We start from the raw sequence: 144,179 nt of genomic DNA on the forward strand, positions 1-144,179 counted from the left end.
CAAACCCCCTGGGGTTCGATTGAATCCAGATTTAGAAGAACTGGAATAGATGCATTCATTGACTGGGGGACCAGCTAAAGAGATGTGCAAGTTTGTGTTCCTTTCCGCTGAGACAATTTCAGTATTTTTCATTTAACTCTGGTTTACATCGTGTCTTCCTTAATCTCCTGCAGTAGGAAATCGATGCCTGCACACAAATGGCACATCTGTCGTCCGAAGAGAAAGAAAATAGAAGTAGCGGAGGCACGTCACCTCCAATGAATATTAAAGGCACGGATTAACTGTGTTGTAATGTGGGCTAATCAGTGAAAACTCTTATCTCATTATGGTCTTTGTCTCCTTACTCAAGCAGCCATTAGCCCAGTGGGCAACAGTGCTATAGTCATACCTGGTGCGCTCCAACAAACACCCGCACGCACGCACACACCAACGCCACTCATTAAAAATGTTATTGTTCCCTTTTGCCCGGCAGTGTTCATTTAAAAATACCTCCCTGATTATTTATCTCGTATACTCACAGAAGATGCAGTAAATAGCGGAGGACAGCATTGATGGTGCTGTTTTGTCCTGTTGCTGCAAGAAATTGCTGCGGACCAACTATTTTTAGCAGTCATTTAAACAAAGATGCACATTGTGATAAAGGAGTTGAGGATTATTTCTGGGGGGTTGAGACAACAACAGAGGTCGATGGGATATTTTCGGTGTGGTTCAAAGACAGAGAGGAGGATTGGGATCAGACAATGCAGTGGCCTATGGTGAAATATTTACTTGGCCTAGATTCATATCAAATGGCCTCAAAGATAACAGGTTACGCAACCAAACGGGATCTTAATGTGTTCTGTTTTAATGAACACAAGAGGGGTCTTTAAATTAGAATTGTAGTCGGTTTAAAATAGCTTCGCTGATAACTTGTTGGAACAATGTTGTTACCTAAATTGTGGGCAAACCGTTCGGTGACAAACAGCAGTTGGCTATTGTCCCTGAATGTCTCTAATTAGCTGCTCTATTCACAAAGCTTGCCTTTTAAGTTCAATGTTTAAAAAAAAAAAAGAAAAAAAAAAGCTCTGAAGCACTTGCCTGTACTGTTCTTTTTCGCTCAGGGTTAGTGAGAAAGCGCAGATAAAACAGCTTTTGTTGAACCAATTGAAAGGACAAATGTCTGCCATTTCCATTCGAGGCGTTTGGGGTTTTAAACTGCTTTTTTTCCCCTGAAAATATTTGTCCAAGAAAAGTAGACAATACATGCTTCTTTGGGAATAAACAGCCAAGTAGCTTCATTAGGAAATAAAGCCACATTTCCTTTTCAGTTCGGCTCACTATGGTATGCTTTAACATAAATCGTCCAACACTAAAACTTGAATTTATATAGACTCTTGCCTGACAGTCTATCATCACACCTAACACAACCGAGTAGACCATTTTGAAATCCATGTGGTGAACCAAACCTGTCAAACAATAGTTGACTCGATTTTAGCAGCATGGTAACACATTATTGCCACAATTTCTTCCCGCAGATGGCGACTCAAACTGCTTGATGGCGTGAGAAACAATTAAGCTGCACAATGACGACTGGAACAAGAAGCCATCACTGCTAATGGAATGATGTCTTGCTGTCACAAGGGTATTTAACAGGCACCGCAATGGGGTGAGCATAGACCTCCTACTTTGAAGTCCTTTAAGCACTAAGCCTGCCCGTAAAGGATGTTCTCATGTAAAGCCATTTGTGTGGGAAGATCGAAAATCTGTACGGTTTCTGCTAATATGGGCCAAATTTTTTGATCAACAATTGGGTAACATGAACGAATCAATTATTATTATTATTATTTTTTTATCCTAATCAGATTTATTGTCTAAGTATGTAAAAACACAACAGGAATTTGTCTTCACAGGCACAAGTACGAGAAACACCCAAAATAACAGACCAACAGAGGAAGACAGAACGGGAAGCCTGGCGGTTCCCAAATTAGTGCCCCAAATTTCTTAGATGAAAAAAAAAAAAAAAACCATGAGCAAGGAAGGAGGGGCTGGGTGGGATAAGCAAGACCCAATCTGTGCTCCTTTAAAGGGGAGCACAGGAGGATGGAGTATCTGTATTCTAAAACCTTGTTTACATACAATTTGCATATTGATTCCAATAAAGCCTCCAAGACGCATTGCCATAATGTGAATATAGCTCAGCTTCTTAAAGTTGATACCATTTTCTTCTTCAGTCAGAAACTAGTTTAGACCGCATCAATTGCACCCCTGCTGGTTACAGCTCAGTAGTGCGCCGTGTTTTGCCTCAAGTCACAATTATGCAGTAGTTCCACACAATAAACAAAGTCTTAAGTCCGCATTTTGACATGAAATTGACATCATGGCATTTAAGATGGTTCTTTTGCACATACAAATGGTGTAGCGTGTCTAGTCCACTCTGAAACATACAGTATGTCCAAATCCCTGCACCTTCAAGGATGGTGATTCCATTTTCGAGCAAATCTGTTTCAATCTCAGTCGCAGGCAAGAACTCCTCAAGAGCTCAGGTTTGCAGTGTAAGTTACCATGGTGATGTGGTATCAGATGGTAACACATTCAGTGACGTGAAAAGTATCGAACTCAACCCAACGGTCACAAAGGCTGTTTAATAGATTTGGCTAATGGACTTGTGATCCACCATTTTTGTTTTGGTTGTGCATAACTCGCATGTTTAAATACATACTTACACTTAACTATTCGCTGTGTCTACGTTGCCACTCTGCAATGACGCTGATAGCTTGAGGTCGACTACTGTAAACACTAAAGATGTGTTTTGGATGCTACACTGGAGACAACGGGTGGTTGGTAGGCGCAGCAAACTACCCGGTACTTCAAGAAACATTTTTCTAAAAAATAAAACCGGTAATACATCCTCTAATATAACATCCACAAGTGCTTCGAAGCCAACCTGAAAATGCTAACGCTAACGCCACCTGACAAGCAGCTTGCAAAACACCTCCTGTGTAAGTGTAAAAAGACGGACAATATACTGTAGTGTGCTTATCCAATGAAACGGAGGCAAGTCATAGTCAATCAAAATCCCCTTTATTGTAAAAATGAACGTCAAGTCACAAATGTTCTTTACAATAAGTTTTATCTGCCCCACTAGTCTAAACACTGATGAATATTGTGCAATCTGAATTAAGTAGAAAATCATTGTTGTTTTTTTCCATCTCAGGAGGCGGCCATTTTGTATTGTATTGCCACTTGCTGTCGAATGAAAATTACATTACCGTGCCTAAAGGCTGAGCTTGCGAACGTCACATGACCAAACCCAGTAAACAGGTGCATATATACATCTATCAAATTACTTTTGACTAGTCTAGCAGTGCTGTTTAACAAAATGGTCCTTTGGAATCAGTTTTGTTTTCTCCAACGTTATTGGCAATTGGCTGTCACAAACAAGGCTTTTTAGAATCGATAATCCTATCAATTACTGAGGTAATTTTATGGACTTTTTTCTCATGTAAAATGAGTGCATTGGCTCACTAGAGGTTGGGAAACACTGCCTTAGAGCAAACATAGTGATTGGCCTTCATATGTATGCGATTCATCACACTTGGATTCCCTCTCCACACCACCGTCAATTTAAATGTCATAAATTTTTCACTGCATGAAAACAGCATGCCGATTGTGTCAGTCAGGAAGTTTGTGTGTGACCACAAACCGCTGTCATCATAGAAAACAAAACAGATCCGGTAGGAGTACATATATCACAGGGTCTTCAGGGGTCTGGGTGATGTTTCAGCCTCGACCATAATGTAGCCTGGAGCTACGAGCCTCAAGCAAAAAGCAAAGGCATTGATTTGGGGGGCGTCTCGTAATTTCAGATCAGTCACACTCTGATCACTCACATTGGGTGTTTTTCATCAATCAGACGTGGACTTTTGAATTGTGCTTCAAAAGATCAATTATATAATCATGTACATTAAGATACAGACCTTAAAACACACATGGATCAAAACACAGTTTCAGCACATGGTTTAGTTACTTTCCTGCATTTGGTTGGTTTGGTATGTGGTTCTATTGGCCCTGGATTTCAGACATCAAAGTGTTTTTATGGGATTCCTAAAAATCTGACACAGGATGTATGTTATAATATAGATTGGGATGCAACGATAACGTATCAATATCGCGATACATTGCCACAATATCATCGTTGTCGTAGCACATCTGCTAAAAAGGTATTCCATTTGTGCAGTTGTCGCACCCTCTGGTGTTTAGTTCATTAGTGCAGTTTAATAATAATTAGGAATGTTTTAGCCACTGCGGCGGTAACTTATCACTCCCATAAATCAGTCATACCATATCATCTCCGTCAAAAAACATGACTTTTCGCCCGCTTCAGCCGAACACAGAATTACGAACTACAAAGACCATGACAATAGGAGCACATGACAATGACATGACATGGCCAAGCCTAATTCTTTATAATTGCAGTTATGTACAAAAACACGATATTGTGCTTTTTTTTCACCCCCAATATTGTGCTTTTTTTAGAGTATGATGAGCTTTTATAGTCACCATCCCCACAATTTCATGATATTTGACATATCGTGCGATTCATATCGTAATATTTATTGTTTCACGATGTCAGGATATCGTTACATCCCTAAATATAGTGTTCTGCTCATTAGCATACATTTTCTTTGAGAACTGATACTGTGAAGAAACACTTCAAGGTTCTTACTGTATATTTACAATTGAAGTGTCCTAAACAACCGACAAATTGCAGTGGTACCTTGACTTTAGAGTGCCTCAAACTTACCAGTTTTCCAATATACGAGCTGTCATTCGGATTCTTTTTTTATTCCTTTAGTGTTGAGAGCGTAAATTTGACGTACAAGCAAGAGGGTGGCTGCGAATACCAGAACATCCCCTCAGCATTCCACATCTAACTCACAATTTGAAATACTGTATACAAGCACAGTGGCAGAATAAATTCAACTTGCAAATCAAGGTACGACTCTTTTCCTATTACCATCACCACACACAGTATTAGCAACTCCTTTGCAAGCGCATGAACACATATTTGAATTGAGTGTAACAACTTGGCACGACAACTTGTGCAATTAGTAAGACCTTTTAAAATGTTTCTTGATGCAGCAAGAACATATAATTTTGGTCTAAATATTTCCTGACAGGTTGGAGCTGCCTTCTTGACCTTCATAAAACTATTGGGGAAAAAAAGCTTTCTCCAAGAGCGAATTTTGCTTAGACTATTAGAAAAAATGGTACTCATGGGCAGAAAAGGAACCACTAGCCTTGATTTGTACATCATCTGTGTTGGTGCTCTCTTTGCCGGTAATGGAAGAGGCTGGTGGAGTCAAGCTCACCCGCGTAGGAAATTGCCTCCGCAAAGAGCTTTGCAACCTGGAAACAGTGGGGGGGATAAAATCTCAGAAAGAATACTCTATTTTCTTTGAGATTGTACACTTAAAAGAGGTTGTTTAAATTACTGACCTGATAATTAGTGATCAGCGGTACGCCGTGATCAACAGCCATTCTGCGAATGAGGAAGTTATCCTTCAAATGCTGTGTGTTGTTGGTAGGCAAGTTCACTACCAAGTCGATTTGACCTTCACTGATCAAGCTACGAAAACACGAAGAAACAGTATAAGCAAAGAAATTCACGGCCTAAATTATAAACCAGTGGACCAGATTCTTTTTATGTCTTTTGATGTGCCATGAGGCTGAAAAGGCCGTAGAATCGACTGCTAACATTAGCTTCCAGTGCTAGCGCTATATAAGATAGTTTGTTATTTACATTAACAGTATTTGACTTCATTTTATACTTGTGACAATAAATAATGTAAAAAAAATAATAATAATAAAAAAGAAGTATGAGGTTCATCTGAGACTTTGATTTTACGTCCATCAACCATCATTCAAGTTAATCTTATAACATACCAACTTCCCTACTAGTTTAGACTAATAGTGCCCACTTGTTCATGCATTTATTAAGCAAAAACAACCATGAGCTTCTAGTTTTTATAATTCAAGCATACAAGTGGTGACGCCCTCCAGCCAAAACAATTAAAAATTGGGCAGTACCATCTGCTCCGAGTCACTGAGCAAATATCCTAATTTCAAACTAGCTACCCAAAAAAAAAAAAATTATGGAACAAGACCTTGTTGAAGTTTTGTTGTTGGTTCGTTTTACAGTGTTTGATATGAAGGTAGAAGAAAACACACAATTTGCTAACTTTGTATTAGGGATTGGCAGGTATTGGGGGTAAACAAATAAGAGCTTATTTCCTTCACAGGTGTTTGCAATATTGGTTGTTTTTATGTTATGCCGAGTGGCTTGCATGTCAAATCGATGTATAAAAATGGACAATGTGAGCGATATGAAAGTTGTTTTTAACTCATTAGATTGGACGCTCACAGTTGAGGCGTATTGTGAGCGACAGCTGTTTCTTTTTTGGTCTCACTGTTGTTTCATTTGATGGTTAGATGTCATTGCTGGGGGCTTAGTTATGTTTAAATTCTAGTAACATTTTTCTTTTTCAATTTTTATCACACACACTCTCTCTCTCTCTCACCCAGTCACACATACTGTATACGGCGTGCCTTTTCATGCTGCGGTGTGTGTGTGTGTGGAATCACGAATAGATTCCAAAAGAAGATATGAAAGACAGATGACAGGAGGGAACACAGGTCGTGTTCCTCTATAAAGTGTTGGCCCGTGCGCCACCTCGCACAGCTGATGCCTGCCAGACTTGGTGTGTGTGTGTGTGTGTGTGTGTCAATGCGTGTGAGCGTAATCCCTGCGACACCTCATTTCAAACAGATGGCATCGCCGTTGCGTAGTCATAATATCTTTGTGGAGGCATTGCCCTCGAACTAACGTAACCTTCAAGGTGCATCAATTATTGTACACGGCTACAAACTTGCTCCGCGGTGAACTGAAGGAGTAATTGAGCACAACGTCTTGTGTCTATCATGTGTTTTTGTACTTATTGCAGTGGTCCTTAACCTTGTTGGAGGAACTGAACCCCAACAGTTTCCTACGCGCATTCAATCAGTCAAATTACAAATGTGCAGTGTTAATAATAATAATAATAATGAAATAATGATAAAAATAATGCTTTCCCTCCTATATTGTGTTTGACATTGCTGTCATGATGGAGCGGTAGAAGACTCTGCTCACTCCATATTCATCCCCAAATGCAATGAAGTGGACTTCTGAGTCTACTGCTCTTTCTTTGATCTTGGCAGCATATAACAGAGATAATGAAGGAGGTTTTCCCTCAGATCTCAGCATCATATGCTGATCCGATATCCTAATTTGGAATTTAAAAAAGGTTTACTTATTACTTTAGTACCCCCCCCCCCCCTCTAGGGATGTTTGGGTCTACTTTTAACAGTCAGACTTTGTTATTGTATAAAAAAATAAATGATCCCCAACCTCTTTATACTGGGCAAACTGGTCTGTCCTTCGGTGGGCCAGGCTACTGGAGTTGCTGGTACATCGTTGGCACAAAGCCAAGCTGAGGTGGATTCTGTAGCATAGAGCTGCAGGACGGCAAACAGAAAAACAACAATGGTCTTACATCATGGAAAAATAAAAGTGGGAAAATTGACTAAATACATTCACAGTGGAAAAGTAGTCAAATCAAGACGATCAAGAATATGTATCGCTTCTTTTGTTTTGGAAGCTATTGTCAAACTAATAATGTTAAAATGTCACATGCTTTGGAACAATAGCCAATCAGGAAGCAAATTGAAGTGTACTATTCCATGTAGTCCAACTCCTCTTGTACCACAATAGAAATGAGAAGAGTCGATGGTGTTGGTGTTCGAGTATTCTTTCCTCATTTTTTTTTATTTTCTGGCAGTCGTCTGCCCTGCCCTGTGGCACATTGCTGCTTGTCACAGGTCAGTTCAGGAAGTACGCCAGGTCATCTTTGATCACGCACAGTGGCGTGCGAAGGGCGAGTGGGGGTGGAGGGGCGGGGTAGTGTCATCCAGCACCCCGCACCTCTTCAACGAATAACTTAGAGCATCGAAACATCCATGAGCAGGCAAAACTACCCTCGAACCGTGTGCACAAACCAGCAAAAATTATCGTCCCCACCCCACCCGAAGGGGCATCCATGTTTGAGACGCCGGACAGCGACAGGCAGAACAGAACAGAGAACTAAAGTATCCCCCCGCCCCCCCAGGCCATTTTTCCCCTCCCACGTGGATGATGGTTTCTCAACGGGCATCATTCACGCATGCTTGCCCCGGGCAGCCACAGTGCTTTTGCATGCCACTGATCGCCCATGACTTGTCATTTGGTGGAAAATACTTTTGATTGTCGGTGGACAGATTGCTAAGTGGGTGGTGTGCAGAGTTGGTCATCTTGAATAGACCACACAGTATGAGAGTAGTGAGAACACACATTTCTTGAACACAAACTGCCATGTTTTTTTGTTGTTTGGGGTTTCTTACATTTTTAAACATATGCTAAGATACTACATTAAAGTTTACATGTGTAGCATGCTTTGGAAGTTTGCTCTGTAACAATGGACATGAGCAGCTCTATTAACATTAAGTAATGTCTTAAATATATCCAATAAATCGAGTCAGTTTTGGTGAACATGAAATGTTTTTGGTACCTACCTTGAAGCCCTCTTCTTTCAGTTGATGGGCTGTAGCCAGGAAATTGGGCCGGAATGAATACTGGCAGAAAAAAAAAAAAAAATTACAGAATCACAGATTCAGACCTGATCCTGCACGTTTTAATTTTAAACATCTTAAAACAAACATGCATTCATCATCAATGTTGTTCCATACTAACGTGTAAATATTGTATCGTTAACCAGATAGCCTTCAAACCAAAAACCTTCACTAGACCCTGGAGATAAGTTCACAGTGTGCTACAGCTGTGTTCTGGATCTGTCAGCCATGTTGGGGTGTATTTGTGACCCCAGGCATTTGCCTTGAAGTGGTCCACTTCCCCAAGGGTGCCAATTACACAGCCTTTGTAATGAATGCTTTGTTAAAGTTGGATTAGTCAAACTCACAGTTTGACAGCCCATAGTGGCAGCAGGACTTAATTACTCAAACTCATGTATGTGGTGACATGAGATGGTGCAGAGGCAAGCTTTTGGTGGCTGGCCTTTTCACAAAACGTTTAAACCATTAATTATGATGCTAAAGTAAAAGAGGAGTATTTCAGAATAAATCATTTAGGACAGATAAACAGTTATTGCATTGTATGACCCAGGTAGATGAAGGGATTCATTCGAATGTCCAATTGAGTGTTATGCGGTCAGGTCTTACCTGAATCCCGATCAGGATGCCCTTCTGTGGCAGCTTAAATCCTGTGGAAAGCATAGCCTTCAGGAAGGCTGAATAAATGTTTGGTCCAAAACAGGCAACCTAAAAATCAAATCATAGAATAGATATGACAACATAGTTTGGTATTTTAACATTTCCGATTAATATTAACTCATTTGAACTATTTATATTAAATTTAACATTTTTTCCCCACTTTTGTTAACAAGAGTATGAAAACCTAAAAAATATATATTGTACATTTAGAACAGATATAAAATTTGTGATTAATCGTGAGTTAACTAGTGAAGTCATGCGATTAATTACAATTACAAACTTTAATCGCCTGACACCCCAAATTTTTAATAATGTTTTCTTTTTTCATTAATTCACTGCCATTGACGACTATAGACGCGAAACATTAATTTGAACAATTTCTATTAGTTTAACATTTTTTCCACTTTTGTTAACAAGAGTATGAAAACCTATAATTTTTTTATTTTACATTTAGAACAGATATAAAATGTGTGATTAATCATGAGTTAACTAGTGAAGTCATGCGATTAATTACAAATATAAAAAAAATATCGCCTGTCGCCCCTAATTTTTAATACATTTTTTTTATGAATTTATGGCAGTGAATGAGTTAATGGAGCAGACTCTTTTACCAAGGATGTTACACAACACATTAAGCAAACAAGAGAACTATATTTGAAGAGATAAACAGATTATGAATGTCACTTAAATAAGCATACTTCTCCAGTAGAGGCCATCTCGCATCGAAGTACAGGATCTGCATCCCTTAGACGCGGCCAAGAGAACATGGGTGCCTGGTGGGAAATGGAGAGACAAATAATGCTGTTTTCATGCTTTTGAAATATTCGGTATCATGTGAGTTTTAACCGGACTTGGAAAACCCAATTGTGAAGTTTTAATTTCAGCTAGCATAAATCTGTTTACTATCAAGTTAAAAGTGTTTAATATGACAATTTCCAGGATACTGCTGCCATCTACACAGAAAACCTATTGAGCCCCATAAAGGCTTACAATTACAAATGAGTGAAATATAAATTGTACAGCTTTGTGGTCAAAACTGAGACTATTAATCCTGAGAAAGACAAAAATATAGAAGGCAAATAATTCTATTTGATGTAAGATTGCGTAAAAGAACCAAATGTGGTATAAGAGGAAACAAATCCTCTTCTTTCCCAAGTAAAAACGGCAGTGCAGTAGAAAGTGGTTGGTGTTTGAACACACACAGAGACGGCCGGAACCACTAGAGGGATTCATCCTTGAGACGAGTTATCTAATCAGCTGAATGTAATGTGAGCATACCAATGTCCAAGAGGACAATGTGGGGAATGTGGTAACGCTTATCATCTCACTGTTCAAAGAGTGCCAGAAAGAAAGGCGACGCTCTGTAGACAAGACAAGAATATTTCATATAGGATGATGGGTCATATGACGTCCATCATTTTAAATGTTTGACATGTACACTCTAAAAAGAGAATTGTTGAACCTATTTAAGATTACAAATTGAATTGCTGACCAACTTTAAAAATAAAAAAATAAATCACTTCAAGTGGTAACACGATTGAATTAAGTTAGTCCAAAGTGAATATATTAAGTTTAACTAATTATGAGTTTACTCAACTTTATATATTCACCTGATTTAAGTTAATCCAAAGTGACTTAATTTCAAAGTATTAAGTTTAATGAACTCATAAGTACTTAAACTCAATATATTGGATTAACTTAATTCAATCGTGTGTTACCACTTGAAATTATTTTTTTAAATTGGTCAACAATTCAATTTGTAATCTTAAATTGGTTCAACAATTCTCATTTTAGAGCGTACACAAAAGGTATGAGTTTGTTATTTTGTCTGTCACTTTGATACTTGTCAAGTAAACGCAGTGTAATGGAGTTTTCATTAGTTTCCATAGTATAAAACAAACCAGATTTTATTGAAGTATAATGAATGAATGAAGAGAAGCTACATTCAAATCCTGCTAGTAGTTTTACAACTGTCAACCCCCTTGAACTGATTTCTTAATATTTAAAAAGATTAGCATGCACAATTTTATCAAACTTAAACTTGCTTCCTTTCCTCCAACGCCATTTGCCTGCCTCGCGTACACCCACCCACTCACTCCATCACTCGCAAAGCTGCACTGAGCAAATGACTGGCGACTGGTATTTCCTGTGTGAATGCATGTACTTACCGTAATGACCATGAAGGGTACCAGAAAGCTGCACTGGTTAATTATAGCTAGTTCATTATAAGACTACAGGAAATCCTGCCCTAAATCACAAGCATTGATCAAAATAATCTAGGTTTTTGACTGGATAGAAAGGTGTTTGTAAAAATTCCAGTCAAGTGAACAGGTGGTCCTAATAGAACCTGACGGTACTGTGAGAGGTAAGAATCGAGGCGGTACGTGAGCACGAGTAGATTTTAAATACTACCTTCATGAACAGGACACAGAGAAAGAAAACTCCTTTGTCTCAATTATAATGGGTAGAGTTACATTTTTGTAATGGCGTGTCAGTAAGCACAAAGCGCCAACTCACAAGAGCAGATCTTCCCCATCTCAATATCCCCACTAACCACCTACGCACCTCAGAGACAGAGAAATTGTGAAAGCCCCGCGACAATTTTATCTCAGGGTGCCAGCCAAGCTGAGGAAAATAAAGTCAAACATTTCCACTTCATATTGTTTCTGACAGTGAACCTTGTCGGAGGTGGAAGTAACATCTTTTGAAAAACATAAAAAGGAGATGGGCAAGTTGAATTTGATATTTTCAGCACATTTTTAAAAGAAACTGTGAAAGCTTTCTTCACATGAATGTATTCATGCTTATTTGAGGGTGCTTTGACACAACAACCCCTTCGTCCGTAATCAAAAACTAGTTTGTTTTCACCATTGGAGCGGTTTTATTTTGGCCGGTGTGAACGCAGAACATTAATCAAATTCGAGTGAGGCTTGTAACAAACTCTGGCATTGGTCAGTTATTGTGGGAAAGCCATAAAATAAAACCTTGACAGACTGCAAGTGACGAATAAATAGATCAGGTTCGACCCAAAACTGCATTATGGTGACAACTGTTTATACATGCATCACATATCAATACTGTCACTGTCAGACAATGACAAAATTGATATTTTAATATGGTCTCTGAATTTCTGTGTTCATGTTCATATTCCGTCTAAATCAGTTGCTATGTCACAATAATGTTTGATGATTATGTATTAGCCACTCTTAGGTTGTCTAGTTTTATGCAGTTACTATGTCTATGATGCAAGTTGCTATGGTCTTGTATTAGTCACTCTTATTTTATCATATAGGCCTTTACTCTGTCATACAATCATTTTATAATTGTCAGTATGTCGAGGCCACTTATCCGAGGTTTGTTCTGTTGTTACTTTGTATTTTTTTGGGTACAAACGCTTTTACATTTCCTCCTTTGTGTCTTGTCTGCTTTTAGGTCCAAATTCTGCTCCTCGTGTGACAAACATGGTAAAAAAAAAAATAAGGAGAAGGAAGATGTCAGAAGGACAGAATGAGAGAACAATAATGAATAAAGCAAGATGAGCTTTTTGAATGGGAATGATTTGTTCCATGTTGATTATATAGAGTTGAGATTCGTCAAGAGGCTTTATTTAAATGGGTACCCACTTGCGTCTTCTTAGTCTGTGTAATTTTAACATCATTGTGTGTTATTGTTGCAAAAGGAAAGTATGTGTTCCATCAGGAGGAAGAAGTTAAGCAGAGGTTTGTTCTTTTGTTGCATTTTCACTTGGAATAGTTTTTAGCTTCTCTCGCAGGGGTCCAAGTTTACATCCAAAGGCTCCAAGTAAACTCTGGAAGTATTTAAAGTCTGGTGAGTTGCGTATTTAGAGCTCTGATTAATATTCTCCACCAGCATGCAGACTACAAATTGAAAACTTTTGGTGGCTGGGAAAGTGGAGGATTATACCTGCCTGACTAGCTTCAAATGACAACCATTGTTACAGCAGCTCAGCCGTAATTAGAGAGAGAAATTACTTTGAAAAAAATGGCTTTGGAACAGCTGGCGAAACATAAACGCTCTCTAATCCAATCAAAGAAGTAAGTCTCAAGGCTGGTATAAGAAAGCACTACTCCCCATTCCACATCATTCTCAGGTATTTGGAGGAGGCAATAAATGCCGTCTTTGTAATGTGATTCAGTGGAAGCTGAATTTGCAGCATCTGCAGCATCTGCAGTGTGTGTCAAGATGTCATACACAGACTCCTCATAGAAATGACTGAACATAACATATACTGTGAGGAGTTGCGAGTGTTTTTACAAAAGCAACATGTACTGTTAGTAAACATAAGACCTGCGACACTTTACATCTGTAGTCATATTTGGACTTCAAAAAAAATGCTGTGCAAAATGAATGATGATGGAGGCCAATTCCCCTTCTCGGATTGGCTGACAAATTTTAGTTCAAAATATTCATCAATAACTTGTATGGGCTGAAATTTAAATTCCAAAGGGTTCTCCATGTCGGAGAACTGAATATATAACTACAATGTGTTGTACCTAGGCTAGTTGTTAAAAAAAAAAAATTAAATGTCAGTGATAAACTTATGGTTAAAACTGTGTTTGTGATTTTTATTTTTAATAATATTGATTGAAATAAAAGACATTTACATCACAATTGCAAGACGTTAAGGCAAAATCTAATACTGGTACTCGTCTGAAAAAGTTGCATCCCTAATAATGCTGCATTATTATAGCAGAAGTATATGTGCTCATATATTTTTTTCATCATAATTCCAAACTTGCCATGGGCGCCTTGACAGCGTCACCTGCTTCGCTTTGCACTACTCGACACACTTTGCCCCTCCATCACCACTTGTTCCTGCCATCCAAGGCCAAAGTCAGCTAAAAGGTAATCGAGATCAGAACTGCTGTAATTTTTTTTCTTTCCTTCTCAGACTACATTTGCATTATGTGTGTATGTAAATGTGAAGAGTAATTAGAGCCACAAAGTACCAATGTGTCTTGTTACACATTGCAACTGGTTTGGCTCACGTCCAGATTTGGCGAACATTAACAAAAAGGTCAAAAAGGCCAATGTTGCAGGTCGAAAACACCCAATTAGCTTGCATAAACCGCTGTTGCATAAAAGACCAAATTCATCCATTTTAAGGACTGTGTTCAATTTTTAAGACTAACATTGGTGTGTTAGGTTGACCTAAGTTAAGAAAAAAATTACTAAATTGTCAATTAAAAATCTAACCTAAACATGCACTAAATTTTGTGATACATTTATTGTCTGTGCAGACTGAATTTCCCATTTCTGATTTGAGAGTACTTTTGAAAGTCATCCAGTTGTAAATGCTTTCCCGCCTTACCTTGATACCAACGTAGTCGACAGGAATGATGGGTCTCTCTAGCGAGGGCAGACTGGATTCGTCCACGGGCTCTCCAACCATCACTTTGGTTGCCACGCTGATAAAGTCGACGCCAATTGTTTTGGATACAAAGGGGAAGGAGCGCGATGCCCGCAGGTTACACTCGATCACCTAAAAAGAAAATAACTGTGTCTCATAACCAAATAGATGATGTCAATTTTCACACAAATTATAACCTACCATGACATCATTGCCTTTTACCAAAAATTGAGTGTTGAATGGCCCCGATATTTCAAAGGCTTGCGCTATCTTTCGGGTCACCATTTTGATCTGACAAGTTGGAAAGAACACAATATACTTAGGAGCAGTTGGGATCCCGAGTTAATGACAGTTTCCATCTGGTCCGTTTACAACATTATTTGAAGACAAGTTTGAATTTGACATTCAATTCTTTTTAAAACACACATCATGTAAAACAGTGTTTTCAGTCATTTCCTAGATATTTAACGGTTGCGTCAGGTCATCATGGCTGCTTCACAGTCGAGAGGTTCTGTTTGTTTTTTTTTAATCAGACTCTTCTGTGGGGAGTTTGTTCTCTTATGTTGGCGTGAATTTTCTTTGTCAATGGCACTCGCACTCGCAGCCAAATAAATCTTGTAGATCACCTTTGTGCTCTATTAAACAAATTTCTGCAAAACAATGTTAAATATATTTACGCATAATCTTGCATTGTTGTATCAAAAGGAAGTAAAAGGTCTTGGGGAATAATAATTGCTGTTTAGCGTCTAGTAGGTATTCACCTGCGATGTTGTTGATCGCAGGACATGCGAGTGTGTGCGTGTTTTTAATTCATAACTGACCTTTTCTAAGGAACCTTGGCTAATGGTCTGTGTTGGCAGCATTAACGTAGCATCTCCTGAATGTACCCCAGCATCCTCAACATGCTCCGTGATTGCATGGACCAGCACCTAGACACATAAAGATTAGGCCGCACATTAATAACCAAGGCGTCTGCCTAATACTGTGTCTTTTTCATGAAGTGATTTGGCACAGTTCACACAATTCGTTTTAATGTGCAGTGTTAGGTTGTATACAATATTACTCATTATTATTTGTCACAGTGACACTACCAAAGATATCATTAACAGTATATAACGATGCCCTAATAAAAAAGGTAAATATAGAAAAAAGACACTTATAAAATGTAACGTGTGACTTAACTATACCTTCCCCTTCTTGGCAACAGCATCCACTTCCACCTCCCGGGCACCACGAATGAATTTGGTAATAACCACTGGATGCTCCTGAATAAAAGTAGATATATAGTTTTAATTTCTTTAATAAGAAAAGCATCACTGAATGAACTGGGTTTACGCTATTTCTGTGTAGTGTGTCACGATTCAGACAGTAAAACGTGTTTTACTTTTTCTGACATAAAACCAGATTTAAAATTAAGATAAGACAGCGGTACTGAGTTGAAGACGGGGATCTTCACACTAAAAAGGAAATCTGCTCAGATCAAGCTTGTGGAACTGCCAATGTGGAGTAAACAAACATTTTTCACCGGCAAAAAAAAATAAAAATGGTTAAACGTATTTGTCAGTGAATGTATTTAAATACATTTAACATATTTACAAGTAGGTTCAAATGTATTTACAAGTACGTTTGAACTTACTTGCAAACATATTCAAAAGTATTTGTATATTATAGGCTACTTTCACTTGCTAATACGTTCCAAAGCATTTGCAAATAAGTTTGAAAGTACTTATAGTTCAACTCAAAACTTATAGTTTTTCCCATAACGCCATAGCTATTTGACTTGCACATAAACTGTGGCATTATGGGGGGGGAAATGCCGAACGGGAATCATGCACTGCAAACATAATCATAAAAATTAAACATAAACAATGGTTACTTAATTTTCAAGCGTATTGGTATAAAGTAGACCAAATACAAAAAAAAAAAAAAAAGTGTGCGTGTCTATCTTGTCTATGCACAAGTCAATACCTCATGGCATTAAGTTTTTAGCATTCAGCCTACAAATACGTTTGAATGCATTTGCCAGTCAAAAATGTTTACTTCACACTGGCAGTTCCACGCTTGCGTAAATTCCATTTTGCACGAAAAAGGCCTCAGAAAAGCAAAGAGCAGACAAAACAACTAACATGCTTGCTCTGCTGCACTGCAGGTAGAAATGTGTGTGCATAAAATACAGCATGGGTGTATTATAGCCATAAGTACTGTATTGTTATTTTAGAGGGACAGCTGCCCCTGAACCACTTGGGGGTGCAAGAAGAAAAAAATGGGCACACTCGGCTAGCCAACAGCTACATCAGCTGCTAGCAGCAGATAATTGAAAGCAGAGGGAGAACTCAGCATGATGTGTACATGTAGTGTGTGTGTGTGTATGTGTGGCCATTAGCCCCAAGTAGAAGCAAGGATACACGCACACAAACGCGCTCTCTCACACACACGCACACACCCATTGGACATCGCTCTCACCTGGGACACCTGAACGGCCTCCTTCAAAAAGCGCTTCATCTCCTCCTCGCCGTGTGCGACGTTCATTGCCGAGCCACTGAAGCAACAAAGACGGAAAGAAAAGGACTGAGGCAGAAGGCCACATGAGAAGAGGAGAAGCAAAGAGGAGCGCATAAAAGCTTCAAACGCTCATTATCTTTCTGTTGCATCACCAACGGGAACAAGGTCTGGAAACAGTAAAAATGGCGAACAACCAATGTAGCAATTGAGATGAAAAGCACTGCGGGCTCTTGAAACCAAGTTCACAAGTTTTTGTGGGAATATGTGACGTTAGAATGCTCGCAGGGTTATTTTTGCGATTAGAAAGAATGGGCTGTAGGGGGGAAGAGGATAAATGAAGGCCATGGGCTTGGATGACAGCTGTGAGGAACACAAACAAACCCAAATGATAACTGATCATTCTTCCAAGGATCTGCAAGAGGGAATCATACACATATGCAGTACATTCAGGAACGTTCCCTTTCTATCGATACTTACTAGAAGTTAAATTTAGATCTGAATCTCACATATTGCGATAAATCAAGTATATATCAGAGATATTTTCTATGGTATCAATTATGCAATTTAAAAAAATTAAGAACAATATTTTCAACTCAACTGTGTCATATAACCATTGTATAAAATTAATTTGTATCTCAAAAGTCTCATTGTTATTTTTAGTGAGTAAAATAAGTACAAGTACTTAAGGAATTAGAAAGTGGTTCATTAAATGAAAGTTACAAATAGCCATTTTTTTATGGCTATTCACAAACATATAGATAAAAATGTTCATCTCTTTAAGAAGAAAAAAAACAGTGACTATTTAAATTCAATTAAACACTTTCCTCACATTAATTTGGCCATACAACTGTCAAATATTATAGTTATTGTTTATGTGTATCAAAGCAGCATCACACCTTTCAAAAGTGAAGTTTACCTGAGAACATAGGACGGACGCAGTAGGCAGGGATAGCGCACCTGGTTAGCAAAGGCAAAGGCATCATCCTGAGTGGGAGGCAAACAAAAAAACAATGTATACAGAGAATGTATGCCAAATGTCATTAAGGAAGAAATTATATTGTAGACAGTTAAATGATTCATAAATACATTCTCACACTAGTAAATGTAGGGTACATCATTTTAGAAAATACTCTCTGGTTAGATGAAAGTAACTGTGAATTTAGGGCTACAATATGTATACATTTTAACGTGTGTGTATATATATATATACAAAAAAAAAGAAAAAAATAGAATATGACCAAAGTGCATAAATAAAACGTTAACCACTTGAATTTGAAACTGCACACTTTTAGACTTCAGTTATGAAAGGCTTTTACTCCAATTTCCAAAGGAAGGTCATAAAGACATTTGTAAAACATCTATTCTAACAAATTCAAAATGAAACACAACCATCTCATGCTTGCTGGAACAAATATTTCACAAGATTAAATCTAATGTATACAATTTGAACTTTACACACCTTAAAATAAAGGGCAGTGTGTCCATATTAATAGGCCTTGCAAGAAATTTTGACACCTGGTTTATAGTTGTGGTTAACCTGTCGATTGATTAAACCAAACCTAGCACAAAACAATACATTGTCGCCATCTAGTGGCAATTGCAAAAAATACTATCATCTTTCTTCTCTCTCCTCTTCCAAACTCTTTGAATGAGGAATGGGAAGAACGGATAGAAGCAATCTCCCAGCTCATGATAGTTTTAATCATGTGTTATTTTCTTTTCACTATGGCATACAAGGAGACACAACTGTCAATGCCAATATAAGTGACAATTAAAATAATTTTTTTTTTAATGGATCTCTAAATGGAATCAGAAAAAGAAGATGAAATATGTTGAAGAGAAATGTGTGTTTGCTTGTAACAGGGCGGACTGCGAGATGAATCAACGCATGCATGTGAATGCATCTCATCTGCCTTGCATGCAGAGTAGCAGCACTTGTGGCACCATGAGGTGAGAAATGATGAACGACGAATATTGAATTCCTAGATCTTGAACGGAATGATGCGGAAGTTTATATTACATGCATAGTCTAGTATTTGCAACATTACGTACGTATACAAGCTACTGTATTTTGACGGTATTCTGCATGCTACATTACACTACACTACATTCATCCAACATTGAGCAACAGACACCATATGTGCGATTTATGCGTTTCAGGAGGATTTAAGGACTTGATTTAAGACTCTCCAAGGGCCTTCTACTGTGTTAGTTACAATTCATCATTTGCCTCTTTTCTCACCTTCGCCATTTCTCAACATTCTCTCATAAGCATGCAACAAGGCAGTCTCGACAGATGCAAGTACCCCGCAGCTCAGATGGCATTATTCTCGCCAAATAAAAACAAACTCTCCAAGACCATTGAGGAAATTGATACTTTTCTTTGTCCTTTATGCTTGGTTGAAAAGATGCCTTTCTATTCCTCCGGGAATGTGGCTGGAAGTAAGTCAAATGTTTAAAACCGTAGAAATGCCTAATGCTTGATTGATAGTCCAAAACAAAAAGGCTGCAGTGTTATTCCAAAACTAGAATGACAGTTTGGAAAGGATCTGTAGTAATGCAAATATCCATCAGAATAACAAAAACCTATGCCATTAACATGGTTTTTATTGTGTTAACATACTAGTATTACAGCGATTAAAATAAAAGTATATTTAATGTTTGTTTAGGTTTACATGAAGTATATTTTACATTTGTTTAGCTTAATGTTAAAATGGTACTAAAACATTTACTTGTACAGTAAATACCAGTTTTAATATGGCCGCGGCTTGCCTGTGATTTGAATTAATAATATTTAAATTAGTCCCAATGGGAAAAACCTGAAGCCAACTAATTCACATGTATAAGGAACATGGTGTTCCACAAGGTTCAATTCTGGGGCCTCTGCTGTTTTCACTGTATTTGCTGCCTTTGGGTTCAAGGTTCAACAACAACACAATAATATGTTCTATGCAGCCCCACTAGTCTAAATATGGTATTTTGGTTAACATTACGTTAGTGGAATATGAGTTAAGCAGCAAAATCCAGTCATTTTTATTCATCATTCAGCCATTTTGCCACTTACTGTTGTCTAAGGATGACATCACAGTTGCTCAGGTCTAAGGTAACAGCCAATCGCAGCACAGCTTCAGTAAACAGGTGAGCTGTGATTGGTCATTGCCTGAGCAATGATGTCATCTTCAGTCGACAGCGAGTGACAAAATGGCCGCCGCCTGAGATGGATAAAAACAGCTGGATTTTGCTTGATAATTCATATTCCACAAACTAGACTACTGAGGTCACATATAACATATTATTGTCAAGAAATGTTTAAGGTTGACTTCCCCTTTGAGAAAATAGCAGTGCTTGTTTTCAAGTGCTCTATAAATATCGAGTTGAGGTGAGTGATCCCTGCGCATAAGAAATTGAAAATGATGAAATCAATAGTGTCAGATAGTTCTTATATTGGTGCTGAATGCTGCATTTCCCCTTACCAGAGAGTTGAGGGCCTTCCACGGTGCTTGCGCCACACCGAGGTCATCTAAGATCCTGGAGAACACGGAGCGCTCCTCAGCTCGGTCAATCTGCAGGGGACTCGTTCCCAAAATGGTCACCCCATTCAGGTGCAAAGGAGCTGCAAGGTTGTTGGGGATCTGGCCTCCCACTGATACAATAGTGCCACTGCAACCCTGGTGAGCAGACGGAAAAGAAGGAGGGAAAAAATTCAAATGAGTGAGTTTGAAAAGAGAACGGAGAAGCAGGGGGAAAAAAAAGTGAAGACAAAAGACAAAGGAAGAATATACTTTGTCCTACTGACAAGCACCTATCAACCCAGATTTATAGACTGTGGCCAATTTTAATTATTTTGAAGACTGATGACACAGAGAAAAGAGGAGACGAACAAAAACAGTTCATCTCAGCTGCGCCGTGGTTTAGTTTATCACCCGAGGAAGTGCGCGCGTCAGAAGAAAAAAAATGTCCCTGCTCCTTTTGCGAACACTTTGCAGCTCCCTTCTCAGTCTGCTTCCAGCATGACGCCGTTTCCATGGCAATGCCAGGTGGGTCTTGGAAATTCTCTTCATTATTCATGGGCTTGCTCCCCTGACCAGGGTTTATCTTCAAGCTCCAATACAGAACCCCCACCACACTCAAGGCCCCCCCACCTCCATATACACAAACACATTAAAACAAAGCCACAGGGTTATGTAGCCGTGAGAGTGAGATTTATGCTAATGCGGTCTCCTCTGAACACACAGACCTTTAATCACACTCTGGTTCAATCACAGCATTTACTGGATGCCAAAGAAAATTGACAGCAGTAAACATCTACAGTAGAATTGATTAGGGAAGGTGCCGGTAATGGTCTTGAGCATCATCTGCCTCATTCACTGTAAATTGGGCTCGTACTCAGGATGAAAAGACTCAGAACATTAACCGAGTATGATGATACATGAAATGACTTTTGAATTATTATGAATCATAAAGTATTCTTCAGGATGACACGTATTCCTCACAGTTTTGAGGCTTCGACTGTTTGTCTATATGTGTCATTGCTGCTTCCGGTGGTTCCTCACCACTTTTGCCAGCAGGCAAAAACCGTAGAACTTGTATTTATTTACCACATAAAAATGGCCGTTGCGTACTGACCTCTTGTTGGGTGATGTCCAAGATTCGCTCCAGGGTCAGCTCCTCAAAGTACAAGCGGTCACACTCATCAAAGTCAGTGCTCACTGTCTCAGGGTTATGGTTGACCACCACTGTCTTCCTGCCAATCTGTCTCAAGGCTCTGATGCTTGACACGGCACACCAGTCGAACTCAACGCTGCTTCCTAGTGGACAGAGTAGTTAATAATAATGATGATGATGATGATGGTAATAATAATAATAATAAGCCAGGACAAATGCATGACAGTATTAAATTAAATCATGATCAGATAATGCATAAAAGGTATGGAGGATCAAAACTGTCAAAATAATAAATAAATAAATAAAAATAAAACCAGATACCCAAAATATAAATTGAAAATTAAATACCCAAAAATATATAAGTTAAATAATTAAATAAACAAAAGTAAAAATTAAAAACACAAAAATGAAAATCAAGATTATTTTGGCAGTTTTGGTCCTCCATTTAAAGGAAGTCTAAACCACAATTAAAACTTAATAACTCACCAATGTGATAGGGCCCACAACCAAGAACCATAACTGACTGATCCTGAAAGTCCAAGTCGTGCTCCTAATGAATTGAATCATCAATCATCAGTTATTGGTTTGTTGTGAATGCATCTTAATATTTTGGGGATAATTCATTTAAATGTTTCTGTTTCTATAACGTTCCATAGAAACAACCTGATTGCATCTCTCACCTGCCCATGGTAGGTGCAATACAAGTAGTTGGTTTTGGCAGGATATTCTGCTGCCAATGTATCAATCTGGGAAGTAAATTGAAACAATACAGGAAAAAAATGATATAATAATACTTCATGGGACATAGCGTTAGAAATGTGAGGCAATACAGTAATTACAAGGTCATATTTTAAAAATGATGGTTTTGCTTTTCATGATGAAATTTGTCAGCATACTTTATCTCATCAAGTAACTAATACTAGAACCTCCAGACAAGAAACGAGTGCCACCCACCTGTTTGACCCAAGGTCTGATACCATGACTGAGCCTCATCTGTCTTGTTGTTGCCTCAGTCATCCCCAAAATGAGACCAAGCTGTCGGTCAGAGAAGCCCTCCTGCTTGGCCCTCAGAAACAGGTCCTTTGACACTAAGAGACTATAAGAAATGTAATTTAACCATTTTTAAACTGGCACTAACACAGATGAAGCAAAAGCGATGTTTCAGTAAACAAGAAAAAGCAGTACAGACATTATTAACAGTGTTTATGACCTAAATTCAAAATGCATTCCTAGTAGTTTTTAGCTGGTCTGAGGCTAGGAGTCTTTCAATCTGATAGAAGGAAAAAACAAAGGAAAAAAATGCAGCAAAAAAGAACGTTTATCTTCTATATGTCCAAGCGATCCTCATCTAAGAACCACCTACTGTAAGTGTTGCACATATATAATGATCCTGTGGACCAAGGGGCCCACCTGAACTTGACTCTGTGGGGCGTCCACATGCTAGCAGCCTACTTTAATGCATCAATCTCAATCACTTCTACCCGAGAGGCTATACTGTAGAGACTACAAGAGGCTGACACGTGCAAGGATGCCCATACGACAAGCAGCCATCCATTATTAAACAGTTCGGGTGGGAAGGAAACCTGCGTTGAAGTCAAATCAAATGCAGAATGACTCTTGTGAAAATTGTCCACGTTGAAGCTGGAATAAAAAATGGACTGGATACTTTAAAAAAAATTGATAGAAAGAGATCAATCTATAGTATATAATACGGATGTTTAATCAACTTTATTTCAGACTGATACCAGAACTAGTCATTTTGATACATAAAATTTCCCCAAAAAAAACAATGACAGAAAGACCTATATATCCTAATATAGCATTTTTCCTTAACATTGCATGGAATTAATGGCCTCTTTTTCTTTCAAATGTAATTTGATGTAGATTCACATAAAATTAATAAAAAATTTGTAGAAATACATATCATCAGTCCACATCAATTCTAAATATATGGTGGAATGATTCAACCAAAATAGTGTGAATACTAAATATTTGTATATTTTCCATGTCTTCAGACCATAAAGCGCTTCACTGTATAGCAATGTTATATTACCTTTTGTAGTTTGCAAGGTGCTGCTCCATTTGAGCTACCCTTTGGAGTTTGTGCAGGAACCACATGTCAATGGCTGTCAACTGGTGGATCTGATCTACAGTCATACCACTGTGGAGGGCCTTAAGGGGAGAAACATGAAACAGATGCGGCAGAACATTTATAATTCATCATAATCAAGTTCATCAGTCATTCTCCTTGTTGCAAGGGCAGAAATCCAACACATTTCCTTCAATAGAATTTAAAAATTATTTGCTTGTTCATGTAATATGCCAACTAATGGATGGGGGACTGGAGAATAAAAAATAATATATTTGTTGCTCTCTGATGTATCTTAAATGTGACAAGATGACGACAGGCGGATAAAGTCATATTTATTATATGGCACTGCTCTGTCTTATCCAACTTTAACTATTGACACAATATCAAATGCACAAACATGCTAATAATATTTTTAAAGAAAGTGTGAAATGCCAGTAGCCCGGAGGCATGTGTTTTTAATGCCTTTAACAACTTTACTTAATGTGTAAACTGCGGTATGTCTTCCTGGAGAAATATGAAAGACGAGTGCACCTTGGCAATGGAGAAAATTCTGGTGCTGGAAGGCACAGCAAGCTCCTGTTGCAAGTTGTGGGTGCTGGTCCAGGCTTTTTTCAGAGGCAATCGGGGCACAAATCCATCCACTGATGGATGGCACATCCTCAGGGCCTTCTGCATGCTTTCTTCAAAAGTCCGTCCCACTGCCATCACCTAAAGCCATTAGATTGATATATATATATATATATATATTGATATATATATATGTATATATACAGTATTTATAAATCACAGCAAAGTTTGTGATGTGTCATAATCCCATATAGAAGTGAGCGAACGAGTGACGGATAGCCATCACCTCTCCAACACTCTTCATCGCACTGCCTATTTCACTTGACATCCCCTGAAAGCGGTCCAGGTCCCAGCGGGGGATCTTGGTGACGATGTAGTCCAAACTGGGCTCAAAGCAGGCCGTGGTCTTTTCAGATACAGAATTCTTGATCTCCGGCAAGGGGATCCCAAGAGCTAACTTAGCAGCCACAAATGCCAAGGGGTATCTGTGACACATGGGACATCATGCAAGGAGACCAAAATAAATCGATGAGAGGCTAGTAATACACTTGTTTATGGCCAGAGGAGTTAAATACGTAAAGGAGTGTGGTACAATTGATATTGTGCCAACACAAACATTCACACGCCGGTGCACACTAGACAAGTGGACAGACTTCAAAAAGGGGGCCACAGCCTGGTTTGCAAATACTGTAAATCCTGGTACTGTCTGGCTGTTATTGGACTACCGTTTATACTTTGGAAGATCTTTGACACCTCAGAGAGTGAGAATGTGTCACAAATCAGGGTTAAGATGGAAAATAATGAAGAAACTACGGGACGTAGCTTACTATGGTCTATATAGTTCACAATGCTGTGTTAGGCTGAAGCGGGCAAAAAGTAATGTTTTTCGATGGAGATGTTGAAAAATATTTGCTGGTATGACAGATTTATGGGAGTGATAGTCACTGCCGTGGCCAAAACATTCCTAATTAAATTGATAGCGCACTAATAAAGTAACCACCAGATGGTGCTAGAATTGCACAAATGGAATACAACCTCACCTTTTTAAAGGGGAAGTCAGCCTTAAAACATTTATTGACAATAATATATTATATGTGACCCTCAATAGTCAAAACATGACATTCTGATTAATATTACATTTGTGTAATATGTGTTATGCAGAAAAATCCAGCCGTTGTTATCCACCTCTGGGGGCGGCCATTTTGTCACTTCAGGAAATCACAGCTCACCTATTTTCTGACGCTGAGCTGTCATTGGTTGTTACCTGAGACCTGAGCAACTGTGATGTCATTTTCAGTCAACAGCAAGTGGCAAAATGGCCGCCTTCTGATATTAATAAAAACTGGGACTCGTCAGACTGTTTTGTCAGGGAAACTCTGCCATTATTTGTCAAATTTCGAGTGAGCTCCAACTTACATAGATTTTATGTATTCAAAGTGTAGCTTCTATCCAACGGGAAATAAAACAAATTGAAAAAAATTGTAACTGCTGTATTTTGCTGCTTAATTCATATAAACCAGAATACCGTATTTAGACTATTGGGGTTGCATAGAACATATTGTTGTCAAGAAATTTTGGGGGGGTTGACTTCCCCTTTAAGAGATGCTGCTTTAATATCGTGACAACTTTAATATTGCAATATAATCGGCGCTATCGTTTTATCCCTCTTTGGTAATACAGCGTCTGCATTTCATCTCATCGGTGTACGCAAATTCACCTAATGCGACGGGTCAGTAATACATATACATCGTCTCTTACCCAGTGGCTTTGGATGCAAGAGCAGAGCTTCTCGAGAGCCGAGCGTTAACCTCAATGATGCAATATTCCAGGGACGACGGGTGGAGAGCGTACTGGATGTTACATTCACCTACGATGCCAAGATGGCGAACCACCTTGATGGCCGTTTCACGGAGCATGTGATACTCCTCATTGGACAACGTCTGGCTCGGTGCCACCACAATGGAGTCACCTGAAGATGAGGGAAAGAAGATGACAAATTAATAGTGCGTCTAAATTAGGATTAAGGTTCCCAAAAGAGCTTTAATTTTTGGCGCATTTAGATTGTGTGATTTGGATCAAAATATTTGAGAATTGGAAAAAAATGGAAAAGACACCAACTAAATGGCATCGTGTTGAAATAATGAACAAAGCAAACATGATGTCAAGGTGTTTTAATACCTGTGTGAATGCCCAATGGGTCAAAGTTTTCCATGTTGCAGACGGTGACACAATTATCTGCCACGTCCCTCACCACCTCATATTCCACTTCCTTCCAACCAAGCAACGACTTCTCCACTAGGATTTGATTGCTCATCACCAAAGCCTAGAAAAGAACATGAAAAACAAAACATAACACTTGAACTATATAGACCCACTAACATGGAAAACTTCACAATTTAAATTTACATTTCCAGTGCCTTACTTTAATAACTATTCCTCATGTTGAATAGAAGAAATGAATGTGAAAGTGACTCAGGCATTTTGAATGTTTTAACTGCCAAAAACTGTCTAAATCATGGCAAACGTTTTTTACCTGGCTGGCAATTTCCTCCAGTTTTTCCTTGTTGGCACACAGACCTGAGCCCAGACCTCCCAGAGCATAAGCGGATCGCAGCATCACTGGGTAGCCTATCTGTTCTGCAGCTTTTAAGGCATCACACACCTGAAAGTTACAAAAGCACATTGCATTATTTATCATTTCCCCCAGTGTCAAATGACTATGCTCTAAAGCTGCTACTACAGAACCTATTATCACACTCGTATTCTTACAGACTTCACAGCCACACTGGGTGCAATCTTTTCATTGATCTCTCTGAGTTTTTCAGCAAATATCTGCCTGTCCTCTGTGGCCATGATGGACTCGACTGGTGTTCCCAGGACTTTCACTCCATACCGGTCCAGGACACCCTGCTGAAACAATTCCACTCCTGGAGGCAACACAAACCAACATGCAAAGAGGATATTAAATGAAGTTTTGATATGTGGAATATTTTTAACTTAATTCCACGTCTACTGAATACAAGCAAAAAGGCTTTGTCTCACCACAGTTGAGGGCAGTCTGTCCACCCATGGAAAGCAGAATGCCATCAGGGCGCTCAGCCTTAATCACGTCAATAACAAATTGTGGCGTGACGGGCAGAAAGTAGACAGAGTCAGCCTGCTTGGTGCCGACTTCGTTGGTCTGGACTGAGGCTATGTTAGGGTTCATGAGCACGGTCTTCACATTCTCCTCCTACAACAACATTTTAGCATCATTTATTGGATCAAGATGACATGAAGTATGATGAAACTAGTACAGTAATCGAAACAGGACTTTTCCATCCATGTTTTGGTCTCATACATCATAGACTATAGTTAGTAAGATAATAATTGTCTAAACGTTTTTTGTCACCTTCATTGCCTTGACAGCCTGAGATCCAGAGTAGTCAAACTCTCCAGCCTGACCAATAGAGAGGCCTCCAGAACCCAGTACCAGCACCTTTGAAACCTTCAATCATATAGAAAATAAAGTTGAAGCAAGTTCAACAAAATACTAGCATTTAAGACAGGGATGGGCAACTAGCGGGCCATTCACTCTGAGCTCTGCCCCATTTTTTCATTATTTATTGAATTTTTAAAAAATGTTTTTTCCCCCTTTGTTGAATTTTTTTTTTTTTGTATATTGGGTTTATTTTGGGGGATGTAAAAGAAAAATATATATAAAGTGTACTACAGTTGATATTTTTTGCCAATGCATTTCAATGGCCGTTGATTATCTGTTATGCGGATATTTGTTATTTGTTATTTTTGCCGGCCCGGTCACCACTAGATGGCAGACATGGCTTAGTTGCACTTCCACTTTAAACTGCCCTATTGTATGGCGTGAGTAGGCCTAAAAAAATAATAATGTTTGGGGTGGATTTGGAAAGGCATGCAGAACAAACATAGCATCTCAATAATACTACATATTGAGTGAGTTCGTTTTTTATTTGTTTTTTTATGCACAAAATGAGTTCCAGCACTTAATATTGGTTTGCGCCGTCTTTGAATGGTAATTTTTATGCAAGAGAGCCCTTGCACTGGAGGGGGGTCACAGTATGTGTAGCAAGGCGCATTGTTGAACAATTGTGGCTCCTCTGCCCATCCCCGATTTAAGACATTAACCTTATGTTACTAGTTTTGACAGTCATACTTGCACTCTGGGGGGGATGCACGGTTTCTTCGGCATGACTGACACTATGTTGGCATCTTTTCCTTTTTTGATCAGGGCCATGAAGGTGTCAAAAAGGAACTGTACCCCCCCAAAAAAAGACCAAAAAAAAGACAATATTAGAAAAGCATAATATGTGGGGATACTTGGCATTAAACTTTATTCAGCATGGTATTGCAGCATGGTAAGTCTTTAAATACCTCTGTGTCAGTGGGGCCGGCTTTTGCCTCTGGGTGGAACTGAGCTGTGAAAACAGGTTTAGTGTTGTGCATGATGCCCTGCGAAACATCCAAATTTGATGTGAGTGCACAAAATCAAGTCAACAGTATTATACTCTCCCACATGGAGATTTCTTCACTTCCACTACATATTTCATGAGCCGAGACGAGAGCAATGTTTATTCATGGAATAGAAAATTTCATTCGGCATGTTTTTTTTTCCTGAAAGTCATTTACAATGAGTGAAACTAACCTCATTTGTGCCGTCATTGGCATTGATGAAAAGCGGGTTCCACCCTGAGGGTAGGGACGCGCTATCTATGCCATAGCCATGGTTCTGTGCAGTAATGAAGGCCTGGCCTGTCATCACATTCAGTACCGGCTGGTTCTGACCTCTAGGGAAAACGCATACAAATGATACACTTTGCATCTATCTATATGTTATTTCCACCTGATTGAAAATCAAGATCTGTGAGATGCGGCCATCACTGTACAGCAGGTACTACACAAATCACAAACATCCTTTACGTTCAGTATTAAAGCCTTATGCTGAAACTGCAAAAATATGTTGTTCTTTTTGCACTCACCTGTTGCCCATTGGTAGTTTATAGGACTTCGCTCCAGCAGCAAGAGCTGTGATCTGATTGCCCATACAGATACCAAACACGGGCTGGGGACGATCACTCTCCAGCACCTTCACAAAACAAACATGATTTATGATATTCCATATAGTGGTATCTCAAAAATATAAAACACTTTGAAGGTCTTTTTTTTCCCATCTAGTTTGACAGTTGATGTGAAAGATGAGTGCAAAGTAACTTTTGCTGCAACTCTTTGTATGGCCTTTAGAAAATGTTGAGATTTTAATTGATACAAACAAAAGTTCTAAAATGTCTGCGGTTTGCAATTACATTTGGGATATTGTAGAGAAAGTATGTTTATACCTGGTATAAAATCAAAATAACAATCAATACCACTTACTTAACGGGGAAGTCAACCCTCCAAAAAATCTTGACAATAATATATTCTATGCAGCCCCACTAGTCAAAATACAGTATTCTGGTTAATATTGCGTTAGTGGAGTATGAGTTACAGGAATACTTGACTCATTGAGCCATTTTCAGCAGTAAAAAGTTTGTAATTTGTCCAGAATAAATTTGATAACTTAATTATTTTTCTTGTACAATAAATACCTTTTAAAAACTATTTTATTCATTTGCTGTGGACTGAAGATGACATCTGTGCTGAGGAAATGGGTAACGACCAATCATGGCTCACCTGTTTTCTGGGTTTGGTCAGCAAACAGCCATGATTGGGCGTTACCTACTTCCTCTTCAGTTGACAGTAAGTGGGAAATTTTATTTTTTGAAGATATTAATTGTACATGAAAAATAATGAAGTTATCAAATTCATTCTGGACGAAACATTAACTTTTTTCTGTTGAAAATGGCTCGGTGAGTTAAGTATCACTTTTAGCAGCAAAATCCAGCAGTTTTTATTATTATCAGAAGGCGGCCATTTTGTCACTGGCTGCCAAGTGAAAATGACATCGCAGCAACCCGGTTCGCAGGTAACAACCAATCACAGATCAGCTTCAGAAAACAGGTGAGCTGTGATCGGTCATTGCCTGAAACATGAGCAACTGTGATGTCATCTTCAGTCGACAGCAAGTGGCAAAATGGCCGCCCCTTGAGATGGATAAAAATGACTGGATTTTACTGCATAACTCATATTCCACAAATGTAACATTAAACAGAATGTCATGTTTAGACGAATGAGGTCACACATAACATATTATTGTCAAGAAATGTTTAAAGGTTGATTTCCCCTTTAACTGAAACAAAACAGGCCATGTCCTACCTTGCGGACATTGTGGATGAGTGCCTCAGCGAGAGACGGATCTCCCGGTCCATTGGAGATGAACAGCCCGTCATAGCTTAGACTCAGCAAGTCCTGGTCCCATGGTACCAAGTGGACTTCTGCACCCCGCTAACACAGAAATATTTAATTAGTGACATATATGTGAACCTAAAGTAGCCGTTACTGCTTTCTAGGAGAGTCGATAAATACTCTAGAACAGGGGTGCTCAAGTTCGGTCCTCGAGAGCCCCTATCCAGCCTGTTTTCCATGTTTCTCTCCACTGACACACCTGATTCATGATCAGGATCGTTATCAGGCTTCTGCAAAGCTTGCGGTTTAGCTGATCATTAGATTCAGCTGTGCTGCAGGAGGGAAACATGGAAAACAGGCTGGACACTACACACAGAGAGGCCTACAAGTTTGCCAAACATTCAGGACTAAAAAATTAATAACAACACAGATGGACCCCCACCCAACCCCCAGATAAAGTCTCGATTATGAGTAGCATTGACTTCATGGAGCGACGCCAATGAGAAGCTAATTTTCACCCCAGCTGGATGACCATTAGTAGCGACTTTTATAAATGGATATTCTACGTGTTCTCACCTTAACCAGCAGGCGGATTATATTATGCTTAATACCACAATCAACTGCTACTACTTTGACAGGGTTTCCTTTTCCAAAAACTTTGGATTCCTGATGAGTGAGAAGGCATATAAAGAAAGAAGTTAGCATTCAACAGAAAACAAAAGAGACAAGCTTTGTGAGCACTAAGAGAAAGCTGCTTTTACTTTTGTTGAGACCTCTGCTATCAGATTAATTTGGTTGGGGTCTGATATTTCAACAGGTTGCCCATCAAACTCAATCTTTCCAAGAACGGTGCCCTGAGGAGAAAAGACAATCATGAATGGTACTTAGAGGGGACATATTATGGAAAAATTATTTTTTAATGGCCTTTAATGAAAAGTCAGGTCTTTAGAGTATCTACCGAAGTTTGAAATTACACAACCTACTAAATTCGTTCTTTATGAGCTGCCTAATTCCCAAAATGTGTCTGTACACAAATCGTTGACATTGTGACATCACAAATGGGCCAAAAGAGCTGCAGTATTGCCGGATGCACAGATGAATGATCGCTAACAGTGCTAGCTTGTGAGAGAAAACAAAAACAGCAGGGCAAGTACAGCACCTTGTCTCTGATGATCTTGGTTAACATTCTGGTGTCTATCCCAAAGAGTGCGGGAACCTTTCAACAAGTGAAATAAAAGTGGACAATTTGAATTGAGCACCAACAGAGTCCAGGCTTAATGTATGCAGCATCATGAGACAACATACCTTCTCTTCTTGTAGCCATTGACTCAGAGACTTAACAGAGTTCCAGTGGCTGTACTCATGACTGTAGTTTTGAACCAGAAGAGCAGATACCTCAAGAAAGAAAAACACAATTTATTGACCTCTTTATTTGACACGGATAATGCAGTCAAACATAGCTACAAGCTAGCAGCTGATGTAATGCATTTAGTTTATAGCAGGTGTGTCCCGTCGTCCAATTTTAAGCGGCCTGCGACATACCTGGATGCCCTCAGACTCCACATGTTTTCTCAAGCCAAGGCTATCCAGCTCTTGGGTGTCAGGTACACCGTAGTTCCCCACAATTGGGTATGTCAAAGTCAGGATCTGACCCCTGTAACTGGGGTCTGTCAAGGCCTCGGGATATCTGAAAACCGAGAATGAAACAGTGTGAGGATTGAAAAGTGATGAGTAAGGTGTACATTATTATGATCTCACCGACCCGACAAGGCCTGTATTGAAGACCAGTTCTCCAGCTACTGAGGCATCATAACCAAAAGAAAACCCTTTCATTTGGGTGCCATCTTCCAAGACCAGATGAGCTGTCTGGGCCTGGAGAGTAGGAAAAAAATTAACTTCATGTGAATATGATAACATCCAAAGGAAAGAAAGAACAAACTTTTTCTAAATAAGTAAACTGATGAGTGGGCGCTCAAACCCATAGAACAGTGTGCTGTGAATGCTCAAGCAGACATTTTGATTGAGTGTGCGTTGGTGTTGCAGACAGAGGAGTACGTGAACATGAAGGTTGATTACCCATGTGACTTCCATCCACTCATAAATTGTCATTATTCTCTTTTCAAATCACCACATCCTCAAATACACTCATCCATCCATTTTCTAGTGTGGCCAAATACTGCCCTGTCCGCCAAAACTCCACATTTTAAATACATTACAATACAAATTTAAAAAAAAAAAAAAAATTATTCATACACTTTTAATGCTACTTTAAAGATGTGTTCACTGCATTGGAGGGTCAAATCTTTACGACGTTAAAACGTAGTTGGACAGAAATAGCACCAACCAAACTATAAATCATGTCTTTACGGTCACTTCAATTTACTTTTCTTAACGTAAAAAGTCAATTTTAAGTTCATACAACTAAGCGGATTTTGGAAGCACATTATATGAAGTTATTTTGGATTATTTGTATTGCGTTTGGAGACATTTTGATGGCTCTAAATTGGAAGGGCATGATAGACTTCGACAATTATCAGACGGCGTTCGTCGCAACTTTTAGTCAACTCCCTTGGGAATTAATGTGTCACAGTGGACATAGCAAACCACACCCACGCTTCCCTTACCTTGACACTAAAAAGCTTGGCAGTCTGAAGTCTCCAGCATGCCGACGTTATTCCAATTTTGTTTCCAACTACACGCCAGCGTCTCAGAGTTTTGACAGCGCTGCAAACTAGCAGGATTTTGGTCATATTATCCAACAATGTCGCTCGCTGTTGTGTACGACAGCTTTTGACAATGTTTAAACGATTGAAATGTTAACAACAAGCAAGTTCAAGCGGTAATTTAAACGTGAATGAATGAGCTGAAGCAGGACAGCACCGAGGTACCTGACACTTCAGTGCGGTCGCATGAAGTGATCGCTGATTGGACGACAAGTAATTTCAAACGTCACTCACGCGCTCGATGATTTGATTGGTCCACCGAGTGTAGTAGTCCAGTGTCCACTACTAATAATCAAACTACGCCCCAAGGGCCATTTGCGGCCCGCCGTCCATTTTCTAGTGGCCCTCAGAAAAATAAATATCTATTTCTTTAATTACACTTTATAGCGCTTTTCTAGATGTGCAAAGAAACGATTTACACCAAGAACACTGACATTTTATTTATAATGCCCCGTGACTAAGCTAATTCCGTTAAAATAAAGATTATCAGTCTATCTATTTATCCATCTATCTATCCATCTATCTATCCATCTATCTATCCATCTATCTATCCATCTATCTATCCATCTATCCATCCATCACCGACCTGGGATGGAAATATATCATTCCATCATATTAAATATAGGGGTCAATGTTGTGTTGTGCTTTTATAAATACAAATCAGTGTAACAGCACTCTTTTAGGACAATTTGCTTGATTAAGGGGTGGGGATTTAAAAAAGAAAAAAGAAAAAGAAAAAGAAAAGAAAAAGAAGAAGCCCAAAAAGGGACCATGTGGACGCTCGTGGTGGTGGGATTAGAGGGGTCTGTGCATTTGCTGATCACAGCAAGATTGGTCCTCAACGGAGAAGGCTGCCTGACTGCCACACTGCTGGGTTCAGCAGTCTGAACAAAGTGTGTGTGCGTGTGTGTGAATGAATACTGTGTCGACTCAGGAAGTAGCACCGCACATGTGGGGAAAGTGCTGTGCATTTTACACTTCTTCACATGGTCAAGCGGCTTTTAGCTTTTATGCTACACGCAAATGCGTTGCCAACAGAAGTGAAGTCAACCCCAAATATAAATTATTTCAAGTCAATGTTTTGTCCTATACTTTTAAGGTTTAAAAATAATAATAATAATAATTAGAAAATAAATGTCACTATACAGTCATTTAGTTCATTTACTTTGCTTTTAAAAGCCTTTAAATGTTTTGGTTGTAAATGCATTTAAATGTTGTCAAACTTTTTTTTAAAGTCATTTCTATATGCTACTTTTGTTCTCTTGGCTAACCAAAGCTCATGTTTCCATGGAGTTTAGCCTTCGTTTGTGTTTTATACACTGGTGCTCTACTGACATCCAGTGGTAACATTTATTCTTTACTAAATCTGTTTTGAAGGTAGTCACTTTGAGAGCATTGCGTTCAATTTTACAGCTGGTCTGAGTTACGACAATTCCATCTTAATTAATAGAGGCCCCATGCGAAGTGGTCTCTCAGATTACAAACAACCAGAAAAATGTCCATTTAATACAAGTCTACTAAAATATGTATTCTCAATTCATCTCAGTTCAACTGCAAATGTGTCCTATTATTTTTTACAACTTTGTCATAATTATCTTATTGAAACTGATGGTCACATTTTTATTTATTTATTTATTTATTTTCAAAAATTGCTCGGTAATAGAAGATGAGACGCCAGTGCGATGTACTGTAAGACACTGTATTACTGTGCAGACTGTGATTATGTGTTCTGAATTCCTTCACTGATTGGCTGGCTGGTGGCCTAATGAGCTCAAGTGTCCGTCCTCAGTGAAGGGACTCCCACATTGTCCGCCGTTTCAAGAGTGGCTTTCAGATGGCGGACCGAGCTTAAGGGAGGACCGAAATAGACCGACAGGCTCCCTCGCCTCTCTGCCAGATTTCCAAGCCTAGTCTTGGCCACTAGATGAGAGAAATAACATTTTGTTTCAAAGATCCATTCAATCAACATATTGACATTAGTGGAAAAAATACTGCAGGGAATGTACATAGTCATATTATGTAATATGATTTATTTTTTTTTAAGTGTTGGTATCTTATCAATCACTCAAGAATTGTTATAGTGGGTCATAGAGAAACACTTCAGCCCCGCTAATTAAAAATATGATTTTCTATGGCCCCAGCCCTGTCATGGCACTCCTCGTTGCAACTTTCTGAGATCTGAATTGGCTCTCATTTATAGAATCAGCCACACACAAGAAAAGCATCTGGAAACGTCACCAGCCCTGTTTTAGACACGGCATCATGTCATGAGAACACACAAGGAAGACCACAATCTGAATGGGTGGCGAAGAAGAACTGCACCCTTTGGCATGTATCACATTCCCTTTCTCTATCTATCATGTGGTCCCCAATAAAAAAAGGCCAGTGAGAAGCTTTGTTTAGCCTGACCCCTGGTTAATTCCTGTGCGGCCTGCAGAGGGATATCAAGAGAGCGAGGTGGCTAAAGAGAGCATGTGGTAACAGTGAGTGCATCAGCCCCCTTAAGGAGTCATGCCCCCCGCACTTCGATATCCCAAGAAACTTCACACCTCTCTGTAGGGCCTATAAATAGGGCCCATCTGTCCCCCAGGCTCAGTTACAGCCTCGTTCCTGTGTGGAATGGTTGGAGGGCGGTAAAGGAAGCGGGCAGTGTGTGAAAAGCAACTATGAGTGATGAAGTGGTCTGGTCCAAAAGTTTTTTCAACTCCAGTCATCACATATGTTTAACAGAATGACATACAGCCGTTATAAAAAGTCTACACACCCCTGTTCAAATGCCAGGTTAGTGTGATGTAAAAAAAAAAAAGAAGGAAAAAAAAGGTAAATAATTTTAAAAAATGTGTCCACCATTAATATGACCTGTAACTTGAACACCTCATAGTTTAAAAATCTTTTTAAGATGATAAGTAAAGATAATGTGGGGATTGCTAACAGTTATAAACAAAAAATTCAGGCTTTTGCCTGAGAGGAAAAGCCTACTAGAACACCTGAAATCTACTTGGGGTAATTGAGAGGCACTTGAAATGGTGGCAGGTGTATGCAGACTTCCATTTAACTTAAGCGTGAATGTGATTAGTTAATTTTGAACACAGTGTAGGGTGTGCACACTAATGCAACCACATTGTTTCTGTTTATTCTTACTGATGCTCTCAAAACATTAAAAATGAAATTCTATTGAGTTCACATTAACGGTGGAAAAGGACTTTGTCTCAAAACTTGGAATTTGAACAGGGGTGTGTCGACTTTTTACATCTGCTGCATGATGCACATTTGATTGCAAAGGAAGTGAAATCTGAACGACTTTGTCAACACCTCACCTCACCTCTGATGGCGAAGCATCTGCCATCTTTGAAGTCTTACACCACATCACACTCATGCGCGGATTTTCCGCCGGCTCAAGTTCTTCACATTTCATTAAGCAAGCAGGACGTCACACTTGGCAAAGAACCGTGTCTCCTAATCGGTGTTCTTTTCACTTTGCCCTTCACAGTATAGGCCCAGACCATCATTTCATGCTTGCTGTGTTTTAGTGCTACTCCTGAAACAGTTACCCCGAGAGTTCACGTCAGGATGCCACTGAGAGATATTGGAGGAATGGGATCAAGGGATCACTGACTACATAGCCAAGAGCAGGCCTCGGTGCTTGTTTCCTAAAAGGAGCTGAATATAACGTCTGTCAAACCTGCAAAGGCTTTATTACCAAATATCCTGTTGCCCATTTAGGATAAAATCAAGGGTGATATATATATATATAAAAAAAAAAAAAATGTACAGGCCTCTGTTAAGCCCAATTGGTGGCTAACTAAATAATCGTTTTGCCCACTGTAAAACAGGAAGTGCAATCAAACATATTGGAACAAATGAAATTCTCTAATAAAGTGGTGCCAACAAAATTAAGTTAAGATATACTTTCAAGTACTTTATAGTTTAGTAGTATTTTCATACACAGTGCATAAATGGTGGCGGATCCTCATTTTGTATCAGTAGATACATTCTCTCTACTTTGTTACTGAGATGATCATAAACTTTATTAAAACGTGTGTTTTGATCACTGCATTTGTTTTATAAACCACCAAAAAATCTTGACAACAATATGTTCTATGCAGCCCCACTAATCTAAATACCATATTCTGGTTAATATTGCGTTAGTGGAATATGAGTTAAGCATCAAAGTCCAGCATTTTTTACTAATATCAGAAGGCGGCCATTTTGCTAAACTGACATCACAGTTGCTCAGGTTTCAGGTAACAACCAATCACAGCTCAGATCCGGAAAACAGGTGAGCTGTGATTGGTCGTTGCCTGAGCCCTGAGCAACTGTGATGTCATCTTCAGTCGACGGCAAGTGGCAAAATGGGCGCCCCCCTGAGATGGATAAAAAGAGCTGGATTTTGCTTCATAACTCATATTCCACAAATGTCATATAAATCGATCGGAAAGTCATTTTTAGACTTGTTAGGTCACATATAAAATATTATTGTCAAGAAATGTTTAATGTTGACTTCCCTTTCAACCATTATTAACGTTCCGCTAAACTATGGCTTCATTCCTGGCACTCAAATGACATTGTAAACAGGACCTAAGCTAATGTGCTACATTATTTTTTACACAGTCTTGGTACTTTAATACTGAATGTACTGTACAAAAAAAAATAGCAGTCAACATGATTATGCTGTTAAGGACAATAAACAGAATCATAAATGTGTTTTCCCTTTTACGGTGTAGCCATTAAGGATATAGCGATACCAGTGATTGAACCCTTGAGATGAATTTCCAGACTGTCTGTGTCACAACACCTACACACACCCCACACTCCATGATCTGACCTCCCCCAAGGAGCTGCACCCTGTTTACGAATAAGTAGAGCGTTACATGTTGAGTCGGAGGTGAAAATCACACACCCTTAGCTAATGATTCTTCAGAATGACTTGGTAACATAAAACCAAAACAAATTTAGCAACCGTTTGACATGGTTACAGTTTTAAATTATTCCTCTCTGGAAAGTGGATGTGAGCAGGAAATGGCTTCGAGGTTTGGAGAATGTTGCTAAATGTAGATACTCACCCATCCATTTTCATGACAGTTGTCCTCATCAAGGGTCACGGGTGAACTGGAGCCTATACCGGCTGACTTTGGGCAAGAAGCTAAACTATAAAAATAAAAAATAATGCATGAGTATGGCACAACAGCCACAACTAGATTGATACTTGCGGTGACATTTTGATTGTAGTGACAAAAAAATTACAATTTAGAACAGATACTTGTAAGTAGTTACCAAGATTATACGGTACAAATACACAAGAAGGAACTGATGCAAATTAGGCAAGGATTAACTTGTGTCTGTACTTTTGTGTCACCAGTATAACTGCCTACCCCCCCCCCCCCCCCCCCCACACACACACACACACACACACAAAATCATAACAGCACTGCTAGTCATTTTCCTCGTCAACCAGGAAGTAGTCTGCTAAGTGACAAACAGATGCACAAACAACACAAGTAAAACACTCCACCAACAATTTGGACATTTGTCGACAGTTAAGCCTTGGCAGAGGTTTGACTTGTGCTGTGTTACATTTGTGGTTAATACAGCGCTGACAGCACAACGATTTTAATGCTAGCCCAAACTTTTTTTTCTTTTTACTGTACATTAATGAAGATCTTAACCACACAAAAAATATACACGCTAAACGGAAAATTAAAGTCAAGTTTTTGACAGGCGCATGTCGAATAAGCCCGCTTAAGCGCGTTACTGATCCCGTTGGGATTCCATAGTGGAGCTCAGAATGGACTGGAGCACAGGTGCAAGGACTGGGGGCCACAGTTTCTATAGGGGGGGCAGGGGGGGAGCTGAAGGGACGTTGAATCTGAGAAGGTGCACTAGGGTGCCAGCCAGTGAGCCTAGATGACAGCTGAGGGACGGAGGTTTTCTCTGGCTTGCCCTAGTGGAGATGGGGTCAGTCAAAGCAAGTGTGTGCGTGCGTGCGCGCGTGCGTGTGAGGGGCTAGGGCTGCACCGCTGGCACTGTGACAGATATAGACAAGAATTAAGCAGACCAAAATTTGCGCAGTTAGCCTTGTCGGAGTAACTGGCATTGGCAGCTGAAAGCACCCTCGCGTACGTCACATCCTCACAGGAGGAGACAGCCAGGAAATGAACACAGGTGCGCCTTTACACACATTCTCAATGACCAGGAATGCACATTAAGTTAATTTTGGAACAGACAGAAACACACATCAGTACTTGTCATGTAGAATCTGCTACTTTAGCCAAATATGAAAAAAAACACACACACACATTTAAATCAACCATTACATTTTGTTATCTAAATGTAAGGGAACCAAATTATGCATAGAGTGTTCCCTAGTAGTTTGGTTATTGCGGATGCACTCACGGATTTTCATTTGTGACCATTTGTGGCATTTATACCGCGTTTTCTGGTTAACGTAAGCCATTTTAAGATTAAAAAGAAAAACGTGAACGTAATAATTAAGCCGGTCGTAGTCGTCCTCATGTGCTGCCAGGGTGTGGAGGATTCATTTATGAACACAACATAAAATCAACAGATTGGGTAACAAGTTTTTACAAGGGGGGGGGGGGGTATAATTACTTAATAGAGGCGAATAAAATAAGAAAAAATAATAATAAAAATGTAGTAAACGCTATTCACCTACTCGAAACGTATAACCAGTGACTCATATACATACATACATCACATTTTAGAATTTTGATTAATCACAATTAATCACTCAATTAAAAAGACTTTTGATTTAAAAAAAATGTGGCCGCCAAATTTGAAGAGCACCGTTTTTATGTTAATCATTTCGACATTTAATGTTAATGAGGACGTCTTCAACATTTTTTGATCCGCTGCACACGCTCATCTTCCTCTTTCTTCATCCATCCAGCCATCCATCCATCCATCGCTTATCCGGGGTTGGGTCGCGGGGGAAGAAAGAGACACATAAGATCAACGCATTGTCGCCTTGGAACAAAAAGTGGATGATTTGGAACAGAATCTTCGTATCAACGATGTGATAGTTACAGATTAAACCGCGCCGTGGCCCTCCGGCGAGAGCTGCGGCCGGCACAAGTGCAGTTGATTCTGACCAAGCTTCAGCGAACGAGACTGTGGAACAGCAAGTGACAACTCGACTCGAGAGATTTGGGATTATTTGTGGATCCAGCGCACAATCGGATGAGCTTTTCGCTTCCAACTGGGGGGGACACGACCACCGGCAGTTCTGATCAGGTTCGTTGACAGGAAGAAAAAGGTTGCTCTATTGAGAGATAGCTACAAGCTTAAAGGTAAACTTGTCTACGTCAATGAAAACCTCACAAAACAAAATACTGACATTGCCAGAAGGGCGCAACAATTGAGAAAGAATGGACTTGTCGAGAACACATGGACAAAAGACTGTTGGATATTCATTCAAACAAAAGAAGACTCATCTTCTCAGAAGAAAATACATTATGTCTTACCTTGTTATGATTTGAATAATGTAAATATAGCATATGATTGCTTGCTGACACTGCAAAGTTAACTCTTATGTATACACCTGCATTGATAACATGTATTGCTGTTCCTGTAAGAATGTAAACATAGTCTGGCTCTATTTCTGTTTGGACATTTGATGTAACATGCAAGGCTGTTGTGATAAGGTTGTATTGTGGCTGCAATGTACCTGCTGTAAATATTTACAATGGGTTGGTAAACATGGTTCGGGGATGGAGCCGGCGGGGCCTACTCAGCTGGTGGGTGGCCTTGGTGGGCGCTAAGGAGCGTCAAGATCTAAATATCATCTGGATGCTGGCAACAGTGACGGGCCGGTGGCTGAGCTGACCAGAATCGTGTGAACATTGCTGTGGACGCAATGGGCAGACTGCAAGCCAATCTACTCTTCTGGAAGCCACAACATGTGTGAAAGCTGATTCAAGGTCAGCGAAGACGCTACTGGTGAACGAGCATGCACTCGCCTTGGCTGAGCAAGGAGTGTGCAGACTTAAGTCTGACATTGATAACGATATAAATCAATGACCTTCATGATCAATGTATATGACTGATGTGTATAGTAAGAATTGATGGGGACGGGTTACTAATAAGCCATAGCTTCTACCCGTCAGCCCTTCTTTTGGATGTCAATGTTGCAAATGATATGATGTGATCGATGTAACCTGTAATAATGTGTCCGAAAGGAAAAAATGAACAAAACAAAACACATACATACATATACACATACATTATATATATACATTATATATATATATATATATATGTATTATATATATATATACACATTATATACTGTATATTTATATATATTAGTGCTGTCAAAGTTAAAGCGTTAACTAATTAATTAATCACAAAAATTGATTGCATTAATCATGTATTAACGCAGATTAATCACACTATTAATTTTACTTTAGTTTGACAACGGATGGCTACGTTAAAAGTTGTCTTTGAGCAATAAACATAACCATGGGTTTTTCCCCATTTTAAATTATGCAAGTAATTAACTGATTTTTTTTAAAAAAAAACAGGAGAATGAGCCTGTGCAATGGATGAAAAAATGTTGAAGACGTCCTCATAACATTAAACGTAGAAAGAATTAACACATAACAGGTGCTCTTCAAAAAAAGCCTTTTTAATCAAACGATTAATTGTGATTAATCAAAATTCTAAAATGTGATTAATCTGATTAAAAAAAAATCGTTTGACAGCTCTAATATATATATATATATATATATATATATATATATATATATAACATATAATAAATACATACAATTTACATATATACATATGCATATACAATACTTACATAGATATGTATATATTGTGCATCTGTATACTATCAACGCGTACGATCACGTAAAGTAAGTAGTAATAGTAGTAAATACGAATGTGAGGATATTGTTTTCATTTTTTTCCCTCAAGCTAAGTGTCATAAATGACCAAGTTTTGGCCCTCAACCCAATTTACCATGTTTAGAGAGGGGACACACACTTCCCCACACCCCTCCACAGCACTATCCAATCCACACACAAGGTCGGCCTTGCGGGGGTCCAGGAGGAAAAATAGCCTCGTATATATACACCCAAAGGGCTGTGTGCGTGCTCTGAGTCTCCTCCACTTTGTTTTGCACGCCTTGTGCTGTCAACCCTTCCCGGGAGTGTTTGTCTTTGAAGGAGCACGGTAGTTTGACTTAAAGCTAAAATGGCACCCAAGAAGGACCCTAAGGCTCCCGTCAAGAAGGCCGAACCCGCAGCAGCACCTGCACCTGCACCTGCGGCTGCGGCTGCACCCGCACCTGTTGTCAAAACCCCTGCTGTGGACCTGTCCGCCGTCAAGGTAGAAACAAAACATGATTTATTTATTTATATTTTACTATGGCAAGGGAAGGTGTGAATGCTAGAAATTTTAAATCAAATTTATATATATATATATATATATATATATATATATATATATATATATATATATATATATATTTATTTATTTATTTTTTATTATTCCAAAGTGTTTGGTAACAGGAAGTGTAGTCGCTCACACCGTCACGCCAACGTAGCCCCCGTGTCATCGAGTCCCACTTATTGACTGTAGGTGTGAATGCGAGTGTAAAAGTGTTTGTCTGTGTCTCTCTATATGTGACCTGAGATTGATTGTCAATCAATCCATGCCACCTTTTGCTCACAGCCAGCTAAGACAGCCCGCAGCTTTCCTGTGACCCTGAACAGGATGAGCAGCAGAAAATGGATGAATAGATAGATGGATGTGTTTGTACTGTTTCCTGTAAACTGATGCAAGTTTGTAACGGATGCTCCCATTAGAATTCTCAGAACCATGGCAAGCTCACGGCCGACGTCCTTGACCCCGCCCCCTTTCCCTCAAGTGGTGTGATGGCAATGCGGCGAGACACCAAATGAGGGCATCTTAATGTAACTAAAGGTGGACCCCACCCTGCATATCGGGTGCCGCAATGTGATGCTAAATTTGGCCAAGAGGCTAATTTAATCCCAGTTAGGCTTGATTTATTAGTCCGGATTAGGAGAAACTCCTTGTTAGGACGGTTTTAGGCTTGTGATGTAAATCTTTTTGAGATGTCTATTTTGGTACTGAAAGTCAACTGACATTGTTGTTTTTTTACTCACCTGCAGCTTGAATTCAGCGCAGACCAAATGGAAGGTATGAACCCGAAACACTCATTCGGTCTTTCTTTAAGCATTTCTGAGAACACTGTAAATAAAGAATGAAATAAGCAAAAAACATTACGTTATCTTAAAAGCAAACGATGCAGGGAACGGACTTCCTTAAAGACAATAGTCAGGGAATTTAAATGACAGATTGTCACATCTGCCATTTGTTTTGGCATTCCAGACTTCTTGTGAAGTCTGAAAAGAGAGAGCGAGAGAGAGCGAGAGAGAGAGAGAGAGAGAGAGAGAGATACTAGCACATGTAAAGGATTGCTTAAATCAAGAATCACAAAACAGCCAATTAGTGCTAATTCAAAGTTGCCTTTCTGCAACAATTTATTCCAAGAGTGCGTTGCTAGTTGATTTCAACTCTAGCACGTCGCGTCAGAGTCAGCACACTCAAGCCTTGCCTTTAAAAGGAGGAGGGGGGGCTCATATTCTCGGCTATCAATTCCAAGGTGGTCTTTTAAAAGAGGCCCATAGCCTTGCTTAGAGCGAGAGAGACAGCTGAAATAGAAATAGTGTGAAGGGTGACGGAGCTCCACAGGAGTGTATCCGTTCTGCCTGTAATATCACAACCTACAGAGTTTTTCCCTTGAAGAGCTGCCTCACACAAAGTTAAATAGGTGCATTTTAAATCAGCATCCAGTCCAGATGCACTGTGTTGCGTAAGCTGATAACAATCAAAACCCCCAAAACAATATTCTGATATATTGCATAACACTTCAAAAGTAACATTGAACCAAATCCATGTTTAAAAACACACATCATATAAAGGCTGATCAATATTTGACAATGAATTTAAATGTATAGCATTAATGTGCGTTGTGTGACCCCCCCCCCGCAGACTACAAGGAGGCCTTCGGTCTGTTTGACAGGGTGGGTGACAACAAGGTGGCCTACAACCAGATCGCAGATATCATGCGCGCTCTGGGACAGAACCCCACCAACAAGGATGTGAACAAACTGTTGGGAAGCCCCTCCACTGAGGGTAAGATTCATATTTTAATATTTCAATTCAAATGTTGTTGTTCCCCCCCCCCATGCATTTTCACTTGCCGTCAATTATACGTGGGTTTTCGCTATTCGTTGACTGTAAATATAAAGGTTGCAGATACGTATATATTGTTCCACATTCTGATCAAATTGGTGATCAGTTATTTATTTTTTTACTCGCCGATCGGTGATCAGACGAAAAATCCTTATTATCTAAAGCCTATATGATGACCATTTTTCTGGGGTAATTTGAAACAAGGTCAACAAATAGATACTAAATGGCTCTTTTCATTGACACTTTTAGAGTCAAGTCAGACAAAAAAAATAGCTGAAAATCCCAGGTTGTGGTTTTTAACAGTTCCGCAAGGGTTCTAATTGAAACTGTGCTGCTTTAAATAAGTAGTTACCAACCTGCTGACCATCAATTACAGCAACTTGATTTTTGAAAAATAATGTAATTGCAATTGCGATTTAATATGTGATCATTTTTTTATGGTTTACATGCATTTTTTTTTCACAAATATGAGCAATAAATTAATCTGTATTAGAATAGACAATATCACAATTTGTATACATAATTTTGGGGGGTTTATATGTTTAGATTTACTTTAAAATAAAGGCAAATGAACCATGAATTAATACGAATTGAATGAATAGATACTAAACACTTTGACTTGCAGTCTTTTAAGAGTTCACTACAAGTGTAATGTAATTCTAATGTAGTAAATCACAAATGAGATCACAATAATAATGCTAACAAATCTGTGGCTTTATCACTTCAGCTTTTTTATGTTTCATGAAACATTGATAAGTAAACATGTGGACTGCACTTGGTAAGCACTGAATTTGTGCCTACACTATAAATAAATAAATCAAATATATACAAAATAAAGCCAAAATGAAACACTTTTCCCCCCCTAAATTGCAGCCTTTGCAATTGGAAAATTGCCAATGTTGATTTTAATTAGATCAATTGTTCAGCTCCACTTGCTCATGCAAAGTAGCAAAGATGCAACGTTTTGAACACTGATAGCATTTCAACCCACGTATCGACTGCTGATCACTTCATTCATCGTACGCAGAAATGACCAACAAGAGAGTTGCGTTTGAGGGTTTCCTGCCCATGCTCCAGACCGTCATCAACAGCCCAAACAAGGCCGGCTTTGAGGACTACGTTGAGGGTCTGCGCGTGTTCGACAAGGAGGGTAACGGCACAGTGATGGGCGCTGAGCTGCGTATCGTCCTGTCAACACTGGGTGAGTGAGACGCGTCTGCAAACGGAACGCTTTACATTATTTGGCCTTGCTGATATCGGCTGCCTTTCGCCCTCCTCTCAGGAGAGAAGATGAATGAGACCGAGATCGACGCCCTCATGGCGGGTCAGGAGGACGAGAACGGATGCATCAACTACGAGGGTGAGACACACGAGTATGATGTAGAGTATGCAAAGTCCTCTAATGGAAGTTCAGTTGTAGTTTTATTTAGCGTTTATGTACAATATGTTGTAATGGAATCATTTTTTAACTACTTTCATTGGTTAATCGTCAAACTGTGCATAATTACAGTGGTTTACGTTACACTTTTTAGGACTAATATGTCATTCTGGTTTTTGACCAGCAGGCCTATATATGCCACTGAATGTTCTTATGATTGTGGTACTTGTCTGCTAAAAAAAAATGTTTAGGTAGTATTTGGTGTAAAATGTCGGAAACCACTTAAAAATGCAATATTGCAAATTTTGACCGTCTTTCACTCAATTTAGTAGGATTTATTTCATGAAGTAACACTTATTATTATTATTATTATTATTATTATTATTTAGTAGCAGCATTAGCGCATAACAATTTAGTAGGCTGCCTTACAGAAATAAATAGCCGTTTGGCTAATTCTGGCATATTTACTGAAGTGTTTATTAATATGTACTTTCCCTAATACAAGGGGTAAAAAAAATTTTTTACAGTCCATTACCTTTTGTAAGAAAACTTATAAGAGGAGTGTCAAAATTAAGTACCGGGGGCCAGATCTGGCTCGCCACATTACTTCATGTGGCCCGTGGAAGCAAATATGTGCAACTATACTTCATGTTTCTTGCTGAAATACCAAAATTGTGTCTTGTCTTCACTTTAAAAAAAACTTTGCGATATTCCAATAATATTTTTGTTACGAATCCCCCTTTAAAAAAAAAAAATACAGGTCTAATGTTTTCAAAAATGCAGAAGTTATTCATTAATTTGTTGTGCTTATGTAATATGAGGCAATTGGCCCATTTACTACAATGTGACCGGCGACAAAAATGAGTTAGATGCCGGATCTATAACATACATTTTGAGTAACTTTAAAACATTTTTATTTACTAATTAAATTAATCAAATAAAATTTAAAAAATAATCAAATAAAATATTATATCACAATAATGACAATTATCTTTTAATCAATATTACTATTGATGTTGAAAACAATGTCAGATCATTTTAAAGAAAGACCTTTATATTCCAATATAGCGGTTTTCCTTCAAATTAGATGCAATTAAAGGTGATTTTCTATTTTCTCATTTCTACTTAGTAGTTCCTGATTGTAAAACGGCCATAAGAGGGAAACTGTCCCGAGTACCAATACTTTGAAATAAGGCCGGGTATCGGTGTATTTGCCCAACACTAATTATTTATCTTACATCTATAGCTGTTACTGTAAATGCTCTTAAATGTCATGACACATGTAGAACATCACGTTTTGTACTCCTATAATAATAATAATAATTTTAAAAAAATCTGTTGTGAACCGATTGCTCAGTATGGCTTCAAAAATGCAAGCCTGCATTTAACACTGACCTATTTGCATTGTTCTTCTGTGTCCTCCCTATGTCCTGACCTGATGTTCGCACGCAGCATTTGTCAAACACATCATGTCAGTGTAAGGACGCCCCCACCCACGGCGGCGGTGGTGAGCATCGAGTATGTGCAGACCCCATGGTGTCGAGACATTCACTCGCTGCTTCCTGCACCACCTGAGGAAGCAGGGCAAAGAAAGGACTATGAGATGCCATTTCTAAATCCTTCTATTGTTATGTTCCAAACGTTTGTTTTTTCCTCGTCTCCAACTGGTGCTCTTTAGGCTTCTTTGGTTCCGGACGTGTTCCTAAATTTACATTTCCCCAAATCTAGTTTTCTCAGTGCAGGGGGGGGGGAGGTGGGAGCATGAGGACCCTCCCCTCTTGTCACTCATTGGCCGGCAGTCTGAGCGACTGCTTCGGCACAGGAATGGCCACCGAGGTCGATCCCCTCTTCATCTAACCTGTCCCTGAGTCTTAACTTATTGTACTCTCCTCTGCAATGTCACAATAAACTTTTCACAAGTTCCCATTTTATTTCCTGAGCTCAAAAATAATGACTGCATTCTCATGTTTTTTTTTCTTATCTCATTTATTTTTAATTAATTGGAGTCATATCAGCGAGAGCAGGAAAAAAAAATAAACTGCATACATCTACTTGACCGCTTAAATACATTACAGTTGCTGCAGGGTGGGGTGAGAGGGGGCTTACAGAGATGGGCAATGCTGGAAAAACACAGAAGCAAACAAACAGGTAAGAGTCAGGATAAAACACACTTGCTCGTAAAAACAAACAAGATCACTCCAACATCTTTTTCTCAATGGATGAGTCGCCGTTTGCGTTGTCTAATGTTTAATTCATCTTTTAAAATGTTGCACATCCTGCAACAAAACAGTCAGATACGTTGGTTGTAAAACATCTTGAGATCTGCACCGAACGCACACACACAAACGGAATCCATAAATGTCACGTCACCGTCGGATGCGCCATCTGCATCTCCATTCACGTCAGTCCTTGCGTTGCTCAGCAACACAACAGCAGCGCTGTCCGACACCAATAGATACGCCGTAAATAACTAAGAACTACAAAACGTGAACTTACTAATTTCTTAGCCAATGCATGAGGAAATGGCTTACTAAAATCCCTTTTCAAATTACAAAATAGCCTCTTTTAGTTTGAGAATCGATTCATGCTCGTCATACGTGACTTAGCTTTAGCATAATACAGGTATGTTTTATTTATGGTCATGTTGTTGCTTCCTCTGAAATGTTTTAAAGCAGTGGTCCCCAGTCCATAACGTTCGAGGACCGGCAACCAATGTGTATATTTTCATGCAACGGAATAAAAAGGGGTACTTTGGGGCATTTTGTAGAAATAACAATAAGCGTGAAGCCACATTTTTATGTAACTATATTAGCGTCCTCCTGAAATGCCCCAACATAAAAAGGCAGTAAGCACCACACAACAAATAAAGTCCTAAACCAAGAGCCGCTCGTCGCATATTGTGCAGAGCGGCCCTCGTAACATCAGTTGTAAAAGAGAGAATGTAGTCACTTTTCAAAATAAAATCTTTTTTAAGCCTAGGATAATAAATAAACCGGAAGTACAATACATTTTTTCGGTGGTTGGGGACCACTGTTTTAAAGTATGTAGATGATTAAGAACCTGTATTCTTATACTCGTTTCCATTTATATATATTGATTGAGATATGTATATATGTATATATATATATGTATATATATATATATATATATATATATATATATATATATATATATATATTAGGAGGAAAAGAATGACTAGCGGTAAGGATAATCGGCTTATTAAGGGGTCTGCCGTCCATGCACGTTAGCAGGAACAACACGTGCATCATGATGTGCTGGCCACATTACTTCCACGTACAGAATATGGCCACAAGTAAATAAAAGCTAGAGCGTCTTTAAAATGTAGACCCCAGATCAATAAGGCCAATATGTGGCTGCCACTACCCCCACCCCCCATTTGTATGTACATCGTTTAGCACTACAGGTAGTGATGGGGAAATGAAGCTTCATGACGCCTCATGAAGCACTTGCGATATTTTGTTACTTCCTCTAGATGGTGCTCTTGATTTAAAGACGCAATGGAAATGGATTTCTGTATCTTTAAACCAAGAGCGCCATCTAGAGGAGTTAAAAAATATCAAGTGCTTCATGAAGCTTCATTTATCCATCACTAACTAGAGGTGAACTATTCTATGCAACATCATTCAAAAGGAACGGCCGACGAAAGAGAACATGTCAGGGATGAGAACAGATATAAAGAGGATCAAATTTTAGGAGTCCCTCCAGGCGGGTCTTTCGAGATGTGAAGCAAAGTCGTGATCGCCCTGAGTGGACCTCAAGGCGGCGGGCGGGTGGTGAATAGCCGACAGGTTCGGTGTAAGAGGAGCATCCACGATGCATGTTCACAAACCCTGCTTGGCAAGAGCGGCAGTGACGTCCTCAGCTAAGGTGGCTAACTGCGGCGAGTCCAACATGTTGAGACTGCCGGACGACGAAAGGTGGCTGTCCCGGTGGCGCTGGGGCGACATGGAGCGGGACCGGCCCGGCGACTGCACGATGATCTCGGCCCCGTGGTCCACTCGGGCCTTGGCGTGGTCGCGGAATGTCAACCTGTGGCTCTCGATCTAGAAAGCGGTGAGATATAAGAGATTGTTGTTTTTCTTAAACAATATTAACTCATTTGCTCCCAAAAACTTATAAAAATGTTCTATTTTAAATATTGCCATGACCATGCTCCCAAAAATGTATTTATAATTTTTTATTTTTTTTATGCTATAGCATTCAGAAGGCTTTGATGCAGCCTCTGACCTGAAGAGGTCGCTTAAAGCATTGGTAGTTGGCCAAAAAACGGCCAGCAGGTGGCAGCAGAGTATAAGAGATCAACCAGGGCCATGTTCCAACAAGCTCTTTTCCCCAGTGCTTTAAACATTTTTGTGAATAAGGATGAAACTTAGCTATATTCTAATAATAATTGCTGCAAAATGTAAACAGATACAAATACACTTATACAAGATACATCATTAAAAAAAAATCTAAATTCATGTAGTGTAGCCTATAACATTTACAAACTAATTTATTTTTAAATCGATTTGAGAGGGGTTGAAGAAGTTGGTGAATATTTATTTACACAAAAAATTATATATTTGCAAGTTTTGCCCTGGAAACATGTTTCAAACAAAAGTACATACACACAAAAATATCTGAATTGCTGATTTAGGTGTACCTAATGAAGAGGCCATTGAGTTCAGTGTACAACTTTTACCATACAGGTAAACCCAGCAGGTTATTTCTGAAAGTCTAGGTGGCATTTTTTTTTAGGCAGAGCCTGACACAAGTATAAATGCATTTAAAAAAAAAAAATTATATATATATATATATATATATATATATATATATATATATATATAAATAATGCTTACTGTAATACGACCTCCTCCTGGAGTGTGGTGAGCATTACCCAAGGATCCCACCTTGGCTTGGGCTTTATCTTTAAAGTCCAACTTCACACTCTCAATACGAACATTGCCACCACCTGAACATAAAAAAAGTAGGCACTTTTCTTTATTTGTTTAACATACAATAAAAAATTGAAAATTCCCTTCAGAAACCGTTGCAACTCCTCAATAGGCACATGATAGCAAACTAACAAAATACACAACAATAAAATTGTGAATGATAAAACCAGCAGATGGCGCTGCAAGACCTGACGCTGTCGACATGGAAAGAGAAAAACGATTTGACTTGAGATTCATTTTAAACTGATATTCTACAACCAAGTCATTATCGTTGACTGACAGATCAGCTATAAATACTAACGAGTAAAAAGGCCCATGAATGAGCCGGATATTGTACCAGCCTCATCATTTTCAGCGATGAGAACTTTACCACATTCACCTTGTCACGATCGTTCAGTTTTAAGACCCAGACAAAGCCAAATGCCTCTTAGAATTTTTATGTTGTGTTTGAGAGGTGTGTTACCAGGGCGATGGTGAATGTTGTCTAACGAGCCGCACTTTGAGGTCACATGACTCAGGTCAATCTTCTTGGTCTGTATCTGTATCTGCAAAACAGAGAAATTGGAGCAGGCTGTGGGGTCAGAGGGCTTACTGATGTTATCACGTTGACATTTTTAAAAAAGGAGGCAAAAAGATTGGCATATTCTGTTTGTTATTGATATCTTTTGAAATAATACTCCTATGTGAAGTGTTTAGGTTAGATCCAAAAAAGTGTTCTTAACCCACTCACTACTTAATTTAGCCGAGAGTACTCAACGCTTTGGCAGGTGTTACCGTGGCAACCTACTGCTGCCATCAGCAACTGAAGGGAAGCTGGGCAAAATGACTATACTGTATAAAGGAGATTCAGCAATGATCATTATCAGGCTTTGATTAGCATAGAGCAGCTCGAGTTTTAGCAAACGCACCAACGACGCCACCAGGGGGGGGGGGGGGGCGACACAGCCAAAACACAGCACAAGGACACAAAAATGACACAAACACTGAGGCGATGACTTTTTGCTGCACGAGACTCACATTGCCACCTCCTGCTGAGTAGCCCCTCCTGTCCAAGGACCCACACCTAGACTGAACATGGCTATAGTCCAGCTTAACGCTGGGGATGAGGACCTGCAGGATGGAGGTGAGGAATGAGAGCTGGGAATGGGCTTCACCGGGCTTTCTGGAATTCACATTCTTCAAAAGCCTTACTCTTAGTTATACACGTCGACACATAAGTCAGTCTCTGCAATTATTTGGTCCTAAATCGTTTTGAGCCCAGCCAAGAAATAATGGCAGCTCTGCTGCAAATACAGTCTGGTACCGAGGTGTGCAAACTACAAATTTTTCTCTCAGTAAATTAATAATAATAATAACAATAATAATACCAATAAGAAGAAGAAGAATAACACATTGGTTTTATAAAGTGCTTTTCCAGATACAAAGAGGTATTTACAACTAAAACGGTAAAAAATGACTCTTCATAATGGGATACTAGTAATAATGAAAGAAAAAATAAACAAACTAAGCTAAATATTAAATACTATAAATACAATAAGACACAATTTGTAATAATAATAATAATAATAATAATAATGAGTAATTCTTCCAATAGTGGGTTGTGTGCCCCCTCTAGTGGTATACCACAAAGTACAGTCCAGTTATACCTAACTTTTAATTCAATACATTTGCATTTAAACATTTGTTCATATGCAACTTTTATTTAACTTCTGAGTCGTATGTTTATAATTAACCATTATTTCAGTACAGTTCTTCCTATTCAAACTATATATAATGTTATAGTGGCTTACCTTTACTAAACCCATGGGCCTACCATGATACTGTATTTTTGATGTAATCAAGTAACATTTATTCAAATGAACAAAAAAATAATAATTTTACATGGTGGTCGGTGTAGAAAGTATGAGAATCATTGAAACAAATTCTAAAAACTGTAATTGATAGTAGATGGGTTTTAGCATGTTCAATGAACAGTTTCAAAACGGACAGATAAAAGTTAAAACTTTAGACACCCCTCTCGTCTCATAGTAAGTGAACAGAATCTCCTCCAGGCTTCCACATGTAAAATGACGCAAGCACACAAGCCCGTACAAAACTGCCACAGCCTGAGACTATTCATTTGACTTGCGAGGATGATAAAATGTTAGCACGCTGCAGTGTTTAAAGACTCTTGCACGCTGCAAAAGAGAAAAAGCAGGAGTGAAATGCAGACAGAAGAGTGGATGCATTGTGTAAGTAACGACAAATACATTTCAGCCAGCACGGCGGGGAAAGCAATGCAGCCACATTGATAGGAAGTAACACAGCACAAATTAGGGTGAGGGAGACTTGAAGAGCAATATTAAAATCATTTTAAAAGTTTAAATACATGTTGTAATTTAAGATAAAATAGAACTGAACGACCGTCGTTGACGTTTGTGCCACACTTAACATGGACCAGAGGAGAGGGAGATTTGCAAGAAAATCATATTAAAAAATGTAAAATTTGACAATCCAAATGTGGTATCTTACGAAACAAAACAAAACCCTGTGCAATAAAGTGGCTAAATTCTGAAACGGCGAGACCAGTTGTTGCACTCTGAGGAAAATGTAGTTGATACCCATGACAGTCATTGAGCATACAAATGAGGACAATATTGGTATAATAGGGCAAGATGCTAAAATATTTCACAGTGGAAAATCATACAACTGAGATCTATAGGGCGACCGTCGGTCCCAGGGAAGGATGACAAGGACGGGAGGAAAGGGTTAAACATGAACGGCTACATACATTGCCTCCACTGGGAGGTTGCTTCTGATTATCCTTGGAGCTGCATTTTGATTGTATGTACCTGAAGTCCAGCTTCTTGTTTATAATATGATTCTAAAAAGAAACAAAAAGGATGACATGGCAATGAAAATGCTTAATTCTACTAGGAGAGGGTATTGATGACATAATACTGTATATGCGCTTTCTTTTGTCCCTGATGGCATATCAATATGAATATGACAGGCCATTAAAAACAAAAGGTGCATTAGATAGACGTTTTACTTGGGTTGGTTATATACTGCTATGTGAAAAACACTTATGTCCATTTTTGTCATGTCTGCATTCAGTTTTATCCCCAAAACATAACAAATAATAATAATGAAATGACAAAAATGGACATAAGTGTTTTTCACAAAGGAGCGACTCTACAGAATTCAGAATTTGCTGTTGCCTTTTCCACCTTATATAAGATCTGCATCATCCTGGCTCCCCATTCTTTTGTACCACCTCGGGACACATAGCAGCCTTTTGATTTGTCGTGCATATTTTTAACTCAACATTTTGTGACTGCCAAGGAAAATATAACCGCTAATTAAAAACCGCCTTGTTGTTGTCTCCAAGAGCTTCTTTAATTACTGTGGTCGATCACTGCACATTTTATGTTTAGGCAGTGACCTGATTTTATGGATATCAGGTTTTACATCTAGTCACTGAAAATGTCATTAGTTGTACCGACACAATCCAATAAGATACAAAACAAGGGCTAAGTGGAAAATTCCGGACAGCATAAACACAAAGAAAACAATACAAAAAACGTTTATTATTGTGGTTGGAATTTTCAGTGGCTTGTAACTGTTTTTGTACACATCACATAACTAAATAAAGGTTTTTAAAAATCCTAAACATCTCTCTGTATGATGCAGTGCACTGCCGACTACAATCACATTCATACAGAAGACTTTGTATTCATCTCCTGTATTGGCTCTCATTAAAATGCAAATTCTGTCACTTAAAAATGATCAAGTAATCTACATATTCATTGATATGAAACAACTTGAAATGTTCCGGTAGCACTTGCATACTATTCATTTATAATGTATGGAGCTGCGGTGTACCAGCAGGCCTTGGGTCCAGGTCGTACTGTGAGCCGCTGACAGACAAAGTGTAAGGGAGATGACGCGTAGCACCGAGTTCCAGATCCAAGTCGAGGCCTTGTGTTTGGCCTCAGCTGCCATTATTTGCTCCTTGTGCTTCTATGGTGACAGTGACAGGTGGCAGGTCAGTGGCCAGGTGAGGCCTTCTAGGGGAGGGAGCTCTCTTTAGGGACTACTACGAGTGACTAGGGGTCAAGGGGGATAACGACAGTGGCAACATTTTTAATTATGTAGTTTTTTGTAGTTTTGATGGACGTCAGTTAAAAGTACAGGTCTAAAAGATTTTAATCTATTTAATAATTTTTTTAAGAATAAGGTCTTCCCCCAAACCGCTCAAATAAATGAATATGATGTATTTTGGGTCTACTGTTGTCTCCCTGCGTAACTAATTCACTGCTTTTGACGGCTACAGACGTCAAAAATTCATTTGAACTATTTCTATTAGTTTAACATTTTTCCCACTTTTGTTAACAAGAGTATGAAAACCTAGAATTAGTTTTTGGTACATTTAGAACAGATATAAAAAAATATATTAATCGTGAGTTAACGAGTGAAGCCATGCGATAAATTAAGATTAAAAATGGTAATTGCCTGACGTCCCTAATTTTTAATAATCTTTTCTTAAACATTGTTTTTTTTAAAGATTATTAAAAATTGGAAAAAAATAATTACAATTATTTATTATTTTTTTTATTTTTAAAGAAATGATTATTAAAAATTAAGGGTGTCAGGTGAATAATCGTAATTAATCGCATGACTTCACTAGTTAAATCACAATTAATCCAGAAATTTATATCTGTTCTAAATGTATAAAAAACATGTTTTAGGTTTTCATACTCTTGTTAACAAAAGTGGAAAAAAAAATTAAACTGATAGAAATAGTTCAAATGAATTGATGACGTCTATAGCCGTCAATGACAGTGAATGAGTTAAAAACTGAACCTTGTGTTCAGACAACACAAACAAGCCACTCCATTGACACTACTGCCATCTATAGGCAGAACACATTATGAGCTTTGTACAAAAGCTTACTCTCTTTTTATAAATGCAAAATGATAGCTTTTAAGAAAGTTATCATCATCTCACTTTGTAATATTCCCCAAGTAGACCAAAGGTGAAACAGGAAAAAATATATATGTAAAGGTCTCCCAGGGACGTCCAACCCTAAAATGCTGCATTTGATATACCAGCATCTTCAAGGGTGAGCTGACATTATTTGAGGTTGGCTGCACAAAGTAGCACACACCGAAGAAAAGTCATCAACACAAGCCGGCGCTCTTAATCAGGTCATCAAGGAAGATGTCGTAAGAGTCGATGACTGCGGGCAAAGTGTTCATTCAAACCTTTTTTGATGCTACACTGACTGTCCTTCAAACAACCACTGTGAAAATACAAATGTCAAACATTGTGTTTGGGAAAATGGGACATGAAATGTCGAAATTCACTCCTTTGTCCGTACAGGCTGAGGAGAATGAAGAGACAAGCGTGCAACTGTGTCTCACTGTAATGTGAAGACTAAAATGAAAAATGTTGGTTATAGTTGACTACAATATACAAATAATGTATTTAGTATTGCACTTGTGTTGCATTTGTGCTTCTTTTAAGCAAACGTATAACATTAAATGCTTAACAAATTCATTGGACCACTTGTCATAGCACCGTTAAGTACTTTAATGCAGACTTTTTCAATTGTATTAAAAAAAAAAAAAATTGTATTGGGCTGATACAGATACCTGGGCCCACCCCTTACCAGTATTGAAATACTAACAAACACAGAAAGATGAATGGCAAACATATCAAAGATGAGTAAACAAAAAAATTCTAAATCCTGACATTATGACTAAAATACCTCCCACAGTCCTAAAGAAGTACTAAAGGAAAAAGGAGAGTGCAATAAACATGTGAGTTGGGTCTTACCTGTCCACCTTTGGGCTGGTACTTGATATTATCGATGGAGCCGACCTTGGACCGGACCTTCTTGAAGTCAGGTAAAGATTGGTTCATGACTCGCAGCTGCTTGGGAGTCGTGGCGGGGGATTTGGGCGGGGTGCGGGCCACGGCCACCCTCCTCTCCTGGGACATCAAGCTGAGCGAGCGAGGGGTTCCGGGCGTCCTTGAGGATGATGAGCAGCTGGGAGGGGTCCCAGGGGTCATGGCGCTAGAGCCGGGGGTACGTGGCGTTGAGTGGCCACTGCGGGCTGAACGGGAGCGGAGAGGCTCCGAGACTGTTGGGGAGAAATCTAAAGATGAAGCCTGAAACCGTTTTATGCGCAATATACGGTGTCTTGTCTTTATAAGAGCATGCAACGATATAAAATATTGAATTTGCTCTACCTGTCATACTGGGAGCTCGGCCTGTCCTTTGATCTGCCCTCATCATTGTACGGCAAGCTGAAAAGGACAAACGATTCAGATTAAAAGAAAAATAATTGTTGACAGAATGTAAGCAGCATTTTTTTTGTAATAATCTCCTAATCGTCATTTGTGAACTCACATATTTTAATTTTTTTTGTGCTCTGTTTTATATAAAAGTAGCGTATTCCTTTGGAGCCACCCTGTGGCATTTGGGTGCCAAGGAACTAAATTATATCAAAGTGAATTGAGAAGATTCATAAAGTGCTTTAACCAACATTTTGTAGCATCTCTAGGCAGTTACAGTGTAAACCTTTTTAGGGTGAGGAAATCAATTACTGCAAATTTCAATCCGGGGAGCAACTGAATTTGTAATTTAGCTTTTGAGTTGAATAGGTTTAGGGAACCCCAGCATTGGAGGCAACCTACCTGTGGGTCTGCGGGGAGCTGTTGAACCGGAACTAGTGATGGAGGTTGAACTGTCCTCATGCTCATGGTAGGCACGGCGACTAAGAGAGGAGGCTTGCCGCGGCATAGAAGATCTCATGTCAGGACTTTGTGATCGGCCATCCTGTGAAAAACACACATCAAATAAAATTAGGGGTGTCAGGCTATTAAAATGTTTAATCGTAATCAATCGCATGACTTCAATAGTTAGATCACGATTAACTCATGCACTGCCAATGACGACTATAGACGTCAAAAATTCATGTGAACTATTTCTATTAGTTTAACATTTTTTTCATTTAATTTTTTATTAAAACCTAGAAAAAAATATATTGTATATTTATAACAGATATAAAATTTGTGATTAATCGAGAGTCAACTATTGAAGTCATGCGATTAATTACGATCACAAATTTTAATCATCTGACGCCCCTCATTTTTTATATATATTTTTTTAATTAGGGGCGTCAGGCAATAATTTTTTTTTATTGTAATTAATCACATAACTTCACTAACAATTAATCACAAATTGTATATCTGTTCTGAATATTTAAAAAAATCTAGGTTTTCATACTTTTGTTAGCAAAAGTGGAAAAAAATGTAATAGAAATAGTTCCAATGAATTTTTGACGTTTATAGCCGTCAATGGCAGTGAATGAGTCACAAATGTTATATCTGTTTTAAATGTACAATAAAATGTTTCATACTCTTGTTAACATAAAAGTGGGGAAAAAATGTTAAACTAATAGAAATATGGCTGCATCTTTTAGTCACTGATACAGTAATTTCATAATAATTCCTAAAATTTAGTTTAAATTAAAAATATGTACTGTACTGTAAAAAACGAGTGTGATATTGATTTGTGTTGAGGCCATTTTTCTGCCACTAGATGGCATAATTGCATTTGTAAAACGTTGGTGTTTTTCTTTTCATATTAAGAGCTATCTAATATTTAACATGAAGTAACTTGTGAAATTCTGCACATTTTTAACATTGTAAAATACAACTTGACCCCAGTCTCCACATTATTATTTAATGTATTACTGCTAACTTTGACGTGGACATGTCTGCTGCGTGTGACTGGAATTCCTTCAGTACAGGCTTTCTAAGTAAGGGGGCGTCATTAATCGCACGTTGAAAAAATAATGGTGTTAAGGGAACTTTAAATTTACTCAAAATTAACGCACAAAATAAAATATTTTATTTGCGAGTGACACTTTAGGTAGCTGATTTAAGATGGATTTTGTCCTTCTGAATCCTTGCAGCTAGACTGCCACATTGCCATGCACCTACCTTGGCTGTGAAGGTTGCAAATACTGATGATGAGGATGGACGAGGTCCATCTAATGAGGTAACCATTGTGGACATGAAGGTGTGTGTCTTTGTTAGGGCAAAATGCTGAGCATGGCACTGAAATGGCACACAAATGAGGCCCGGGGGGGGGAGTGAGCGGCACAACACCAAAACACAGGGCACAGGATGACACGGGTGAAAATAACACTGCTTCCGCCATGAATGATCAAGTATTTCTAGACTTGATTCATAGATGTTTTTTTGAGTGACTAAATTAAAAATAAATCAAACACAAAATGTGAACAGCCTCATGCAAAATCTGCAGCTTCGCGATTAACGGCAGATAAGGACTAAGCTAGAAGATTGTAAACATAAAGCAAAACACAAAGTTGAACACAATTTGTGGCACTTCATTATTGTTCTTCAGTGGCATTCATGCTGTTATTTAGACATAATAACTGTTATTATGATGTCGGAGGAGTGAAATAGTCGCAGAAGAAATGTCACCGGATGATTTAACACCTACTCTTTGACTTTAAATGAATCACTCCTGGGAACAAACCCGTTAACTCTGGAGTCAACGTGGGCATTGTATAAAATAATGAAGCAAATATTTGAAATATCTGAAGTATGAAGCAAAATAGGCATCGGAACAGACATGCAACAATGTGATATTTGTGCAAGGATAAGACCTTTCAGCTCTTGAAAATTATATCAAATTTTCCCTCAACATGGTTGCTTTCTCTATTTGACACATTAGTTGATAGGAAATATAAGCTACATCTAATTGTACATACGTACAATATACATTTTATACTGTTAGAAAAAAGAAAGATGAAGCAAGGATCCACAGAAAATACATTCTGAATAATGGTCGTAGTACCGAGAGGCCACTAACTTGTTGGGGCTGATTTACTCACCAACGCTCTGTCGCAGGACCGCCTGGCAACTGTGAGAGGTTGACGACTGTCAGAAAGTGGCTCTAAAATACAAAGAAGATATGTCGATAACAAATCTGTTATAACAATCATGAAAGAGAGAGAGAGATCAACATTTTAAATAAGCACTATGAGTCTCCAAGTCTGAAAAGTAAGTCAATTCATTATTGATATGGTCCATAGGTCTCTGCTTAAATAAGAACTACATTATATATTTATTGACACGAATATGGGTATTTACGGAAGCGTATTGCATTCACTTGAAAAAAAAAAAAGTCCTGTTTTTCTGACTATTTTTTGGGGGGAGCGTTGTTTTTTTGAATAATTTTTCCCCTGTTTTTTTAAATATATTTTTTTCTGTTTAAAAAATAAATAAATCTGTTTTTCTGAATAATTTTTTCTCCAGTTTTTCGGAATATTTTTTTTCAGCCTGTTTTTCTGAATATTTTTGGGACAAAAAAAACTAAAAAATATTCGGAAAAACAGAAAGAAAAAAAAAAAAAAAAAAAAAACAAAGCAACCCAAAAAAAATTGTCTGAAAAACAGGAGGGGTTTTTCCCCCCCCAAGTGAATGCAATACGCTTCCGTAGGTATTGGAGAGAAACATAAAAATGATATTATGCATGACAAATGTTAGAATCCTGTGGTTGAAAAGGGGAATGAAGGGGTAAGAAGTCAGAAATGAAGCCGAATAAAAAGGTAACAAGAATTTTTATTATGGCAAAAAGGGGGAAAAAAAACATACATGATGGAAAAAACACAAAACAATACAGAAAAAAATGAGAGGAAGGTCAGTGTCAGTTTTTCAAGGCATTGATTTTCAGGTAGTTGGTACAGGAAAACCCCCAATAATCACAAAAACGTCAATTAACATGTTTGGTTATTGGAATGACCTTAATGACCTAGCCTCTAAAAAGCATCTGTAATCTAATAGGGCAACAAATTCCCAAAACAAATGGAAGACATTGGTGAACGTGGCCCTGCAGAAATGACCAAAACCATAACTGCGGAAGTAATGTATCACCTGTGGGTCTCCTTCTAGGACAGGAATGATGCTGGGTGGGACGGGCTTGACGGACAGCTTGTTTCGGTCCAATCCTCTTTGACGGGGACGGAGTCTGTGCCTCCATTTTTTTGGTAAACTCGGTCTTCTTTACCACAGCTATATTAATTGGTAGCAGGGAGACATCAAAAAGTGAATGCCGACTCGTCAAACAGCATGTGCATCAGAAACAGTCAGTATCTATCTGGGCATTCATTGTATGATTTTACATTGTAGAAGTGTTACTATTAAATTGCAATACACTTTGTACAAGTCAGTAAATATCCTGCTCCAGAAAATCAAAGCTAATGAATGAAGTGCTCAGACTTGAACAACTGACAGTCAAGAAGAGCCCCAGCTGACAAGAGTTAACAGAGTCATGCAATTGAAAAGGAAAGAACCTTTTTTCTTCTCTTGAGGGATGTAAACTGGTTCATTGCGCGCTGGTTTGCGTTCAGGAGTGGAGAGCCTGCCTTTAAACCGCCCGCCCTTAGTTTTGGTCTTGCTTGGCTTTTCATGCTTCTCTGTTCTCTTCTGCTGCGTTTGCTTAGGTTGGACCACAGTGGACTTCTTGACGGGGCTCGGAACCTTTGGCAAGGGTTGTATGTGCTCTGTCGCCATGCTCTTATCATCATCTGGTAAAGAAAAAAGACCATCAACAAAGATCATCATTATTCCAAAATTATTCTTAGCGACTGAAAACATTTCAGAACTGCATTTTACCCAAGCAGTATGGTTCGGTGCAAATGACAAAAAGTCGCTAAACGAGGAAGTCTATCCTTGTTCTGGGCCCACCACATAAGCGGGTTCTACTTGGTGGGAATTTGACGTTTTTAGCGTCACGCTCTGAATTGTTTCACATCTCTCAATATCTTCTATGACTTTTTTAAAGAGAACAATTAGCATTTTAGCTCAATAGCGGCCAGGTCGTGTGACCTATTTATTCAAAATCAATGCGGGATAATAGTACTGTGCCCACCGCATGAAATATGCTTCTTGTTTTTCCAATTTCACATCTCTCAATATTTTCTATGAATTTTTTATAGACAAAAAGTAGCATTTTACCTCAATAGCTTCCTGGTCATGTGATCTATTTACTCAAAATCAGTGTGGGATCATAGTACTGTGCATGAGATACGCCTCTTGTTTTTCAATTTCACATCTCTCAATATATTCCATGAATTTTTGGGCAGAAAAATTAGCATTTTAGCTCAATAGCTTCCAGGTCATGTCATCTATTTACTCAAAATGAGTGTGGGATCATAGTACTGTGCCCACTGCATGAGATACACTTCTTGTTTGTCAATTTCACATGTCTCAATATTTTCTGTGATTTTTTTTTATAGATAAAAAGTAGCATTTTAGCTCAATAGCTTCCTGGTCATGTTACCTGTTTACTCAAAATCAGTGTTTAGTGCTGGCCCTGCCGCGTAAGATACTCCTCTTTTGGTTTTGGTTTTTCAATTTCACATCTCTCCATATTTCTATGACATTTTATAGATAGAAATTTGCATTTTAGCTCAGTCGTTTCCAGGTCATTTTCACCTATTTACTCAAAATCAGTTTCACTTTTTTCTTTGGATTTAACCATAACTCCTGCACACTAAAATGTTTTCAGCTTGTGTCGCGAATATCCAACTTCAAACTAACTTCACCTTGGTATTGTGGAGTACATAAATCGACAAATTGACTGGTCCGCACAACCCCATGTGGAGCAACACATTGCTGGTTATGAATTGCTCGTAAGACAATCGTTTGGTGCAAGCAACTGAACCGAACCATACCGCTTGCTGGAAACAAGGCGAAGCAAAGACACGGAAAAAGGCCTCACCTTGTGGATCCACCCAAGAGCTGTCCAGGATGGAGTCGTCCATGGTGGTTTCGTCTCTGTCAAAACTTTCTGTTGGACCCTCCGTTTCTTCGGGTTGCGCTTCCCTCTCAGGAGACACCGGGGCCTCAGGAATGTCACAAACGTCTTCGAAACTGGCAGCCTCAATGTCCGCCTCCTGAGCCAACTCCACAGACTCCTCTTCGTCATCCTCATCCTCGTTGTCCTCCTCCTCCGGCTCTCCCCCGCTCGGTATACACAAGGCTTCAGGCGGAGCAGAGAAACGAACGCTGTGTCCCGGTTCGTCTGCTTCGTCGATGGTTTGGACCACAGTGATGAAGTCGTCTTCTACCGTCACGACTGATTCAATAGCAGCACACGTCTCAGTGATGTCTTGGACCGCAGCTGCTACAGCAGCTAACTCTTCTTCCTGTTCCTCTTTTTCCGTTGGTTTGATTTTGTCCATTTCAGCCATTGTCTTTGTCGTCTTCTGTTCAAGCATATTTTCCTTCTCCTTCATTTCGTTCTCATCTCTTTCCTTTTCCGCTGTCCGCGCTTCCTCTAACTTTTCTTGCTCTTCCCTCGCTTTCTTTTCAGTCATCTCTCTTTCCTCTTTCTCCTTCTGTTCTTTTTCTTTCCTCTCGTTTTCAATCCTCTCTGCCTCTTCCTTTTCTCGCATCTTCCTCTCTTTTTCTTTTCTTTCTTCCTCGACTCTCTCTGCCTCTTCCCTTTCTCTCATTTCCCTCTCCTCTTTTTCTTTCCTTTCATTCTCAATTTTCTCTGCCTCCTCCCTTTCTCTCATTTCCCTTTCTTTTTGGTCTTTTCTTTCTTTCTCAATTCTCTCTGCCTCTTCTTTTTCTTTCAGTGCCTTTTCCTCTTTTTCTTTCCTTTCTTTCTCCATTCTCTCGGCTTCTTCCTTTTCTCTTATTTCCCTCTCCGCCTTTTCTTTCTCCAATCTCTCAGCCTCTTGCTTTTCTCTCTCAATCCTCTCTTTCTCTTCCTTTTCTTTAGTCGCTTTTTCCTCTTTCTCTCGCTCTTCCTTCTGTCTCATTTGCTCTTTCTCATTTTCTTCCCTTTGAATCCTCTCTGCCGCATCTTTTTCTTGTCTTTCTTTCTCTTCTCTTTTGTTTATTTCATCCAGTTTCTTTTCTGAATCTTCTGGAATTTCCTTCTCTGTCTCCTCTTTCTCGATCTGTACTTTCTCTTCAACTGCTTCTTTTTCATGCTGTTCTCTGTCTTTTTTATCAGTTTCTTCTCTGGCCTCTTTGGTTACCGTTAACACTGGTGACACTGCTCTTTTAGGGGAACCATAAAGTTCTTTTTGTTTGAGCTTGGATGGTGAGAGCACTGGAGAAAGTAATTTATCATCATCAATATTGCTTTCCACTGAAGAAGTGGGTGAAGTCTTGACAGGCCTGGCAATGCGGTCCTTGGCCACCCCGGTCAACTGGTACACATCTTCAGCGTCCACCTCCTCGTAGGCCTCCTGGTGCACCAGCTTCACCTTCTCCCGAAGCTCCCGCAACTCTCGTTCTTCCTCCATACTGAGAGGCCTGCCCTCCATCTCCAGTTTGCGGATCTGCCTCTCATAGTCAGCGATCTCAGTTTCAGAAGCAGAGCCTTCGCCACTGGCTTGTTGTTCTGTCTCGCTTCCTGACCTCCCACCTTCTTCTAATGTCACCGTGACAGTGGGTGTCACAAACGACTCCCCTGGCAGTGCAGACGATTTCACCTGCTCACTTACTGATGTATTCAGCTGGTCATTTATATTCTTTTGACCTTCTTCGGAGGAATCTTTTCTCTCACTTTCACTCTTCTCCTTTTCTTCACTGACACTCAGGTCTAACGTCTGGTTGTTGTCTTCAGATGAGTCTCGAACTGCTAGTTTCCTGGCTTGTGCTGCAACTTTCTCCTGAAGAACAGCAGGGGTGAAGTCCTGTGCAGAAGTGTTTGTTGGACTAACCACATCTGCAGGGGATGGCATGGGTCCAGAGTATTCACTGAACACACAATAGCCCAGCTCTTCCAGTTGACTGTCACTCTTTTTTATACCAGGACTTTGTTGACCTGAGACAAAGCCAGAAAGCAGGTCATCAGAGAAGGCTTGAAATGACTTCCTCCGTACGATTTCTGGTTCAGCGTTATCAGATGACAGCCTGGAGCGGCAGCCGGCTAGATCTAGCATCTCAGGCAGGTCTTGAGCCATGACTGTGTTATTCTTTGGGCTGCTCTCGCCTGGCTGGGGTGACTCTGGGGACTCTGGGGACTCGGGGGACTCGGGTGACTCCGGTTCAGGGCTAGGGATCGAAGTGGCTTCAGCCATCCTTGGTGGAGATGAGGAGTCAGAGGTGATTGAAGCAGCAGTCTCCAGGATTAGTGGAGGGAAGGGAGGGGGCTTATCTCCAGAAGGAGTAGTGATTGGGAGGTATTCTGCTGACTCATCGAGACTTCCACTGGTGTATGTCATGATATCAGTGGCCAGTGGAGAAAAGTTCCTCGTTCTGTTTTGGCCGTGTTGATCCATTGCTCCAATAGTAATGTTTAGGGAGTAGCTCCTTTGCTCCAAGGCCAGTTTACCTGGGGAAAGCTTGCATTCATTACCCCTATCCGGAACTGAGAAATCTTGAGTGTTTGTGTTTTGTGTTTCACGACTCTCTTGTTCTGGCAAACCAATATTTTGAGACTTGGAATCAACAGTATTCTTTTCTTCGCTGACTCTGCTCAGTTCATAGTAGCCCTCACCTGTACCCTGGGGGGACACACGAGCATCAGTGGCTGAGGTTTCAAAATATGCTGACATTGCATCACTTGCCAGGTTTCCTCCTTCAACTTTGACTCCTATTGAAGAGAAATCAGACGGGGAACCGAGGCTGCTAAACTCTACAACCTCCACAGACGGCTGCTTCTCTGACACTGTGAGGGGTTCCCCATAAACGGGCTGAAGCGTGATTGACTTTGCAGACTCTTTGGCTTGAGTTGGAACATCCGGGGGTACAAAAGATGGCATATCCATGGTGGGACTCTCTGGTACGATTCGTTCTCCAGCAAAGAACCCCTGGGTCTGATGCTCAAAAATCTCTTCTGGACGTTTCTCTGATCCGATGCTGTCTGGGCTCATGGAACCACTTTTCTCACTCACAGGTTTTTCCGGGTCCATCTTCACAGCTGAAAGGACATCTGTAAGTTGGTCGTTATGAAGACAAAATGAAAGGTTTTGCTGTGGCATGCGCTGATATTCATTTGGCCAGGTACTGGGCAGAAAACAGGCAAAGCTCTCCTCAGAAACTTACAGCACAATGATACAGCCATCACCGAAGAAGAACGGCGAAAGAATGAGGTCCACCAAGTCAGAGATGGATGGAAATATGGCATGGTATGTGATACCGGCATGAGGCAACTGTCAGGCGGACTGATGAAAAACAAACAATAATTCATGGAATGGATATCCATGCATTACATCACTGTATATTGCAACATTTAAACGGCAGTAATTATTTGTCAAAATTGAGAGGTACAAATCTAAGAATGTTCACATAGTTTTGATCAAATGAACATGCGTGTTAATGATGTCATATGTCATTAAATAATTCAAATAACATTTGCAGAAACGCTGAAGAAGCCTGGTTGTGAATGACATAAATATAATATGCAACAAACTAAGATTGACAAAAACTCAACCAGATGACTTGGTCGTTTGATAAGCGTTGATTCATTAAATAGGATGTATACAAACATTTGTGAAAAATGACAGCCAACACCAAATCCCCTGCCATCCCCTGCCAATGAGTGGCCTCTGAAATAATGATTAAAGATTACATAAAAGCAAAGCACTTGTATACCAGCACCAAGCCATCGGTGTTAACATAATGACAATCCCGGAAGCTTATAGCTGGTGGTCAAAAGCATGATTGCAGGTGCAACACTTAATCATACCAGTACAAAAGAGCCAGCCCCAAACAAGTGCAACAATAAGAAAACACAGGCATAACAGGGATTACAATGCAACTACGTTAAAGTTAAGGTAATGCGACTTTTTTTTTTCCACTAACAAGCCTGTGTTGCCTTGCAGACACAGCAGTGCAGGGCTAATGATTTGCCATTCCACCTGAATAACGCTGGAATTCTCCTGCCCATTGACACATCTGGCATTCGTATACAGTGGACAAGCTGTAACATGCAGGCAGGGTACGCAGAGGGGAGGACACACCTGTCTCAGGGCTCTCCTCACCCTCTGCTTCCTCCTCCTCCTCCTCCTCCTGCTCCTCCTGCTCCTCCTGCTCCTCCTGCTCCTCCTGCTCCTCCTCCTCCTCCTCTCTGTCCATAGAGCTTCCTGCAGGAGCACTAGCTGCCTCATCCGGCCCCAGCTCTAGATCCGGGACCTTGCCTACGGCCTCTGCCTGCTCTAAAACTTCCGCTTCTGGGACGTCCGGGTCGGGCTCTTCCCCGCTCCATTGCTGCTCATCAAGAGCTGCCTCTGCACTCTCTTCCTCATCCTCCTCCTCCTCATCCTCATCATCATCCTCCTCGTATTCAGCTGTAAGAGCCTCCATGGTCTCTTCTTCTCAAAAACAGGGTGAGAGGGGGACACAGTAAGACTACAAGCAACACAGACTTGGGCAGTGTGAAAACATAACCGATGAAGGGACACTTTGAGATGATCCAAAGTGTTCACAGATACATCACACATAGGCACGGTGTATTGCATGTGAGTATGCTTTTTTAAATTGGCTTTAGGGATATATGGTACTACTAATTTACTATTTATTATTCATGCCCTTGTGACCCTCTGAAGAACAATCTTGGGAGGGTAAGGATTTTCACCAACCATGCCTTATCCAATTTATACCAAGAGAATGGATTTGACATAGCAAACGATACTCCAGATCAATATAAAACACATCGTCCAAGCCAAGTGTACTACTAAGAAGTAAACGAGAGAGGGCAGCAGCAAAATTGTGAGCATGCACCTGTGCAAGTCAAATGATTTGTTTACAATTATGAGTCAAGTGAAAAGTGGGGTATTGGGTAACTCAACTGTTAATTAATTGATATATAACCTTTTTATAGCCACTGAAACCACCTTGAGAGTCCATTGATGGAATCTCAGTAAAACTGTCCTCCTTTATGTGACTCCCCTACAGTGTGTCGACCTAAGCATGATTGCAAACACAAGAAGCAATAACGGGTGAAGTAAACGATGAGAATATGACGTTTTACCAATCTGAAATCTCTCCGATTTCAAATGGACATGACAAGAACACGCAAACACACAAAGATGACGGACGAACTGACAAATGGAGAGACGGAAGGGTGGAAGGATGCCGGGACAAAAGGCACAACACGGATGAGGGAGATGTTCAAAAGAGAAAAAGGAAAAGTAAGGGGTGGAGGGGTCGAGCGACGGCAAAGAGGAACCGTGCGTGGTTCACCTTCAATCTGTCTAAAGGCCACAGCCTGCCCCATGGGGCGGGCACCCGAGTGCGTCCACTCTGGGCTGAACAAGGGGTGCTCATAGTACTCCTCGTCGGAGTGGTAGGGGTCGTCCTCAGGCACAGAAACTGAGATGGAGGGGGCGAGGAACTTGCACCTCTCCCGAGAATTTTGGAAGCGGCGGAGAGGGCCTGCCTCCTCCTCATCCCCTACATCTACAAACAAGACAGACACAAGGAGAAGAACTGCAGGGAAATCTGGACACGCACGATGAGGAAGAAATAAAAGGGGGAGGGGGGATGGAACAGCCCGAACAAAAATGTCCATTTAAAAAAATGAGTCAGCACAATTGTCTATTATAAAGACTATAGAGTATAATACAATATCTGATCAATATGTTTGCTAACAGAAGTTTATAGTCTGAGGTGTTTTCTGTACATTGAATAATTGCTCAGTTTATAAATGACCTCCAAAGTCCAACCACCCTGAGGCTGTATCGTTTGGAATTCTACCAATTGACACCTTACCAGTTACACTGTAATATTTTTTGCTTGCTTTTTAGACAAAATATTGACATGCTTTTATTTTTGGGCAGGACTTTTACATTAGCAATATCAACTATACCAGTTATGACAAAGGGTGATTCAAAATGGACATTTTTTGTACAAGAGTTGAGGGAAAACATTGGCAAAAGAAAATGGGCTCTTTGTACCTAATCTCCCACGCAGACTAAATACGGTTTTGAAAAATATTTGACTATTCTAACCTTCCTCCATAACACCGAGCAGCAATGTAGAGAAGGGCTTTAAGAGGTATGCCTCTTCTTACATCCAGTCAATATCACATTAGATATAGATATAGGTTATCAATATGCTAACGAACAATCACGGTTAATGATAGAATATACGTGTGGTACTGTGGCACGTTATTATGAACATCTCCACTGATTTAGGTAGAAAATATCTAAAATGGTGTCGTTTGTGTATTGAGGTGTTTGTCATTAGTCAAATAAAGTCCTTTGGGTCCATGAAGAAGTGTAGAAAAAAAAACAGTGCTTAACATTATGGCTAGGTTTATCCCTATTTTACTTTAATTGAAGCGTTACAGCAAATCTTTGTAATCCAAATATACAATTAGTTTTCAGATCTGGGCTCTCGCTGTTTCACGAGTCTATCTGCTAATGTATTTATGCAAGGCGGTATTCAGGAAAGCAGTTTCTAGAACAAAGCAATATCATGAGTGAATTCAAAGTCACTGGGGAATCTGTGGAATGCGTAAAATGCCGTTCAATTTGGATGGCACACTGGAACACAACAATGTTCTCATTATTGCTTATGTTGCTTTTGGAATAAATAAAAAAAGATCTTATAATATATATAATATATACTGTATATGCGCTATATGCAAAGAGCCCATTGAACATTGGTAAATAAAAATTCAAGGAAATCAGAAAGGGGTTACAAATGACATGACACACACAGACATTGATGAGGTGACTATAACTAGCAACTGATTAGAGAGCAAGGTTGTCCAGCCAACTACTGTATGTGTAAATTTTAAGAAAGTGACCTCTATTGCTTAGTTAAATAAATGATGAAGAATATCAATGCTTAAAAGGTGAAATATACCATAACAAGAAATGTAATAAAACAACAATATAAATAAATAAAAAAGACTTAAACAACAACCTAACCAAAGTACAATTTCAATTGTGATTACCAAAACCTGTCAAATGGAATTCTGCTGCCATAAACCTTTTTTAGGATGCCTTTGAACAAACAATTATTATTATTTTTTACAAATCTCTCTAATGTTTTATCATCAAGAAACAAGACCACATCCGTATTATCCAAACAATTCCCTAACATCTAGAAAACAAATTTTGTCACAAATTTGGAGGATCTTGAGTCAACACACTCAATCAATCCTTATCCTATTTTGTAACTATTCAAGACTTACTACACAGATTGCTCTTTTCAACATGAGTACCGTCTACAGTGCTGAGGCATAAAAGCCCAGATTCACACACAAGAACACTGACAGCTGCCATAAAAAAAAAGAGACACGTATCAAAGATAGTTACAAGGCTGTCATATTAGTATGTGAGGAGACTGTGAGGTATGCAGGTTAGAAGGGGGAAATGGATGAAAAATTATTTAAAAAAAACAAAAAATAAAACAAGCCCTAACATGGTGGCTTTGCCATTCTTTCTTTTAGAGTTCAACGTAAAATGTCCATGAGACAACCTGCGTCAGTTTCAAAATAAGGATGGAGCATGCGGAAATATGCGACTGAAATCAACAAAAATTAGCTTGTTATGAACTCTGGATGGCCTGTTGGGACAGAGTAATCTCTAAGCTCTCAGCAATTCCAATTTGCTGATGATGCAAGAGGAGAAAAAAAAACGTCCATAGAAGACACACTCTTATAAACAGAGCACACTAATCATTTTTTGGCCTACCTTGCTCAAGAGGACCAAATTGTTCTGCAGCAGGTGAAGGAGGCGGCGACGGAGGTAAATTGGAGGTGTCTTCAACTACAATTGAAGATGAAGATCCATGATCAGAGTCTTGTGGTTTACCTTGAATTTTACGCCGTTTAAATCTATTGTAGCATTTTACAAAAAGTGAAGATGTTATGCTAATAGCGCGTTATTTTTGTGCTAATAAGTTGACACTGTTGTACAGCAACTTCAACTGAGGGTGGCATTTAACTCATTCACTGCCATTGACGGCTATAGACGTCAAAAATTCATTTGAACTATTTCTATTAGTTTAAAAAAATATATCCACTTTTGTTAACAAGAGTATGAAAACCTGGAAAACATTTTTTATTGTACATTTAGAACAGATAGAAAATGTGTGATTAATCGTAAGTTAACTATTGAAGTCATGCAATTAATTACAATTCAAAAATGTAATCGCCTGAGCGTCAGGCGGTTAAAAATTTTCATCGCAATTAATCGCATGACTTCACTAGTTAACTTTCAATTAATGATATATCTGTTCTAAATGTACAATAAAAAAATACTCTTAACAAAAGTAGAAAAACAATGAAATAGTACAAATGAATTTTTGACGTCTATAGCCGTCAATGGCAGTGAATGAGTTAAACATCTTGAAGCCAGTATGCTTTGCCACTTATTTGTAGGACTGTGTAAGCAAGATATAGAAGAGGAGCTAAGCAATACTGTAAAAAGTGTGTTTTAATAATTTAATGAGGTCAAAGCATGTGGAAGTGATAAAACTATTTTCTTTTCTTTTTTTTCTTATATGGTCTCAAAATTAAAAAAAATTGTGAGTGTGTGTGGCAAACCTGATGGCAGCCTTTGACTCTCCTGCTCCCCCTTTAGTACCGCCACTGCCTCGGCAGTCACTTCCTGTACGATCCTTGCAGACACTTGCTCTGAACATAAAAACATTTTTAAAAATTAATTTTAAAAAAAATGGCGGTTCCTTTCAGATTACTCAAGGATACTACAAAAAATATGGTATGTTTGAAGGAAATGATAGACCACAAACACTCACTAACGCATTTTAGCTCATAAATGTTAAGAGGTGATGTTTTCACATTTGTAACTAACACTTTTGTTTTTGCGTCAACATTTTTAGGCTTCAGTGTGAAGTAGAAAATCACATCCCAAAGGGATGGCAGAGTAAAGGAAATGACCTTGTCACTTCCACAAAGCATACTGGCAGTGATGAAAACTTGCTTGATCCGCCTCGGTCAGCATTTACCCAACACAAACATGTCAAATAAAATAATGACCTACTTTATACTCAGGACATTAATACAGAAGGTTTACATCATTTCTGGAAGGAATATTTCATACTTTAGCCCTTCAAATAGAATAGAAGAATATCTGTGGTAAAGCTGACAATGTTTCATCTCAAGGCAGAAACTATGACAAGAAGCATTAAGTCAACACAAACGCACCAAAGTGAGTGCAACACATGCACACAGCCTTTTGCAGACACGCAGTGGGATGGCACAGAGAATGCCATTGGATGCCAAAACAGTCAACATCCAAAGGGTGTAAATAAAGTTGTTTCCTTGACAACAGACTGATGAGCCACTGTGACTTTGCCACCGGATGCTAGAAACATGATGATGATGGTGATGATGACGATTTTTACAAGCAAAAAAAAAAAAAGTAGTATATGTTTACTGCTGTCAAGCAATTGACATTTTTTTTACTAATTAATCGCACAATATTCCGTACTTAATAGTGACTTATCGCATTTTTTGTACACTTGAATAAAATCTTGAATAAATTTAAATCATCAAATAGAAAGTATATTTAAAGACTGTTTCCAATAGCTTTTTTTTTTTATATCATTTTATGGTGCAAAATACAACTGTTGAAAAAAACTATAAAAACAGATTCAGCTTTTACTTGTAGTCTTCGCATAGAAACAATTTAATGTAATATAAGTACGTAAGTTAAAGTGAATCGAAATTAGCATGTTAGCGCCATTCTATACGTATACTAGAGGTGTCAAAATGAGTGTGTTAATTTTCAGTTAATTTAAAGTTTTGTTCAACGCCACAAATTTTTTAATTAATGACCGCCCCCTGGACAGCCTGTACTGGGGGAATTCCAATCGCAACGCAGCAAAACGTCAACATTTTGCAGCAACAAATGTAATAATAATGCATATATTTGTGGAGAGTGGGGTCAAGTTGCATTTTACAATGTTAAAAATGTGCATAATTTCGCAAGTTACTTCATGTTAAAGATTAGATAGCTCTCAATATGAAGAGAAAAATGCACTGAGCTGTCACCAATGTCTTACAATTGCAATTATGCCAACTCGTGGCAAAAAAAATGACCTCAATACAAATCAAAATCACACTTTTACAGTTGTTAAAATTTGTTTCCACTTTTATGTTAACAAGAGTATGAAAACTTTGGATAAAAATATTTTATTGTACATTTAGAACAGACGTAAAACTTGAGATTAATCGTGAGTTAACTATTGAAGTCATGCGATTAATTATGATTAAAAAAATGTAATCGCCTGACACCTATAATTTATATATATTTACTTAATACCACCGCACTCGTACGTTTCGTTTTGCGCTAAAGTAGTTTGTAGCATGTTGCGCTTGACTTCTTTGTGGCAAAATAAATAAATAAATGATGACAACATAGTGAGCTCCAGGCTTAACACAATGCCGAGGAGGCAATTTAGTGCTTCAGAGGTTCTTGTTGCATCTGAAGAGCTGGCTGACTCTCAGAACGTTGAAGGCTGGAGGATTATCGAGTGTCAGCGATTCTCCGCGGTTATGCCCGGCATGTTGGAGTCACCTCTTACCATATGCAAGGGATGTGAATAAAAATCGATTAGCCAATTGATTGTTTCTTGAGAATCTTGTTGATTGTGTAGAATTTTCACGACCGGGCGTTAATAAAAGCAAGACAATGTTATGCAGTCAGCTCTGTCTGGAAGCAACGGAAAAACAAAATGGAATGTGTGTGTATGGCACTGAAATGTCAAATGTGTAATGTAGTCAGAGTCCATTTTGGTTTGTAATGATGGCTGACACTGCCATACGAAATATCATGATTAAATTCTAGTACAGATTCCAGTAAGAGTTCCTGAAACTCCAGTCGAAAATATTTCATCATGATTCGATTCCAGCACAGACATGACACTAGAAATGGTTCTCATCTTATGGTTAAGTAGAAGTCAAAAAAAAAAAAAAGAAGAGCAAAAGCTCTGGTAAAACAAATTGGTGGCGGACCCGTTGTCATGGTAACACCGCTGGTGCATCACCATTTGTGTCTGCAGGGTGTCGGTGAGGGTGAGCTGGGGAGATGAAGGGTAGAGAAACCGATTTAACGTCGTAATTAGAGCATGTTTAATAACAGCATGTGATTCGGGTTGGACTCGGTGTGCTGCAAACCCACGCGACCGCCCCGTGGATAACTCGCATACTTCATACACACAAACATCAACTAAATCTGAGATTCTACATACCTGCAGTGATAGCATGAGCACCAGTTAACTCCCCATTGAACCCGTTCTCCCTTGCAGAGAAGGGGGCGGAGGTCGTGTGAGCCCCGCCAGTCTGGCACGTCCTGTACGAGGAAGATGAGAAACCGTTGGCCCCGTGGGTACCAGTGGGCTCCTGGCCCCTTGAAGGGTCCCACTGAGCGGCACCGTCTTCTGGCTGTCGGTCATCTGCCATGCTGCTGGTACGAGCTCAGAACAGGGGAGGGGGGTTGAGGGATGTCTTTTCCTCTGTCAGCAGGGAGGAGAGGCAGACATGGTAACAAACAACTCAGCGTGTTATTAAGTGCTAAGTTAGCAGCTAAGGGAGAGGCTCGAGGACATAACACAACAAGATTCTATTTGCAGCTGGGCTCGCTTATGTAGAAGCAGTTGTATTAAATGCACAGGGTTAGAATAGCTTGTGGATTTTTTATTATAGTTAGTTTTAGTTTTTTAGTTTTGACTTGTTTTGGCTGGTACTCTACCTTCGCTAGGTTGGCTAACTTTACGCATGAGGACTGATGAGCCAATCAGAGGCAGAGGATATTAAATGAATATAAGATCCTTCAATTAGCTGTCAAAGTAAATTAAAACACAAGAATGGGGACAAGTAGTTTTAGGATTTTACCTAAAATTATTTTGAGGTCTAACCCGGCTGTTTTCATCATTTTGTTCAGTGTTCCCTAAATATTGTTTTATCTATACTTTATGATTGTGTCATGATTAATACATCCATCCATCCATTTTACAATTTTAAATATTTTTTTCTTACATGTCACCGTTTAAAAAGAAAAGCAATTGACCAGTACGACAGTTAATTAGGGCCACGTATTAATATTTTTTTTAGAGGGTGGGTGCAATATTTCGAGAAAATAACTCGCAAATTTGCCACTTTATATAAAGTGGCAAATTTGCAAGAAAAATACCCAGAAATTCACAATAAATAGCTACACGTAGCATACTACTCGGATGTTTATGCCAATACTTTTCGTCGGGGTTTCAAATGAGGAGATAGTAATTGCATTTACCTAAAGTATGCTAGCTTTTGATTGTTTAGTCTTAGTCAGCTGATTAGGAAGTGTCGCTCTAGCTGCCCTGTATGACGAGTAAAGTTTAAATTAAGAATGAATCTGTCTACATCCAGTCTTTTGATTTTATAAACAGTGTCCTATTAACCACAAATAAATCCTGGCATTAGACTAAAGCTACGCTACGTATACTTGTTGTAAATTTCTGAGTTTTCTTCTTACAAATTTGCCACTTTATAAAGTGGCAAATTTGCAAGTTTTTTCTCTGAATATTATAAAAATATATATATACGTGGCCCTAATACGCCGTCGTAGACCAATGACCACTACACCACAGCTTATGTATGATATTAATTAATAAAGACGAAAACAAAAGACATTGTATGATATTAATTAGTAAAGACGAAGGACATTTTCAACTTAAAGACTTCAATTGTCTTCCCTCCTGGCCAAACAAACTGAAATAAATTAAGTAAAAGCGATTAAGGGTGCTAGTGTGAAAATATCCTCAAACGTGAAAAATCGACAAGTAAATGGAGGCGAATGTAGTGAAAGGCTCAAAATCTCACTCCAAAAGCACAGCAATCAGACAAATAGAATACCAATGGATCAGTCTACCTGCCACGGAATGCTTGTGCTGAATATTTAATGGGGAGAGTTTAAGCTGTAAGCCTAAATGAATAATCAACAGGATTTGCATGACTCCTCTTAACGGGTGTGAGAATGACAGCCCAATAGAGACTCTGCACTGAGCTCACCGCACTGATTCCTCCACTCGGAAAGTCAAAACGACGTGTCTAGCTTGAAGACTCTTTCATTGTCACAGCTCGTCTTCCCACCACTGCGACCCTGCTCGGGGCCTCATCCGGCACACAGCACTCTTATTTATTAAAAGTCGTAAAATATCAAAATGAGGTTGTCAGCCTGTCTTGCTCCTGTCTGTCTGACGATGGAGGTCACTTTGTGTTCGGTGGCTGACCTCCACATCCGACTTGATCAGCGGTGGACTGGCTGGTAAGAAAACGACTTGTGTACATTTTTGACACGGAATGCTGGGTCGTGTAAAACCACAAATCGCCAGTCACGGCAGTGTCTTATCGTACACGCAACCAAAAAGATTCAGTCAGATTGAGTCTGCTGCAATTGTCAAAAGGCTTGTAGCACTTAGCAGAGTTGAGTAAGCAGTGGCAAAAGAGAATGGACTCATTGCAGAATGCCAGAGGTGCACTAAATTAACTCATTCACTGCCATTGACGGCTACAGACGTCAAAAATTCATTTGAACTATTTCTATTAGTTTAACATCTTTTTTTCCACTTTTGTTAACAAGAGTATGAAAACAGATTTTTTTTACTCTACATTTAGAACAGATATAAAATGTGTGATTAATCGTGAGTTAACTAGTGAATTCATGCGATTAATTATGATTTTTTTTAAATCGCCTGACGCCCCTAATTTTTAGTAATCTTTTCTTTTTTTTAATCACGTCAGGCGATTACAATTTTTAATTGTAATTAATCTAATGACTTCAATAGTTAACTCACGATGAATCACAAATTTTATATGTTATAAATGTACAATAAAAAAAAATCTAGGTTTTCATACTCTTGTTAACAAAAGTGGCAAAATGTTAAGCTAATAGAAATAGTTCAAATAAATTTTGGACATCTATAACCGTCAATGGCAGTGAATGAGTTATGTTTAAAAAGATAGAATCTGAGCGTTACAATCGTGTGAACGTAATATTGAACTGGTCTACATGTCTGGCAGAGGGGAGAACATTTTTAACTTGATATTTTCCATTTGTCTGTAATGATGTTAAAACATGCTACAAAAAAGTGTGTTTGGTTATTAAAAAAAAAGTGATTTATTATATTAAATATTATAAACATGTTTTCATCATATGGCTTCTAGATTTTCTAATCACACCTAATCCCTCATACCATATTATCTTATATGTCTCTCACTGTTTAATCTTTCAAATGCTAATGATACTGTGTATATTCTCAAATTAAAGTGTCTTACATTGTGTGCGCGTCTGAACGCATGGAACATGTTTTTTTTTTTTTTTATCTTGCCATATTTGAATTATGTGTAACTGCAAATCCACTACAGTAGGTGGCAGTGGCGCTCTTGTTACCAGAGATAAAAGGAGTATTAGCTTCTCTGCAGAGGTGTACTTACAAAAACTTTATTGGCAAATGATACTAAAAAGTTGCGGCGCAGAGTTGATGTGGCCGCCTAATATTTTCTTCTCTTGTAACAAACAAAATAATAAGAAGCACTGAGCTAGACAAACAAAATATTTCACATAACGTAGATTTGAGTCTAAAGTCTGTTGGTTAAAGGGATACTTGACTCATTGAGCCCTTTTCATGAGTAAACAGTTAATATTTTGTCTATAGTTAATTTGATAACTTCATTATCTTTCATGAACAATGAATACCTTTAAAAAATCGTTTTGAAGTTGACATCACCCTGTGCTGAGGAAATAACGACCAATCACGGGCTCATCTGTTTTCTGGGTTTGGTCAGCAAACTGAGCCATGATTGGTCGCTATTTCCTCAGCACAGGTGATGCCATCTTCAGTCGCCAGCAAGTGGTAATTGTTCATAAAAAAAACACATTAATTATAGACAAAATATTATCTTCTTACTGTTGAAAAGGGCTCAATGAGTCAAGTGTCCCTTTAAAACTTGGCGGAGATACACGCTGTGCAAAGTTGTTGTTTTTTTCTAGTGGAAGCAGCATTACTGTAAATTAGCGCAAATTGCTGATTGGCTTAACAGATGCTGCTAAGGTTCAGGCTCCTTCTGGAGACATTCAGCACAGAAGGTTCACCACCTTGTTGAAGGGCACCTTAACAATAATTGACACGGGCTGGAAGGGAGTCATTCTATCACATTCCCCGGGAAGACGCAATCCATAAGGAATGACCGGCCTGGTCGATAGATGTGAAGATCGTGCTGACAGTACCGGCTTGCAGCTCAACCGTGCACGCGCACTTTTGCTATCGTTACAAAGTGCTTGAATCAGGTCTGGTCCACATTCTGACTGTGTTTAATGAACATAAATATATGATAATGCCGGCAATGTTTTTCCTGGCGGCTCTGATATGTGTCATTCGTCTAATTTCTTTGCTTTTTTTTTTTCCGCCCTTGAGTCTTCCTCCCACCTGTTATTTCTTCCTACCTCTTTACCTTCCTCCTAGTATTGTCCTTCCACCTACACACTCCTCCCCCAGCTTCCATCAGCCTTCATCTTTCCCCTCCTCTCCGCTTTCTCTGCCTTTTTTTCCATCTCCCTCCTACGTTCTGAACACATTCACATGCCAGCATCTCAGCGTGTGTGTGTGTGTGTGTGTGTGTGTGTGTGTGTGTGTGTGTGTGTGTGTGTGTGTGTGTGTGTGTGTGTGTGTGTGTGTGTGTGTGTGTGTGTGTGTGTGTGTGTGTGTGTGTGTGTGTGTGTGTGTGTGTGTGTGTGTGCGTGCGTGTGTGTGCGTGCGTGTACGTCACACAGATGCTGCATTGCAGGGCTCTCCTCACTGCAGGAGCAGGAGAGCCGCAAAGGAGCTTAGTGAGGCGCTGCCTCTTTTTCTAATAATAAGAAGAATATTTCTACCTGGCATTATCTTCTCAAATATGACAAATGGACCATTTACAATAAGGCGCGACAAACCGGCTAGCATAAATTTTGACTGCAAAAAAGGCAATGATGTCAAAGCAGCTGAAGCGAGCTGTAGGTGTCCTGGCCTAGAAAAGCTTCACCCTGGATCCTGAGCGATTAGTTTGTAAAGTCACTCTGGTTCTCTGGGTGCTACGGCTTATTCACAAAATCTAAAAACACATCAAGACTAACAGACAAACTTCTTTATAATATAGATTTCAGCAATATTAGTCCTGGTTCTGTAGGCTGGACGGACGGAGCAGGCAAAGTGCTGTGGTCCAGTCGTACAGAATTGTATTTTTTTTTTTTGTCAAACCCATGCCCTTAGAATGTTATGGAGGACCAACAGTGACCAAATTAAATAAATGAAAATATAATTAAATAAATTATTACATTTATGTAATTATTACAATATTTATTCATTTCAATAGTATTTAAATATTAATAGATTTATTTCAATATGTATTAAATTATCACATTATTTATTTAATTATTTCAGTATTTATTCATTGATTTTATTTTAAATAATTCAGCATTTATTTTGTTTATATTTTAAATGATTCAATATTTTATTTTGGCACTTTTGTTCCTCTGTTGCGTCATGAAATAAATTGTATCATTCAAACTCAGTGGGCAATACAAACACTTTTGCAGCACCAAACCAACCAAACTGCTTATTATTATTATTATATTTTGGGGTGGCGAGTTGAGAAGCTGCTTTTAGAAAAAAGTAGTGCTTTGCCGCAATCTTGTAGTATCTTGGTGCCAAAGAACTACACTGACGTGAGTTACGGAGCTCTGTTTAGACAAAAGTAGTGCTTTGCTATGATCTTGCAGCATTTTGGAGTCGAGGAACTACAGGGAAATGAGTTGAGGAGCTCTATTTAGACTAAAGTAGTGCTTTTATACCATGTTATAGCATATTGGTGGCAAGGAACTACAATGAAGTGAGTTTAGGTGCTTCATTTCAACAAAACTAGTACTTTGACACTATCTAACGGGCATCTATAAGCATAGTGGGGAGGTCAATTACTGCTGAGTGTTCAATATTCACCGTATTGAATTTATTACAATTATTTGTAACACTCTTATGACTGTTAGAATTTTAAAGTGCTACTACATAACATCTGTACAGTTTTATGATGATGGGAGGTTGGAACACATTATTTCCCTTATTCTCTGGGATAAAAATGTGGTAATCCCAAGAACTCAAGCTCACCCAGTGTCTTGGGAGAAATTGTGTTTCTGTGACTCGGCTGCATCGTTCGTGAAAAAGAGTAGCACACCCCCCCACTGGCCTTAACACACATTAATTCATTCACTGCCATTGACGGCTGTAGACGTCAAAAATTCATTTGAACTATTTCTATTGGTTTAACATTTTTGTTAACAAGAGTTAACAATTTTTTTATTGTACATTTAGAACAGATATAAAATTTGTGATTAATCGTGAGTTCATTAGTGAAGTCATGCGATTAATTGATTAAAAAAATTATTTTCTTTAAAAAAAAAAGAAAAAGAAAAGATTATTAAAAACAAAAAATACTCTTACTTTATTATTATTAAAAAATTAGGGGCGTCAGGTGATACAATTTTTCGTAATTAATTGCATGACTTCACTAGTCAACTCACGATTAATCACAAATTTTATATCTGTTCTAAATGTACAATAATTTTTTTCCTAGGTTTTCATACTCTTGTTAACAAAAGTGGGAGAAAAAAATGTTAAACTCATAGAAATAGTTCAAATGAATTTTTGCCGTCTATAGCCGTCAATGGCAGTGAATGAGTTAAATAGAAAATAAAAAGGCTCTTATCCAACTCCCCGTCAGCAATCTGGCTACCTGGAAACTTGCGCAGGAAACAATGAGAGCCCATAAAAGCGTGACTGGCTTTCAACGGACCTTGGTGTTGATCGTCTCACTGAAGCAGCTCTTCTCTTCCCACTCAATACCCACTTCCCACTCAGCTCTGAGCAGCCTGCACTCACATGTACATCCACCCACACGGCCGCTGCTTTTATCGAGGTAACAGACATCCACTCTCTCTCTCTCTCTTTCTTTCTTTCTTTTGCTCTCACTCTTTCATTCCATAGAAAGTGTTTCTTATTTGACAGGTGCGCAGCACATCTGTGAACCATTGAAAGATAAGAGAAAGATGATGTTTGTTTGTTTTTTGCTTTACTTTTTGATTTGGAATTAATCAAAGTATCACATTGGACTCTACCAAAGCAGAAGCATTACAATAAATCCTGAAAGGAGAAAGTATGTTTACCTGATTCGCCTGTGTGGGCCTCGAATGAATCAAATCCACACCTAAGAAAAAGGATTCCCTCTTTCTTATGAAGATTGTCACACACAGCTAGTCAAAGCCAGAAGCGCGACTTCCTCGATGAACCTAGAGATGATGAAAACAAAAAAAAAACACAAAAGATTTTTCCTTCATATGTTGAGTATTGGACTGCTAGAGCAACCTAACTCAAATGATTTACCATAAATCATTCGCTGTAAGTGTAACAGGTACAAAAGTATATGATACTGGCAGTTGCTGTATTAATAACATTGAAGTCGTGATAGGCGGAACGATTCCACTGTCGTGCCTGTACCACAAATACGCACCGGAAGTCAGGAAAGGAGTAGCTTAATTCAGCATTAAGACTTGAAACACTCTCTCTGCCGGGAACACAAAATCCACTTAACAGAAGGTGTGAAGTGCTTGAGGCTGCGGTTCTTACAAGTCTTCTGTCAATCGGTCCGTACAAGTTGATTTAAGATTTTCAAATAGCGATTTTTCAAGCAGCATTTACTGGGTTTTTTTCCTTCGGGTAAAGGCTGAGAGAATTGTCATTTTTTTTTGACACATCCCCGCTCTACTACTAAGCAGAGCACTTTACTGGCAAGTGAGTCGTACAGCGATTCAAAGGAAGTGGAGAGTATAAACAGCAGGATTTGGAAATCATTATTTTTTTCTTGCGACATGAAGTAAAGGCTCAAAGTGCTTTTTAAGGAGGACTATGGAAGAACCATGAAACTGTTGAGAAAAAAATTCAAGGGGGTGCTATTTCAAATATTGTTAAGATGATAATAATTTGTCTCATGCTGTTGTGATATTTATTAATGAAATATGATGACATGCTTGTCTGCATCAAATCCACCAAAATTGTGTTACACCATCTGCGTCACCACTGAGACCTGATTTTGCGAGTCTAAAACCGAGTCTTCTTTTTGTTACCAAATTGCCAGATGCGTCAGGGTGCTTTAGTAGTCTTTTGCCTGGACATGTCCATGTCTGGGCATCCAGGTTTTTTTGTTGTTTTTTTGCGCACCGTTTTGTTACCACAACTGGTCCAAAGTCGGGTTTTGTGTGTACGTGTTATGTATAAAAAAGTTGTTGTTTTTTTAAGAAAAAAACTAGGTCAGCTCTTTACCTTTACCTTACTTGCTGAGCATTCAAATGAGGTCCTAAGCTACGCCGGCAGCACGGAATTTTAGCTCACCAGTAGCGCCCTGTGCTCCCAAACAAAGTTGGGGGTGTGTTCGATCCCACCCCCCAAGACAAAAAAAAAAGTTAATCGGCTGGGCTTTAAACATTATGTCATTATCTATCTATTATATTCATTTGTCAAGTAAGACTTGAGGTGAGTAAGTGAGTTGAGGCACACCTTAAAACAGTTATAAAGAATGTCAAGTATCATTTATGTATCTCAGGGCCAGGCCGAGTGTTTTGGAAATCAAAATACACCCTAAGCTATAGAATATGCCGGAACACCCAGCGACATTTCACATTAGAGTCCATATGTCTGACGGAAAAAACCTACCAAACTAAATTTGAATTAGTATGCATCATGAAAACTGCAAACTGCAAAACTGTGACTCAGCAGCACCGCAACTGTTTCCTATTACTGAATGACAATGTATGACTTTTGTCCTAAACAAAAGAGAATGTAGGAAGAGGGGGCAAGAAAAAAGACGCAGCAGCCACGCAAACGAGAAACAGTAATCTCACAGTAACACTGCCAAGTCATCTCACTGCATTCATCTCAAAATCTATTTGAAGTGCTTTAAATATAATTAATTTCAATTCAGACATTTCCAAGGACACTGCGGGATACTTCAGCCGCCTACATACAAACGGGCATTTACTAGGCAAAGCAGTGCTTTGTCCTTCAACTTAATGTTTTGTCATTTGAATTGACAACATTCGTCATTTCAAGCAGTACAGGCTTGTATTTACCTGCATTGTGTTCAGCAATATTGCCCCGTGCTAAATGTTTGAATGCAGTCCTCGAATCATTAATTATACTGTGAAACAAAACAAACAATGGAAACACTGGCACAACGTGGAAATCGAACAAATCTTTAAAACATAGCATGACTTCATGCCGTAATTAATCTTTCACCGCATCACTGGCCTGGTATGGTTATTATTATGAATATTACAAATGTGTTACACCAAACAAACAATCCTACAAAACTGATGCTATGATAAACAAATTACAATTTGGAACATGCTCAGTTGTGAACACTGATTTTTTTTTTACGTTATAATATAATAACATATCAAAAATATTCCCATTATACAAGGCATGAGTTTCATTACAGTGAAGTCTCTCATAATACTGCAACAGAGTACCTTTTTTTTTTTTTAACTGTTGCGCTTCTTCGCTGTCATCATTTTCATGTGTGAAGGTTTGCCAACGCGCACACATAAAAATCACACTACCATACACACAATCAAAGCACTTTGTTCATCTCATGGGACTACGCATCCAGCAGCCAACTGTCAGTTTTAATGCGATCAGCAAAGTGTACAGTGTGTGTGCGTGTGTGTGTTTGTATGCTACAAGAAGAGAACTAACAGGACATGTACATGACTGATTCATGAAGCAATATGTTTTATAAAACTATAGTTGTAGAAAACGGAACCTTTCGGAGGAAAAGGAATCTTCATGATTTGACTCGTCCTAAAAAAATAAAAATGTGTGGTTGATTTGGATGCGTTGACATGTACTCTACCTCATTGATTTATGAAGTCCAATGTTTTATATAAAACTATAGTTGACCTATATAATTTCATTTAGTCCACTGCCAAAAATATTTTAGCCTGAGAACACAAATATTGGATGTTTTTGAAATCAGGCGAACTTGCAATACTTGAATAAGTCCAATTTTAAACCTGTATTATTGCCAACAAAGGTTATTCAGCCTTTACGAAGACCCAGAAGGACAAGCAGTTGTGTAGTGAATGTGAACTGGCCAAGCCTTTTTGTGAATGGGGTTTGCTTTGATAGTGTTATCATCTTTGAAGAAAATGTTTCAAAAACTGAGACTGGCTGAAAAAAAAAAAACTATTTTTACAATGTCATGTCTCCATATCCTCAATCTAGTCAGAATTTCTTTCTCGATTAGCCTAATCTCCTTTGTCATTATCCTGCTCTCCCCCAGAAAGAAGGCATGGCGTGAGCTACGACGTATGCTTTCATGTGTGTAAGCAACTAGTTTTGCTCATTAAAAAATACCCGATACGCAGTGCCCTTAGGTTCTATCCACATACCGCGAGAGAAACACTTGTGCATTATATTGTTCATTAATGAAGAGCTGTGAAAATGAGCTTTAGAAAATCCGTGCAAACACCAAACCACTTTCATGGATGCTTCATCAGTCACACTTTGTAGCCATGCAGACTACTTCAAGTTTATGTTTATGGAGTTTGATGGAAGAAAAAAAAAGAAAGAATGAAACTCTAAGAAAACAGCTGAACCAAGCAGGTTGTAGGTGCCAAGTCTCTTATTCAGCATATCACTAAAACATAATGCCTCGTTCACTGTCGTCCATAAAATACGCCTTGTATTTTTTTCTTGGAAAATAATCGAATCCCAAGAAAGCTAAATCCTATCATATGGCTATAGAATATATATAAACTATAGAATCACAGAAAATATAATTTAAAAAGTATTTTTTTTTCTCAATCATGACACAGGTAAAACACTAAAGACCTGATTGACTAAAGGCAGAGGTAGCAAATCCAGGTCCAGAAAGTAAAAACCCTGGCACAGTTTGGCTTTAGCCCCTGGTGCTAGCTAGCTAGCTCCCTAGCAGGTAAATAAGCACCATGGGAGCTAGCTAGCTAGCACAACAACTGAAACAATTAGCAATAAGGGCTAAAGCCAAACTGTGCCAGGGATTTTACTTTCTGGACCTGGATTTGCCACCTCTGACTGAAAGTATGAATGTGCAAACGTGATTGCTCGCACAAAACAAATATGGAAGCTGATCTACCAATTGGGCGCACTGAGGACTGAGGAATTCTACATTCCATTGCAATTTTTTTCAGCGTGCTGTCCCAAGTTTTAAATGCAACACTATGCAGGAAATATATCCATAAAACATACAGTGATAGCCTTCAAAACAGTTTGGTACTACTAAATCAGTCTAATAATAGTTGTATTTCTACAAAATACTTGGCAAGAGACAGTAAAGAAAACAAAAAAATCTGTATAAAAGAAAAGAAAGTGTATATAACAGGTTGTCCTTCGACAAAGACATTGCTCTATACTAGTGTTGTTTGCAGTACTGTAAGGTCCATAAACCCTTGACTTAATCATCGATAATTGCACTGTAAGTGTGGCCTTGTCGTTGTGTGTGTGGATGAAGTTCAAGTTAATAACATGCAGCAAAGAGAGAGAGAGAGAGAATGGAACTGACTGGCAGGATATGAAGTGAGACGAGATGAGAATATGACGAGGCACAAAGATGAGAAAGGATGTGTAGGTGGAAATGCTCAAGAAGAAAGACAGGGAACTAATACAAGAGCCTAGCTGGGGTGAGGTGGTGGGTCTGAGTCGTGATATCACAGCTGAGAACAGCAAACATAATGAATAAACAGTCACGAGAGGGATTTCGTTTTAAATGTACCCCTTTATCATTACTCTGTGGCTTTTTATCCTAATATATGTTGTTTGTTGTTTTGTTTTTAACGGGCATTTGAGGAAATATTCTTCAAAGGCTGAGTATTTTCTCTTCTTTTTTTTTTACATTATGGTAATAATTAGCGCTCAGACTTGCAACCAAAATGCACATTAGCTATTTATTTCCCGTTTAAGCAGCAAATTCCGAATCAATTTAAATGGATTACTAATTGTACTTTTGCCAAATAAAGCATGTCGTAGTCCCCCCAAAAAATGATTATAAAGCGCTTTACCAAGCCTTATATTTACTTTTTTATAAATCGGTGGCGAGTATCAAGACTGTATGCAGCGGATGCGCTAACGCAGCCGCGTCAACATACAGAAACGTTTTCCTTTTAATTTAAAAAAAAGTTTACTTAAACCTCCAGGATCTCTTGCCATACACTGGCCAAGGGCAGAACCCAAGGTGGTTTTTTTTTTCACTTTTGGTAAAGTTTTTAATTCATCCGTGTTCTGTTGTATTAGCTATCTATCTAGCTAACTAGCTAAACTAATCTGGGAAACATCGAAATTTGCACTTGATTTCTTAACAGTTTAATTCAATGGTCATTTGCTGGCTAAACATTCCCATACATGCGCAAACACTTTCCTGGCAAACATATCTGATGTGATAGCAACCGTAGCTAACATAGATTTAATACTAAAGCGCCCTAAAATAGGCGACCTTGGCTTGCCAGGGAAATGACAGTGTTGCTGTTATACTTTTAAATTCATTTTGAAACTTTTTAATATTGTTGTTCTTTCATCCACTCACATGCAGACATCAATGTGCTTTTGGAAGTCATTTCCCATCCATTTATCAATTTTCTACTATCTCTTTATTTATATTAGGGTGACCTGGAGCCTATCCCAGCTCACTGAGGGTTAGCCAGCCAATGGCAGCACACATTTAGACAAACAAAACATGCCACTTCAACGTAAAACGTGACGAAATGTACACTTTGCTGATACAGCTACAACAGCACTGTTGTCCGCCATTAAAGGAAGATAACTGCCTCTGCAGCTACTGGTCATATAAAGCTAACGGTGGCTTTTAGCAGCACAGTGACGCAGCAACTTTACAGCAGCACATACTGATGCCGAAGAACAATGAGTATAAGGCTGGGATGACTAAAAAAAAAGAAATGGAATGAGGGACTCACCTGGCTGACTGCGATATGGTCCGTGACTCAGGGGAAAGCTTGCATCCGAGTCCTGGAAAAGTGACAGCGGATAAAGGGTAAGAGCAGTTGTGAGGGTAGAAAGGCAGAGCGACAGATTTGCCTCTTTAGTCCTTAGGGAGTGCGGTGGCAGGTGGTGTCTCTTAATACACATACACGCGCACAAACGCACACAAACCTAGCACCTGCAAATCTTTGCGACAGATGGAGAGAGGATGAGGTGGTAGCTGAGAGGAGAAAGTAGTAATCAGTCAATGGGTAGCTCTAAAGAGAGCACGCTGAAGTTGCAAAATTGGAGGGTTGCGATTGTCTGTGTGCTGTCCATGGTTGTTAGTGTGACAACTTAAACACAGATACACTTTCCTGCCGCGCTGTCTTGGCACACGCATGCACACGCACGCTTTGAAATGCCTCATTAAGGGCATGACAAAAGCAGTCGTGCCGTCTGGTGAGGCGCAATTCTGCCACGACTGTAAGACTGGAGAACATTATTGATAGCGCCGCACATTGACAGGAACAACTGTATGTGTCCTGACAAAGGTAAGTACAGTAAGTAGACATTTTCACTATACAGTAGATTGTGTGATCTACATAGTGAGTAACCATTGGTTGGCCGTATGATCATGATCAGTATGATCGCAATCAATTGTCTGTGATAGCGTTAAGCATTTTCACGGTATCATGCAATTGCAATTAAAGTTCTAAAATGTACTTTGATGTATTATTTTTGAAACAGTTTTTCATTGATGTTCTGAATGATTTATTTATTTATTTATTTTTGAGAAATGAGACTTTTCCTGTCGCAATGTTTTGATTTTATTTATAAAAATTCTAAACTTTACATGTTTTTGTTTCGCCCCCCCCCCCCCCCCAATTTTTTTTTAGCTAATTCTGCCTCTGACACAAACTAATGTTGGTCCTTTTTTTATATTCATTAGGCTTTTCCTAATCAGGATTTTGGAGCCTAGCTGAAAAAAAATAAACACCATAACCAATCACCGATCCGATCAGAAGTTGGAGCAATCTATCCAATCAATTTAAACAACTTGTTTATTACGGTACAGTCAACCGCCGTTACTCGGGAGGAATTGGAAACGGTCCGGCTAACAAATAGCCAAACTTTGCATATAAGTTTGCATATAATTAATTAAACCATATAAAAATTCTCCCCAAAACACTGATAAACATTCAATACACAGAAAATGTGGAGAAAAACCCGTGGATCCAATCAATTACATCATTAATCTATCAGCAAATTATGAAATTACGGGCATCACCAAATTTGCATAAAATGCAAAATATCTGCCAGTTTCTAATTGGTCACCAATCTGGCCCTGCGTGCAACAGAAAATCCTTCCAACAAACATCCAGCCATCAGTTTGCACCCTCAATCTGAAGTGCTCTTGGGTTATGCCACACGACAACGACCCGAAACATACCTCAAAGTCCACATCTGAATGGCTACATAAAACAAAATGTCGGTTTTAAATTGGCAAGTCAAAGAACGGAATTCTCGGACTGAGATGCTGTGGTATGAATTGAAATGCTCAAAATTCCCACAGTGCAGTATGACCATAGAATATTTTAAAAATATCCAGGTCTTTTAACAGTTCAATAAAAAGTCAACAGATTTTTGTACAAAACTTGCAATGGGTCTCCTTTGGAGGACAAGCTGAACTTTGCAGCACTGCAAGTGAATGCAAATGCGCTGCGCTTTTTATCTGCTTGAAGTTGTCATTGGGAGGGGCGATCTACTTTTATCAGTTAAAGGACCTATATGTTATCAAATACATCTATAAAAAGAGTGTAATATCAATAAAACAATGTCTTTTCCAAAACAACCGTGCTATTAAACCAAACAGAAACCTTGGTTGACATTTCCGGATTGGCAATTACCCAAATGAGTCCAAATATTTTGTGTTTTGCTCCCTCTTCCTGTTTTCTTAGCAGTATGTGATGTGGCACCCTATTTAAATAAAATCCCACATGCCACACACCTATTCTTGCAATCTTATTTAGTGATCCAAATGTCACCTCATATAAACGGAAATGAGAAGTGAATAGTTGTTGTAACTTGTCCTTGTCATGTCTTGCCTGAGAGCATCCGTACTACATTATGACACTACACCGGTCTACGAATACATACTGTCAATTGCAGCGCTGAAACCGCTCATCAGCAAACACTTGAACGTAATCCAAAGTGTATGTTTTGTGTGGCACACGTGAGCACACAGCCGACGCCATATGGGACTCACTGCAAATTGAATTCAGTGCTTGTGTATATTGGAATCCCAGACACAACCAAAACAACAGCTTTTATATGACAAGTCAATGCTAAATCGCTAAAAATAGTTGAGCTATTTCATGAAGCCAATTCTTGGGTTGTTAAGAGTTTGGTCAAATTTCTGGTTAATTTTTCTGAGAGGAGCTAAATTGTTGGGTTACAGTAGCGGTATACAGCTAATAAGTTAATAGCAAAATTTATTTCGGTTATTTAGGTAAAAAAATAAAAAATCAGGGCATCAAATTAACCCAAGCGTTAGTCGGTAATTGGGTTCAAATTTGCAGCAAGGCACGTATGCCAAATTCCCAAACATGCTAAACTACACTTGACCTGGCACAAAAGTGAAGACGCATCTGATGTGACACCAAAAATGTCTATAAAAATAGAGCCCTTAAAGTTCATCCATGAGGTCGGTGGGTCGAGAGAAAAAATGAGCACCAAACAGCAACCTCTTACGACAGCGTATAAGGGCCACGTGTAAATGTTTTATTTTTCAGAGGTGGGGGTAATATTCCGAGAGGGAAAAAAAACGCATTTGTGACTCTACAAAGTGGCAAATTTGAGAGAAAGAAATTCACAAATTTGCCACTTTCAAGTCACAAATTTGTGAAGTTTCTGAGTTTTTTTTCTCTCGCAAATCTGCCACTTTATAAAGTCTTTACGTTTTTTTCTCTGAATATTATTTGCCCCCTTTGAAAAAAAAAAGTATTTATACGCGACCCTAATACGCCGTTGTAACCTCTGGCGTTCCTTTGAGAACCAGACCAAAATTGTTATGTGCACTCCTGCTTATTATTATGCATCAGCAGAGCATCATCCTCTTGTGTGTATTTTTGCACAACGCAATATTACAATATTACTGCGGGAGCACTGAATCCGATCCTGTTGCTCCAATTATTATTCCACCACTTCTGGAAAATTGCGTTTCAGCCAAAAGTCATTTTCATGAATGATTAATCGTGTTTTACTGATTAAAATTGTCCATCACAATGTCAGTGCAATTAATTAAGTCATAGACCTGTTGTGGCTTCAAGGAAGGATGGTTTTTCCTATTCTATTCTATTTTATGTTTTATTATACTATATATTTTTTCTATTTTGATTGATATATCCACTGAACAGTCTGTATGTGAAATTCTAATTGTCTGCTAATACAGAACAAACATGGAAGGATTACCGTATATACGCTATAAAAATCCTTCACTAGCTGTCATGCATTCCCTAGTAAGACAAATCCAACCGTATTATAACAGAATCCTGCTTTACATGCAACTAATCTAACCTTTAAAGACTATGCTGATTGGTAATTATCTCCTTTGGGAGAAAGCAGGAACCTTAATTGGTTGGCTCATGTGATTTAAGATTTTTAACTCAGTTTAGATTTTCAAGTGATTACCCTCCTCCATCCTCCTGTTTGAACTCTTCCGAGGAGTTCCGGTGAATGTCACAGCCCAGCTTGTTTCTCTCCATATTATGTTCTTATTTTCATTACAATGGGAACAAAAATGAATTCCTATTCCTCAGGGTGTAAGGGACCATAAATCCATTAAGGTTGACCGATGAATCATCGCACCCCCCCCCCCCCCCCCCGACACACACACACACACACTCTCTCAATGTAGGTCTCATTTTAAAGGCAATTCCATCTCTCGGTTTATTGTTGATGTAAAAAAAAAAAAAAAACCTGAAAACACAAATATCCTATTGAACACACACATTTTACCGACGTATTTGTTAATGTTCATCGCGTGCAGCTGTCTAGTGTATTTGTGTAATACCGGTTTGCTCGAGGGAGTGGTGAAGCCTGCTGTGCGTGGTGATGAGCAGCCTCTCAGTTTCCATAGCAACACCCTAACTCCGTCAGTCTCCATGGCAACTAATAATGGCATTAGCTGATTCAGAAAATGTTCATTCCAAAAGGAATGAGAAGTCTCATGAATGGCAATACCAAGATGGATGAAAGTGTGTTTGGGAAATATGAGTGATAACATGGCACCCTTCCTCCAGCTTCGTCAACATCCGTTCCTGTTCCCTAAGTAAACACCGGTCATCAAACAAGACCAAAATCAAGTCAAAAGATCAATGGATGGCACTGACTTCACTCACATGTAACAACTGCTGGCGGGTCAGCAATCAGGACCCTCAGCGGATTCTGATGACAGCTGACACAAAATGGAATGCACTACTAGGTTTCAACCTGCAGGGGTGATGTTGAGTACACCTCAAGTAGTTTTCTGGCCTGAAGAAGAACAACATACTGTCAGCTACTGGAAGGTAAAGGGATACTTGTAGTAAAGTAAAAAAGCAGAAAAAAAGTTCATATTTTGTCCAGAATTAATTTGATAACGTCATTATTTTTCATATACAATTAATATCTGTAAAAAGTATTTTTTCCGCTTGATGTCGACTGAAGAAGACATCACCTGTGCTGAGGAAGTAGGTAACGACCAATCATGCCTCAGTTTGCTGACCAAACCCAGAAAACAGGTGAGCCATGATTAGTCGTTACCTACTTCCTCAGCACAGGCGATGTCATCTTCAGTCGACATCAAGCGGAAATATTTGTTTTTAACTCATTCACTGCCATTGGCGGCTATAAACGTAAAACATTTCTATTCGTTAAACCTAGAAAATTATTACAAAATAAAAATTGCAATCGCCTGACGAGATGATTATTAAAAATTTGAGGTTTTTATTGTAATTAATCGCATTACTTCACTAGTTAACTCACGATTCATCACAAATTGTATATCTGTTCTAAATGTACAATAAAAAAAATCTAGGTTTTCATACTCGTTAACAAAAGTAGAAAAATTGTTTGAAAATGATTTTTTGACGTTTATAACCGTCAATGGCAGTGAATGAGTTAAAATAATGACGTTATCAAATTAATTCTGGACAAAATATGAACTTTTTACTGCTGAAAATGGCTGTCAAAAATGAGTTAAGTATCCCGTTGAGCTCCTGCAACGCAATGGAAACTCCTCTAAACAACATCAGTTTGGTTGATATGACCCAAACAGTATTCCAGAACCTTCAGATAGCGATTCTCTTGATTCATTTCTCAGTTATTGTCCCAATAGTTTTGATAAAGGAAAATGTAGTCAAAAGAACATCCACTGGGTTGAGGGTGACCGGATTCCGCCGCTCTCGTCTCAGCCGTAGCTGCCGAAAACAAGATGAAGGCGCATAAAACAATGTGGCGCAACACAGCAGTGCACTGCAATGAGCAAATCAAAGAGCGCGAGAGAGCGCTGACAAGAGGTGCCTGCGCTGATGGCTGCGCACGTGTTTGCTCACAGGAGAGCTTGAACAGTGGGCGGTACGGCTAAATGGCCTTCCAGTGGAATCAAGTAAGTAAGTCTTAACACACTGACTTAACACTAAATGTGCATTTTAACAGACCAATCAAATGGATGTGGGCCAACGCAGAGTGGTACAAGTTTGATGCAAGTCATCACAAGGGATTGGAACGTTTAGTGGCGAGCCAGCCAGGATTAATCAATTTGGCACGAAAAAAGTGAGGTCAGCTGTTTAAAGAAACCTGTGACACGATGAAACCTTTTGGATTAAAATAAGAGGGTTTAAGTGAGGTTTCGGTTTTTGTAGGTAGGACGTGTTAGCTACACTTGATACGTCACCAATTTGAAATCCTCTGTGACGACTGATCGGGTGTTAGCCAACCATGTTGCTATTCCTTTTTGAATACAGTAGATTTACTTAGAAAGAATAATTCAATAAAATAATAGCCTCTGCACGGGAGTGTTCTCATTTCATATTTTTGGGGGGGCTGTTCAATAGCAGCTGCTTTTTTCCCCCCACTTCGCTCTAGCAATGGAATATCTGAATTCTAATTGTAGCTCGCAAAACAAATCAACCAAGCGATCCTCCGATTCATATTGCCCAAAAAAGGAAACGCCACGTATCCTCTCTGCAATTAACCTATACTGCATGTGGGTGTATGTCAGCATTGCAACACGCATAAACTATTCTGTGAGCTAATCCTATTTTCTGGTATATTGTTGGCATCCTGTAATTTCCAACAGCTGGAAGGATCCAATTCAAATTTAAATTTAACCATGACAAGAGAGGCTGTTTTTTGTTTTTTTTTGTGGTGGAATTTTGCAGAGAAATACTCCAGAGAACATGGTTGTTAGCGTTGACATTTTAGACAACTCAAGCAGAATGTTAGATCTACTGCAGTCACGCAAATACACTTGGTGCTCTGAAGTCAAATGCCCGCAAGGTCACATTCACTTCAAAGCTGAAACATTCAATCTTCACATCATTAATATAAAAGTTAAGATAGTGTTGCCAAGTTACACCTTCATCATTAACTGCCATTGACGGCTATAGACGTCAAAAATTCACTTGAACTATTTCTATTAGTTTAAAAAAGTTTCCCATTTTTATTAACAAGAGTATGAAAACCTTTCATTTTTTATTAATTGTACATTAAGAACAGATATAAAATTTGTGATTAATCGTGAGTTAACTAGTGAAGTCATGCGATTAGTTACAATTACAAATTTTAATGGCCTGAAATTTTTTATTTATTTATTTTTCTTCCCGACCGTTAACAGTACGCGTATTTGTTTTTTGAGCACTCACCGATATCTCAAGTACTTTTCAGATCTAAAATTGGATTCAAAACAATGACAACAAATTGTCAACCTTTCTTTCTGAAGCGGATTCGACAATGTGAGAAGGATTTATTCAATATCAAATTTTGTTTGCCTTAAGTATCGGTTGCTGATACCATCAAGTACCGATACCTTAAAATGGATTGATAAAATGTATTTCTCCTGGCGGGTGGCTGCAAAGTGTGAGATGCAATTTTTTATTGTAATGAATCGCATGACTATAATAGTTCTAGGTTTTCATACTAACAAAAGTGGAGAAAATTGTTAAACTAATAGAAATGGTTCAAATGAATTTCTGACGTCTATAGCCGTCAACGGCAGTGAATGACTGAGGCACAGCTTGTCTCAATTTTAAAACTTATTTATTTATTTATGTATTTATGTTGCTTTGTAAGCAATCCTTCCCTTGTATTCCATGATTTGTACTTTGAAACTGGTACCAAAAAAAAAAAGTTTAATATTTTTGTATCACTCTCACAAAAAAATGAGGATTTCTCTATTCGGGTTGGTAGTCCATTAAAACTGTTAAAGATCGGGCCTGGATCATTGCTGCTTTATACCCGGAACACATCGGGGATGCGGGGCTTATTTACAGTGCAATGAATTAATTAAGATAATGTCATTAAACCAGATTTAAACTATTCTCGAGGTTTAGAAATGACACATTATCTGCACACGTGCCTGCCATTTTCCATCAAATTTGTATACAAATTGTCCTGAGAAACGAATCAGAATGTTCAAAAATATTCAAGCAGCGATTTGACTGAATATCACATCAGTGTTAAGCAAAGTGAAGTGTCGTGTGTTCCATGTGGCAAGATGTCACCAAATTAGAATTTGGCAAGAGCAGATGATCCAAGATTAAAGCTGCTTAAGAATGAAGCACACATACTGTATAAAGGCCTGCTGTAATGGATCTGATCTCTAAAAGGGGGGTTAATGGGTTAAAAATACAACAAAGGGATCTAAAAGTAAATGGATTGACCTGTTAAGGACAAAGCTAAAATCCAGTTTCGAACAAGTACCCATGTTGCCATGTGTAAAAAAAATAAATAAATAATAAAATAAAATAAAATAATAGTATAAAATAATAATAATAACTTGCTCTGTGTCTAACAGGTTATTGTGTGTTATTTCTCACTTCTTTTACCTGTAAGTGTCATCACTGATTATGTAACGAAAAGAGGGACGCCTCTTATCCTAAAATGCTCAAAGACTTCAAAACAATATGTGAATAATTCATCTTCTAAGTCGCTCAAGAAAGATAAACACTGCGAGTCCCCGCAGATCATCAACAGGTTCAAAGCAGCGTCTTACACTCCACAAAACATGTCGTGACACAGTCAGCAATCTGTGGGAGGGGACTGCATCTTTAATTTTTGAAGTAATCTATCATCCATTCCTCACTACCATTCCCCATGTGGAAAAAGTGACGTTTCAGCAGATTTTACCTGCTCTTGAATACATTGCCTGTTTTTTTTGTTTAGTTAGGAATATAGTGCATAGTTTGGGCCAAGAATTTAGACAATGATGCCCGTGTTGTCGTTATACGCCGCCACATTATATGTGACATAAAGGCATGAAAGATGCGATTGAAATGTAGTCTTTTAGCTTTATTAAGCAATTTCTCGAAATGAATTCATTGCACAGTGGTGCCTTGAGATACAAGTGACCTGACTTATGAGTTGTTCAAGATGCAAGCCGCCGTTTTTCCAGTTTTCTTATTTAGCTTGTGAGCAGAAACGTAAGATATGAGCGCTAAAACCCATTTCACAACAACAAGCAGAAACTGGATAGATAGTGAACAATTCTTTCAAAAAGAGGCTTCAAGCAGTTTGTCGCTCCAGTTTGTCTGTACCATACACTGCCCCCCGGTGGCCAATGCACGCACAGCAGAAGAAGCAGTGCAATGCCGATTGCACTGAAGCAAAAAAAATGTGGCAAACAATGTTTAATTTCTATTTAACTCATTGACTGCCATTGACGGCTATAGATGTCAAAAATTCATTTGATCTATTTCTATTAGTTTAACTTTTTTTTTCCACATTTGTTAACAAGAGTATGAAAACCTAGATTTTTTTATTGTACATTTAGAACAGATATACAATTTGTAATTAATCAAGAGTTAACTAGTGAAGTCATGCGATTAATTACGATTAAAAATTGTAATCGCCTGACGCCCCTAATTTTTTTAAATCTTTTTTTTTTAAATCGTGTCAGGCGGTTAATATGTTTAATTGTAATTAATCGCATGACTGCAATAGTTAACTCACGATTAATCACAAATTTTATATCTGTTCTAAATGTACAATATTTTTTTCTAGGTTTTCATACTCTTGTTAACAAAAGTGGAAAAAATGTTAACCTACTAGAAATTGTTTAAATGAATTTTTTACGTCTATAGCCGTCAATGGCAGTGAATGAGTTAAAAGTGAAATTCATTGTTAAATGCCTTCCTGTTTAATTCCAAATTTAAGTTTGCATTCTCATTGGCATCCAAAATGTAGTCCTACTGCTGCGCCAACGCAAGTTGAGCTTTTTTTTGCCGACATGTTTCCAATGCGGGACCGGAGCGAGATAAACTACACAGCCAGCTTCCATTAGCTGCCGAGACTGAGCAAAAAAAGTTGGAAAATGTCGAGTGCATTGTCTTGTTTAGCAATGTTGAACTGTCAACCAAGATAGCATTTTGCATTAGCAAAACTAAAATAATTAACCTTTATATCTGAAGCACTGTGCCATCATACCGGAGGAATATTTATTGTGTGTTCTGTTCTTATCTTCATTTTATTTAGAGACTGACATCTCGCTGGATCTATCTTCAACGTTGCTAAGCTACAAAGTTCATCCCAAAAGCCTTTCCGACTTGCGCTCTATCTACTTTCCATTATATAATCTTATTGTATCAAGAGGCACTCTGCCACTCACGCCACGGAAGACAGTGGGCGTGTTGCGTTTTTCCCATCAATAGAATAATCGTCTCAATCTCTAATCTACTTAGCATCACAGCAATGTAGTCACACGTGGAACAAAGTCAATTAGGACAGGCGACAGTTATCCGATTAGGCGGTTATGGTTCACCTCCCCCCCCCCCCCAAACTATCAAGCCTGAGTGTCCTCTGGTGCTTGCTTAAAAAAAATAAAAATTGTGTTTAACTACAGAAGATGTAAGAAGAAGTATGTAAACAAAGTCAGACAAAAAGATAATCTGCCTGCACCAGCCTCCATTACTGTTACAGTCCCAAATGCTTTTTACCGTTGCTTTAAATGATTGCATGTTTTTAGGCAGCTTTTGCATTTTTGACCTTAGCAAAGCACGGCTACATAGAGCAGAACATATGAACTCATTCACTGCCATTGACGGCTATTGACGTCAAAAATTAATTTGAATTATTTTTATTAGATTAACATTGTTTCCACTTTTGTTAACAAGAGTATGAAATATTAAATATTATTGTACATTTAGAACAGATATAAAATGTATGATTAATCATGAGTTAACTATTGAAGTCATGCAATTAATTACAATTAAAACATTTATCGCCTGAGGCGATTTAAAAAAAAAGAAGAAAAGATTATTAAAAATTAGGAGCGTCAGGAAATAAAAATCGCAATTAATTGCATGACTTTGTGAGTTAACTCACAATTAATTATAAATAAAAAATTCAAGGTTTTCATACTATTGTTAACAAAAGTGGAAAAAATGTTTAACTACTAAAAATAGTTCAAATTAATTTTTGACGTCTACAACCATCAATGGCAGTGAATGAGTTAACATAAGCGGTTGGAATATCTAGCCCCTTTCACACTGCCTTTCTGGAATATTGCCACATCAGAGGGGTGACAGAGCATTTATTCACTTGAGCTCTTCAGACGGAGCCCAACGAAGCAGGACATCCCCACATCTGAAGTGCACGTTCACAAAACTCGTGAATACTTTGTGACAATTGCTTTCAAAACAGTGACTCTCGGCTGTTAATCTTCACATTCTTCTCGCTATCCACTTAAATCGAGCCTAATTTGAGTGTTTGTCCTTGTTTCGGATCAAAGTGTATTGCTTTGGTGCCAATGAACTATGTAGAATTCGAGACTATCGTCCCAAATCGTCGTCTGCACCGCCCCCAGTTGGCAAATATTTTCCCGGGTCAAATTCGTCCACCAGCAGGCTTAGACAGTTTTCTGAGGTGAACCCTGCAATATGTTGAAAATGTGTGTTTCAACAAGTTTACATTTGCTACAGCATGTGTGAAGAGTAAAACTGTATTTTTTTAAAAAAATGTATGTTCTCTCTATAATCACACATTTCCACAACTATTGCAATAAACAGGGGTTAACTGTTCACCATTAAGTCATCTGCTTCATTAGGCACACGGTGAGATGCGTAAAAAACGACACGGCATAATAACCAAAGTGCACCTGTGCTTTATTGTCTCTGCTGGCTGACTGACAGCCCACCACCTACAACAGCGAGCGCCCACGACACGGGCGGTGATTCATAGGCACAGGTTTAAGCCACACAGGTATTAACCTTGACATTTAAATTTGCAACACTTGTCTGAAAGCTTGTTGGGGAGCATACTTTTTGAAAAGTTGCCTGTAATGGGGTGTAAGGGTATGTAAAGGTATGTACATGAAAGTCACCATCAATTGTTATGTCATCTTGTGCGTCACATGCTATGCTGTCATATATGTAATGGCCATTTGTCACGTCTGTAAACATTTTGAATCTGATGATGTGCTTTCCATGTTATCTTTCAAAGTGAATGCAGACGGTCGGCCTTGTCGTCCAGACATAGGCCTGGTCCCAAAACAGCAAGGCGGAGCCCACCCGCCTGCCAATGACTCAATACATTGCAACATCATTGTGAAGGCATCGGGCATTAACAGTGTCTCCATTTACTGCAGGCCAGTGCACACAAACAGAGAAATCGATAGTCAGTCCTTTTATGGAAATAAGACGTGAATATAAGGCGGATCAATTATAGGAGAGCTATGCTGCATTCCATTATCCTGCCATTTAGAGGAATCTTTAATGGAGCTGCCATATTTGATTTGAAATAACGTCAAAACATGTGCACTATATCACATATAGACAGTATTTTATTTATTTTTTTGTCTTTGGTGTGGCCAACCACAAAATGACTCAGCACACGCAGCGCCCCATCAGATCCACCTGTGTACTGAATATTTGTATATATGCGGGCTAATTTCATTGATTCGTTGATTCAAGATATTATACAAGTTCCCGCAGTAGCTACGTTTCTTTTGTAGATTTAATGAGGTCCGATGCAGAGAACAATTCATTACGAGTCAACACGCGTGATTAAGTCAGCACCGAGACATCAGCTTTCTACTGGCTTCTAGCTTTCTCGAGATGTGTTCACTCACCTCGCATTTAAATCAGACAAAAAATTATAGTGAAAAGGGGGAGACCATGCAAGCAGGCAGCCCCAACTGGCAAGAATCACAAACAGCTCTCCTGTGGACGAACATGCTCGTTTAGTCTGCTCGAGGATTATAAGCACACTTTCCTTTAAGTCTAATATTACATATTTATCTTAAACCATGACGAAAAAAAGGATATAATTGTTGTTGGTTTCTGTTACCTGTTCGGCGCAGCGTCCCCCAATGCAACACCGGCTCTGTCAGACAACACAGTCACCGCAGGCTGCATGTACCGTAATCACTGTACGACTAACGCCGCTACATTTTTTTTAAGCTCCTGATGGCTTATTACGGTATTAGGTACCGCCCCACCGAAACAAGAGGCAGGTGCTTATTTTTCGTCTGGCACAATATAAGTTCTGTCACACTGGTAAATAAACAATTTAAAATAAATAATTAAGTAAATAAAGTAAATAAATAAATAACTATGAGCAAGAGGTAGGTAGGTGTTCATGTCACTTAAAAAATTTATGCAAATGTTTCGTTAAAAAATGTTTGAAAAGTGTCATGTCTAAGTAAATGGAGGACAGTAGAGCATTATTTATTACCATTATTTGTACATATATATTCAAACGTTAAAATAGTACAGTATTTGTAATATTTGTCCTGTTCTACTGGTAACCTGAAATGAAAAATTTAAAATAATCATAAATTACTTTTTTTAAAAATACAGATTCATTTAAAATACCACATTATTCACGATTACTAATGTCTTAACACAGATGTTTTGTATTTTCAATCCTTTTCAGTTTAATATTGATTGTATTGTGTTTTATTTCTCATCATTGATTAGTTTCTGAATATTTTGTTCTACCACTATATTTAAAGTGCAAGACATATAAACTTGAATTTGAGGTTATCTCAACAGGAGCTACAAGAGAAAAAAAATATTACTGTAATGAAAAATTTGATTAAATGAAACAATTCTGAAATCAAATGAGTTCCGCATCTTTTTCATAAAATGTGAATACATTATAGACCTATTCATTTTGTTTGTGGTGGGAAAAACATAAATACCAAGTTTATTGGAAGCGTCGTTCTTTATAATAACACCAAAACCCAGATGGGACATTTTTCATTTACAGGTAGAGGTATTTTGGTTTCTGTTGCCACTGTCAGTTAAATGTACAGAAGGAATCCATCTTGTCGGGATAGCTTGAGAAATGCAGGATTCCTTTACACTATTTTAGCTCATAATAGAAGTATCTCTGCTGCTTGTCTGGTTTAAGATTGACAAAATTGAATGCAGTTCACTCACAACAGAAGGCGTCAGGTTCAAAACATGCTATACTCTATGTGGAACATAAAAAAAGCAGAATGAACTTGAATGTTGCATGAAGCACACAACATGAGAACGGTGATCTTGTCAAATCTGCCTGTTGTCTCCCCCGGTAGCGGTGAATGAGATGAGAATTTTTTTTAACGTGAGAAGCACAGCACCTTGACTCCACTGACCTCCATGTATGTTAATCATCTGTATCGCTGCAATGACCTGACATTCGTTTGTCCTGCCACAATTAACTGAGGTCACATTAACATCTTGGCGTAAGTAGTAGTAGTAGTATACATAATTCACACAGCTCTAAGTATTGAGTAGTGACAACTACATCCAGACTAAAAAAATAAACATGTTCTTGAAATCTTACCTTGCTAACAGCTTCAATCAAAATTTATTATTGATTCTTTCAATACAGCTGGGGGAGGAGGGGGGTGGGGGGGGGGGGTTATTTTCCTAGCGGTGCCCTGATTAGCCCCCAATCTTGATAACTTGTCACTTAGCAACAGAGCTGTACATGCTTGCATAACTACACTTCACTAAGTCTTTATGTTTACAAATTAATTTTGTTCCACAAGGACATCAACCTACATAATTGAATGGAATGTAAAGACTTATGTGAATTAATGTAATGGTTACATAAACAATGTAAGTATTTAAAAATAAATAAATAAACAGGTCAACAACAGAAATTAATAAACCCGTGGCTACATGCCCAGTATTGCTAGTACATATATATATATATATATATATATATATACATATATATATATATATATATATATATATATATATATATATATATATATATATATATATATATATATATATATATATATATATATATATACTGGAGTATGAGAGTTTAAAAAAATGACAATATAAAAAAAATCAATCGGCAGAAAAACACTTAATTCCCAAAAACACGACAAGCAACTAAAAAAATACATTTAAAAAAAAAAGTATTAAAAAGGAATTGGCTTTTGGTATGAAATGTCCTCACTATGTGATATACAATTCCAGAAAAAATACTGTTCAGTGCCCCAGAATTCTAATGCAAGTATCACAACAGTGTTCCTACATAATTCCATTTGAAACATGTCCATTTCATGCATGTACTACTCTATGTAATATGTAAACGCACCACTTGCTCATCTGCTGTTAGTCGTAATGCACACGCAGTGTCCACTAGAGGGCAGAGTGTCTCCATGTTGTCATCGAGAAAGGCTTTTTCTTCATTCTTGTCTAAAAGAAAAGTGATCATCTCCCAGTGTGGCTGAGGGGCCAGGGGACAGAACAATGAAAACTGGTTAGCTACATATCAACATGCTAAATGGGATGTATTTTGCGTATTGTTCATGTACATTGTTTGACCAATTTAACGTTACACTTAAATCAGGTTGCGTGCAAACCTGATACATAAGTAACACCTACTTCAATCAAAGTGAAGTGTTGCAATCAGATCTCTCTCAAGGATCCTTCTGGTTCATGTAACTGATATCCTGCTGTATCAAATAACTAGAACTTTGTTTGTTTAACGATAAATAAGAGCAACCAAAAGTGATTAGTCAATCACGTCTGAAGGAAGAAAAGTCGCTAGATTTACGTCCCTAATTCCACTTCATATGATTCACACACACACATCAAAAAATGACAGACGTGTAGCTTTTTCATATTACCGACGTTTACCAAACAACCAGAGTTGTCAGATTTGCGGGTATCCAATCCAGCGCTAACTGTCGTCTGTCGGTAATTGCAGCGACGAGAGCGGCTGACAACTGACATGACGCCTTCGTGACCTTTTTCCAGTGCACCGACATGTGAGGTACCTCGTGTTGCCTTCAGGAAAGCTCAGAAATTTGTCGACCGCTGTTATAAAGTTTCCAAGCCCAATGCTTTCATTCATTGTCATTATTATGCAACATTTTCATTTTTTTATTATTCTGTTTTGTTTGGTTTGGTTTGATTTGATTGTTGTTTTCCCTCTTCATGGTCTGTACTCTGTACAGTTTTACTAAAGTGAAGAGTCTTTTATATAAGTAATAAGAAAGTAGCAACAACAACCAAAATACATTAAACTTATAAGGCGTAACAACTATTTAATGACGCCAATGTATGCTGCGTACCTCCATTTTCAGAGAACTGGTATGACGTTCATCATTATTTATCGATTAAAGTGAACAGTTGGGGAAATGTAGATCAGATTTTAATTAATGCTCAGATTGTGTGAACATATTTTGACCACTTAGCAACAATTACATCTGATTACATCACTTTTACAGACAGATATAATGAACTCTTACTCTTTACTGGTATTTTCAAACATGACTTTTTTTTAAGGAATTAAAAGAAAAGAGAGAATATCCTTCCTGATTTTTATTTATGTATTTATTTATATTTTATCTCTGAGATGTCTGTAAAAAATATGGAATAACAACTGTCACAACATATCAAAGATATGGTAAATCCATTCGTAGAACTGTAAACCGCAATCATGAATCTTGTGTAGAGGTAAAAAAAAATATTATGGCCACACTGGGGGAAAAAAAGACACAAATCGATAGATTAGATTACTTTATTAAGATTGATTGTGAATCAGTTTTATTGAAATGGAAACAAACTAAAGTAGATGATGACGCATTGCAATAAAAACTCAAACAAAGATACATAACAAGTTGCAAATGCCGGTAATATGTCACTATGAGCTCATTCATTGCCATTGACAGCTGTAGACGTCAAAAATTAATTTGAACTATTTCTATTGGTTTAACTTTTTTTCCACTTTTGTTAACAAGAGTATGAAAACCTATAATTTTTTTTGTACATTTAGAACAGATATAAAATTTGTGATTAATCGCGAGTTAACTAGTGAAGTCATGCGATTAATTAAGATTACAAATTTTAACTGCCTGATGCCCCTAATTTTTAATAATCTTTTTTTTTTATATATATCTTTTTTTTAATAATTTTTTTTAATAAGGAAAAGATTATTAAAATTAGGGGCGTCAGGCGATTACAATTTTTAATCGTAATTAATCGCATGACTTTACTAGTTAACTCACGATTAATCACAGATTTTATATCTGTTCTAATACAATAAAAAAATCTAGGTTTTCATACTCTTGTTAACAAAAGTGGGGGGGGATTAAACTAATAGAAATAGTTCAAATGAATTTTTGACGTCTATAGTCATCAATGGCAGTGAATGAGTTAAGAAGAACACAAAAACCTTTTAAAAAACAAACAACATAAATATGAAATCCCTTCAGTGGCCTCTTGTACAACATCAGTAACAGTCTTTCATTTGTTTCCATGCCAACACTCCACATTTATTTGAGAGCCCTCCATAAAGTCACCGCCCTTTGCCTGAACGTGGATTGACCGAAACACAGGTTGACTGTTGTGCAGAACACGAACACCGTGCTGACCGTGCAGCTGACGCGGACACCTATGAACAAACGTGAAAATTGCAGAGTGAAAGAATCAAAAAAATAATAACTCACACAGAAACAGAAGATCACACATTGAGAAATTCCGGTCAAAGTGAGCCATAAGTGAGTCCTGAGTCTTGCCCTGGAGAGGGCAATACCATTCTTTGCCACACTTCTCATGTTATCCTGCAGGTATCGAAGGGTCATGCAGCTGGTAACGATCTTAAAGCAGAAAACGGTCCACATGTACACCCAGGTAACGATGAAGCTCATTTGACTTATAAGGAAAATGGGGGAATTGAAGTCATTCGGGGTCCACGTCGCAGTGCTGTTGGTGGAAGGGATCAGCGGAGACAAGTCGCTGAGAAGAATGGAAATGTTTACAGCCCAGTTGTTGAACAAAATCACCAGATGAAGAAGACCAGCCGTGAGAGTGGCAACCTTGATGTTTCTCTTCAGCCAAACGAGCAGAGCGCATCGCACAGGCACAATATGGATGAAGAAGTAGAAGTTGAGCAAAACGTAGGCGCCCGCGCTGTTGTGCACAAAGTACTGCATTATCAACAACAGCACAAACGACGCCGTCAAGTTGAGATAATTCCTCGAGGTGAAGTTCAGCACTAAAAAGACGACATACAAAATAGAGCACCATATGATGTATTCCAAGAGTAGCTTCAAAGGCTGCTTGAGCCTTTTACTGTTGCCTTGCGGGTTGGCCAAGCAAAATAGAAGGAAAACGTTCATGGCCAGGCTGAAAAGGACCAATGGGCCGTTGATTAAAAAGAATACCGGCCCGCTTATGTCGATCAGTTCATCCATTGGTGGCTTTAAAATGTCAAACAATTCAAACAAATGGAGAAGTTCCTCAACGTGTCTATTAAATACGCCTTGTGATAGACGACTGGGAAAGCAGGGGAATGTCGTTAATGCGCATTTGCATAATATCCTGCCCTATCGGAAGGAATATTAATGGTGCGCTTCCTGCAATAGAGAGAGCTGACCTGATGTTTTCACCTTGTTCGGGGTTGTTGCGTCTAACACGGAAAACATGTTGCCAGCCTTCCTGCTTGTTACATGATGTTTGATCATACACTGTAGTATCTGTGACTTTGAATGGGCGTGGCCTTAAAATTCCTGTTGAGTGACATGGGAGCCAGCAAATTAGAATGGTGAGTTGGCTGTTATTGGCTCAGAATAGCAGTGGGCTAACCGTTAGCTATAGCTTGTTATTACGTGTTTTTTTATTTTATTACCATTCGCTATAAAGCAATTGAAAAAGTACCCCAGTATTGAGTTCTTGTGGAAAACAGCATTTTTTATTTATTTTTTAACGATTTAAAACAATTCCCACACTGTAACGAATTGACTGTAGAATTTACAATAAATAATTAACTGGCAAAAAAGTTGCCAGCTAATTCTTGTAAAATCTCATTTAATTACTGTGAAAATCTATTACAGTATATTCGTGTATTTTTTTAACAAGTATTTACTGTATATAAATTACTTACGATATTTATTTATATATAAATAAAATATTTCACACCAATTCAATGAATTCTTGTCTTTGCTTCGGTGACAATACAAGGTCTTTGTTTCTATCCTCTAGAAATACACGCCAAAATGTGTTTTTTTTTTTTACAGAATTGACATGTAATCTACATATATACAAGCCCAAACAGTTGCTGTAAAATTTACAGTATTTGGCCACTAATCATACATCAAATTACTGTACTTCTTTTTATTCATAAAGCGCTTTGTTTTACCCATAATACATTATACAGTTAAATAATGTAAAATTAAAAAACAAGATAATGCTGTATTTTTTACTGTAGATTTTACAGAAATTTGTTACTAATAGCATGTCTTTGACTACGATTGACATGTCAAAATAAGCATTTGTTAGATTTTTATTCAGGGGTGTGTTTCCCTTCTGTCAGCAGTCATCAGTTTGTCATCACGAGCCAGAGACATACATCTGTGCAATAGTTTTATTTAAATAAACACATCCGACTAAAACGCCAGAATGGAGAGGGTATAAATTGAATAATAATATTCCAAACAAATTATGATACATCTTGACGTTCCAACATTCACTTGGCACTTAAACTCATTCACTACCATTGACAGCTATAGATGTCAAAAATTCATTTTAACTATTTATATTAGTTTAACATATTTTTCCATTTTTATTAACAAGAGTATGAAAACCTAGAATTGTACATTTAGAACAGATATAAAATTTGTGATGAACCGTGAGTTAACTAGTGAAGTCGTGCGATTAATTACGATTAAAAAATTTAACTGCCTGATGCCCCTAATTTTTAATAATCTTTTCTTTTTCTTTTTCTATATATATTTGTTATTTTTAATAATCTTTTTTTTTTAAATATATATATATAAGGAAAAGATGATTAAAAATTAGGGGCATCAGGCGATAACAATTTGTAATCGTAATTAATCGCATGACTTTACTAGTTAACTCACGATTAATCACAGATTTTATATCTGTTGTTCTAATACAATAAAAAAAAATCTAGGTTTTCATACTCTTGTTACCAAAAGTGGGGAAAAAAGGTTAAACTAATATAAATAGTTAAAATGAATTTTTGACGTTAAAATACTTGTATACAACAGACACTCACACAACACATGCACACTTAAAGCCACAGGTTTTGTCTTTCAGTGTATTCTACAATGCCACATGTCCTGAACTTGGACAAATCTGAATAAATAAAGGCTGATATCAGATCACAAAGTCAATCTTCGGTTTCTATTAACTGAACTTTTTAAACTCAGTGTCATCCATTGAAGTTTTATCAGCTAATGAAATCCCAGCAGCGCCGTGCACATATTTTTGCATCGCTCGTCTCGCGAAGGAAATAAATCCAACCCATGCAAAGGCACTGAAATGGGCCAAGAAGAATTTGTTCAAGGCACATTTTACTTGCAAAATTGTCCGTCTGCTGCTGAACGTCGCCTATTGTCAGTAACAATTGTTTATGACGGGGCATTTGTGTTTGTGTTCAAGCTTAGAAGTAGTCTCTGCGACGTGAATCGTCACTTGTGAAGGATGGGTTCCACTGGGCGGGGTAGATACACGAGTGGCGAGATCCCGGTAAACCTGTGAACGGGTACAAGCCATTTCTCTCCAGGTCGGCGTTGCGCAATGCAGGCTGCAAGAAAGCACATAAGACGAGATGTTAAGCAGTCAGTAGTCTGTAGAGTGGAGGGGGAAAAAAAGCAGTCTTCTTACGGAGTAGTAAATGTCAGTCATCTGCAGTAAGTTCTTGGTGCTGCCGTTCTCTTGCATCTCGATGGTCTCCCGGCCCCACTCCATGGAGATGCGGTTGCTCTTGGGGAAGTCGGTGTATGGCGACATCTGCAGGTCTCCACTCTTGAAGATGATCTTGTTGAGGTCATTTTTGTCCCTCCTGGTGGTAGAAACACAAATTCCAAGCTACAAGTTACAAATCACGACAAGTTTTCTTTCTGGTTCAATTTTAATGGGGAGAATTGTCACCATAAGAGCTGGTTGAACAAAGCTATAATGAATAATTCATCAGTCAGGTGTGTATCATGTTAATCGAATGTCTATATTGCACCATATAGATAAAGTAGCCACAGATGTTTTTTTTTTTTTAAGTGAAATTGACCTTCAATTGTTTTGGGCAAAACGTGCTTATACTTGCAGTTTTGTGCTCTAACATAAAAGTATTGCTTTGGCACCATTTTGGTGCTAAAGTTGAGGTGAGAAGTCAGATGGGCAATCTCACTATCTAATAGAAAAGTAGTATTTTAGCGCCATTTTGTGGCATCTTGGCTTTTAAGTTGCCAAAGTAGAAGTGAGGGGAGGAGCCAGATGGACAATCCTGCTATCTAATAGAAAAATTGTGTTTTAGTGCCATTTTATGGCATCTTTGTGCCTAAGTTTAAATGAAGGAAGGCGCCAGATGGGCAATCTCACTATCTAATAGAAAAGTAGTATTTTAGCGCCATTTTGTGGCATCTTGGCTTTTAAGTTGCCAAAGTAGAAGTGAGGGGAGGAGCCAGATGGACAATCCTGCTATTTAATAGAAAAATCGTGTTTTAGTGCCATTTTGTAACATCTTCGTGCCTAAGTTGAAATGAGGGAAGGAGCCAGATGGGCAATACCACTATCTAAAAGATAAGTAGTACTTTGCTGTAATTTTGTGGCATCTATAGGCAATTCTAAACTTTTCTATGGTTGGCATAAATTACTCACAGATTTTTACTATATGCAGCTGGGAAACGCTGTACTGTTCATATACAGTATGGACGGTAAAAGTTATCGTTGCTACAATAAAGTCAGCAACAGTTATCAGGTCCTTTTACATTGCCTCTAAATGGTTGAAACTATCCTATTCCTCTCCCGCCATGATGTCCTTTTCCACTGACCACTGTATATTGTTTATTGTGTGTGCATACAATTAGAAACGGTTTACCACCAACATTTCAAAGCTGTCAAAACAATGACTAGTGAAGAACCAGAGACAGCGTTGGTTTCATTTATGCCACATACCGTTAAATCTATTACAAATCATGTTGTAAACAACAAAGGCAGCTGAGGTTGAATGTACTGCATACGCACTATGTACTTTTTTGAAAGTAAAATAAGATACAATGCTAGTCATTGTATTTATGTGTAAGTGATACAGTCATAAGTATAGAGTGGCTAGAGAAAGAGACACTTACTTGCAGCAAGTGACAATAAGAGCAATGATGAGGATGAGGAGCAGGGCGCCCCCCGCAGGCGATACAACAACCGCAATCAGCTTGTAAACTGCCAGGACAAAATGTAGCACATTAAACATGTGCAAAGACTCTATTCACATTTTCCCTTGTTTTAATTCAATGAGAACAATTATCTAGTGAATCTTAATTCCACTTACAATTTCCACAGTTGAATCCTCCAAATCCAAACATGCACCTGGAAAAGTGACAAAGAGGCTGCGGTGAGAATGTGGCCTTAAGTAGGTCGTCAACAAATATTAACTTACGGGACACAGGTGCCGTTTTCCAACTTGTAGCCATCCCCACATTCTGAAAAAAAAAAAAAAAACAGATTGCATTGAATAAGATTTTTGTTTATCACTGGTCCTTGACTATATTTATGTCACAGAGTACAAACAGAAAAACACAGTCAAAGGGCTTACCTAAGCAGGACAGGTCATCAAGGTTGTGTTTGTAATAACCTGCTAGACATTGGCATTGGGCAGTGCCGCTGACATCAGTGCAGGTGGAACGCTCGGGGTTGCACTGAATCTTCTGGGCCACACAGAGACTCTCAACTAAAAAAATAAATAAAATAAATAATAATAATAATAATAAACAAGCGCGAGCAGCTGTTATTATTAAATTATAATATTCAAAGGCTGGGGCAGTTATGTAATACGGTGGGGGAATTATTAAGGTTCCCACACATAATGTGTTAGGTAAGGGACAAGAACTGCCTCATGCGCTTGTTGACAAAAGGATCAAATAAGTGTAGTTCGACCAACTCTCTCCTGGCGATAAAGTTGTCAATATGTGCTGCATATCATGAAAACGAATCAAATAGATAAGAGGCTAGATGTCAGAAGTCACGGAATCACTTTGGGAGAGAGTAATTTATGGCTAAAATGCGCCCTCTAGTGGTAGAATACTATAATACAACATTACATTCTCCTGAGCTTCATCATGTTTGCAGTACGTTCAAGTGGATATAAAAGCTACACAATTTTTTCGCCCATACCGTGATAAGTGAGTTTGTGGTGCATCACCACATGGCAGTGAGACTGCGAAGAGCTGCAGTTTTTCAGAAACATCTGGATGCTGTCGTGGACCTCCGCGCTGGTCACATCAGAAGATGTGGAGAACATGTTGACGGCCGATATATGAACACCGTCGTGTTCTCTGCGGGGAAGAGGTCTTTGCATGAGTTTGTGTACAGTCATTTTGTCAGCACGTAATGTGGGTAATCAAATAATAAAATGTTGTCCTCATGCTTTGAAATACAAATCTCAATTTCAACCAAACAGTACAGTATGGCTCAGTTTTATGTGCCAATGTTTAACTATCAAATACAGTGGCATGGTACGAAAGGTGCCCCACACTTTCACAGGGTAATTGTCGAGTAAAATGTAATAAATTAAAAATACAAAGAGCGGACTGGGATTGATTCAGAATTTTTTTCCAAATTAAACCATTATGTTTATGCATATGATGTAAAAGTCATTTTTGGTTGAAGTAAACAGTGTGCGAAAATAATACGAAGTGCAAGAAGAAATAAAATCAATTAAATATACTGTATAAAAATAGTTTAAATCTATAAAACAGAGTTAAATAAAATAAATAATAAAATGTCAAGCAAATAGTTGGAAAAATGATGCAATGGATGTACCTGAAACAAGGTGATATTAAAAAATATATAAAGTTAAATAATGAGGTCTTAAAATGATGTAATAATGTACAAAAGCTTTAGTAAAAAAATATTAAATAAAGAAAAACTACTTAAGACCAAACATTGATTTTTAACTTGCACTGCTTATCCTAAAAAAATTAAAAATACATAAAAAAAATTGGTAGTCTCTGTTGACCATGAATTGCTATAGGGCCCCCTAGTGGTCATTGCAGTGTGTTAATTTGTCAACAAAGAAACACATTTGGGCAATGACAGCAATAAAAAGGGAAGAACACAAAGTTTATTGTAATAAACAGCCACATACGCATGAACAATGTCTTGCTTCTATAATGTCATGCTATTTCCGTAGCCAATGTAGCGCCATTCCTCCCTCGCGCTCCGCACTAAAAGCCACGCACGGATGAGCTGAACAGATGTACCGCTTAGTGGAAATGTGCCTTTAAAAGTCATGAACTCTTACTTCTTACTGAGCGTGGAGCGGCTGTAACCTCTGAGGTGAGACAAGGAGGCGTTTAGCTGAGGTGAAAAGAGGACATCAGTGAGTAGCACATAAGAACCACGTACGCACAGAGGAGAATACAAAATACTGCACAATATGTCCTTTCTCCTCATTTGTCATGTTGTCAAGTTAAAAGTTAAATAAAGATATCTTCATCAAATTTGTAAGACTTACTGGTTACTGTACTATATAAGTGCATCCCTTGAGACTATTACTTAAATCCGTTTCTCACCAGCTGAATAATCTCCCTCTGGATCTCATGCGTGGTGGCGCTTTTGAAGCCGCTCGGGTCATGTGACACTCTGTTCACGCTGAATGTTCCCAAAAAGGTTTTTGCTGTGAAGGGATAACATATATACATTTAACAAAGAGATATGTGTGATTTAGCTGTTTTATTTTTTTCCAAAATGTTACCTTTAGTGCACGTGCGTCCATCCTCCAGGTCGAAGCCCAGCGGACACTCACAATTGAAGGAACCTCTGGTGTTGACACATCTGGAGCCAACAGGGCAGGGGTCCTTCTCACACTCATCCATATCTGTACACACAATAACATTTATTCATCTGACATTGTTTATTTTAACGCTATTGCTAATCTGTAGCTGGTTCCTAGCCTGTAGTTAGTTTTGTAATTGTATCTCCATAATCCTGCAAATGAACTAATAACAAACTAACTGTAACCTCTTGTTTGGAATGACTTACTGTGTATAAGTGCTAACAAACATTTATATGGAGGCTCACCCTGGTTGCAAGTGGGGCCCGTCCAGGCCTGTTGACATCTGCAAGTGAACTGACGACGTTCATAGCTTATACATGCCCCTCCGTTCACACATGGGTTGGACATGCAAGGGTCTCCTGCTGTTTATGGGGGAAATCAAGTTTTTATTTGGTTAAAATATACTGTAGATTTTGTTTACAATAATACTGTATGTTCTATGCAGCCCCGCTAGTCTAAACATGGCGTTCTGATTTATATTGCGTTCGTGGAATCTGAATAAAGCAGCAAAATCCACCTGTTTTCATCCATCTCAGAGGGCAGCCATTTTGCCACTTGTTGTCAACTAAAACCAACATCACAGGTCCTGCTCAGGGGCTGAGGTAACAACCAATCAAGGCTCAGCTTGCGAATGTCACATGACCATACTCAGAAAGCAGCTGAGCCGTGATTGGTCATTGGAACAACTGTCACTGATCTGAATATATGACTGGATAGCCGATTGCCCAAGCCATTGAAGTCACATGGTGGCCATCTTGCTCCTCCCATCTCGCGAGCAGACTACTGTATAAACTATATGGTATAGGTACCAATTAGACATAAACAGCTCGTGGGCAGTTAGTATAGGGCGAGCGTGGTCACCATTTTTTAACAAGTAAAAAATTAAACATTTTAAAAAATTACCAAGTGGACAGTATTTCCTTTTATTGCTTAGTTCCTTAGACCCCAACATTAGATTTGGCAGAGGCATCTTTTGTTGGTTTAGTCATAATTCTTTAATTAAAAAATATATGTTTCCTTTTGTAAACATCATTAAGCATATTATTTATAAATGTATTTAAGGAAAGTTGTAAAATGTCTGAAGTCTTCTTGGGTATGTTTAACAAATTTAAAACATCATAAATCATGCTGTTTCTACGAAGTACTGTCTCAAATGTTCTCCAATTTCGATACTGCAAATGTATAGGATCGTATGCCGAGAAACGTTTCTTGGGAGGAGCAATATGGCAGCCTCGCGGCTTCAAAAGTCTTGGCCTATCGGCTATCCAGACTTTTTTTTTTTTTTGGGCTATCCAGTCATATATTCAGATCACTGACAACAGTGATGTCATTTTCAGTTGACAGCAAGTGACAAAATGGCCGCCCCCTGAGATAGACAGAAATGAGTGGATTTTGCTGCTTAATGCATATTCCACAAATGAAATACTAATCAGAGTGCTGTGTTTAGACTAGTACGTGCGCATTAAACATATTCTTGTAAAAAAATAAAATAATTGGGGTTGACTTTTAAAAAGTGTACCTAAAGTGTTTGAAAACAAACAGCTGAAAACAACTGAAATCTACTCAGTGATTTTTTTTTTTGGGACACTTTGAGAATCACTGATCTAGAAAATGTATTGCACAAAAGATAAAATTGTTAATAGTTATTACTCACTTGTTGGAGCTGCCGTAGTGGGGAGCACACGAGTGGGTGTTGTTGCCGTTACTCCCTCTGTAGTCAGCCTGTCTTTTTGTTTACGAGTGGTGTACACAACCTCTGTGCTCCTTGTTGGGCTGCGGAGGGCGTGAGGAGCAGTGGTTTGTTGGCTTTGGGTCGGCGTGGTGACGCCCAGCGTGCCCGCGCTGGTTTCCTGCTTGGAGGTGGTGACGTCGGTGGGCTCAGCCATCGCGACTGGCGATGAGGGGGCTTGGTTGGTGTTGGAGAGGGGAGCAGTTGGGGTTGCGGAGCTCTGCTGAGGCAGGGTGGGGGCACTGGTTGCGGGGGTCGTGGAAGGGATGATGGCCTGGGTTGGAGACTCTGGAGTGGAGATAATGGATGTGCTACTGAGCCTGAAAGCTGAGGTGGCGAGTAGCAGAGGGCTGCTGGTGGACATAGTTGATGTGCTTGTATCCTCCGCTGTTACTTCAGATCTGTTGGGAACAAATATTAACTCATTTACTGCCATTGACGGCTGTAGACGTCAAAAAAGCATTTTAACTATTTCTATTAGTTTAAAAAAAAATCCACTTTTGCTTACAAGAGTATGAAAACCTGAAAAAAAATTATTGTAAATTTAGAACATGATTAATCGTTAGTTAACTAGTGAAGTCATGTGATTAATTACAATTTAAAAATATAATCGCCTGACGGGCCTAATTTTAAAAAGAAATCTTAAAAATAAGGAGCATTTAATCATAATTAATGGCATGATAATTTTATATCTGTTATTAATGTACAATAAAAAAATATAGGTTTCCATAAAAAACTAAATAGAAATAGTTCACATGAATTTTTTACGTCTATAGTAGTCGTCAATGGCAGTGAATGAGCTAAAATATATTAACGCTCTATAGACACTTTGTTAGATACTGTATGACTAAAGTCATAAAGAGTCTGACTAGTTACAATTTTTAAAATTTTTTTTATTTAAAAACAGCTTATTCCTTTAATAGATTGGACAGTTGAAGTATGGACAGGAAACGGGAGAGCGAGAAAGGGAAAGACCTGCAGGAATGAGTCGCTTAGTACGGGAATCGAACCGGAACTACAAGCATATCGTTAGTGGAAGACAAACATATTACTGATAGGCGATCTGGCATGACTCCTTCTTGTGAATAGCTCTGAGTTAGCCCTTAGCTAATTTAGAAGCTACAAAAATTGCATTGCTGAATAGACCAAAATTTATTTTTGTTGTTGACATTTTAGGAATGTCAAGGCACGATAAAAAGGTCAATGAGGAAGGCAGAGTGGAATTGGATGATATGTGTGTGGAATTTTGATACAGATATTATTTTTCGACACATGGCTCATTTAAATTTTGTTTGCTTCGGACGTGCAGTTCCTCAAATATTCTGATTTCAAATGTTGGAGGGAAAAAAACTGGCACCTTGCTATCGAAACACGAGTGATAGATGGCCAGTTTCTGACAGGCTCTCTTAGCTGTAAAAAATAAATACATAAATTAAATAAATAAATGTTATGCTATTTTACCTGCAAACTAAGTAATTATTAAGTAATTTAAATAAAAGTTCTGTTGTAAATGTGATTTTTGCCATTTATATAACGTCTATTAATTCTGTAAACTTTATTCCATTGTAACACTCTAAAAAGAGAATTGTTGAACCAATTTAAGATGACATATTGAATTGTTGACCAACTCTAAAAAATCACTTCAATTGGTAACACACGATTGAATTATGTTAGTGAATATATGAATTTTAACTAATTATGAGTTCTTTAAACTTCATATATTCACCTGAATTAAGTGAATCCAAATTGGCTCCAATCCAAAGTATTAAGTTTAATGAACTCATAATTAGTTCAACTTAATATATTCGCTTTGGACTAACATAATTCAATCGTGTGTTACCAAATGAAAATATATTTTTTTAAAGTTGGTCAACAATTCAATTTGTAATCTTAAATTGGCTCAACAATTTTCTTTTTAGGGTGTATAGGTAATTATACAGGAAGAGGAATGACAACAATGACATTGCCACTGCCACCTACTGTAGTGGATGTGCAATTACACTTTCATTTACCTCTCAGTGACAGTGACTGCCGTGGTGGTGATGAAGACCTCGGTCGTTTCCTTGCGGGATTCATACTGATTAGTCGTACTACTAATCGGTGGGGGGGCTGTGGTGAAACTAAAGCCCACACTTTCCTCCTCACGCTCGGATGAACTCTCCTCTGTGCTCTGGCTGAGGCTCTGAGTGCTGAAGCTGATGGTCTCGGTAGAAGATTCTGCGGAGGGTTCCGCTGTGGGCTCCTGGTAGGACGCGAGGGTGGGGCTTCTTACGGATGGAGGAGTGGATGAGAAGGATTCATCTAATCGGTCGGTGGTGGACATCCTGGGAGTCGAGCGTGAAGTTGCCTCTGACGTTAGGACGCGTTGATGCTCAGTAGCGTTCGGAGGTCCAACGAGAGATTGGCTTCCCGTGGACGTCTCTGGAAGTGACGATTGAGCAAGAGAGCTGCCTCTGGTTTCTTCGCTCCTGGTGGACGGGGCACTGTGAGTGTAATCCTCCGTCTCCGCCCCCCCTGTTGATGGAATACTCCAAGTCGAGGGGGGCTGATGGGAGCCGGAGTGCTCAGTAAAGGCTGAGGATGAGGAGCTGTTAGAGGAAGAGGAGGTGACAGAAAGCAAAGTCCGCTCTCCGGCCCGACTGATGGTGGTGGAGGTGAAGATGCTGTCGGTGAGGAATTGCGACGGGGAGGACATGGTGTCTCCTGAACGGAGATGGGAAACTGGGCTGTCCTGCAGCAAGCTGGAGTCCTCTGTGAACATCACTTTGTTGGAGACACCAGTGGAGACGTCAGGCAGGTTTTGGGTCTGTGAAGCTTCCCTCCAGTCTCTGCTGGCCTCAGAGGAAGTGCCGACCAGGGAGGAGGTGACCGGCTCAGTGGAGCCAAAAACAGTCTGTAGTGATCTGGTGCCTGTTTCTTTCGGGGTTTGGGTTCGTTCGGTGTCTAAGGAAAAATAAAACATTTCACATAATCACACTACAGCGCAAAGTTCAGGTCACACTTCTACCACATAAATTCACGCATAACATTTTGTTCCAATTTTCTAAACAACAGTAAACAGCCTACTTCAGTTCTCGTATGGGTCTCGTTTCACCCCATCAACTTGCACTTCTCCCAATAGCCGCTAGGGGGCTGTCAAGGAACCTGCATCCATCCACAAGGATGATGCTGTGAGGAGCTGTTGCTGCAGAGCACAGGCAACAATTCTGGGTGGGGAACAATTGGCAGGCGGGCTTATCTACTCTAACAAATGCTTGAAGGCCTAAATATGGCGGTGAGTGTCTCTGCTGGGAATGAGTCGCTTCCTTCCTAAAGCTGAGTGAGCACAAGGCAGGAGAGTGACACTCGTGAATTTGGGTTTTGCAGTTCAAAGAAGAATTGTTTTTAAACCCACTCACCACTGGATTTCGGGATGCGTGACTTTCTTGCAAAAAACTAAATAAACAAAAAAACACTGAGAAAAAAAATCTGTTGTTTATATGATTTGAGTTTACGTCCAAAAGAAGAAAAATACATTTTGATAACATAAAAGCAATGATACACTGTTTATCAGGGCTGGGAATCTTTGACTGTCTCACGATTCGATTCAATTCCGATTTTTGGGTCTGTGATTCGATTCAGAATCGATATTCGATTCAGAACAATTTTAGATTCAAAATGACTTGATTGACAATGATTTCTGCTTCAATTTATAGATATGCAAATAATTGTCATGATCGACTTCAGTCTGACTCGCTAATGCTAATTAGCGCGCTACTCGTGGCACTTTTATCACTCAAAAGAACGACTATTCATACAAAACGCTTCAGGAACGTTTACAGAGAAGCATCTTAACATTAGTGATCGACATATACTCTTCCTACACTGCAAAAAAAAACTTGATCATGACTTTTTGCTTCTATGTGGCTACAACTTAACAGTGTATCAGAACACGTGAAACCACACTGCCCCTAAGTGGCCAAATTGTGTACAACATGAACAGTGCTCCCAATAAAGGTACACACAAACAAGGGCAAGACAGTATAAAATAATTGAAATAGAATCGATTTTGGGACATTTAAAAACTATTCTGAATCATACTAAATGAGAATCGATTTTTTTTGCATACCCCTACTGTTTATACTCTACTTTTTTTGCTTGTGTGTCTCCAAGATTAACAACAGATTGGAGTAAAATGGCAAGTTACCAACTTTAGTCCAATGTTTGCACACAAAAAGAAAAAATAATTAAACCATTTTGAAAGCATGGTTAATTTTTGCTTTTAAATATCACATCTCTGACAATGAAAAAACAAGCACTCAAAATATCGGTATCATCACAACAGCTTCAACAAGGCTACAAACACCACCATAGTATTTGCTGCTTTTATATTTTGCAAAAAAACAAAAAACAAAAGCAACATTCCTCACAGAGCATCAAACTGCTGCCTTGATGAGCGCAAACTCAAATTCACTCACAAAATACTTGAATCGGAGCACTTCAAATAACTTGTATGCATGTGATGGTCTAACAGGTCTGTGTGATCTCAAAGTTTTGGCCGGCCTCCTGCACACATGGCGCAGGAACGCTCTCTAGATGATGATGATGATGATGATGATGATGATGAAGATGGAATGTGTCTCATTTTTTACACCATAGTCAGTGTCGTCACCCTTTGGATGCAAGCAAAGACATAAACTCAGACTGGAAGAGTTTTTGTGACATAATGAAATTCTTCCTGCTTGAAACCTTCTATGAAAATAATATTGCTACATTTCATATGCATTTATTGTTGTGGTTGTAAAACTGTACAGTATCATACATACATACATAATAATTATTTGATACATTGATGTTCCACCACTTAATCTTAACTTTAAAAGAAACTAATATCCAAAGTGAGTTTGACTTTTATGTGCCATTGCTGGCAAACATTTTCCCTCAGCATTAGAGATCTAAGTGTTACAACAGTATGTAACGTATACGGTAATAAAATAAATTAAAGCCATTATAATGTTGCTGTTGGCACTGTAACGCTATTGTGAGTTCTAGAATTTAGGAATAAACACATGAAAAAACAATATGCTCTTCAAGTTGATGTCTGAGTGGTGTACATATATATTTTGTTGGGTTGAGAGACCACATGTTGGACACATGGTGACTGCAACATCGATTCTATTGTATTCCTTCCTATAACCACTGAATCATTGAGGATTTAAAACGTCACGAAGAAATACTACACGCTCGCCTGGAAAACAAGAAAGGCATTCATTTGAGGAATGAACTGGAGAAACAAAAGATCATATGATATCGTTTTTGCCGGCTTTATTTAGGTAATGCAGAATTTTGGGTCAGCACTTGGTCATATCTACCTCATTCATGCAGCAATACAAGTTTTTTATATTTACACTAAATTAACTTCTTTTTTTTTTTATCTCCTTTCTTGATGCCTTGCACATATCTGCAGAATTGACAATCAAGAAACTTAAATTTTGTGTTTTGTAGAGTAGCCGACTGGAGATCCCAAACTAGTGTCATTAATGATTTCATAATGTAGTGATTTTTTTTTTTTAATGCCGACCTAATCATCGACACTGATTGTATTATTTTAATGGCTTTTAGAGTAACATTACATGTACTGTGAAGTATCAAAGATTTCAGCAGTGATGTATTGTAAAATGGCAAGGCTGGTGTATAAGCTCCATCTAGTGGAATCACTTAATTAAAAACAAATAAAAACGACAATATTTTAACATTTTAAGAATGGAGCTTGTAGGCCGGGACGCAGTGGGAACAAAATTCAGCCCGGGAAAATATTCAGCTGTTTTCTGTAATTTTGTACAATCCATTTTGTTGCATTTAACTTTTAAATTGAACATTCGAATGTAGTGTTTGTTAGCTGTTCCAAACAAACAAACAAAAAAGTACAAATGTGATTTATTTTTCATTTTTAAGTGAATATTTTTTTTCTTAAATGTTCCTGTCGAACTGTGCACATCGCTAAAGTGGCTGTGAAAAATAAATCCACTTTGTTTTGTTTTTAATGAACACTTTAGGGTAGAATTTGGCATAAAAAGGTTAAGAGTCGCAATAAGAAGTTGCACCGATGAACAAACCAAACAATTCAATTCAATTCAATTCATTTCATACTACACAGTCTGAAAGGCTTTAACCCGCACTTGTCTCGTAGGCCGCACAGGCACGCATCTTACCCGCAGAGCGTGTGAGCAGCAGGTCCTCCTGGGATGGGGGTGCTGAACTCTCACTAGAGGGAGAAGTGGAAGAAGTGAAATCGTAGTCCGTGTTGCTCGCTTCATTGCTGCTGCTGCTGCCGCTGCTGCTGCTTGGAGAGTAAACGGCGGTCGTCCCCGCATCCGGGCTGCTGTTAATGGGGGTCCCTGCCCCGAGGGGCCGCGGTAGAGTGAACGCCAGCCCCCACAGGAACAAGCCGAGGACGGGCTCCCGCAACCACGTTTTCATAGTTTCAAAGAAGCCAGCGCGGTGGTCGCTGAAGTGGAGGAAAGACAGACCGCCGGGTCTCCCGGGGACAGCATGGAGGGGGGAGAGGAAGATTCGCCTTTTAGGGAACTTCCATAGCACCGTGGTAGAGATCGGCCTTAGGTCGGGTTGTTATCGGTGCGAGAAAGGAAGATGACCGAGCCGGGGCGAGGCGGCAAACAGCAGCCTGTTATCACTGAACAGGACGACCAGGGCTCCTCCTACTTTATTCAGCACACACACACACGCGCGCGCACTCGGATACACGCGCGCGCACACTATTATAAACAACGCAATATTAACTACATTAAGACTGAAGTTTAATCAGGTACTTCCGCATTTAATTCATCGCAGTAGTGGATCATACTCAACTTTATTTATAAAGCACTTTAAAACAACCATTGCTACATACTTAAGTGAAAATGAGCCATGCAGTAACAAGGCAGCTAAAACAAATCTCTTCAGTTTTGTAGCGATTGGTTTAGCTGCACTGCTTCTTAAAATAATTTTTTGGGGCCAAATCTGATATATATATTTTTTTGCTGTATGCAGGGTACCCGTCAGCACCATGTAGCCACAAAGGTCCACATGAGCAGCCCTCAGGCCAGTTCTTAAAATAGCTCACCAATGATAGGCCATTGTGATTTCCTATAGCAAGTGATTATTTGGAAATGTTAACACTTGTAGAGATTTACAAAAAATGGTGTTGGATTTTCTACAGTGTTAAATTATCGTGAGAAATCATGAACGTGCAGTCTTCACATAAGAATATTATCAATTAATAACAACATGTCATGAAAACAAATTTGGGAACATCTGTAATTTCAGAAGTGTGTAGCCTTTCACATCGGGGCAATAAATACCGCAGCTTAAAAAAAAATAAAAAAAAAAGTAGGTGAACCTTGCTTTATTAGCTGCAATATCAAACTACAGTAATCTGCTTTGGGCATTGAAATATCACAGATTTTTAGACTGTTTCTTAACCAATCAGATTACAAATGACTTATTACCATATTAACTTAAATTTACTACCATATTCAAAAAATAAATAAAAAAAACAGGCATGTTAGGTTAAGGTCAAGGTGAAACCTGCCTCTCACCCAAAGTCAGATGGGATAGGCTCCTTCTCTAACTGAATATACAGTAGCAAATATTCCATAATAAATCAGATGGACAAATCAGAGATGACCGAAACATTTACTTGCACGACTTTAATCAGTTGTAATGAACAGAATTCACATTTGCGTTAACATTTTTTGCAGACAGAGCATTTATTCTGTCCTCTCTCCTTAACTCCTAAGGAGAGATGTCAGTTTGATCCAAAATACATAATTTCCTGTATATATATATATATATATTTTTTTTTTACAGTATTAGAATATTTGAAGCACAGGAAACAGGGTTGTGATATAGCAGTAAAACACTTGTGAAAGCATCCACTCTGACTACATTGATGGTATCAAGTGATGCTTACAGCCCAGAGGACCCATATTTTTATATCTAGCGATTGATGTGACATGTTGTGGGCAAAATTGCAATTTAGCTCGATTCAACCTCAATGAGCAGTAAAGTCCAAGACTTTCTCTCGCACACTACGTGCAATACAAATTAGTTACTTTCTAAGAAGTGCTGGAAAAGCAGGCCGTCACATGTACAGTAGTACATTGTTTGAGGTAGTGCTTAAGTTACCCATGTGGCGATTGCACCATCTCATCCCTCCTGATGAACGAGGACTGGTGGTAGCGGTTGCGAGACGCAAAGTCAGCATTTTCCTCCGTCAGCTGCTTAGTTTGAAGGCCGACCCCCGACAGAGATGGTGTCACTACCATTTCATCTCTGGGAGACGCCCCCCTCCTGGCATAAAGACAAGAATGTGTCACGCTGGTTCAAATTGAAAGTCGTTTATGGTAGAAACTGAAAAAACTAACAAACATTAAAATACAAGTTTGAAAAAAAAAAAAACGTTACCGGCAAATGCTGTTTAATGTTGATTTGAGCCACACGAAAAAACTGAATCGAGCTGCAACCCCTGAAAATAATATTCACAAGAAATTAGTCCCAAAAAAAAATTTATATATATATTTTTTTCCAGACACATCTTGGTGGAGTAAATTGCAGGATGGGCCGGTGGCATCATCAGATCAAGCACCTGTTGCACGCACAAGCACTAAACACATCAAGTAGCAGACATGTTGTGTGCTGTCGATGCATGATCGGATGTGATGCTCAGAGGATCTTACAAACTCCATTCTTGGAAAATTGAGCCCCAGCAGCTGCCAGACTGAGACCGACTACAAGCACAGTGTCTGAGTATAATATCAGTTCATATTGCAGCACGGAATATGAAACTGGAATGTGGCAGACACTAAGAGGTCTGAGATGGGATGAAGTCAAAAACAAACTAAAGGGTATCTTTTAATTGGCGATAATGTGCATCTGATGTGGCTGCACAGTCTATTAATATTATTATTATTATTTAAAAAATTACATTTTGCCAATTTTTTCCTTTGTCTAAATACTTGCAAATTCTGAACTTTTTTTTGACATTTCTTGACAATATGTTATATATGACCTCACTAGTCTAAACATGACATTCTGATTAATATTACATTTGTGGAATATGAGTTATGTGACAAAATCCAGCCATTTTTATCCATCTCAGGGGACAACCATTTTGCCACTTGTCGACTGAAGACGACCAATCACAGCTCAGGTGTTTTCTGAAGCTGAGCTGTAATTGGTTGTCACCTGAGACCTGAGCAACTGTGATGTCATTTTCATTCGGCAGCAAGTGGCAAAATGGCCGCCTTCTAATGTCGATTAAAACTGCTGAATTTTGCTGCTTAACTCATATTCCACTGACGCAATATTAACCAGAATACCGCATTTAGACTAGTGGGGCTGCATATAACATATTATTGTCAATAATTCGTTTTTGTTTTTTTTGCATTGACTTCTCATTTAACACTGCTCGACAAGAATTGCTCATTTGTTTACTACACAATGAATGCATCATAGTTCACACATAAGCGGGCGGTGTCTTTAAGTATCTCACATCAGACTTATTTTGTGTGAAATATTAACGGTGTAGTGTGGAAGTCACCTCTGTGTAGTCCAGGGCTGGTTTTGCCAATATAGAAGAAAAGCAGCAGGGCAACAACTATATTTGCCAGTGCATAAGCCCATTGAATAACAAACATGATCAACAGGGAGCTCAAAGCCTGAAAGAGAGCACATTATGAATTCAAATCAGGTAGGAGGGACAAGTTGTGCTTGTGTAACACTTACACCAATTAGAGCCATGCAGTGGCTACTGAACTTTGCATAGACTGAGTCAGGCTGGGGTTTGATGTCTAAGTTGTGCAGCTCTGATTGACCTCCAATGGCTGAAAGGTTGAGAGAACATTGAGTTTAAAAAAGCACAAAGTCATTTTGTTCTCCACTCTATATTTCTGAGATAATTAATTGACTATGCAAATAAAATAAACTTCATCTAACATGATCCAGAAATGGATTACGTTTGAAGCACCTGTGCTATGAGGCCCAGAAGATGTTTTTGTTTTCCCAAATTCAGGAGCTTGCTCATCGGCAAACGCATTATTCTGCAGGTCCAAACCAAAACTGTCCATCAGCTTCTGCTTGGCCTCTTTGCTCGTGCCCCTCCCTTGTGAGGATTTCTCAGGGCCAGCAACTCCACTTGAGGCGGAGGAAAAGATCCGATCCATGTCCTTGGTGAACTCCATCAAAGTGCCCTTCCTCTGCGGACTTTCTCCTCCGCTGCCATAGTCAGGCGCATTGTTGTCAATCAGAGGTTTGGACATCTCTCTGGCGAATTTCTGTTGGCTGCCTTTGTCTTTGTTCTTCAACCGGAAGGTCATGACCACGCAGAAGTAGGAGTAGTCAATGAAGCTGTAAGTGAGCATGAAGTTGATGGTGACGATGGGTGCCAGCACGTTGACCTGGCCGATGAAAATGAAGGCCATGCTCAGCAGGCTGGTCAGGCAGATAGCCGCAACGGGGGTCTTGTTGGGGCCCTTCTGTTGGACAGTTTTACAGACTGGTTAACTCATGCCCTAATTTAAGACACCTTTGACGAGTTGCGTCTCGACAGATACTCTACCAAACAAATGATTAAATTACAAAAACAAACATGATAATTGAAAATTCCAAATTGCCAATAGATGTGAATGGTTCTCTTAACGTGCACTAGCTTGCTAAGCCTTCCTAGGGCCTATCGTTCGGTTACATGAGTGCCGCTGTGTGTTCTGGACCTCCGCCAGGAGCAGAGTCCAGCCTGTCGCCCTTCCTGCGTTTGTTCTGAACCTTTGATTTGGGCCAAGATGTCTCGGGCCTCAATCCAGCCAACTGAGAGAGGTCAGACACCGCTGCCAGTCTGAGGAAAAGTGGGGGTGGATGGGGTCAGGATGTCATCAGTGCGCGGTGTATGACTGTGTATGGAGAAAGTGAGTCTTTGCTGTAATGCTGTCGGTCCCTTCACTTTTATGAAGTGGAGTTCACGCTCTATAAGTAGCGACTTTTTACTGAGGAGTTCATCCACCATCCCTTCCATGCATTCAGGGTTAACACGCTTTTACCGTTTGCAGGGATTCTCACTGACATGTATCAGTATATGTAGCTCAAGTGTTAATTTACTAGAAAATCCTGTGAATTATTTATTTTTTGGGGGGGATCCAAAATGGTATTACACAGGGGGCTTAATAAGAAATACGTTAATTAATGAATAAAATGATTCGATATGTTTCACATACATTAATTAAAAGTACATTCAAAAGCAGTTACAATCAGAGTTAAAGGAATATTTGACTCATTGAGCCACTTTCAACAGTAAAAAGTTAATATTTTTTCCAGAATTAATTTGATAACATCCTTATTTTTCTTGTACAATTAATATCTTTGAAAACAAATTTTTCTACTTGCTGTTGATTGAAGATGACATCACCTGTGCTGAGGAAGTAGGTAACGACCAATCGTGGCTCACCTGTTTTCTGGGTTTGGTCAGCAAACTGAGCCGTGATTGGTCGTTACCTCAGCACAGGTTAAGTCATCTTCAGTTGACAGCAAGTGGAAAAATTGTGTTTTTTAAATGAGTCAAGTATCCCTTTAAGGTGATTTAAAAGCTCACCAAAATGACAAAAAGAGGGTACAGTGCAAGAACAAGATTTTTGAAAACAGGATCGAAAAAATATTTTTTAAAGGCCTTTTGTTGTAGTGTTTTGAGTTGGGTCATGGGGTCATTATGTTGTTATGGTCCGGTAATTGTGTCCCTGGTGATGATGATGTCAGTACCTATGCAGTTGCTATGCTTCTGTATTTGTCACTCTTACCGTCACTTGTGATGATGATACTTTTTTATATAGGCCTTAATTTTGTCACATAGAATTGAGCAAGTGTTTTCTTTAAGGCCCACTGAATGCAACCCTGCTCTCTGTTGATACTTTGTATTTTTGTTTATAAAGTGTGTCTTGTTTGCTTTTGGGTCCAAATTCCGCACCTCACATCACACCTTAATCCCATGGTAAGGGAAAAAAAGCATTTACAATTAAATGGTATGTTTTAATTCTCATTCATATTTTTCACTCTGATAAAGGATACCAGCATTATACAAGTACAAAGATTTTTCAGGGTGATTTTTGGACGGTGGGTGGTTGGGTTCTTGTTATTCACGAGATTTTACGGTATTTAGGTATGCCTCTTACTGATTTGGCAATTCAAAGGAAGCTCCACTCTAAAGTAGAGCCCGGTTATTTAAATCTTAATCCAAACATGCTATATCATAATCAAATAGCTATTAGGACTTAAAAGTGAAGGGATATCGAGATGCAGCAAGGCTTTGTAAAGAAATTCATTGCAAATGCCCAGACAATGCTTCATGGAGAGTATAGCGGCCCTGGATCCAACCTACCCCTCTTCCCAAAAAGGCCAGTGCAGGGATAACCTTCTCTTGGGCGATGCACTGCAGGATCCTGGGCGCTCCATACAGGCCGCCCATGCAGGAAGCCAGGGAGGAGACGTAGAGGCCCAGCAGAAACAGGAAACCCACCAAGGAGACCTGAAGGAAGAGAGAAAACAAACAGAGGCTGGAAGAGGATGGGGTGGGGTGCGAGCTACACCCTGTTCAGTTCCGCTGTAGTCAGACCTTAAAAAAACAGCGAGCGCTGACCCCGGATGAACAAAGTCAAGGTTAATGAGTCAGTTTGGGATGGATTTAACTTTAGTCACTACCGAGACATGCGTTATGTCACGCAGTGTTTTGTTATTAATACACTGATTGCATGCTTTTGCAATACACAGAATTTGGTTGTGAGGCTCATTTACAGAAGACAGACCCAAATGCATCTGTAGAACAGTTCTTGATGAAGATGGACAAAAAAAAGTAACTGAAAAAAGATTTGCATATATGTTAGAGTTAAAAAAAAAAAAAAGCTAAAATTATATAGCTGGACAGATAAAAGACATGCACTTTATATATATATATACATGAGACAATAAAAAAAAAACCTTCAATAGAAACACTAAAATTGACATGAAGTGATGACATACTTTTATAAATAAATAAATAAATGAATTATTTCATGTATAAATTCTGTCACAGAAGCTTAGAAAATTGTGCTAGACAAAGAGGTTACAAGTGTACAAAATGAAACCTCAGGGGAAAATCTCAAGTGACAGATGGTGCCACAGTGGAGGCTTTCAGACCGAGTCAGTTTATTTTTACAGTGGTTTTCATACTAAGTAGTCCAATTTTGTATTTTCGAACATGGTTTAGGTCTAAAATACAAAGTCAACTATCTGGTCGCGTTCATGATAACATTGAGGTTTCTGGTTAAATGGAAACTTTCACATCGCCGCTGTGTAGGGAAGTTACCTTTTCTGCTATCAAGAAGTCATAGCGCAGAGCTTCTCTGGTACAAATGGCACCGAGGAGGAAGACAAAGACCAGATACAGGAACCACCTGTGGGTCACCAACAGGGCACCCCGCCAAAAAAATTTGTTCATATTGTAAGAACTGTGCAATGACACTTGGGTATTTCAAAAAAGCAAAAAGTGATTTGGGTTTGTTCTCCAATTATGCTTTTTGGGGGGGGCAGACATCACCACTCTTTGTGATCTTACCTCATGACACAGCATGTGTGCCCATGTGAGTGGAGTATGCGTTTCAAAACATGTCACGAGTAAAAGTTGTAAAAAGTGATATGAATGAGAATTCCTTTCAGCAAGTCACATGCTGCTAAAAGTAAGGACCAAAAATTTAAATATATTTGCTAAAAAGCACAAAATCAGCTTGCTAACTGACTCATGTTGCAAAGTGAAGGTTCATCATGTGCTCATAAACTAACATTAGCCAAAAATGTCCACCCTGTGACCTGTCATTGTCCATCCTTTCAGCAAGCTGTTTGCATGTACATTGTCTGATTGCAGTCAATTTTTATGTTGTTGTTTTTTTTAAAGGGGAAGTCAACCCCCCCAAAAATGACTGACAATAATATGTTCTGTGCAGCCCCACTAGCCTAAATACGGTATTTTGGTTAATATGATATTAGTGGAGTCCAGCAGTTTGGATCAATATCAGAAGGCGGCCATTTTGCCACTCGCTGTCGCGTGAAAATGACATCACAGTTGCTCAGGTCTCAGGTAACCAATCACAGCTCAGCTTCAAAAAACAGGTGAGCTGCGATTGGCCGTTGCCTGAGCCCTGGGTAACTGTGATGTCATCTTCAGTCGACAGCAATTGGCAAAATGGCCGCCCCCTGAGATGGATAAAAAACGGCTGGATTTTGCTTTACAACTCATATTCCACAAATGTAAAAGTAACCACAATGTTATGTTTAGACTAGTGAGGTCACATATAACAAACATATTATTGTCAAGAAATGTTTAAGGTTGACTTCCCTTTTAAGTTTAACTAAAGTACATTTATAATGTACTGTAAACAAATTTCAATGGAAAATCTCCTTGGGGGGGGGGGGGGTGAAATGGGGAACTTTCATTCACTGCCATAGACGGCTATAGACGTAAAAAAATTTCATTTGAACTATTTCTATTAGTTTAACATTTTTTCCACTTTTGTTAACAAGAGTATGAAAACCTAGAAAAAATTATTGTACATTTAGAACAGATATAAAATTTGTGATTAATCGTGAGTTAACTATTGAAGTCATAATTTTTAATAATCTTTTCCTCTTTTTTTTAAAGATTATTTTTAAAAAATGTCTAGGTTTTCATACTCTTGTTAACAAAAGTGGAAAAGAATGTTAAACTAATAAAAATTGTTAAAATTAATTTTTGACGTTTATAGGCGTCAATGGCAGTGAATGAGCTAAAGCACCTTATAGTGATAGACTAACAACAGTCAACAATTCAGGGGTAGTTTTTTGTTGTTGTTTTTTTTACATTTATGCATTTTCCAATCTTCATGTGAGCAGGCAAGTGTGTGTTTATCATACGAGGTGAAGACAGCTGCCAGTGTTCCCAACGGGATGTTGTGTTCGGCCCGCTGCAGGTCTGAGCTCATGTTGAAACCCGACATAACACCTACATACACACGCACACACACACACACGGGAATGTTAACGACTGTTGTCCTTTAATCAACGAGCGGGCACACCCACCTGTAGCAGCAGGGAAGAAGACCCCGAAGACTGTGAAGAAATTTTCTCCTGGGGTGTAATCAGGCAGCGCGTTGCGGCTGAGCAGACCAACAGAATAACCAACAAAACCGTGCGCTAAAAGGAGGACATAGCACAACAGAAAGGCCGTCATTATGGAAGCTCACGCCACGAGGACCAGCTATTTCTGCGCGAGGGCAACAGTTTTAACCTCTGACCCCAATAATAATAATAATAATTGTGAACACTTGTAATAGTGGTTAGCATTTGCATGCCGCCAGTCCAGTGCAGTCAAAATGATATTTGGTGGAGAGGAACACTTGCACAGGTGTAACTCAAAACCATCAATTAAGGAAATATTCCATTAAGACATGAAACATGTTTTTCCCTGACCTACCACAAATATTTTCCTCAACTACTATTTATGCATGGATCTTTTGTGACTGGTAGTGTGCACTCAAAGGAAATGTGTATTGATTTGACCTCAACTACATACATCAGCTACTTTGTGTTTAATACACTTTAAAAACAGTTGGGTAAAAAATAACCCAACTATGGGTCAAAAATGGACCGATCCTCTACTTTGAGTCAAGAAATGGGTCTTTCAGAATAAAACAACTCATAAATATTGGGTCATTTTGTATAAAACAGAAAGTTGGGTGCAATTGACCCATAAGGTGGTACGGTCCATTTTTGATCCATAATTGGGTTACTTTTGACCCAACTGTTTTTAGAGTATTCAAAAGAAGGGTTCCTGACTGTATTGTATAGAAATAACCCATTAAAATGGATCTACATAAAAAGCCCAATATAAAACCACGCTCACCAAAACGTGTATTCAATTTCAAACTATTAAGTGATATTCTAAATTACACAGGGACAGATTGCTCTGCATTGCTGGAGGGAGGCCTTTTATTGACTCTGAAGTGCTTGGCCAACACCGGACATTTTCCTCTTGATTATCTTGCGCTGGGAAAGAATGTGTTCTCTCAGATTAATGACATGTTTATCCGAAAGGAAGTAACCGCCCTTTTCAGAAGCTGCGCAGCTTCCAAGTTTGAACAAAAAAGAAAAAAGAAAAAAGAGGGGAGACGGCATGAACGTGTTTTTTTCCCTTTTGTTGCAAAAGGACAACACAAAACAGCTGGAAATAGAGGTTAGAAAGTGCAAGTAACCCAGAACAGGAATTTCAGGAGGACATGAAAAGGGACTACAGTACAAAACCCAAGCCGCAATGTCCCAATGTGAAGCCACCCTCTATGCAAACAATCAGAATCTGCAAAATCTAACACAGTCAGTGTTCAGTTCACGTTAACACCCCTCTGCCTTTATTATATCTAAACTGTGAACTGAACAGAAACTATATTCATACTATGACTAAACATGGTCATGCAGAGATTGCATCATTTGCTTGGGGTTAAGGGCCTTGGCTATAGCAGATACAAATGACCAAGGAATGACATCAACTTTTAAGCTAATTTCCGGCCGATCAAAAAAAAAAAAGAAGGAGAGAAAGAAAAGTAAGCATACAAGAAACCCAATAAAGTTATTTGAATTGGGTTGTGCTTTCTGAGAATTATCAAGCCTTTAAATGACATACAGAATGCTTAAGTGAATGTATTCCACTGTTGGTTGGGGTTATTTAATCAGCACTGAAGCACTTCACGTCGCTTCCTATTAGGGAGGCACAGACCAATAGCCACGCAGACCTTCACTGGGAATTACTCGTTAAGGCAGCATTGTTCTGCTCAGTACAAAACTTGTATGGGAAAATAAGCTCTGAATCTTCCAATAGCGATGTTCCTCAATTTCAACAAGGGATAGACCAATAATCGGCCTGGTCGATTATCGGCGCCGATATTGGGCATTTTGACGAATATCTGTATCGGCCTTTTTAAACAATCTGACGGACGAAAAAAGTTCCCATTTTAGGGAACTATTTACTCAGGGAATTATTTATTTTAATTTTCAGTTAACTTTATAAGAGATGCGGCTGACCCTGGGAATCTTCGGAACCTTTTGTTTTTGTTCGACATTAAAACAAAGAAATGGGAAAGTTTACGATTTTAAGTATTTTTAAATATTGAAAAGATATACTGTAGAAAACTAGAGAGCTATGGTATTTACTTGTTTAAGTTTACATTTAACTTTTTAAGACCTATGGATAACATTGGGAGCTCCATGAACATTGTGTTATAAATTTAAAATGAAGTCAGTTTTCTAAGATTAAAAAAATAATAATAATAATTGACATTTTGGAAAGTCTGATAAATTGATCAATAAACACGCTTTAAGTCATTACAACAAAATCAAGATTGGCATTTTGACGGCAATATTATTAAAAAAAAATGTTTTACTGAAAATGAATATCAGCTCCAAATATCGGTTATTGGTTCTTCTTGACCTACCAATAATCGGCATCTGTATCGGCCCTGAAAAAAAAAGGATATATCTCTAATTTCAACACTACATACTGTGAATAGATGTTATTCTGTTTCCAGATTAATCTGACTTAGTTTTACAGGTGCCTTTCTTATATTATTCTCATAGAAACAATTCTTAAAACATCTCGCTTACATGTTTCATTATCCGCCCACAAGCATCACACAAGTCCCATTTTTACCAGCCACTAACACTATGTGCTATTTTTAGAACTGGGGACAACCTGGTGTTGAGGATTAGTTTGCATGTTTCTTTTATTACAAATCCAATTTGTTTAGGAAAAAAAAAGAAAAAAAGTCTTAATTTTGAACAATCAAAGTTCATTATCAACTCTTATTTTTTCATCATGTGACTTGAATCATGGTGGTTCAAGGCTCTTGTGGTTAGCATTTGCGTGCCGCCAGTCAATTAAGACAGGAAAGTGACTGCATCCATACTGTGAGGAGGAAGATTATATAAGAACAGAACGGGGCTCCTCTCTGTGTTCGGCATTCCTCTTGACACACTGGAATGCATATTACATGCGTCTGAGGCCTCTCCCTCTGCCTGACCTCTTGGTCGCCCACATTCACCCGCATCATCAGGCTGCGGAGTTACAGCGGTGAGGCAGGTCCCACTGAGATGACTGGCAGCTGCACATTAGCGAGGAGCAGTGAACCGCTTTCTTTCTTTGTCATTTTGAAAATATGTGGGTGAGTCTGGTTAACACCCTAGAGCCGTGGCCCTAAAACCACAATATAGCTTCCTTCAGGGAAAAAAGTCTTCAACTACACGGAACGGCTTTGCTAGCATCACAATGAGAGTGTTGTGGTCAAACTTGACGTGGTTGTGGTTGCGCACACAATAACTTGGCAGTACGGGTGCGCTCAAACAGTCAACATGAATTACAATCGAGAAACCTTCCTCCCGCCGGGTATGACGAAGCCCCGATACTATATTCAAACATTTCTAAAGAGGAATAACGTTTAACCACAGTTGATATAAGCAAGTAAATGAACTTTTAACTCCGGTTTGGATTCCAGCACAAACTGAGTACGACGCATATCAAAGTAATCAAGGGACCCCAAATATTGAGACAAAAACTTCACTGCCAAATTGCCTCACTTCATTCATGTCACAAATAGGCCTATGCATAAACATAGACGTTTTGATATCATTTACTGCCTCAGTTATGGTGACCGCAGAGGTTTGTCCTTCTTCAGGATGTGGCTGAGTGTTCAGTGAGTGCATTCTAATCTGGGCAGTTCCAGCCAGCTAAGGGACCTGCTGGCCACTTGCCAAATATGAGGTCACAATAACACGCAGCCCTTAACTGGAAAAACCTGGACATGAGATTATTTTAGGTAGTAGTTCAGTATTAGGACAAGCTGTGCAAAATTAGGTTTAAAACATTTTTATTTATTTTTTACACATTTTGTTGTTGTTTTTTTTAGTTCGGATAGAAATAATACCTTTCTCTTCCTACTGGACAGGACATGGATAATCAGAACAGGAAATTCTACTTCCTGTCAGCCTGCTCCAAAACAGAACCAACTAAAACAAAAATCTTGGCTTTATTAAGTGGTAGTATAGTGACACCTGCTGGTCTACAGGTATTACATGCTAAACAGTGAGACACTCTGGAACCCCTAAAAAGCAGGGCTTATTATAAATTTGGAATTTTGATTAGTCAGTTTTTATTTCGTTTTGAGTTTTGTTTTTTTAATTTAGTTTTAATTAGTTTTCAGGGCGACTGTTAGTTTTCATTTCATTTCATATTTTTCTTTTAAGTATTAGCTTTCTTTCTTTCTTTCTTTAAAAAAAAAAAAGTGTATTACTTGTGTGCAAGATTTCAATACAGCATGGTAAAACGAAAAAAAAACAACTTCTTACCTTGCGTTGCGTTTTGGCTGAATTAAATGAAAAAGCAGGCAAGGCCAGCCATTGGAGCCAAAAGACAAAAACGCAAAATTGTCAGCTAGGACGACGTCATCTGAAGGTGCTTTTCTATTGGCTGCAGCTAGATGATGTCATTTCCGTGCGACACACTTTCAAACGTCAGTATTGCGGTTAATATTGAAAAAATATATAATTAAATCACATTCAAAATCAACCCCAAATACTCACGTACTAAATTAATTACCAAAGACAAGAAAGGACATTTTCACTATAATTATAGTTTTAGTTAGTTTTGTCTATGTAAAATGTAGTTTGTTAGTTTTTTTTTTTTTTAAGCATTTCGTTAACGTTTTTTTATTTATTTATTTATTTTTAGTTTTGCTTATTTCGTTAGTTTTAATTAACTAGAATAACCTTGCTCAAAAGTAATTACAATAACTTGTTAGAACAGGAAAAAGCACAAATATTGAAAAGCATCCAACTGATGAATAACAACTTAAAAAACACATCTTTTGGAAAATCTGAGTTTATCAACTATAATCCTGTGGTACCTTCTACTGTTCCTGCACAAGGCCATGCCTGTTGCCTTACCTGGGTCAAGGTGCGTGAAAGTGCCAATGACAAAATCCAAAGTGGAGATGGCCAGCACCGCCAACAACAGCAGTTGGAGTCGCACAATCCACTTGACACCTGCCAGGTTGATTCCAAGCAGGGCAAGCAGTACTGCAGCCGACATGCCTCGCACTGCCCACTGGCTGTGAAGCGCCAGCAGCTGTGCCACTGACTCAGAAAAGCCAGTGATGTACATGGCGCTGGCGACACACTGCAGCAGGGGACAGGCAACGTGGTCACTGGTCATGTGGATAATGGATTTACGTGACCAGAATGTAAAAAAAAAAATCAAATTTGATACGCACTTGTCCAAACACATAGAGGAGGCCCATAGTGCCCCCCACCCTGCCTCCAAGGACTGTGGAGATCATGGAGTACACACCTCCGCTTCCCACCCCACAGTACTCACACACTCCAATCCCAGACATGACTGTCACCAAAGCAAACAGAACCACCATGGAGACCAGGAGCATCCCGAGTAAGACACCTGTGTTGCCCTGGAAGATAGGAAACATACCCAAGGCTTTTATTAACTTACTTTTACTATTTTAGATAAAACTTGAGGTATTGGAACAGGATGAAAAACAATGGACACATTTTTTTTTATTTGTACTTTGAAGACAAAGAATGTACTTATGTACTCACCACTAAGTAGCCAGTACGTAGGAACAAGACAACACCAAAGATGTTAATCATACACGTGGTGAAGACGCCATCCCAGGTACCAAAAAGAATCGGCTCCCACACAAAGACTTTGATTCTCCACCATGGCTGACTGGATTGCTGAGAGCCCTGGACAAAGAAACATCATAAATAAAACATGCAACTGCAGGCCAAGATGTGTTTTTAATTTGTCTTTATGGTGATTTTATCTTTACGTAACTTAAGTCTAAACCTCTTAAACCTTTTATTTTGCTTTCATGCAGGTGTATAACATAGGCATAATGAAATGCCAACATTGGCTACTGCCACGTCAAAGCCAAGTGTATTTGCGCAAGGGGCGATGTCTTTTGATAAAACAAACGAAAGCAAATGTCGATTTACAAGTAAAACCTCTCTATCCTCTGTGATAAAACTGTGCATGTTTGCCTTGACTGCTTTTTAGATTTAACTATGATGAACGTCACGTATAGTAACAATTTACCAGGTTTTAAAATGACTAAACAGATACACCGTAAGCACATGTTCTTATTTTCTGTGAAACTCCTCAGCTATTTTCTAAAAAAAATCCACTTTTCATAGAATTTGGTCATATTTCTTTACTCTCTCTGAAATGCTACTAAATACCAAACCATGGCTAATATGATACTGATGCCAATGAAATATATTAAAGTGAAAATATATCAAAATAATATAAAAATATATATTAAAGTAAATTGCAAGTTACAATAGTCTCCTCGCAATTCGTATGTATTTTTTTCTGAAATACAATAAACTATTAAAGACATTCATTTTTAAGAGTAATGTTACAAGATGAGTTTGAAATTATATTAAAGTGATCTGGGATCAATGCGTGTGGTACGCCGCATAATATTTACTGTTTGAAGTCGGCCTACTATTCAAATACAGTCAGCTATTATAACAATTTTAGTGGGACTATTTCTGGTTTGTGATCAACTGTATTCGCTCTCTCTTTTCTTTCTTCCAGAAGAGAGAAACTGACCCGTGGATGTTAACAACATCAAATTGGAGCAGTCTAACTTACCTGTGCATCTTCATGGAACAGATCTTGCTGCTCATGGTGGTTTGTGTTGGTTGAATTCCCCCCCTTCAGAAGGACTGCTCCATCTCTGTCCTGATCACAGGTGTGCACTGTCCATCCCACTGCTAATGACTCCATTCTAACCTACAGTATACAGGTACGTACAGAGAGGGTCCGAAGGTAAGAAGGCCCATGAAGCTGTAAGTAAATAAATAAATAAATACTGGATGATGAATAAGCAAAGGTGAATGCTATTAAATAATAATATACTGAGTTGTCGTTCGGGGCCCGCCCTATTACCCACCAGCCAGCAACAGCTTTTTAAGTGGCCCTAAGAGGGGGATTCCCGACACGTTGTTGTTGCTATTGCCTGCTGCACCGCATACAATACAATCATTTACCAAAAAAAATACTTGTTTGAGTGGGGGGGAAAACGTTTGTGCTATCATGTGAATCTTGCAACATTACAAGAGAAGGCACCCTATCAAAGGACCGCTAATAGTACAGCTATGCTAACAACCTGCTTGACATGCTAACTAGAACGCAATTAAGTTAGCATGGCAACAACATTGGCTTTAAAAAAAAAAAAATCTTGTCTTGTTTATTGATAGCCGTGATAGTAACTTTTATATTCAGTAATTACTAACTTTTACTATTCAAGTTTAATTCATAAATAAATATCAAAACATGTAGTTTAGCAATATGAGAGAGAACACAGTTTACATTATTTTAAATAACCTACCTGTCGTAAAATATAATTAGTCCGTGCTGCGGTTAAAATGACTTAAAACGCCAAACGTTTCCATGGTCCGAGCGAGTGTTAAATAAAGGCCACAGAAAATGAGTGACGAGGTGGGCGGCAAGCAAGCAGACTGCAGCAGGTGTGCAGCTGGACTGAACGTTGCTTACTTTGTTTGCAGGGTGGTGCTGCTTTGCACAATGACCCTGTTGGCTTTGGCACCAATAAATCTAGTAGCTAAGGTTTGCCACAGCTGAAAGGGGGCACGTACAGGTCTGTGGTCTTATCTTTTTCCCAAAAGAAAAAAAAAAAGGCCATCAATTTTTTTTTTTATAAGGAGGGTACATTTCAACAAAAACTAGAAAACAAAAACCATAAAAAAATCAACGCCACACACCCCAATTTATTTTTTGGGAAACATTTTATTCATGACACAACAATCAAGAGAACAACTTAATCAGATCGTTTACAAATCATCATATATTGCAAAATTCTAACAGTATGGGGTTACTTGATTGAAATTAAATCCGCTACTATTAAAGCTTCACGCCATTCTTTAAAATAGTTCACTTGATCCAACAACTTTGTGACCATGCAAATAATAATTTTTTTATTCACTACTTCCCACAGTGAAGCATAAGTTATGAGAAGATGCCACATATTAACATGTCAGACTCAGATTCACATTGAAATAAGATGACACAAACCACTTTTACAGAGACAACTGAGTGTATAGTGAGTGCATATGATATACCATACATATCAGTGCCTTCAATTTCATGGTTCAAAAATAGTATATATTTCTTGTTTTCATTTAAAAAGACATAACCCAGATGTGTGTGTTTTTATATACAGAACTGGTAGTTTTCACTAGCTTATACAAGGACACTTATGGCCAAGGGGGGGGGGGGGGGACACACATAGTGCTGCTCTTTTACTTCAGGAAACTCAAACTGCATTTGTATTTGCTTGAATTTAAAATTGTCCATAAACAATTCAAGTTGATTTGTTATTTTTTTTTTTATAGCAAGTACAAGAATTATTCATGTCCGTTGTGCTTAAAAGTGTCTTACAAAGGCCATTTCCAACCACAAAATTTCAAGCCGATTTTAGTGACATTTTTCTTGTATGGGGGAGGCGAGCGTACAGTAAAAGCCATCATCATGTCCAATCCACTGCATTAAATTACAAGAACAATCTAAATTCACCTCATCCGGTCATCGTCACATTTACAGAAAATAATTCCTCTGAAATCATGATTACATCCTTTATATACAAATCTCATAAGGAATTGTCAAATCTAATGATGTTGGGGAGGTGGTGGGGGGGTATGCCTCTAGAAACAAACAATAGTCTTGCACAAGCCATCTATCTAGCAACACGTAACTATAAGGGTAGTCAGAACAAAAAATATACAATGTATTTACATGATATACACGTATAAAAGGGAATGTTAAAGGAAAAATACATTATTTGATGATTATTATTGGTGCCGCCTCTCCCTGATTGTCAATGGAACTCAACATGATGGCATAAAAGGTCAGTGTTTAACACAATAGCACCTTAAGCATCACTTTGCAACCCCTCAACAACCATTTAGAGGACAAGTCAGTCAACCATTTGAATCAAAACCATACGGTGTCAGCCAAGTCTTGTCTCAATAGACTTGTACTTGTATACTTTGCCTTATATATAACCTCAACATAAGGGGTTTCCATCACATGGTTGTCTCCCCACACAGAATAATTGTCTCCATTTCCAATAGTTCACAAAAACAGAATCCAAATTACATGATTTTGGACACTATGATACAAAGTACTACATTCTTTTTGTAGTGAAAAATGTGCAAATTGTGCATAAGTCAAGCACAATCCTTTTAAGTCATTTCACTACAAATTACTTCTACGAAGTGTGGGCAACCACATGACATCGAATTTGTGTGGGAGTAAGGGACTTCTGTATTCGGTTTGATACATCCTTGTAATTGGCAACGACAATAAGAAACGTATGGATGGGCTACTTTGTGTTTTTGCGTGAAATTCAACCTGTCAATAGAAAAATGCAACAAGATTCCAGATTGGACGCCTAATCCTTCAATCCTGTCAAATGTTTTCCATTTTCCATTCCAATGCACACCATGACGCATGCATTTCAGGTAAAGGTAAAGTGTCGACATAAAGAATCATTTACAGTATTATAGCAATGGTGTCATCTCAGGAGGCAACTAGTGAGCAGTTGTACAGCTGGATTAAAAAAAAAAAAAAGTGAACCTTTTATCTTCACTTTTTTTTTTATCAATGATCAACTAGGGGAGGTAGCTAAAAAGCAAAAAACAAGACTGTTTTTAAGTGTGTGTAAGCAAAAGTGACAAAAACATAAATATGTATACCAATATGGCATATTTTTTTTTACTTTTATATTATGCTTTGATCACCTAATCTCTTAATGCAAATCCAAATATTTTTTAAAGGGGAATTGCCAATTTTTTTCCATATTCACTGTAACATTAAAATGTTTTTTTTGTTTTTTGTTTTTAAGTGGTTTTTTTCCCCTCACCAAAATGTCTAAAGAAAATATATAATTGCAATGAGATGTGCTTTGGCAAAGCAGGTGAAATGGGATAAAGTGCTGCAGAAATTATGAACGTCGGAATCGCACCACACTTCTCTTCAACCAAAGGTTTCACTTGATGAAACATCTGGGGACGAGTTCAATTGGGACCTGGTCTCAGTGACTCGAACTAAAGGAAACTCGGAAAAGTCTGTGCTGTGCCCCCGAAGACTTACTTGTCCATTGGCGCCTGTAAACTGCGAAGACGAACCAGATCTCGAGGTCTGGAATTGAGACTTGAAATTTGGATCAAAGGTGCTAATTTGCTGAAACGTCTGCATTATCGCTTGGGAGGAGTCCGACTTTTTGGGAGGTGTCACCTGTTCCAGGAAGTCCTCATCAGAGGGGGACACCGTCGAAGGGGGAGTGGTTTCATCACCTGAAAATGAAAACGAGTGCTGGGAGTCCCCGACCAGTAGTCCGAAGTGAGGTTTCTCGATAGTGGATCTCAACGGGGAGCTGGTCCCTGATTTGAACCTACTTGGCGACGGAAACTGTTTCTCGGTGGAGAACAGCGGCTGCCCCGCTAAGGTTGGGTTTTCCGTGACCAAGCTGAGGCTCTGGCTCGTCAGGTAGCTGTCGTTCTGACTGGTCCTCTCCAACGCTTGCTGGAGAAATTTGGAATATTCCTGCAGGAGGCTGGCCTTCTCCGTCGACGGCTGAGCCGGAGCACCGGCGGCGCCGAGGCTCTCCGTGGGGCTGCTGTCCGAAACGTCTGAGGAGTTAATGGATATGCTTGAGGTAACCTCCGTATCGGCCACGCTGAAGGAGATTTCTGATTGGCCGTTAGCTTTGTTGGAGTAGTGGTCCAACAGAGTCTGAAGAACCTCATCTGGCAACACGTTCCTGTCATGAATAGCCTTAATCTCCGCGGGAGGTTCCAGGATGGTGGCTGGGACCGTTTCGTCAATGACCGCCGACACCACCGTTTGCGTAACGGTGGGCTGAGAGGAGATGCTGCCCGTGCTCAGGCTGTAATCGCGACTGTTGTTCGCCACGGCCGCTTGAAGGTAACGTTTCTTCTTGAGGAACTGCATGGCGTCGTCATAGTTTGTGTTGCTGGCCGCAGGCTTGGCGGGAGTTTCCGCTGATTCCGTGTGGCTCACTTCATCTAAAAGGCTTTGCTTGTCTACGATTTCAAAGGTGTAATGTGTGACTTTGTTGTTTTCCTCGAATGACGACAGAGTGGCCAGGCAAGGAGCTTGTTCACCCGATTGTTTAAATCTCCTCTTGGACACTTTCTTAAGGACTAGTTTCGGGGTCGCTGCCTGCCCTGGTGACACGTCTTCATCTCGGTGTTGGCTGGTGGTTTCTTCTGGAAGCTCCATCGAGTATTCCCCAATCACATACTCGTGTTTGATTTTGGAGGAGACGGCAAAGAGAGGCAGACTTTCACTTTTATGTAGTCTCTCTTCCTCTTTCACTTCAGTTTCTTTCACAGCGACAGCGAGATCCTCGGCTTGGCCCGTCGTGGACGAGCAAGAGCTGTCAGATTTGTCCGCGCACTTTTGTCGCTTCTTCTTGGGTAATGCGCACTCTTTGGTGAGAAAGGGGCTTAAGGCATCTGCTTCATGCAGCGATCCACTTTTACTGGCAGCCTTGTTGCTCTTTCTCTCTCGGTTTTCGTGGCACATTCTTCTGTGCTTTAAGACACGGTCAGTTCTGGAGAAATACTGTGGATGATAAATAAATAAATAAAAATTATATTTATTTTTTTGTACGTAAAGTTTTTTTTTTATTATGTCTTATTCATTTTAAGATTTTTTTCTGTTCAACCCCCATCATCATGGGACGGGTGGCGTGGGAAATCACTAGGGGGGTGCTGCGAGGAATTATCCAATTACATATAATTGGTCTGATTTGTTTGTTTTTTTTAAATCAAAAACATCATTGTTCAACTAGCTATGCCATGGATCTATAGTGACAGGAGAAACAATTACATGTAGGCACAATTAATCTATGTTTTCGCCTGTTGAAAATAAGATAATCACCATTTCAGTTTTCTTGATGACATTTTTGTTTGTTGTTGTTCCATGATATCTTTTACTAAAGGTTGGGAAACAAAGAATAAAGCTTAGGGAAGTCAGTCCCCCCCAAAAAATGATTGACAATAATATGTTCTATACAGCCCCATTAGTCTAAATACAGTATTCTGGTTAATATTGCGTTAGTGGAAAATGAGTTAAGTAGCACAATCAAGCAGTTTAATCAATATCAGAAGGCGGCCATTTTGCCACAAAATTACATCACAGAGCTCAGGTAACCAATCACAGCTCCGCTTCAGAAAACAGGTGAGCTGTGATTGGTCCTTGCCTGAGCCCTGAGCAACTATGATGTCATATTCAGTCGACAACAAGTGACAAAATGGCCGCCCCCTGAGATGGATTTAAAACGGCTGGATTTTGCTGCACAACTCATATTCCACAAATGTAATATGAATCAGAATGTCATGTTTAGACTAGTAAAGTCACAAATAACATATTATTGTCAAGAAATGTTTAAGGTAGACTTCCCCTTTCCTTTTCAACTACGACCGTGTGCGATTAGGACCTGCGCCAGCAATGAAAACACAAAGCAAATCAGGGTTGACCATACTGAAAGGCCTTGTGGGAACATTGCCAGAGCAAAAGCTGATAACAGCAACCTCGGCATGTAGCCAACACACCAAGAGACTATTAGAGGGGAGCCCACTATTTGAGGCGATAAAGTAATCTGATCCATAACCTCTTTTGTCCCTAATCCTCATCATACAATTTACTACCACAATGAAAGCAGCCACAAAAGTAACCTGGTGACAGTAGTCGCACTGGTAGGGCTTCTCCCCGCTGTGTGTCCGTTTGTGTCTCTCCATGTGATACTTCTGGATGAACTTCATACCGCACTCATCGCAGCGGAAAGGCTTCTCACCTGAGTATTAAAAATATACTCAAGAAATCTGCTACGACCTACTTGGGTCAAAAACGCCAAAGAAAGATGTTTCGGTGGAAACGCTCACCGGTGTGGATTTTCTCATGTCTCTGAAGAAGGTATTTCTGAATGAAGCGCATGTCACACTGGCTGCACTGAAATGGTTTCTCACCTGTAATTTGAGGAAAACAATAGAAGAGTTTATTTATTTTGTACACTAGTTATAATTCAGTTGTTTTTCCCCCCACATATTCTCTTATTTATATACCTGTGTGAATGAAGACATGCCTCTGTAGATGGTAGTTTGTTCTGAACGCTGCATTGCAGTGAATACAAACATGGCACTTGGGGCTTTGGATGCCAAACGAACCGTCCTCATTAATACTTAAAATCTAAAACAACAAAATAAATCATAAAATACATCAACGGCCTTTGCCATATAAACGTACTTGGCTAACAGATAGCTGTCGCTTTTCTGCCTCATTGTTACCTTTGCTGGTGAACGCTGTTTTCTTTTCTTCTTCTTGGGACACACGATCAGGTCCTTGACTCCTTTTTTGTCCTTCTTCATCTGGAGTGGCTGCTCGGTCAGTTTTAATTCTTGCTTAATGCTCAGCTGTTACAGAAGGAGTACAGACAGCGAGGACATTCCGATCATGAAGTTGCCTGACAAGCGAGCGAGTTCTCATGAACAATTCAGAGGAGCAATGGCAAATGGATCCATTCATGCCCCTGCAGGAGCTGTGGTTAACATTGCTAATTTTTTGGTTAACATATGCGCAGTATACACGCGTTCTTTTGTCACATGAGGATAAATGTGAATATTTTTAGATACTGCGAATGGCTGATAGGAAAGCATTGCAGCTGGAGGACATGTGGGTTCACAAGCATATTTAAAAAGTGTGTATTTACATAATGTTCTTCATTTTCAATTTACAGAGAATGTCTTGGTGCGGTTTCAGCATGTAAATTTAGAGTGTTTCAAATCCAAAAATGAACCACCATAACAGAAATTACTAAATAGTTTGACAGAAGTTTATTTTGAAAGGATGCTACAACCTTGTGTCCATGCAGTTTTCACCTAAGTGTAAGGTTAAATAGTTGCTCGAAATACCCCGTCCAGCCATGCATGAAATGTAGTTTTCAAGCCTGACAAAAAGCACCTGAATGCATGACGGTGTTTGAAATAAGAACAGTGGCTCATTCAGATACTGTGAATCACACAATGGTCCTCCAAAGGTTCCTAGTTCTTGCGCCCACTTCCGACACAGTGCTGTATATCATTAACATATTTCCCAACACTATTAACCAGCATGAACTCACAGGCAAGCAGGGCAACTTATGGGTGAGCTTCGGGGGGAAGTGCACCAACACCTCTGCTCCTCCCTCTTCGTCACCTCCTCCACTGTTCTTGGACATCTCCTGCATCATCAGCTGCTCGGGAGGTACCAGGTCGTGAGTCACCAGCGAGTTGACAGTCAAGTTCTCATCTTCATCCTCGTTGTCATCGTCTTCTGCCAACAACGGGTGGTCTGCCAGGGATCGTTCCCCGAGCGTCATCACCAGTCCGACTCTCCCTCCGCCGTCTATCCCGCCGCTGCTGCACTTGAACAGCATGCCTTCCAACTTGTCCTCAGTGTTCATCTTACATAGAGTAGCTCCGGACTCTGTGGGAACAAGAGACATGAGGTAACAGTGTGTTGCAATGAAAGTCAAATATTTGTGCTGCAGATTATAATGTCAATGCCTCCATCCATTTTCTATAGCACTTGTCCTCATTAGGGTCACTTGTGAGCCGCCTCCTACACCAGCCAAGTTTAGGTGAAAGCAAACGTGCAAAACCCACGCAAGGAGGTCAAAGCCCAGATTCAAACTCAGAAATTTTAAACTGTGAAGCAGATGTTCCGGCAACTGTAGGTATTTCATACTAAAATGTTTCCCCCAAGAGAGTTACACCACGCATCCATCCATCCGTGACGTGTAGATCCTCATACACATTTAAACTTGTGTAACAGGTCAACGATTAGCGTGTAATATCTCACAAACTGTTCTCCACAACAAGAACTACTTCATATCACTGAAATTGTATTATTTAGTTTTTGACATTCAACATGCGACGCCACATTACATAAGTTATGCAAACATGGACTTACGATTGAAATAAAACCTTGAGTATTTCCTTGCAAGTGGGTAATTGCATGTTTCAAGAAGCGCTGACAACACGAGTTGGTCAGACACTTAGTAATTTCAACATTCCGCTTGTATTGACGTTTCTAAAACGAGACACAACCAATGCTAACTTGCGAGCCATCAATCTTAAACAGTTCGCGTTTGCTAAGTTAGCTCATGGGGACTCTTCCGAGACGTTTGACAACAATGCAGCGAGTAAAGACTGACCCGGGTAACAGAATAACAAACGGCTACTTGAGTGCATGTGTGCTTCCAGTCTCTGTGTTGTCAATGTAAAGTGGGTTAGGCTGAATAGGTTGGCTTAGATGGCTAGTTAGCTATGCTTGTCAACGCCGTACAGCAACATTTAGAACACCGCCGCGGAAACACAGACTGAACTTTCAAAATTAAAGTGATTCACGACTGAAAATGCGAACAATATTGGTTATTTGAAATTATTTAATTTTATTTGACACTCGATTTTATATATTAAAGCCATTTATATTCAAATATAAAATATTAAGTGGTGTTCCTTTAAAGTAAATCACGACTAAACTTTAATTTTGAAGGGTTTGCCCGGAAAAACGCTCACTGATGTTGACGCTAA

General features: G+C 38.9%; 6 protein-coding genes and 1 pseudogene across 14 annotated transcripts in view; 1 reads left to right on the forward strand and 6 right to left on the reverse strand.

Annotated features, from left to right (window-relative positions):
• Positions 1-3,043: 3,043 nt before the first annotated feature.
• cps1 (carbamoyl-phosphate synthase 1, mitochondrial) lies at positions 3,044-33,709 on the reverse strand. The gene is made up of 38 exons (XM_086090790.1): positions 33,458-33,709; positions 32,596-32,705; positions 32,376-32,520; positions 32,139-32,228; positions 31,993-32,049; positions 31,595-31,687; positions 31,410-31,499; positions 30,804-30,932; positions 29,531-29,637; positions 29,197-29,338; positions 28,926-29,003; positions 28,708-28,806; positions 27,928-28,023; positions 27,579-27,768; positions 27,306-27,463; positions 27,070-27,198; positions 26,715-26,859; positions 26,295-26,505; positions 24,823-25,021; positions 24,501-24,677; positions 23,931-24,049; positions 22,832-22,973; positions 22,558-22,623; positions 22,364-22,427; positions 21,839-22,020; positions 20,686-20,880; positions 18,129-18,196; positions 17,174-17,249; positions 15,898-15,975; positions 15,532-15,639; positions 14,912-15,001; positions 14,672-14,842; positions 10,038-10,112; positions 9,289-9,387; positions 8,626-8,685; positions 7,427-7,533; positions 5,479-5,608; positions 3,044-5,388 (listed from the first exon to the last, which is right to left on the reverse strand). The coding sequence occupies exons 1-38, from the start codon at positions 33,581-33,583 to the stop codon at positions 5,293-5,295; spliced, it is 4,497 nt and encodes a 1,498-aa protein (XP_085946916.1). The 5' UTR covers positions 33,584-33,709; the 3' UTR covers positions 3,044-5,292.
• An 8,956-nt stretch (positions 33,710-42,665) lies between these two features.
• Positions 42,666-48,129, forward strand: myl1 (myosin, light chain 1, alkali; skeletal, fast). The gene is made up of 6 exons (XM_086091713.1): positions 42,666-42,907; positions 43,714-43,741; positions 44,597-44,740; positions 45,828-46,001; positions 46,083-46,160; positions 47,631-48,129. Exons 1-6 carry the CDS (start codon positions 42,773-42,775, stop codon positions 47,657-47,659), a joined length of 588 nt encoding a protein of 195 aa, XP_085947839.1. The 5' UTR covers positions 42,666-42,772; the 3' UTR covers positions 47,660-48,129.
• A 1-nt stretch (position 48,130) lies between these two features.
• On the reverse strand, positions 48,131-99,817 carry map2 (microtubule-associated protein 2). Of its 5 annotated transcripts, XM_086091712.1 has the most exons (22): positions 99,719-99,817; positions 87,169-87,220; positions 81,334-81,456; positions 74,351-74,614; positions 71,682-71,771; positions 70,828-70,902; positions 68,366-68,581; positions 67,144-67,494; positions 62,940-66,101; positions 61,510-61,743; positions 61,091-61,228; positions 60,049-60,110; positions 59,129-59,245; positions 57,818-57,959; positions 57,371-57,427; positions 56,954-57,261; positions 54,998-55,135; positions 53,904-53,996; positions 52,151-52,243; positions 51,597-51,678; positions 51,038-51,150; positions 48,131-50,242 (listed from the first exon to the last, which is right to left on the reverse strand). In XM_086091712.1, exons 4-22 carry the CDS (start codon positions 74,559-74,561, stop codon positions 50,021-50,023), a joined length of 5,904 nt encoding a protein of 1,967 aa, XP_085947838.1. In that variant the 5' UTR covers positions 74,562-74,614; positions 81,334-81,456; positions 87,169-87,220; positions 99,719-99,817; the 3' UTR covers positions 48,131-50,020. The 5 variants fall into 5 exon arrangements, with proteins under 5 accessions (XP_085947838.1, XP_085947837.1, XP_085947836.1 ...); XM_086091711.1 differs by lacking the exons at positions 59,129-59,245; positions 67,144-67,494; positions 68,366-68,581 and having other exon boundaries at positions 48,132-50,242; XM_086091710.1 differs by lacking the exons at positions 59,129-59,245; positions 67,144-67,494; positions 68,366-68,581 and having other exon boundaries at positions 48,132-50,242; positions 62,940-66,113.
• A 4,316-nt stretch (positions 99,818-104,133) lies between these two features.
• On the reverse strand, positions 104,134-105,084 carry LOC147164740 (uncharacterized; annotated as a pseudogene).
• Positions 105,085-106,691: 1,607 nt separating this feature from the next.
• On the reverse strand, positions 106,692-120,078 carry heg1 (heart development protein with EGF-like domains 1). 2 transcript variants are annotated; one of them, XM_086092024.1, is made up of 14 exons: positions 119,600-120,078; positions 115,421-116,351; positions 113,334-113,809; positions 111,925-112,041; positions 111,599-111,721; positions 111,417-111,520; positions 111,146-111,201; positions 110,017-110,177; positions 109,439-109,573; positions 109,283-109,325; positions 109,175-109,212; positions 108,978-109,065; positions 107,518-107,695; positions 106,692-107,437 (listed from the first exon to the last, which is right to left on the reverse strand). In XM_086092024.1, the coding sequence occupies exons 1-14, from the start codon at positions 119,865-119,867 to the stop codon at positions 107,294-107,296; spliced, it is 2,862 nt and encodes a 953-aa protein (XP_085948150.1). In that variant the 5' UTR covers positions 119,868-120,078; the 3' UTR covers positions 106,692-107,293. The 2 variants fall into 2 exon arrangements, with proteins under 2 accessions (XP_085948150.1, XP_085948151.1); XM_086092025.1 differs by lacking the exon at positions 119,600-120,078 and adding an exon at positions 116,475-117,585.
• Positions 120,079-121,081: 1,003 nt separating this feature from the next.
• slc12a8 (solute carrier family 12 member 8) lies at positions 121,082-136,066 on the reverse strand. Of its 2 annotated transcripts, none has more exons than XM_086090586.1 (14): positions 135,890-136,066; positions 135,151-135,345; positions 134,091-134,237; positions 133,751-133,942; positions 133,425-133,656; positions 128,517-128,630; positions 128,352-128,439; positions 126,772-126,859; positions 125,809-125,955; positions 123,415-123,919; positions 123,174-123,271; positions 122,989-123,106; positions 121,854-121,914; positions 121,082-121,739 (listed from the first exon to the last, which is right to left on the reverse strand). In XM_086090586.1, exons 2-14 carry the CDS (start codon positions 135,283-135,285, stop codon positions 121,571-121,573), a joined length of 2,094 nt encoding a protein of 697 aa, XP_085946712.1. In that variant the 5' UTR covers positions 135,286-135,345; positions 135,890-136,066; the 3' UTR covers positions 121,082-121,570. The 2 variants fall into 2 exon arrangements, with proteins under 2 accessions (XP_085946712.1, XP_085946711.1); XM_086090585.1 differs by having other exon boundaries at positions 123,415-123,922.
• Positions 136,067-137,259: 1,193 nt separating this feature from the next.
• znf148 (zinc finger protein 148) overlaps positions 137,260-144,179 on the reverse strand; it is a 7,372-nt gene continuing 452 nt past the window's right edge. Inside the window, exons 1-7 of one of the 3 annotated variants that reach the window (XM_086090581.1) lie at positions 143,801-143,932; positions 142,727-143,070; positions 141,894-142,019; positions 141,672-141,795; positions 141,492-141,575; positions 141,285-141,403; positions 137,260-140,169 (exon numbers count right to left, since the gene is read on the reverse strand). In XM_086090581.1, coding sequence (XP_085946707.1) covers positions 138,556-140,169; positions 141,285-141,403; positions 141,492-141,575; positions 141,672-141,795; positions 141,894-142,019; positions 142,727-143,070; positions 143,801-143,837 — 2,448 coding nt within the window. In that variant the 5' untranslated portion in view covers positions 143,838-143,932 and the 3' untranslated portion in view covers positions 137,260-138,555. Of the gene's footprint in view, positions 140,170-141,284; positions 141,404-141,491; positions 141,576-141,671; positions 141,796-141,893; positions 142,020-142,726; positions 143,071-143,556; positions 143,768-143,800; positions 143,933-144,179 lie in introns of those variants that run through there. The other 2 variants (XM_086090583.1, XM_086090582.1) reach the window with 2 other exon arrangements.

This window comes from Leptonotus elevatus, chromosome 12, assembly GCF_054856555.1.
Source record: "Leptonotus elevatus isolate MCC_2025b chromosome 12, RoL_Lele_1.0, whole genome shotgun sequence".
NCBI classification, from domain to species: domain Eukaryota; kingdom Metazoa; phylum Chordata; class Actinopteri; order Syngnathiformes; family Syngnathidae; genus Leptonotus; species Leptonotus elevatus.

Excerpts from the sequence above, each read along its gene's own strand:
- cps1 (XM_086090790.1), bottom strand. The coding sequence starts at position 33,583 with ATGACCAAAATCCTGCTAGTTTGCAGCGCTGTCAAAACTCTGAGACGC. Across the intron at positions 30,933-31,409 it reads TAATCCGCCTGCTGGTTAAG|CGGGGTGCAGAAGTCCACTT; the intron begins GTGAGAACACGT and ends TTTCTGTGTTAG. Across the intron at positions 27,199-27,305 it reads CCAGTGTGGCTGTGAAGTCT|GTGTGTGATGCCTTAAAAGC; the intron begins GTAAGAATACGA and ends TGTAACTTTCAG.
- myl1 (XM_086091713.1), top strand. The coding sequence starts at position 42,773 with ATGGCACCCAAGAAGGACCCTAAGGCTCCCGTCAAGAAGGCCGAACCC. Across the intron at positions 42,908-43,713 it reads TGGACCTGTCCGCCGTCAAG|CTTGAATTCAGCGCAGACCA; the intron begins GTAGAAACAAAA and ends ACTCACCTGCAG. Across the intron at positions 43,742-44,596 it reads CAGCGCAGACCAAATGGAAG|ACTACAAGGAGGCCTTCGGT; the intron begins GTATGAACCCGA and ends CCCCCCCCGCAG.
- map2 (XM_086091712.1), bottom strand. The coding sequence starts at position 74,561 with ATGGCAGATGACCGACAGCCAGAAGACGGTGCCGCTCAGTGGGACCCT. Across the intron at positions 60,111-61,090 it reads TCCTAGAAGGAGACCCACAG|AGCCACTTTCTGACAGTCGT; the intron begins GTGATACATTAC and ends TTTGTATTTTAG. Across the intron at positions 57,960-59,128 it reads TTGCAACCTTCACAGCCAAG|GATGGCCGATCACAAAGTCC; the intron begins GTAGGTGCATGG and ends TGTTTTTCACAG.
- heg1 (XM_086092024.1), bottom strand. The coding sequence starts at position 119,867 with ATGAAAACGTGGTTGCGGGAGCCCGTCCTCGGCTTGTTCCTGTGGGGG. Across the intron at positions 107,696-108,977 it reads CTTATTGTCACTTGCTGCAA|GAGGGACAAAAATGACCTCA; the intron begins GTAAGTGTCTCT and ends TTCTACCACCAG. Across the intron at positions 107,438-107,517 it reads TGACTGACATTTACTACTCC|CCTGCATTGCGCAACGCCGA; the intron begins GTAAGAAGACTG and ends GCTTTCTTGCAG.
- slc12a8 (XM_086090585.1), bottom strand. The coding sequence starts at position 135,285 with ATGGAGTCATTAGCAGTGGGATGGACAGTGCACACCTGTGATCAGGAC. Across the intron at positions 133,657-133,750 it reads TCCTCTATGTGTTTGGACAA|TGTGTCGCCAGCGCCATGTA; the intron begins GTGCGTATCAAA and ends CCCCTGCTGCAG. Across the intron at positions 123,272-123,414 it reads TTCTGGGCCTCATAGCACAG|CCATTGGAGGTCAATCAGAG; the intron begins GTGCTTCAAACG and ends TCAACCTTTCAG.